The sequence below is a fragment of the Pangasianodon hypophthalmus genome, chromosome 13 (assembly GCF_027358585.1).
Source record: "Pangasianodon hypophthalmus isolate fPanHyp1 chromosome 13, fPanHyp1.pri, whole genome shotgun sequence".
NCBI lineage: Eukaryota > Metazoa > Chordata > Actinopteri > Siluriformes > Pangasiidae > Pangasianodon > Pangasianodon hypophthalmus.
Genome location: NC_069722.1, coordinates 8,553,229 through 8,697,407, shown reverse-complemented (window position 1 = coordinate 8,697,407; position 144,179 = coordinate 8,553,229). Strand labels below are relative to the sequence as shown.

General features: G+C 39.6%; 1 protein-coding gene across 3 annotated transcripts; it reads left to right on the top strand.

The window, feature by feature from the left end:
• Window positions 1–28,526: 28,526 nt before the first annotated feature.
• Window positions 28,527–122,482, top strand: spop (speckle type BTB/POZ protein). 3 transcript variants are annotated; one of them, XM_053239043.1, is made up of 12 exons: window positions 28,568–28,664; window positions 38,228–38,284; window positions 51,748–51,920; window positions 76,881–77,199; window positions 80,556–80,677; window positions 80,966–81,117; window positions 93,206–93,333; window positions 108,238–108,415; window positions 112,342–112,397; window positions 117,538–117,660; window positions 118,827–118,969; window positions 121,369–122,482. In XM_053239043.1, exons 4-12 carry the CDS (start codon window positions 77,122–77,124, stop codon window positions 121,511–121,513), a joined length of 1,125 nt encoding a protein of 374 aa, XP_053095018.1. In that variant the 5' UTR covers window positions 28,568–28,664; window positions 38,228–38,284; window positions 51,748–51,920; window positions 76,881–77,121; the 3' UTR covers window positions 121,514–122,482. The 3 variants fall into 3 exon arrangements, with proteins under 3 accessions (XP_026771987.1, XP_053095018.1, XP_053095017.1); XM_026916186.3 differs by lacking the exon at window positions 38,228–38,284 and having other exon boundaries at window positions 28,527–28,664; XM_053239042.1 differs by lacking the exons at window positions 28,568–28,664; window positions 38,228–38,284 and adding an exon at window positions 38,422–38,650.
• Window positions 122,483–144,179: the final 21,697 nt, after the last annotated feature.

Genomic DNA, 144,179 nt, shown 5'->3' with positions numbered 1-144,179 from the left:
GGTGTTCTCACGAGATTAGCTTACCTTTTTGGCGGGCTTACCTTCCCCCCTTGCTTTCACACTCCCCACCTCACATCACTTGTTCTCTTGGACACTTGTGGTCTCTTCAGGAATCATTATGCCTATCTTCTGATCATCCGTTATCTGTGACTGAACATATTGGATTATTGATTTAACCAGGCGCCATTTTGGAAAAAGAAAAAGAAACGAGGTACGGAAATGACAGCCAGAGCGAGTGGGAGAGAGAGGGGGCATATATCACACTATTATCAATCCATTTTTTTTTCTCTCGTTGTAACTTGCCATTTTTCAGCCTCTCTTCCTCGCCCACAGCACATAAAACCTATGGTACAATTTGGTTCAGTAGAATTTGATTTTGGCTGTAGTCAGTGTCAGTATTTCTTTTTCTGTTTTTCTTCTCCTTTGTTCTGGACCATGATTAAAGAGAGGGGTACTTTTTTCCCCATGCTGTTTTAAATGAGATATATTTTAAATATTAATTTTAAATGATGCCAGGCTCTCCACAGGAAAAATAAGTGAGAAAAGAAAAAACTTGGTGGCCTTTTCACTGTTCATAATCGACTGTAAGAGGGCACGAGTATGCTAGCTGAGAAATGAGAAGTGCAGGCGCACATGAGAGAAAGTTGGATGGCACTGATGTTGGAATGAGCCAGTGCCAACTGAGAATTTAACTTAATGTGAATTAATTTATATGTGAAATGATGTTGGTTCTTTTGCTGTAAAACTAGAGCCAATAGAACCAATTTTACAAACTGTAAACTGGGTTGCATGGTATATTTATATAAAAATCTCCTTAAGATTTAGACTTATAGGCTGACTACATAAAGTAACTCATAAAATAAAAAACAGAGGAGCTTACAAATATAGCACAATTTTCTCTCTCTTTTTTTTCCCACTAGCTATCCACAGCACAACCATGTAGACCTACCACTTAACCAGATACTGTGTAATTTGGTTGCAGAACAGTTTTTTAGATCTAGACAGTGGTTGAATTGATGTTTGCCTTTGTTTCATGCGACTGATATGTATGCAACCTTTTTTCATCTGGGAAATTCTCACAAATTACAAGTGTCTTGATTTTCATTGATGACTTATGGATTGCTGTTATAAGCCACGACAGAAACCTGCATCAGTGTTAACTCATCAAAAAGCCATTTTCAGGTCAAATTAACCTCAATTTCCTTTCCTTTTCATACAGAAAATCTGAGATCCATGGTCTAAATTGGATTTAGGAGTGAAATGTGAACACTGAGTATTAACAATTTTCTCAATTTTCAACATTCCATATTTTGTCAGTTTTGCATTCAAAATCATCAGTATCAGAATATCTTCTGACAAAGATAATACAGTACATGATACAGTAAAGCCTTTAAATTAGTAAAATGTCATGTCAATTGCTGCGAAGTCTTGCTATACAATTAGGTATCAAGTGTTTTCCAGCCCTGTTTTCTTGTTTCGCAGTTTGCCCCAATAAGGCATATACTGAGATTATACACTTGTGTCTTGTCTCTCTCTCACTGCATGTTACACAGTGTGCAACTGTATTAAATCATCATTACTATTATCACCAGTATGCTGTGATTTACATTTACATCAAATTACTGTATAGGAATCCAGTGTCCACTTATCAGTTGCATGAAACAAAGGCAAACATCAATTCAACCACTGTCTAGATCTAAAAATGAAATTAATAAATAACACTGCCATAACCATCTTTGTCTCCACTACGTGTCATCACAGAGGAGCTTACAAATATAGCACAATTTTCTCTCTTTTTTTTCCCACTAGCTATCCACAGCACAACCATGTAGACCTACCACTTAACCAGATACTGTGTAATTTGGTTGCAGAACAGTGAAACTGGTCATGCTAATGGAGACAGTCTCAGAAGATCTTTTTTTTTTTTTTTTTTTTTTGCAAGTACCCACTGCCCAACTAGTAGCTGTTCACATGCTCGTAATTCTTCAGTAACAGAAAGCAAGTCATTAGTGATTTATTTACTTTATTTACTGTATTTTACTTTAGATTACAGTGCTATGTAATAGGCAAATATGTAGTAATTACAAGCCATTTCTGGTACATATGTTGCATGTTTAAACACATAGTAATTTATGAGAAAGCTTCCGGGTTTGTACAGTAGTATTTGGTAATAATTAGTCAGGCCTTATGTAGCTCTTACAATGAGTAATTGGTTCTCATTTTGCAAGTTGCAAGCAGCAAGAAATATACATATATAATAATTAATGTGAACAAACATGTATATGACATTATCAATATCAATAACCATTTCCTCCCAGATGAATGTTGATTAATTATATAATGTTACAGGGATTATTGCATATTTATTACCTGTGTGTATCTAATTTTTCACACATATCATGTATTTACTGAAGCACTTTGGTAGTACTTACCATTGTTATCTTAGGTCTTACAATGAAGTGCTAAGGTATATCAGTTACCACACACATACATTTCATATTCCACATAAAAAATTACTTCTCCATTATCTGCTATTACATTCTGAGTAATTATGGAATTGTGGCATAAAGTGCCGCTGTACAAACCTAGTGGTTTTCACATAAACTCAATCCAGTATACATCGTAAGTATCAGAAATTAGCTATATGTACTACATACTTACCTAAAACACTAGGTACATAACATACTGTTAAATAATGTGCTAGCAGAGGGCTTCTGGGATAATAATAAAGTGTATTATTTTGGTGATACAAACATTTTACCTTGATAAAACTGTAAACTTCTTTACTACAAATACATACAAATGCAAAATTGACATCAAATGAAAATATCTTGAATATAGTCAAATCTATCCTGTATTTATTAGCATAAGATAACAATATAACCCAATAAATAAAATATAAGATTATTAAACCTATTTGTAGTCATTGTTTACTAAGTTCAAGCTTGAAATTCTTTCTTGGCCACTTTCTTGACCAAATTTCCTTTCTAGAAAAAAGCTAACATTTTGTTTATGGTAATCTTATAGGAAGTACTGTGTAAATCTGACTATATTCAAGATATTTTCATTTGTTAAGATGTCATTTTTTTCAGTGTGAGTACAGCAGCTCTGTAGACATTCAGAAAGAAGATTTTCCCCACTGAAAATGTAAACCATATAAGTATGCAATTATAGCTGAGGTTGTTAAAGTGGTTTAAGAAAGCAGATTTTTCCTTGAATGAGCCATGCTTAATTCAGTATTCACAATTTGGTTTTAATTCTGAAATGAAAAACTACTCAATTATTCTGAAAGAAATTCGCATGTAAATTGTTCCTTGTATCACTACTGTACAGTGGAGAAAGTACAGCAAAGATTCCTCCTCTAATGTTTGCTTATTTAATTACTTATTATTTTCACTTTAATTCTCTTGCTCATATTTATTCCTAGCTACTAGCACTCTATAATTTATTATAATCCACACTTCATTTTATAAGTATGCACTATTTGTTTATAATCTTATGATCAAATGTGAATAATATTGTGTATTTACTTGGGCAACATGTTACCCAGTAAGAAAATGAATAAAGCTAGAAAGAGGCAAAGTGAAGTGAGATTATCAGAAAGTTGCTTACTAGTGATATAATTAAAGACACTGGGCAGCAGAGCAGAGGCAGGACCATCTGGCTGTGGACTCGTCCTGTGCAGAGCTGAAGTGGTCATGTGTAGTGTCAGTGCTCATCATCGCTCTGCTGTTATGTGGGGGAAAGTGAGGGTGTGTGGTGTAAAATGAGGTGACAGACTTGGGAGGTGGTCGCTTTTCAAAGAACTCCCGGAGAGCTGTGGAATCAAGGCATATGCTGGTGGAGGAGGACACACACACACACACACACACACACATAAGTATATATATATATATATATATATATATTGACTGAAGTTGAAAACACTGCCAGGATGTGCATTTTAGGTCTAGGCCTACACAACATGCTATGATCTGCATTCAGAGTTAAAATAAGTACGCATCCACACTTCCGCTTCAACAGTCATAACGTTTTTCACCCTCTAAGTGTCAGAGTATAGCATTTAAATATCTTTAACAGAAAGCAATGAGCTGTAAATGAACCATAAAAATGGTAAAGTGTGTAAATACTGTATGCTCTATGGAAATCCCAAAGCTAAGAACTTCATTGTGTGAAAACTCTGCTTTTCTTTGTTTGGTCTGCTTCCACTATAATAAGGATCTGCTGTATTTTACTGTTGTATGAAAGTGCTGGCAGTTTTATAGGCTGGTAGCCAATTAATGTGGATGTCTTCCAGTAAAAAATCTGGCAAAAATGACTAATTAATGTGATTATCAAGACTAGGACTATTCATGGCTATTAACCTTCATATATTTGACTGGAAAAACCTGTTGGATGTCTCTGTGGCTGAATTCTGGCAAAAAAAAAACTTATATTGTGATTTTCATGAAACTATGCTTTGACACCTTAACTTTAACAAACTATAAATATATTTCACTTTCTAACCTTGCCTTTGCTATCTTCCTGCAAAGATCATATTGGATAAGGAGCCAGTTTTAACAAATGTAGATAAATGTGCTTTTCTCACACTGTGAATGTCACAATTTGATCAACTTGTTGAATATTTAAGTGCTGTAGCGGAATGAATATAAGCCTAATCTCTTCAATTTGTAATTAGATTTTAATTAGACTGTCAAAATGTTTACGATGCGCCTGTGCCACAGTGGGAAGTCAGAGAATCCCTTTTCAATATAATATTTTGCTATAACTTTATTTGTGCAAAAGAGAAGCATGTCGGCTCAGGAAAGCCTGTAGCTTTCAGAACTATATGTAGTAGAAAAATGTCAAAATTTGACCATGTGATGGGTTTTCCCAGGCCACTACACACACAGTACATGTTTTAGGCACCTTAATATCTTTTGGTCCTAGATGTTTATTTTATGACTTCTGCATTATTGGGTCAGTAAAAAACATTACTTTTCCAATAAAAATTAAATGTTACAGAGAAACATGTTTGTATTTCAGTAAAGAAATGAACATATTACATAATAGACCACTTTTCAGAAAAAAAAGAATGCCGGTTGTCAGGTTTCACCTACAAATACACAAGCAAGTGTGACTGTAAAAGTCTCGAGAAGAACTGTGGCAGATTCTCCAAGATGCTTACAAAAAGTTGCCAGTGAATTTAATTATAAAACTATATCAAGTGTACCTGAGGCTACTGATGCATTTCTAACGGCAAAGCCAAATACTGACGTTGTGTAGCTTATTACTGTTTACTGCTCTTTATAGTAGAGTTTTCTATGTAGAAAACATTTCATTTCATTCTTTTTTGAAGGCATCTTTTCTTTACAGAATTTCTTTACAAGAAATGCCTCAGACTTCTGCGCAGTACTGCGTATTAGGCTACTATTAGATGTTTATGAATCTTTGCATTTTTTATTTGTATATTATCCTGTTTATCAAACCTATATTTTTTTAATTGAATCTTGCTTTTATTCTACGTACTACTCCAAGTGATGGAGAAAAAATGCAATCAGCTTTATCGGTCAACATGTCCCTCACCCAATTTTTTCTTGCTTTATCAGACTGAATCTTCTATCCCCTGATGTTATTAAAACTAGGTGGTCTAGACACAACGTGAAACATTCCTACCCAAACAGCTCTACACAAGAAAAACATGGTGACCTCCGAGGCATGAAGCACACAGGTCATTTCAATAATCGAAATGATCTGCCATTTAATGTAATTTTTTCCATGTAACATCTGATGGATATAAATATAAATTTTTTTACTTAACATTCCTGACTTAGGTTTTAAACTCTGAAAACAGCTCTGCATGACTAAGAAAATAGTTTTAAATCAGAGATATTACAGCCTGGACGTCAAACGTTACACCACCATACCATACAAGTCCTTTGATATGAATTACATCCATATTACTGTCATAGGAAATTAATCAACTCCTTCTGATCAGGCACGAATGGAGTATTCAGCAGTGCATTGGTATAATGGAATTTAACACTGTAGTTTTGGAGCACTGCAGTTTTGGATGAAGGATTTTTGGTGGATTTGGTGGATATTATACATTGCCTTAAAACATTTAAGAATTGTTCAATGGCAAAAGTAAAGATTACCACAGATCATAAAATACTAGAGGTAGAAGAAGCATATACACAGTACACAGACTAATATTATAGACTGTACACTGGTTCTCCCTGTGTCCACTTGGGTTTCCCTCAGTTTCCTCCCACCTTCCGAAAACATCCCTAAATTGCCCCTAAGTGTGAATGAGTGTGTGCATGGTGCCCTGTGATGGACTGGTGTCCTGTTCAGGGTGTATTCCCACCACATGCCCAGTGTTCCCAGAAAAGGCTCTGGATCCATGCAACTCCAGACGGGATAAAGCGGTTACTGAAAATGAATGGATGAATAAATGTATATACACTATAGAAACCTTATATTCCCTACTAGATTTATTACATTTTAGCTTTATGTTTGTGTTATGTACACTATATGGCCAAAAGTTTGTGGACACCTGACCATCACGTCCATATGAGGTTCTTCCACAAACTGTTTCCACAAAGTTGGAAGCACACAATTGTATAGAATGTCTGTGTATGCTGTAGCATTACAATTTCCTTTCACTGGAACTAAGGGGCCCAAACGTGATCCAGCATGACAATACCCCTGTGCACAAAGTGAGGTCCATAAAGATATGGTTTGCCAACCCCACTGAACACCTTCGGGATGAACTGGAACACTGTCTGCACCCCAGGCCTCCTCGTCCAACATCAGCGCATGACCTCACTAATGCTCTTGTGGCTGAATGAGCACAAATCCCCACAATTCACTCTCTAAAATCAAGTGAAAAGCATTTGCAGAAGACTGGAGGACGGGACTAAATCTGGAATGGAATGTTCAAAAAGTATATTTTGGTGTGGTTGGTTAGATGTCTACATGTTTTAGCCCTATATTGTATAATTTGGAGATAAAATTCAACTGTTTTTATGTTTCCATAAGGAAATGCATATGAGCTGTGGCTGAGAGGTCTTTGTTCAATGTAAGTTCAGGGTATACATCACAGTGAGTTCATATTTAAACAGCACTGGTGCTAACATAATTATACTGTAAAACATATAAGTTTTGTACCTGTGTGATTTGAACCTTGCCTTACCATTCCATATGTTCTAGCTAAAGCCCTGATGCTTGATCTATAGCAGTCTTCCTTGCATAAGTATGGGTTTGTTTATGCGTGTGTGTGTGTGTGTGTGTGTGTGTGTGCCCTCCTGTGTATCTCACCATATGTGCTTCTTATACCAGTAACAATTGACCTGCAACATAAGCTGGGGGCTCCGAGCTCCGAGCACACTAAGTCTTCATCTCTCTCGCACACGCACCTCAGAGAACTTCAGAGAGCCCTGCCTGTCTCCTCCTGTCACCATGAATTAGTTACACACTCACACGTACACACATGTGACTCACATCTGTACAATGACACATTTAGGCCCTGAGTATTGTGTAGGAAAAGCCTTAGAGGATTTCTGACTGTGGCTGTTTACTGCTGATGAGTCTGCCATCTCAAACACCATGCAGAGAAAGAGAAGAAAAGAAAAAGAGGAAAGGCTTTCTCTTCTTTATGTCCAGGATTGTGTAATTCTGCAAGCTCTGCCCTGTGTGTCACTAGGATTTACAGCACACTGACCTGGAGATAATAGATGAGGTATAACAGAAGACAGAGAGATAGACCTTGTAAAAGAGCTTAGGTGTGCCTGTGAGTGTGTGTGAGTGTGTGTATGTGAGTGTGTGTATGTGTGTGTGTGTGTGCGCGTGGGTGTATCCTTACAGTTAAATATCTCTAAACTCCCTGATGGCTGAATGTGTTTGACTTGAAATAGCTTCATCCTCTATTCCCAGGCTGGCCTTTCAGACACACACACACACACACACACAAGTTCTGGCTTTCTGAGACAGCATCTCTCTTTCTCTCTCTCTCTCCTTCCTCTTTTTCATTCTGTCTCTGTTGTTCCTCCATCCCACACATTCTCACACCCAGAGACGAAAAGCAAATCAACCACTGCCAAACCGTTCTGCAGGCCTGTGATACATTTCCATATGTAAATGAGATCAATTCCGTTCATAGATGTGTAATTAAACACACAGCGCGAGCTTGCAAACAAACGTGCCTCTCCATTACTTTTCCAATAACAGAGTTGCCACGGCAACACGTTTAAGTGGCTAGTTTCATCAGGTGCCTCAGATGCTCAGCGTGCCTTCGCTAATGCATGGTAAGAGATACTTTGTAAACCATATTTTGCCTTTTTGTACAGAGATCTGGAACTTTCAGCTTATGAAATACCAAGACTAAGTCTGAGATAGTTCTGGAAAGAGCAAAGTCATTGCAAATGTGTTTTATCTCAGACAATGCCCTTTGTAAACCACAATTATTTGTAAAAATGCTTACTGAATTTTATTAAAACACTAGTCAACGTCTCAAATAAAGCCTTACAGTGGATACTGTTTGCTCATGTACAATATATATATATATATATATATATATATATATATATATATATATATATATATATATATATATAATAAAATAAAACAGCCCTTTTGCTGCAGTCCTTGCATTTGAATGTTGTTTTCATCTTTACCCACTATTGTGAAACTCGAACCAGACAAGTCACATGACAAATTGAACCAATAAGGGTCAAGTTTCCCAAAAGCATCACAGCACAAAGATCATCGTTAAATGGTAGAGTGAGCATCGCATTGAACACTCCTTCTCCCAGTTGAAACTCTCTTAACTTTGAGATGTTTTTGGGGAAAACTCAGCCCAGGTTGTTTGATACCCAGTACAATGACATCAGTGGTCTCTCCTGCCAGCTGGTCCATCCTAGCATCGGCCAAAATCACCCACACAGTTATGTTGCTTAAACATGTGGTTTAATTCTTATTTATGTACCAGATTATCTAAAGAATATTTAGTAATCATTAAAACAAGAAAACATAAAATCATAAAATCAAGAAAACAAAGTGAGTAACATAGAAATAAAACTGGAAATACTATATATCAGTAACCTTCTAGATCTTTCTGTTTTCACTCTTGCAAGAGAGCCATGATTATGAATTTTGTCCAGACTATAGACTGGTTTGAAGGTGTGTATGATTTCAGGTGGCACCCGCGTTCAGGGAACACAGTGATCTATTTCCAGTTTCTATGCTAGATTAAATATCTTTCTAAAAACAGTATCACAGGGAATACTTACTGTATATGTTTGAGCCAGATATTTGATTAAAGCATATAGTCATATATTCAGGAATGTAATATAGCTGAGACACACTGCATTACAGTTGCAGTCAATAATGCAAATAAAGAGGAAATATTTTACGTGTTATGGTCAGTAGCAGAGCTGAAAGGTCAGGGATGTGAGAGGGGGAGTGAGAGCTGAGAGTGTTAGGGAGCATTACGGCCAACAGCGTATAACTGTAAATAAACTGGAAATGTATTATTCAGATGGGATTAGATTTCTGAACATATGTCTTTCAAGTAATGATGCTGGAAGACGTGTGTAGTATTTATGATAGATTTGCACTGGATAAGTGATCTCTCTATAAACGAGAATATATTCACGACATACAGTATGCAAAAGAGCGCTTCTTGGAATGTCTCCATACTGAAGAAAACGTGTGAAACCTTAATTCAGACAGGATTTATATAACCTGGGATTATTTCTACAGCTCCTTTTATAAAAGACAGCGTAATCTTTTCAGGATGAGGGAATGTGCAGTCTGTAAAAACGACTGACATGAGGGAATCAGATGGGGCTAAACTCTCAGAGATTTATTGGTATTAATTACATAAGCCACCTCCCCATGTAAAACTAATCCTAGAGCTTTAGTCTTTGTTATTTCTAATAGCGCCCCTGCGGCCCTGGGACCACATGCCTTTCATGATCTGCACCTGTGTTTATTTGAAGCAAAGGTCAGAACACGGTTTTCAGGTGGACCAGAAATCAATTCCTTGGGTTTGAAGACAGCTTTCATACTTGACCAAACATAACCAAAATCTTGCTGCAAGAGACGAGGGAAAGCCCTTTGACTGTTTGCTACCGTGCCACCATGTCCTGAGCGAGAATGTATATTCGGACTGCAGTCGATGTGGCTGTGTGTTTGTGAAGTCTGCTGCCGAGGGACAGGAAGCCTAAAGCCTTTTTCTCAGGTGTTTCAGCATGTCAGACAACACGCTTCTGCCCAAACCCTTTGTCTCCAGGAGTGTGACGAATACAACAAATATAATCTGGCCTTATGATGGCCAGCCCTTTGTGAGCCTGTGTGTGTGTCTCTGTGTGTGTGTGTCTGTGTGTGTGAGGGGGTTCCATTACATGTGGGGTTTGCTCTTTGAACAAAAATCAGTCTAAGCTGTAAAAAAGATTTGGGGCATGGATTTGAGTTTCAAGGTCACTATGACCTGTATATATATATATATATATATATATGTGTGTGTGTGTGTGTGTGCATTCTCTAGAGGACTCCTCTACAGAAGGAATGAGAGGATTGAAATTCCATTTTTGTTTGAAAGCAACAGCGAGTGTGACCTAAGACCATCAAATCCACGCTGTGCATCTCTCTCGCTCTCTCTCTCCCTCTTCCTCTCTCTCCAGTTTTCTATCACTGTGTTTGCCATTCATTGTCTTCATTTCTCATTTCAGTAGCATATAGTGCTTTCCCCATTCTATTTGCATTCTCATAGTGAGAAACTGAATCTGGGCTCGGGTTAGTTAGAGAGTCAGATATGAAATTCTAGATGAAGAGTTGTGTTATGGAAGAAAAGCCTGCCGGTCTGAGTTGTCCTGCTGCTGATGAGGGATTAGGGCTTGGCTTTGGCTGAAATGTTAAGTGCTATGTGCAGCACTGTTGTCTAATGAAGAGAACTGAGACAGAAATGTGCCTTGGAGAGAGAGAGAAAGAGAGAGAGAGAGAGAGAGAATGAGAGAGAACAAATTAACGCTAATGTGTAGTAGTGTGCATGTGTCATATTCTCTCTCGAACAATATAGATGTAATTTACAGCTACACTGGAGGCTGTAACATGCTGTGTATATTATAATAAATGGCCCTTTCTTTATACTTTCTTTATACGTTTGGTCTGTCTTTCTCTGTTAACTCCCTCTAACACATACATGCACACCGGTACATTGCAGGAGTTTCAGATTCAGTTGCAAACTGACTGGGCTTTAATGAGGTTTCATTAAAAAGCCACGGTGTCTTTAATGAGTCCACTGTTGTGCTGTTTGTGTTATGGGGTAAGCGCTCAGCTAATAACTACACACTGCCTAGTGTGTGTGTGTGTGAGAGAGAGAGAGAGAGAGCGAGAGAGAGAGAGAGAGAGAGAGAGAAACAGGGTCAAATCACTTGCCCCAGCCACATCGTTCTGTGAGTGGAGTTACAGCAACAGAAACAGAGGTCACATTTAACAATCTGGTAATACAAATCTTCTCAAAACATAACAAAATGCGCCCAGTGCCATTCGCACTACTTCAGATTTAGAATATGAATGTATTACCTTTTATTCTGTAAAGTAAAAACACATTCACCACTCTTAACTGCCCAGATACCTTCCTGTGCATGTGTGCCATTCAGCAAAGTCACCGTATGATGCAGTATTGTAAAAAAAAAAACAAAATAAATTGCCATTCAGCCACCTTTCTCCATTCTTCGTTCTCACCTCATGCAAAGTGGACCTCTTGTACACTTTATGGAGTTATCTGTGTAACAGTTTGTGACTGCAGTCGGAGCTCCAAATGCTGGTGATAGACTGCTATCATCTCTTCGGCTGTGGTGAGTGTAATTTTTATACTTTCTGGAGTCCATTCAGAACTTCATTTGGGATCCCTCGTTAGCTCGCTAGCCTTGTTAATTATCACACCCTGTGCTGTCCAAGTTAGCTACAATTTATTCTGTTGCTCACTTTGGCACTCACCTCTCAGACTTTTTCTGGAATTTCAACCGTCAATCGTCAACCGTCTAGTGACCTCTGGGCCTGTGGTCCTTTCTCACTACACAGAGCCCTTCACTGCTGACCCAGCTGACATTAGCTGGATTCTGCTAAAGAGTTGGTAGTACTGCTCCACTGGAGAGAGATAGTCACCAAGGATGCCTCCTTCACTGTTGAGTGCAATTTGATGCTACAGAGGCACAAGGTGGCATGTGGAGCCCCAATGTGAGATTAAAACAGAGCAACCAGCTGGAACTGAGGACAGTCTATCTGGCTGACAAATTCTTCTTATCAGTTCTGACACACTGCCATGTGCTGGTCCATTCAGACACTGTAGTGATGGTCAGATAAATCAATTACCAGAGTAGCACAAGGTTGGATGACGCTATGGATAGCCTCACTGAGAATAACTCACATGTTGGGATGGCACAATGTTGAGACAGTGTGTATGCCTGCATTCCCTTTTAAAGAGAAACGTGAATTTAATGATAGGTTAATGGAAGTGACTCAAAATCTAATCTATATAATCAGTATCAGCCAGCCAAGAGGAGTTAAAAAAATCATGCTTTGAATAAAGGGAGACTGAACTAAAAACAAGGAAAGCAGGTAGAGGCTTTAAAACAAGTCCAGATCTGTATTTAAAATGGTATAAACTACACATCTCGGCATCTGATCTATCTATAGAACAATTCTGTTTAGTCTTCCAGGGAAAGAGAGATGATGCATTTAAGAAACAATTTCTCTGTGCGTCACTTATTCACCTTAAGTAATTCTTATATTGTCAGAAAAGCATCTTTCTCCACTCCTATGTAATTGTCTAGTGAGTTTTCAACGCAGTATTGCCAAAGATATATATATATTTCCCCTATAATAACAATATTCTTATATATCACAGTATAATGTGATGTCTTTAATAAAAGACAAGTATTTAAAGTTAAGTGTTATCATCGGTTCCTTTGAATCCCTATTAATTCATTAATAAAATCAACTCTTACAGTCCTGTATTGAATAAACACAGCTTCATCATTAGTGTTTGTAAAAGTAAACATTAATTAAATTTAACAATTAATTAGCAGTACTACAATAAAAATAATACATTCAAAAAAAGAACATAATTTTAAAATAAAAATAGATTGTTTCATGCTGTTTGTGTTAGGTGCTAACACCTTTGCTGCCTGCTGCAAGCGAGCCAAACCGGCTTGGTTTCTGAATCGCGAAAAACTAATGTGTGAGCCAACACAGTGGCCAGCACAAATCTGGCACCCTTTTCCTAGTTCTGAATGAAAATGAGCTTCATTCCTGTTATTTTGTGGATACGGACATCACTATATATTATTTATATTTTTATAAACACTATATATATTTTAATAACAAGCACTGAGATTTGTTAAAAGTGATTATTTAAGGCAATAATCATACCAGCAGGTTAGTCAAGGGTAGGCTGTGTTGGTTTAGCATGGATACAGTAATAGAAAATTGTTTATGTCATAAATGTTCTCTACTTTATGTTCAGTGTTTGGCTCTGTTGCATTATGTCCTGTAATGGATTATATGTAATTATGTTGTTTTCTCACATAAAAGTGTTCCAAACCAGTATAGCAGTATACAACTGGTATAGAAGTTTAACCGTCATACCACCCACTACTATTGTAGGGATGGGCAAAAATACATGAAAATGTCATTTGGTAGGCTACATTAAACAAAATAGCTCAAATGCTACAAAATACATTAACTGAAAAATGTCAGTGCTGAATTGTCCAGCTTAGTCAAACCAGCTACCAGTCTCTATAGCACAGGCTAAGCTGGTCAAACTGGTAGACCGTCTTTGCTCTCTGGCAAGTTATTTCCTGTCGTTCTTATTACTTTTCTTATTACTTACTTATGACTTTTCTTATTACAAAATTGGTCAATAAATGTTTGAGACAATTTTCTAATTGCCTCACTGTTGTGTTAGCATTAGTAGCAGTAATTCAGAAACTGTTTCCTTTCTATCAGCTAACAAAGACGGTCAAGCAGATTAACCAGCTCAACCTGTGTTTTGGTGTCTGGGAGCTGGTCAGACTGTGGATTTTTCAATATGGCTAAAAAAATTACTTTGTGTTTTGGAACTACAGAAATGCATTTTGTAAGAAAGACATAAGATCAGAAGTGCCACTTCAATTGCTAAGTATAATGTTAGCATTCTGGGTGATGGCTTGTGCTAACGATAGTTATCCTTTAGAAACCAAACTGGTAGTCTGCACTAAATCATGAAGAATCTATTATACTGTCTCTCACAAATGTTAAAATTTTTTGTGTTAACAAGAGCTAAACAGCTACAAGATCATAGCAGCTGATATGCTAGCTATAATCCAACTTTATAGATAACAAACGGTATAACAAACAATAAAGGCCACTAGACAGGATTGTGTGAAATCTTTTAAACCATTATTAAACAGTCCAAAACAGTCATTATTTGAGCAGCATGCGGGATGGAAATTTGTTGTTTACACATGGCTAAAATTTGTTGTTTATACCTCCATTTAGCACAAGTCTAAGCTTTTTTTTTTTTTTTTCAGAACATGTGCTCTGTTTACGAGCTGCACAGAAGCAGAAAGTGGTGCTTTTGACAAGAGTTTTGTGTTCAATTTCTTGCTGTAGAGCAGCTCTGATGTGAGTACATATTTCAGATAGAAACAGAAACACTGGCCATGTGTGGTATACATATTCTTTCCAGTGCATACTAAGAGGATTTCTTCCCACATTTTGGTATGTACCTCACACCATCTAAATTAGATCATGTACGAATCCTCACTCTTCCCTGCATTGAGCAGACCCCCTCTCTGCTTCTCGCAAATATAAAGTAATTAGAATTCCATCAGCAAAATCTTTGGCAACAGTCCGCCTGCATCCAAGCTCCTTTCACTTCAAATATTTCACCCTCGCGTTTCATGTTCTGCTGGCTAATTAAAATATTGATAATTGGCTCTTTTGACAGCGGATGTAAGCAGGAAACTCTGAAATAGCAAATAGGACACTCATCCGCTGAGTACTGAAGTTATTGGCTTGGTTGTAGAAACATATTTCTCAATAAAGAGGTTCTGCGCTACCCTGTGCATGCTGATTGAATGCTCGCTGGCCAAGCGCCGCGGTCGTTACCTTCTCCATGCGGCTATCCATGTAGTACAAGAGGGATTTGTTAGGCAAAGGAAAATATTATATGAAATTCTGTAAGTGTAATTGTTCCTATAAAGACCTATATTTTGCTCTCCGCATGCTATAGCTGAACATTTTCAGCTTAAATGAGTTCATTAGTAAGGGACTGTGCACAGGAACTGCTCACAAAAAAAAAACAAGAGAAATGAAAGAAAGAGTGAGCAATAAATTCATCTGGAATATCTAGGCCAGTCTTCCAGTGGCTAGATCTAATTGGAGGGGAAGGAACATAGCTGGCAGTGGATCTCTCTCTCTCGCTCTCTCTCTCTCTCTCGCTCTCTCTCTCTCTCTGTGTCTGTGTGTGTGTGTGGGTAATAGTGTGGGTCAGTCCATTTGCTAGTGTGAACACTCATTAAGTAGCTATTAAAGCTCCCCTGCGCCTATTATTGTCTACGTTGTGGATCTACTAGCTTAAAAGGCCTTCTCTTAACCCTGCCTTTGTCTCCCCATGCCAGGAAGCTTCAAACGCACACGGAAATACAGTGAAGCCACTCGTGCTGCTTTATCCTAGATGCTACTCTTTGTTTCTGCTGTTCCCTTGCTTTCTCCGTTTTTCGGTATCTCTTTCTGTTTATTCTGCAATCAGATTTAGCCTGCAGTAGGGAGGCAGCTGCTCTCTGTGGAGAAGGAGGCCCGAGCAACCCGAGCTGGAGTGATTAAGCTTGTATGTGTGTGTGAGACAGAGAGAGACAGACAATGATTTCGTCAGGGCTGTTGGGACGGTAGCTTCAGCCGGTAGCACTGCACAAAATCAAGCAGAGGAGAGAGACAGGAGGCGAGGAGGATGGAATAGAGGAGCACAGATATGGATCACAGGCTAACAGCCCCTTTGACACACACACACACACATGCACGCACACAAACATCCAATCTCAGAGTGTCAGAGGGGTAAACTGAAATTCTGAACACTGTTTTTGTGATTATAATGCTAGTCATCTCCTTTCATTCACTTCAGAAAATGATTGTGTTCTGGTGTCTCAGTGCAGTAATAGTTTGGTAATGATACATACTTAGATGTCACATAGATTTGATATCAATATTTTAGTGGTAGAAATAACCAGCTTCCTGATAGGAATATGTTTTCTATCTTATTATGTGTTTTTGCTTGATTATACAAGCCTCTAGAACTTAACATTTAAATTTCACATTTTTAATGGCAATACATTTTGAAAGTCTGGTATTTAATCAGTTTTTAAACATTCTGATAATTTTGTTATTTATATTATGTACATACAGTATGTAATGATGCATCAAGTGTCTGATTCATTGTTGTTATTGAAAAAAATGGTAAAATCAAGTGTTTTTATCTAGCAGTGGTTAAGGTAGACTATTTAATTGGGATGAAATAAATAGTGTATATTCCCACACAAAATAGCAACTTAATAAACACAGGAAAAATTTAGCTTCTGCTCAACCATATTAGCATTAAACCAGTGCTATGCCACGAGGTTTCACTTGCATTCTTATCCACTTATGGAAGAAGGGGTTCCTTTAAGGTTCTTTGGAGGGGTACGGGTTCTTAGCTTCCTAAATGGGTTCTTCTTGAAACCCTCTCTGAAAGGGAAACACTATTGTAGGGATTCACAACGGAATAAAGAGCCCTTTATGGCTTTGTGTTCTGGTTCCTGCCAAATATGCAAGCCTATAAAATTTGTGTATTTGCAATGACGTGCTCTTATCTATATAGCTGACGCAGGGTACCTGTGTGTGTGTGTGTGTGTGTGTGTGTGTGTATGTATGTGCACATGTCTATATCTGAGCCTGTGTTTTTTTGTCTTCATCTCTATTAGATCTGATAAGGGGCTGCTTTCTATTCCCTGACTAATTATTATGCAGATTTTCCCTCAACATCTGACTCTCAAAGGAGCATAAAAAACCTTTTACATTACGATGATGCACGAACATACAGACCAAGAGAACCACACACATTATTTCACAAAGTGCCCTGTCTTCTGTCCCAGTTTCCTTTGAAACACAAGCAGAGCCACATTTTCTATTTTCAGACTTGCAAACAGCTCGGACCAAGGCCAGTAAACTTCATCAACGACGATCAGCCACAAAATATTAATCATTTGGGAATATTCTGAGCCCTTTACTGATGAAGCAATGTCACTCAGATGCAGAAATCTCTCCCCTTCCCTTCCTCTTGCTGTCTCTCTCTCTCTCTCTTCGTAGCTGCTGTTCAAGATTTCTCTTTGAAATATCCTAATCTCAGCGGCACTTGTGCAAACAACACTCTCAGTAATTAAGCCGCCAGCACCCTCATAAGAAGGGCCTGTTTCAATTAATTATTCACATTATCTCGCATATTGTCTTTTAAAGCAATGCCAAGCAATGAAATTAGCTTCCCTCTCTCCTGTCTTGTAGCTCCTTTTTTTTCGTCCTGATTATTTTCTGTGGTTTACTCCTTTAAAAAGCATGTCCTTGAGCAGTAGTCCTTTTAGAGCAGAGTGGCTAAGCTGACAAAAGGCGATCTGGTATTTATCACATGCTCGCAGGCAAATCCTGCTGTAAAAGGCTACTCACTTAAGACACCCATAATCCACTGGGCTATATACACTGAGACTGTGGTTGCATGATATATTTTTGTCAGTGGTGTTTGCTTCTATTCTCTTTTTGGGATTTTTTCCCTTCTTTCTTTTTCTTTGCATTTCTTCAAGGGGAAGGTTACTTAATTACATGCTCAGAGGACAGACAGGTGAGTATGAGCACACTCTATGATGGGAAAATGGAAGGTTGCGTATGTAACTATGCATGTAACTATGGAACTAAAGTTCCCTTTTGCTCATTTCCTTGCACATGCTCCAGCTGTATTGAGTGCAGGATCCAATTTTAGTTTTCCCAGCCTTTCTACCATTCATCAGTGTATTCAGTGCCACTCCTGTGCTGTGCTCCTGCTTTACACTCTGATCTTCAGACTGCTCTAATGATGAGCTGCCAGCACTCCCAGAGGTGCCAAGATGACCTTCGCAAACAGAGAGAAAAATACAGAATTTTAACACAAAAACCCTAGCAAATATCAGTGGATGGCTCCGTGCTAACAAGGATTTATAAGTGTTTGAGCTTACTTTATAAATTGGTCTGTCTGGTCCGCAGCCCAATTCATGTCAGTAATATTATGTGCGGTACAGTATCAGGTCAGGTGTTACATAATAATAAACTGTCTGGAACTGTAGGGATAATTATGGTAAAATATGCCATATTGTGTTGATTAACTGATAATTTCGGCAACAGTATACAGACTTTGAAAAAAGGTCTTTTTTTAAAAAAAGTTTTTAAACTTAACATAACCGACATGAAAAGAAAACATCACCTTTTACAGGCTACCCACATTGGTCACAGTCCTAAGGACAACTTTGCTACTGGTACATAAAATATGTCAATAATAGCAAACAAGAATAGTCCACTACTTCCAAAGAACTGTTGTTCTGTTTCCTTTTTCCAGAATAAAAGGAAAAAGAACAACAGTACAATTTGATCCATATCAACACAATACAACAGTTTCATAGTAAGGACCATCTCTAGAGGGAAAGGGGGGGGGGGGGGGGGGGGATAACTTGTCTCAGCTGCCTTCATGTGAGTGAAGGTTCTCAAGGACACTTTCTTCTTCACATGAAAAGCTTCCTATTTTCTCAGGGTCATAAATAAGCGTTTCACAGACAACAGCTCCAAGCAGCCCTACACTTCTGTTGTTTACTTTCATATCACATTCTCCCCTTTAATGTGCATATAACCAAATTCATTTCTGACATATAATTAGCTTGCCATTTTCCTTGCCTTCATTTTGGTCTATAAAGTGGCTTGCATTTAAAATAACCATTAAATAACCATTAAAATAATTTATGTTATATAATAAATCGTTCAGTGTTACTGTTTCCCAAAGAAACTACTAAAATTTGCTTAGGAAATGCCCCAATGTTTTCCTAACTCACTCACTTTCAGTAACTGCTTTATCCTGATCAGGGTGGTAGGGGACACAAAGCCTGTCCCAGAAATACACACTGAACAGATGGGTGAGTCCATCGAAGCGCACCATGAACACACACATTCACACCTAGGGGCAATTTGTCATAGCCAATCCACCTGCTGGCATGTTTTTGGGAGATCGGAGGAAACCAGAGAACCCCAGGATTAAACGGGAACCCTGGCACTGTGACCTGGCAGTGCTACCCACAGAGCCGGCACGTCACCTCTACAATATTCTCCTGCCATCCCAAACGGATAGCTGGCGAGTTACTGCCAGTGCATGAGCTAGTTCGTTTCAATATTTGAGTCGCAGTGTACCTTGTCCTATGCTCAGTGATTTATGTAACTGTATCCAAACTTGCAATATACACCATAACTACCATGATTTTTTTTTCACATTACCTATTCCCTATAGCTGTAATTGTGTCTTTGCATCATTTGCATATTGGAAGTGTTCTTGTACTCTGAAAATATTCTCTTTTTGACTCTTAATTAGATTTCAAACTTTAACACGGGGATATGACCGGATCCAGCTGATGAAGGTTCTAATCCGGCACACCAAATTAATTTAAAATAGAATCTGTGTTGTAAATCCAAATCATCTTGAGGACCATAATTGAATTGTAAAATGTGAAAAAAGAGCTAGTCTCTGTTATTCCACTAGGGAGAAAAATAGAGCAATAAACTAAAGGCCGTAAACTCCGCCACTGACAAAATGTGCTAATGAAATGTAATTCTTCATTATCAAGCTAGAAATGTGATGCTGTAACCATGTCTCTTTCCAAAAGACCCAGTTTATTGGTTTCACAGCAACAGGGGTGAATAATTATGAAATCACAATTTTTACATTTTTTATTTGTACCTTTCAGATAAATGCTGATGAAAGTACACATTTAAGAGGAGGTGTTGATGTGTTGTTGGTCTACTAAACTGATTCTTTTGCTTTTACCATTGGACTAAGTGTAATGTGTATCTAAAATGTGTTTGACACGGCAGCTTTTCAGTGATCATACACCACATCATATCATAGATTCATATACAGTGGATGCTTTACCACGGCTACTTCTTGCTATCGTACACATTATTTAAGACAGATGGAATCCTCACTTTCTAGGCTGCATTAAAGAAATGCAAAGCCAACCTCAGCATCATCGCAATCCTTAATACCAAATGTCAAGCTCATTTTTTCATGCTGTGGAACATGCACACATTATCAAAGCTACCATGAGTCAGGCCTCTGAGTGTCATTTTCACACTTTCACACTTTAGGAATACTTCACCCATAAATGCAAACAGTGAATAAAATCTCCTGACATTTTGCAACAGAGATACATTATATTCCACCAACTCACTTCCTCTATCATATAACAAAAATGTATTTTTTTCACTCACCCCATTCCGTTCATTCTAACTAGTCTTTCTTCATATCTTTCTTCCTCTCTCTCTTCTGCTGTGGTGTTATAATTGAGAAAGCAGTGTGGCCCAAGAGTCCAGTGTGTAATCCACACTCTATAAACACTCTAATTGAAGTGCAAATTCAATATTCCCTTATCACGCTCTCTCTTTCTTTTTCTATCTGACTGGTAATTACACAACGTCTGGCAATCTAGTCATCAAAATGCACATGACAAACAATCAAACTGCATGAGAAATATGGTTGGACTGCTTCCTGAATTTGGTATAAATACTGATGATTAAAAAAAAAACACACACACCAAACCCCCCCCCCCCCCCCCAAAAAAACTGCACAACGCCCAATTCCCAAGGAGCTTCATTTTATATTCCTCACTGCCTTTCTTTTCTTCATTTTGTTCATCTCTCACTTGGCATTCGTTTAGTTGTGTCCCTGGTGTGTGTTCCCGTTACAGTCTCCCTCTTTAATGTGCAGGTAACCAGATTCCTTTCTCAAGTTGGGCCGTGTGGACTGAAGTGGGCAGGCAAATAGAGAAGTATATTAAAAACCTTTCATGCAGTCACACTGAAACAATGAGGAAAAATGACTGTGCGTGCTTGTGGGTATGTGAGTGTGGGAGGAAGGTATTGCCGCTTTAATTAAAGTTCTATTTTTTCTCTATCACAGTCCCTGTAGAGCTCAGTCTTCCCGTCCACCACATGCTTATTTGTGTGTAATTTGGCTGCCAGCACAGAGGTAAACCCTGCGCCAACACCACACCAACGAACTGGCGTCAGCAAGGCGAGAGGACAGGGCAGGTCCAAGTCTTCTCAATCAAGAGACTCTGAGAGCAGCATGGCCACAATCCAGAGCCATGTTGATGGACTGCAACATGGAGCTCGTTCCAGACGTCAGTGTTATCAAGATGAGTGGAGTCAACTGCAAGGTCATCTGTAAGAGAAATGGCCAGAAGTAGGTTCATTCATAGTCATATCAACTGAATCAGCTGTCATAATAATAATAATAATAATAATAATAATGATGAGGAATGGTGATGCGCAGGGTATGGTGGTGGTGCAGTGTGCTGGGTCAAACAAGGAAATGTTCTTGAGCTCGGGGTCTCCCTGTATTCATGTGGGCTTCCTCTGGGTTTCCTTGGTTTCCTCTCACTGTTCAAAAACATGCATTTGGGGGGGTTGGCTGTGCTAAATTGCCTCTAAGTGTGAATGCGTGTGTGTGTGTGTAGTGTGTATTCTTGCCCCATGCCCAGTGTTTCCAGGATAGGCTTCGATTATTCTCTGCAAGCATGGCGATACTTTAGGATTATTATATAATACGATAAGATAACCTTTTTTAGGAAATTAAAATGCTACAGCTGCATGATAGTAAGCCCCGGTCAAATGTATGTGCTATTAATGTGCAATGGAAGTGTCTAGAAGCAACAGCAGCTCAGCCACGGGGCAGTAGGTCATGCAAACTCTCAGAGTGGAGCCACGAAGTGCTGAAGCCTCTGCTGCACCACTCACTACGGCGGTCCAAACTGCCTCTGGAAGCAATATCAGCACAAGAACTGTGCATCGGGAGCTTCATGAAATGGGTTTCCATGGCCAAGCAGCTGCACACAAGCCTAAGATCACTATTCACAATGCCAAGCGTCGATTGAAGTGGTGTAAAGCACACCATGGAAATACGTTCACCATGGAGTAACGTTTCACGCTTCACTATCCAGAATTCTGGATGAATCTGTGTTTGGTGGATGCCAAGAGAAAGCTACCTACCAGAATACATAGTGCCAGCAGTAAAGTAGGTGGAGGAGGGATAATGGTCTGGGGCTGTATTTCAGGGTTTGGGCTAGGCCGCTTTGTTCCAGTGAAGGGTAATTTTAATGCTACAGCATACAAAGATATTTTAGACAGCTGTATGCTTCCAACTTTGTGGCAACAGTTTGAGGAAGGCCTGTTCCAGCATGACTTTGCACCGGTGCACAAAGCAAGATCCATAAAGACCAGGTTTTATGAGTTTGTTGTGGAGGACGTCCAGTGGCCTGCACAGAGCCCTGACCTCAACCCCATTGAACACCTTTGGAATGAAGTAAAATGTTGATTGTGAGCTAAGCCTTCTCATTCAACATCAGTGCCTGTACTGTTTTGACTGAATGGAAACAATTTCCCACAAACATACTCAAAAATCTTGTAGCAAGCCTTCCCAGAAGAGCGGAGGCTGTTAAAACCATAAAGGGGGAGCAACTCCTTATTAATGCCCATGGTTTTGGAATGGGCCAATGTCCAACAATTTCATATAGGTGTGATGATGAGGTGTCCACATACTTTTGACCATATAGTGTATGATCAGTATACAGATCGGAAGGTAACAGTATGATCTAAGCCTACATGATACTCCTGTAGAATAGGGCTGTAGGACTCGAGTCTGGTCTTGAGTCATTTTCTTTATTGACTTGGAATTTTTAAAGGTCATGTTTCTGTTGCCTTTTATTTTCACAGGCACAAAGTTTGACAATATGTAATTCCTTTTTCTAGAAAACACAGCTTAATCATTGGCACAATGCAGAGATGAAGTGATCTCATTGATTGAGTCTTTGTCTAAAAAAAAATTTGATGGTTTTAGGTCTCAGTCTTGACTCCCTCGCACTTTCATTTAGCCTTGATCTTGACTTGGCCTCGATACGCTTAAGCCTTGGTGTTGACTTGATCTTGGCTAATTCTGGTCTTGGACTTGGTCAGAATGTGTGCAAAAAAAACCCCAAAACAACAAAAAAACAGATGTACTAGTGCAGTATATCAGAAGATATCAGTGTGCAAAAATGAGTAAGTGACAAGCAGCATGACATACTGTATATTGACTGTTAGATTCTTATGTTCTCCCATGCACTGCACCACAACTATTACCATTACTGAAAATAAAAACACAATGAAGCCTTAATACTTATTTCCTTTGTGGTCTTCAGAACAGTCTGCCATTTCACCAAAATTCAGATTTGGCTCAAGGCAGTATGTAGTACAGCTCTTATCTCACTGAATCACTTTTCCTTTTATGTCAATGCCAGTGCTGACACCTTTGCTCTTGACTTTGAACGCCAGCATTCTCCGAAATACAAACCCTGTGTTAGTGGCACACAAAGTCAACAACAAAAATATTCACCCTGTTATTATGAGAAAAAGAATGGCGTTGTCCTGCACTGAAGCATGAAAATGATGCCTGAGAAAACACCTCTGCAACTTCAAAGATGTCACGGTGAGTTACAGTCTAAGATGGCATCAGGGGGCAGAAAGAGACGGTATGCTGGCACAGTATGAAACAAACCCTTCAGAAAAAGGGCACCGAGTTCAGCTTCTCTGCCCTGCATTATAACAGGAAGTGAATACGTTAACAAGCTTTGTACAGAATTGAGTGACAGCGTCACGCTTAACACACAGCAATATTCAGTTTGTGCATATCTTCATATGCCCTTCCCTGTTGTTTTTGATCTTATTCCCCTTTTCCTCTCTTTCAAGTTTTTTTTTCCTGCTGGGTATTTTTTTTTTTTCATGAATTTCCTTCAGCTCTGATTCACATCTCTCTGCAGATGCAGGTCTGGAAGAAGAACACAGACCCTACACACACACCTCTCACACATGAGAACTCACTTGCAAAGTCACACACACAGGGTGAGAGACAGATTCAATATTTATTCAACTGCTGAGATTACTGAGATAAAATAAATTAAAAAAAATCACATGTCAACAAAATGGATACACTCTCATACAATCATTTAGTAAGCTTAATTAAAATGAAAGCCTGTTTTTCCCCAGTGAACACATTTCACAAGTTGCAGCTTCTACACAAGTTTTGAATTTTTGTCTCAGATGCAAATGTTCACTGAAATGTAGAGCCTTATGGATTTTTGCCCTTTTGAGTGGAATATGAAATTTTTGCACAATATAGACCCCCAACCAGTCAGAGCCATACTCTGATATTGTGGTCCATGACAAATAGCCAATTTTTTTAAATAACAAAATAGCTAAAACAATGTGACAGTGACAGGATTCAGATACTATAAAAGTGCTTAGTTACGATGTAATTATTATATAGTGCTTACAGTTATGATGTAATTATTAAATACAGGGTCAAAACTGAACTCTATGATGTGCCTGAGCTGGCGTATGACGTGCCTGAGCTGGCGTATGACATGCCTGAGCTGGCGTATGACGTGCCTGAGCTGGTGTATAACATGGCTGAGCTGGCGTATGACGTGCCTGAGCTGGCGTATAACATGGCTGAGCTGGCGTATGACGTGCCTGAGCTTGTGTATGATGTGCCTGAGCTAGCATGTGACATATGTGAGCTGATGTATGACGTGCCTGAGCTAGCGTATGACATGGCTGAGCTAGCATATGACATATGTGAGCTGATGTATGACGTGCCTGAGCTAGCGTATGACATGGCTGAGCTAGCATATGACATATGTGAGCTGATGTATGATGTGCCTGAGCTAGCGTATGACATGGCTGAGCTAGCATATGACATATGTGAGCTGATGTATGATGTGCCTGAGCTAGCGTATGACATGGCTGAGCTAGCATATGACATATGTGAGCTGATGTATGACGTGCCTGAGCTAGCGTATGACATGGCTGAGCTAGCATATGACATATGTGAGCTGATGTATGATGTGCCTGAGCTAGCGTATGACATGGCTGAGCTAGCATATGACATATGTGAGCTGATGTATGATGTGCCTGAGCTAGCGTATGACATGGCTGAGCTAGCGTATGACATATGTGAGCTGATGCATGACGTGCCTGAGCTAGCGTATGACATGGCTGAGCTGGTGTGTGACGTGCCTGAGCTGGCGTATGACATAGATCTAATGTGTGTGTGTGTGTGTGTGTGTGAGAAGGTCAACAATACCATAAATACAAAGACAGGTAGACATTAGAGACACTACGTAAATTAAAGGTAATGACCTAAGAGCTATGGAGGTGTGATGTTACAGTAATAACTATAAATTACCTGAGATGAAGACAGCGGATAGAGCAGTGATGCAGTGAACCGGCTGTACACAGTACTGGCTTAAGTACATCTCAGAGTGAAACTGTGTACTGCCTGAGGAAAAGACACCTATCCTGATGTAAGCAGCTTGTTTTCTCTTAGTGAGGGAGTCTGTGTAGCCTTAGCAGACAGTGATAGTAATGTCAGCTTGAATTTAACTACATATGTAACACACTAGGGAAAGAGATAGTAATAGCTCAGATACAAAGACCATGTTTACACCTTGTCTTATCATGCATCTTGTATGTGGATATGATTTGAATCACATACATTTACACTTGTAGGCAATTCAGTCAGACTGAAATCGATTCACTATATCGTGTTAATATTCACATCATACAGGACCACTAACTTCCTGTGTTGTTCCTTGTTTTCAGTTGGATTATGCCATAAATTGTTGCTGCTTCAAAAAACGGCCATTTTAAAGTACTTACTTCAGCAGTCATTGTGTGATTTTGGTTGTCAGATGTGGCTTGGGAAGGTGGTTTTTCTGAAAAATACAGCTTGTTCTGAGCAGCTACAAGCCGCCAAAACACAGGATGAGCTTTAATAATATACAACAGTTCCAGTCCACGAATTTGATTGGACAAGTGGCATTCCAATAGTGCTGATATTTAGTATAACAGCACTGGTACATTTCAAGTGAAGTTTGCATCACTTCATGTGTCTGTGTTCGCTACTGTCTGTTACATTGAAACGGTTACTACAAATATTTTGCCATATTGTGTGTGAAATGTCAGCTACTCAATATTAATTTCTTGTTTATAGAACTGTTGTGTAAAAGCAATATCGCACTCGCAATCACGCTGTTGTACTCAATATCAGCACAGTTGTGCTTACCTGTGGCACTCGTACCTATGGCCAAATAACAGCCGTGTTGATATTCGGTGCAACAGCACTCTTGCTCGTGCAGTAACGCATAAATGAACGCCATATCGTGCTTTTTAACCATTTATAGTTACATTTAGTGTTGTGTAATGTCTATGAAACAAGTTAGTTCCTGTTATCACTTACATTATAACAGCTATAGATAGTAATTTCTGCACCAGCCTCTTTTTTTTCCCTCTTTCGAAAGAAATAAGACCAAAAATGAAACTTGTTACAGGAAATGAAACAGAAAAACACAAACTCCTCTGCCCTGAAGTCTCTCCCATGGCCGAAAACTTAGACTGGAGACTCCTTCCACAAATGTTAAACATCTCCTTACAGAAAACTTCTAGGTTTTCTTTGTTAAATAACAGCACTTTATTATTATTATTATTATTATTATTATTATTATTATTAGGCTGATATGATGTGGTGTGTCCAACATACAAGTCCTAGTGTAAATTGTTATTTTATACAACAGTTAGTTCCGGTCCACTAATTTGATTGGTCAAGTGGCGTTCTAAGAGTTTTTATAGTATAACTGCACTGGGACGTTTCACTGTGTGTAGCACTCTGCTTGTCTGTGTCACCACATAAAATTCCACTTCTAGCGATAGTTCGAAACCGTTACTACAGTAGAGTTAATGACATCATCAGCGGACGTGGCAAATGATACTTTTTTCATGAATATAACTTTTGACTTAAAATATGAAAGTCCATCAGATGAAGATGAAAAGGAAGAAGGGACACCAATTTTACCGGAATCACCTCAAATCAACATACAAATCAACGTGTGCTAGTTAACTGGCTAGCCGATGGGCTATAAAGTGAATGTGGCTTCTTCAGGATCCATTTCTGCTAGCGGAGCAAAATAAACAAAACATTTGGCCTTACTGTGTCCGAAATGTCAGTTACATGTTAATTTCTTCTTTACAGAACTGTTGTATAAAAGCAATATCGCACTCTTACATAATACATAAGTATAATAAAATCATGTATAATCGTGTGGTTATACTGAATATCGGCATGGCTGTGATCACCTACGTCACTCAGCCTGCGGGCTCATGCCTACTGCCAAATCACAGCCATGCTGATAATCAGTATAACCGCACTCATGCTGATGTGATATTGCTTATATAGAAAGTAGAATTTATTAGAACAGCACACTGATATAAACCTGTCATTTGAATTACAACTGGAACTACTGTCAGAGCTACAGCTATAGAAAATTAATTAACACCCTCTGACTAATCAAAAAGCAGAATACAACAGCTCTGTTATAGTATTTTTCCAGGTTTGGCTACTTACAGTTTCTTACAATTTATACACATGATAGAGTTCATTATACAGTAATGTGATATTTGTCAGCTCTTCTATTTGCCTGTTAGAAGAAATGTGTGTGTGTGTGTGTGTGTGTGTGTGTGTGTGTGTGTGTGGCGTTAAAGGTGCATGAGTTAAGATTTTTTTTCAAGCTTAAGTCTGTAACAGGGGTTCAACATTTGAATGCTTTTGTTTTTTATTCCTCGAGCCCACTCCCCCATTCCCCGCCCATGTTCATGAAGCCCCGCCCCCAGGATCTTAGGTGGCCCACAGAGTACATGCAGCTTTCGTGCTGCCTTGTAGGTGGTAATTTGCAAGTTGTAATAAAGTCATTTCTCACCTCAGCACTTTCGACGTGCAAAATGAGAAAAAACATGGATGCCTCCACAAAAATGTGTCTTTTGTTTGCTCTGTTACAGACCTACAGTTACAGGTTCTACTATAGTGAACAGTAATCTTCAAACTACAAACATTCAAGTTGATGAATTGAAATTTGAAGCTGAGATGGCGTTTTTTCTGGTTGTAGACAGGGAATGTGCAACTGACAGGAGGCACATCCAAACACAAACAATGGTTCCCGCCCGGAAGTCAGGTTTCCAAACGTGTTTTCTCACCTACTTAATAACGTTTTGCTACTTCCACGGCTTCATACATTGTTTTTGAAATCATGTTCTACATATTTTACAGATTATTTGTACAAGTAAGGAATAAAAATAATCGGCTATTGCACCTTTAAACCCTGGAGTTGAGAGCTCGTGCACCTCAGTGTGTGCGTGCGCGCGGCCGAGTGTCGTCACGCGCTTTAACCCGGACGTGAAGCAGCGCAACAGAAAAAAAAAATATCCGATACGGTCGAAGAAAAGATTAAAAAAAGGTAAGTTTGGAAAGGAAAATATGGCGTTAAAGACGACATGTGTGACCGTTTGGGATATATTTTGTTTGTAGAGTAGAGTAGGGACGGAGACAGAGAAGGAGCGCGTGTGTAGGGAGAGACTTTGTGGTTGTGTGCTGGATAACTCTGTAACTGCATGTTAGCTTGTTCTGCTAACTGTATTGTGTTTCTTATATAATGAGCGAGCAGCTCGTTATCTGATTAGAGCTGAATGGTGTTAGTTGTCGTTTTATTCAGCTAATAACCCGTTGTATTTTGTATACATTTTCCATCATTTGCGTGCTAACCCACAGCCAGTAACTGTTGCCTCGCATTGAAGACCGTCCGCATCTGTTTAGCCGGCTAGCTCGCTAAGTGTACACACTGTGTCTAACTTGCTAGTATTTTTTGTTTGTGTTTTGACTGAAGTCTTAGCAAGCTCCTCGCGTGTATTTGATAATGCTGAGCTTTAAAAACACAGTAAATTAGTCTAAGCTCGTGGTTATTAAAATGTATGACAAGTTAACATTAATTCATCCAACAACCGTTATTAGCGAGCAAGTTATTTTTTTTGTTAGGAGGCCTGGACGTCAGTGATGTAGCCATTGCCAAATAAAGAACCGTATTACTGAGTAGCTGGAATTCCAGCTCCGCGCATGCGCACAGACCCGACTTCATATCCTGCTAAATAACGAGGTCTTTTTTTCTGTGGTATGCGCAGTGCAGGGCTGCAGGGGTGCTCGCTGCCAGAAAGTGAGCTACACTGCGATTTGAGACGACGGGTTAAATCAGTGCTGCATTGCAGAAATGAAGGTCCAGCTAACAGATATTACATGCAACAGCCATGAAGTGGGAAAGAAATAAAATAGACAAGCAGAGACAAAAGTAATGAGGGAGGTTGATTCTTTTTGTGTTGCATGCTGGGTATTTTACTTGACAACTGTAATGGCATGAAATATCAACGTATTCTAATCCCATCACACACACACACTCTTACCTGTCACAGCTATGTGTGCCACCCTTCCTTCATATCTTATATGAACCTGCCTAAGCAACCTGATTGTTTGTGTGTTTGCTTGAGTGTTAATGTTAAGGTAATAATAGCCTTCAGGGCACTTATCTTTATAATTTGGTGCTGGTGCAGTTTCTTTTATCTGGGTTAATATTAACACTTGAGCAAGCAAAGTCAGTCCTGTGTTACCCTCTTCAAAGCTGCATAGCTGAGAAACATTCAGTAGTGCAGTATGAGAAGTCTCGATTAGTCCAGTGGTTCTCAAAGCGGCATCTGTGAAGCATAGCTAGGTGGTCCATGGCATTTTCGATTTTTGTTACAGTGGTGAAAATCGTAACCCACATTATCAAAGTTATTATATCTAGGAGTCCAAGCACAACTCGGCCCTAGTGTGTTCTACTGGGGTACTTTCATGAATAGAAAGCTCTACAGCTTCCAAAACACTTGTGTGAAAATTTTAAATCATGTTCATGAAATAAATCCATACTGAGGAGGTCAGTGGAATTTATTTTACAGTTTAAGGGGTCCCTGGCTACAAAAAGTTTGAGAACCACTGAACTAGTCGACTAATATATTCACTAGTCACCACTGTGAGGATGTCGACTAGTCAGACGGTGGAAGAACCGGTGAGGCAGAAAGTAAAGAAAGCAGATAAATATACTTTATTAGTCTGAAATATTTCAGACTAGATGCAGTAATGGACCATTAACACTTCAATAGCGCACACTGTATGAAGTGGAGTGGTGTGCGTGAGACTTTTTTAATCCCACTGTCACCCATTTCTGAAGGAATTCCTCCAGCAGTTTTTTTTTTTTTACTTTACAGCTAAAAAAAAAATGTAAATAAAACCCTTACAGTGTGGTGGAGTGAATTCTAGTGCTGTGTGAAAGGATGGTTTTAGAGCCTTGAGTTGCACATCAATACCCAAACCCTCAATACCCAATCAGCACAGCAGGCCAGCTCAAAGAGTTTTTGGATGCTACTGAGGCTGGACTTTAACGTGGTGGAAAAACCTCCTAGACGCTGCTGTAGACATCGCATCTGCCATCCATCAGTTAGTTTTAGGAAGTTTCCATGCTGCATTGTGAGCTTGAGATTTCAAATGAGCTGATGTGCTTTTAAGAATCGTAACATGAATTGATTGGCACTAATTTGTTTGCATTCATTGACAGTGTAGCTTAAAAAGCATTGAAACTGGAAATTAAACTTGTAGCTGATGTGCGCCTGTTAATTGAAGTCCAGTTTGAAGCGTCTTTTATTGCACAAATAAACCAAACTAAAAATAACGATGTCCTGAAATGTCCTGAAACCATTTTTGCTTTAACTATGGAAAAGACGACTAGTTGGAAACATTTTTGAATTACAGGTTGACTAGTAAAAAGTAGTAGCCATGCAGGTCCTAGTTGCTTATATCACGTGAACATTTTGGTGTTTGTACATGCAGAATAAAAACATCTTGGTAATTGCAAATGAGCGATATAGCAAAAATATTAAATCATCAAACTTAGACATTTTATTATACACAGTATATCTAGATAGCATTTAGCATGTTCCTTGAGTGCTAGGAAAATAGTGCCTCATTTAAATAATCTGTACAAATCTATACATTAAATAATGGATTTATTTACATTAAAAATAAGTTATTTGCATATGTATTATTGTCCAGCCAGCTGCTTGTTACTGTGAGTAATAATCGAATTGGTCACTGTTATAAAAGTACTAACGATCCCTGTGACACATTTTATGGCCTATTGTTAAATTTTTTATTTTAACTTGTAATTTTTGATTTACTGTCACAATACAGATGTTGCATATGAAAATAAGACACAGTGTATTTACTTCTAATGAGTCAGTCAGTGTTCTAAAGGTACTGACCTTCCATGAGATATGTCTGATAAATGTACTGAGATGAGATTTATCGCAATAGCAGTATTACACAGTGATATCGCCCAGCCCTGGGTGGTATTTTGAGGTAGCATCGTATATCCTGATGCGCTCCAGTCATGTTTCTGAATTACAGAATAGGCAGTAATAAAAATAAGGCAGTGAAATTTTATTTACTGCTTGGACTCAGCTCGGGTAAGTATATGGCCTAATAAAACAAGCCTGGACCAATCTTTGCTGATATTAAATGCTGAGATATTGTGACCCAGTGCAAATATTGCGAATCCTATGCTGGAAAACAGCAGCCATTGTTATGGTGTTGGAGCAACGATTTTTGGATGTGACGTCACATATCATCGACTGATTCTTCCCTCATAAGTTTGAAGTAGTTCATGAACTCAATTTCATCCAGTCTTTTTAATCTTTTGGTTTTGTGAACATGGCAGGTGAAATTAAAGCATGCTACAGGGACTGTACTCTGATAAATAACTTGAGATGAGTGCAGACGCACACAGCGTCCTACCGCAACACCTCCTGGCTCTCCGTTAAATCAGTGTAACCAGTTCTTCATTCAGTTCCTTCACTTTTACTTCAACTTCGTGTCATTCTGGATTATGTCTAATAATATTTAAGTGAATTAGTCTTAACAAACCTACTACAGAGCAGCTGGGAAGGCAAGAGCGAGAGGCTGCAGCAAAAAAGTAGGAGTGTTGTACGTTAGTTTTATTTAGTATATTTAGTGTGTAGTCAGTCTGTAATCAATATTTTGCATGTGGCTGTACTGCAAGCTGCTTCTCAGCTTCTTCTGATGTGAAGCTTTGTTCATATGAAGCAAGATGTGTTTTTATGTAGTATTAATTAGTAATTATACAGCATTAATTGTGTAACTGGACATGGCAAGCTAATGCACTCTATCACTTAATGCAAACTGCTTCATTAAATATTGTTCATGACTTTTAACAGCCTCTTCTCCAGACTTTAGGACAAATAAAAATGTGGACTTGATCTTGGTGAAGGCAAGATGAACTGGTTTCAAATGATTCAAGCTATAAAGCAGAGGTGTGTATTGGGGCAGGGACACAACAAATAAAGTTAAGTGAGCGGGTGGTTTTCACTCATGCTGGTGGGAGTGTGTGCGCCGTCAGACACGGAGCTTATAACAATAACACGGCAACGTTCAGTGACATGGAAGCGTACTGATTGCAGAGCTGTGCCCTCGCGGTGTCTGGTTGAAATTGGGCTTTTCTTCTAACCATCTTTCTTTCTTTCCTTCCTTCTGTCTTTCCTTCATTTCTTCCATCCTTCCTTCCTTCTTTCTTTCCTTCCTTCTGTCTACCCTCTCTCCCTCCCTCTCACACTCTCCTCCTTTCTCCTTTCCTCTCTCTATCCTTTGCTCCATTCCTCTTTTCCTTCCTCCCTTCCTTCTTTTCTTTCTTTGTCTCTTCCTTTTCATTTCTTTCTTTTCTTTCCTTCCTTCGTAGAACTATAATGGATGGTTATAATCAGTAATAACAGTGGGAGTGGGATTCTCTGCTGTGTAATTTCATTACAGAATGTTTATTGAACTTGAATCTTAACACTTTCATTAATTGTGCGTTTGCATTCTTCTCCGGTTGCCTAGTGCTAATTTTAAGTCTTGTGCGTTATCCTTGTTCTTTCTCTTTGTGCATCAGGACTGCAAGGTCTTAACTCTGTCTCTCAGCTCAGCAGTGTGGTAAATCCTAGACTTAACACAAACCTGTTTTCATTTCAAACAGAAGCAGAGGAATTACATTAGTTACGCTTTGCAAATCGGCAAAGCAAAACTATTTATCGTGATATCCAGAAGCAAAAAATTATGCTCGTGTGTCATACAGGAGCTTTTTTTGTACTTTAGTTATCAAATTATCAGGTTGTTTAATTGGACAACACCAATATTATTCCAAAGCTAAAGTAGCACTGGCTTTTTGGAAAGGTAGGATTGAAGTGGAAATGATACATTTTCAACATCTTTCGGGATGAATATTAAACCTCCAGGCCATGTAGCAAGAGACAGCGCTACTCCATCACTCCTTAAAACTTCCATTTCAAGGGAATGGCTACGTGCATTAAACTCTTATTCATGACGCACATGCATGCAGGAGTATTATATTACTCTAAATCTACTTTATTCACATTTTCATAAGTTAGTTTGTTGTGCAGGTCAGCAGAGAGCAGCATGTTTTTTTTTTTTTTTTTTTTTTTTTTTTTTTTTTTTTTTTTTTTAAACAGTATGTTTGTGTTAGGCTCTTTGTACTAAGTTTGCATACACAGTGGTGTAATTTGCTTCCTGCGGGAACACGGATCTGCTGCAGTTTATACAGGGAAACTGTTAGGATTACAGCTAACTGGAGGAACTAAATACGTTAACTAGTTTTTAATTGTTATCCTACTGTGGAGTATTGCGATCTAGGTCCTATAAGAAATCTAAATATTGTATGTGCTTTGAGCATTTGATGAATCACATTTATGCATTATGCAATAAAATTATGAAAGGCAATTCTACCCGTGTCACAGGCGTTAATGTGCAAGGTGTATTGCAGCCCCAGTATGTAGCAGTGTGATTCAGATGTAGTTTTCTGTCCATATTATGCACCCTAATAGTTAGTGGATGAAAGTACACTTGTTAGAGGTGTTAGAGTTTGAAAGTTTCATGGTATGATGACCTAGTGTAAAAATATCAAGGTGTTAACCCACTGTTTAAAAATACGTAAGCCAATGATGCAAATTAAAGGAATTTATGATGAATTTGTTTTATTATGAGTTCTTTGTACAAAAGTCTCTTTGCACAAACTTGTGTGTGTAACAAAAACCAAAATGAATCAATAAAGATCCAATCCCATCATTGTTGTTGTTTTTGAGAGCGACTTTTCCATAAAATCTTTTATTGTCAGTATTTATTGTGGCGGCGTTATAAGCTAAAGTTTTAGTCAGCAGTGCCATTTCATTTTGTCAGTTTGATAAGATTGTGTATGATAAAGTAACAAACATGTTAGCAGTGACAGCTGACGTAGCAATGTAACATGTTTATAAAATCAGCGGGTTAGCAGCCAAAGGACCTTCAGTGCAGTCACGATCCCTGTGTGGAGAAATAGAGAAGCCGCAGTGTGATTTTAGGGGCGGTCCAGAGGGACGGGTTTCAAAGTATTTGGGGAGTCTGTTCTTCCCTCTGACAGGAGTGGAACCCAGTGTGGTCTTTTGTAGCCCAGCCAACCTCAAGGTTAGACATTGTGTGATCTGAGTTGCCTTTCTGCTCACCACGGTTGTAAAAAGTGGTCATTTGAGTCGCTGTAGCCGTCCCGTCAGCTCGAATCAGCCTGCTAATTCTACACTGATCTCTCTGAACAACAAGGCGTTTCTGCCTGCAGAGCTGCTGCTCTCTGAATGTTTTTTGACTGTTGTGTGTGAAAATCCCCAGGGATCAACAGTTTCTCAAATACTCAATCTAGAGACCTTGATTGAAACCTTTCTTTGTTTGGGTGTGATTAGTTTCTTCAGGCTGTTGATTATAGTGATGAAGTGACTAGGTCTCAAATAAAATACTGAGATTATGCATCAGTATGTACCTTTATGGCTACTATACAAAAATGGTTTTTTAAAGGTTCATTGGATATTTAAAGTTTCTAAAAAAATGAGGTTTTACTAGGAACCCTCTCGGGTAAGGAAAATCCGGTGTTGGTTCTACATGGGCTTTTACATTCTACATTGGATTCTGCAGCCACTTAAGATTTGGTTTGAAAACCATCTTTTTTTGTATTGTATTTTAATATCTTGATGTGGCACATTTATCAAATAGGCTCAGAAGCACCAACACTTTTACCCTTATCTATAAGGCAAATTACTCAGAGACACGTTGGAAACTTTCCTGATCCTATTCGTTACGAGTTCTTGTAACACTCTTGCCGCTCATATGTACAATATAAATACAAAGATTTTTAGTTCCTTTGTTTATTAGAGCAATGTGGCAAAATTACTGCAGTGACTGTTTCTGACAGCATTCTTTTTCCCAAAAGGATTTAGTCATAACCATGTTTTCTAAAGTTTGCCTTCAAACTTGAAAATCAGCAGCACAGCACAATCATTTTCAAAGATTTTTGGTGTTAAAATGAACCACTAAAGTGATGAACTCAATCAGTTTAAACTTTGAATTGGAAATCAACCAAAGGTTAATATACTCAGTATCACCGATGTAAATATCACAGATTCTGGTTGTGTGTGTGTGTGTGTGTGTGTGTGTGTGTGTGTGTAAGAGAAAGGAATATGAGTGTTTAAACTCCATGGCCGAGAATAGGCTCATTTCTCACAGGCGATTGCTGGTGAGGAAATACAGCCTAAATTGAATTAGTTTACATGAGGGGATGAAAATTGAAATATGGATTGGGGTTGCAAATGCCTGTCTACGCTCTCATATATGGGATGAAATATATTATTGCGCTCTCATATTGCATGTGCTTGTGTGGGGTTTTTTTTTTTTTTGAAGCAGCGTGTTTAAAGAGCACTTGGCTGCTGGTTTTGTTTGTCATGAAGGTCTAATAAATGGTATTGCTATTTAAAAAGTTTGTATTTTAGGGAATTCAGGTGCATTTTAGTGTGTTTGATGGGTTTATATTGTATGTGAGAGGCAGATTTTATCTTTTCATATAGGGGATCTTTCATAGAAAGCTCAGTCGCTCTACCAGACAAGCATGCCACTGTCACTTACTATATACGTGAATCCACATCCTGCACATTAAAGCTCTTTCACAGTGACGCATTAGATTAAAGGCTTAGATAAAGAATTGCTTTTAACACGTGTACGCAAGTTGGTTGCCGTGTGTATCCTTCGGTCATTTGGCGCGTCACTTGTGCAAATTTTCAGAAATTTAAGCTACATTTAAGCTACAAGCTAAGCTATTTGTGTGGTGCAATAACAAAGTAAATAGTGGTAGCATAGCACCATGTGACACTGTGTAACTAACTAAACAAACTAGAGTTGTGTCTCAAATCACATCATATGCACTATTCTAGACCATTATTGATTACTAACACTCCTGTGACAGTGAGCATTTGAATTTTAAAAACCTCTCACAGCCTTCAAACCTATGGAAAGATCTATTTTGTATACCAGTTTTCTGGATTTTCTAGATTACTCAGTACTTTCGAATGTAAGGTCAGAGTTTTTGATTTGAGAAGCAGCTCATGACAGCAATCATGACGACGGCAGGAAGTTTCAACAGAGCTTGTCAGGGTGTTTAACATTGCTGTGCGTGAAATCGCGAAACATTTTAAAGTTCGACATGGAAACCTGACTGACAGGGATGTTTTGGCTCTCGTGTATTCTAGTGACTGTCTCTCTTTCTACTTCAGATGTACATAAAGTACTCAGGCGAGGGTGTGAACAATGCCACTTGTTCGCACCCACACGCATGAAGTCATGCATGAAGAATAAACCAGGCTTAAAGGTGCAATAGTCAATTTTTTTTATTTCTTACTTGTACAAATAACCAGCAAAATACGTAGAACATGATAAAATAGTGGTTTAAACCATGATCGGGCAAAACTATTTTGTGGCTGAGAAATCTCATTTGGAAAACTAACATCTGGTCCAGAATTCTTGTTTGTTTTTGTATTGGCCTCCCATTTTTATAGACACAGAGACATCAGTAGTGTTTATATGTCTATTGGTAATGTTTTGGCTTTGTGTCATTTACTCCTTCAGTATTTTACAGGAATGCTCATTCACAAGTTGATAAACAATGCAGAACAGTGTGCATTTTTGTCTGTATAAAACTAAATAAATCGGCTGCAAACAGGTTTAATATTGTAAACAAAATGTACTTAATGTACTTAAAGCTTAAAAAAATGTATAAATTCTTCCAAAAAATTGATTGAATAAACAAAGTCTCTGACCTGGGGAAAATGATTGATTGTAACATAGTGAGCTCTGTAACAGTGCCTGAGGCATCATTTTAACAGGATATAGAGCTCCAAAGTTGGCTAAATTGCCCAGGTTCCGCTGCTTCGTTCTCGGGCATTGTCGATCATTGTAGTGATGTAGGGCTGTTACTGGAAAGCTACTGTTGAATTTGCTTGTGCTGTTAATATATAGCTATCTGATGCAAGAGTTTTATCATTTTTTTATATTTTGTTTTATTTTTAGACCCTGGCCTAAGAGATTTAGAGGGTGAATAGGGCTGAACTGATATTTTTAGAAAGTTTCTATGGTGAGCTATTATTATTATTTTGTAACGGTCTACACCTTGAAAAACTTATGGGGGCCCATGCCCGTCATTCTCAGTGTGTGGATGAGTGAAAAGATTGAATGTGATAAAGGAAAATACTATTGTTTAAAAATCAACTCTTTAAACTTGAGTGTTAGTGTGAAGCTCTTAATAAAACACCTGCACTTTCCCATAAACCCCCTCTCTCCATCAGGACGCTCTAATACAGAAGTGTAAACCAGGCTTTACACAACATCATATAACAAACTGCACATATAACAGATTTGGTGGATTTTCCATTTCAAACACAAGTTTGTTAGATCACTTCCTTGAAGTCTGCAGGAGATTTGCTCGTAATTGACATCAGCCTGTCTCCTACTGCGCTGCTCATTTAATGTAAAATTCTGTCTTCAGCACAAATGTTCAGCTTCTGAATCACTTCTGTTTTCCAGACATTTCTCCTGTTCTTCTGGCATGTCACAGTCATTAAGATGTCCTCCTTATTTCCGGTGATGTCCTGGCATCTGTTCTTTCCTATAAATACCTGGGAAGATCTCCTCCGGAGTTTGTGTTCAACTTTCCTGACTGATTATTGTTGAATTGGCTCTCTCTCCCTCAACATCAGAGAAGAGATATATATATTATACACACACACACACACACACACACTCAGACTTATTGTGTTTCGCTTTGACCTGTCAGGTGTGATCTCTTCATTAGTATTCATGTAAGAGGAAGATTGCTGCAGATATGACGGATGGTATTTGGAGAGAGAGGAATGGAGAGAATGAGAGAAAGCGACTGGGAAAACGAAAGGCCAAGAGATTGTGAGGAGATATGGAGAAGTGGCATTTCTACACCTTCAACAATTTTGTGTGAGATTCTGCCGGATATGCAGAATGGGTGGCATTTGAGTTTTAGCGTAACCCTGCGTGTGTGTGTGTGTGTGTTGGAAGGATGGCGGACAGTTTTTTGATGTTGTGTGTTTGTGCTTTACCGTGCTTGACCTCAGCCATTAGAGCTTGTAGAGAAACTGGGGTGTTGTTGACGGAGTCACGTGCTTAAGGTAAAAGTAATAGTAGGAAAAGAGCAGGTGTGAGAGAGGGAGAGCAAGATGCCATTGCCTGATTGAAATCAATACTTCATATGGTTGTGAAATTGCCTTTTTGTTTTTGAGGAATGAGCGAGAGAGAGTGCAGTACGTGTTGCATTGTGCCTTTCAGCTAATACGTCATGACTATACAAAATGTCCCGAGTGTTTAAGAGCTCGGTGTTCACTGATCTTTAAATCCTTGCTCGCTCTGTATTATTTTGAGATTGAACTTTTTCCTAGCTTCACGCACGCACACACACACACACACATACACACACACACACGCAGCGCTAGTCTAACTGCCCAGCCATGAGAACGGTTATTATTTTCTTAAAATGACTTGTTTTGCAAGAACACAGTTCCAGAGTTATGTACCAAACTGTGATAAGACAGAAAGTGTATCATTTACTGCACGAGTGTGACATCAGTGCGTGTTTGGCCATTAAACCTGGAAATCTTCATTTATTCACAGATCAGAGTGAGGGACGTGCTGTAATCTGTTCTACAAACATCATATAGCCAAGTGATTTACACAAAACCACATACTTTTAATTTCTTTGTTTTTGTACATTACACACATTGTGTATATTGATTATTCATATATTTGATTGTGTTTGTTCATATGCGCGCGTGTCCATTTGTGTTTTTGTTTGTGTGTGTGTGTCTTCATTCATGTATGTGTTTGTTTGCGTGGGTTTTTTTGTATTTGTGTGTGTTCATTTGTGTATGTGTGTCTTTTGTGTTTGTCTCCGTCTGTGTGTCTCTGTGCGTGCGTGCGTGTGTGTGTGGCCTGAGCTCATGTTGAACTGGCTGAATGAATGGCAGTGTTTCAGCGTAACCTGAGTTTCAGTGTAATAGATGTGAAAGCAGGAAATGGCATATAAACACATGAGGATGAGGATATTCTCCTCTACTCCACTCCTCTTCCTTCTTCTGTTTCCAGCTGCATTAATTCACTGCCAGTCTGGCAGCAGAAGCTGAAAACACACAACAAGGAAAATAATCTCTCTGAAGAGAAACTTTTCGACACGGCTTGGACTATGTTCAGCTAACGGTAGCCTGCGTTTCCGACAGAGACTCAGGCGGAAGACGACGTTCTCTGCAGGTGCTGGCGCAAATCGTGTTTTTGCTGAGTGTTGGCAGCTAGTTGAATACACAGTTTCTCACACACACACAGACACACACAGTGCTTCGGTGTGCGTAGCGTTAGCCGTGTGAGACGAGTGTGTTTGTGAAACCTATGGGAGACAGCTGTGAGGAAGCCGTATGATCTCCAATCCGCCGACACTTCAGAAAGCCTGAGCGCTGGGAGACGGTCATCTGCAGACTCATTTGTGGAACAGAGCTCAAATGTCACCAAAACAGCATCACTAATAAGCTCTTCAGCTTTGAACAGACAAAAGGCAAGAAACATGCTTCTTGTTCCTCATAAGCTAGACTTTGAAGCTGATTTTACCAGTTAATTGTCACTTTGCAGGAGTTTTGAGCTTTAATTTGCTATAATGAATTGCAGTTTGAGGACGTTTGAATGCATCGTTAGATACAGGTTTGTCTCACTGTCTTAACGAAATGTTCAATGAAGCATGGGTATGATTTCTAGACGTTTTATTGTAAATCAGCAGATGTGAGATGTGTGTCTGAACAAGGAAGCGAGGAAGGTTTATTCGATATGTAAGTGCACAACACAGAAGAATCTATTTTCCCGTATATCATGTTTATACAAACATCTCAGTTAGCCGTTCATGTCTGGCCTTTTCATACGTCTCAAATGTCTCTTTGCCAAATGCAACACTTCAAAAAATAGCTCTAACAATATAGCTGCTAGCAGCGATTATGGGACCAAGCACTTTCTGGCCCCACCTCTTAGCGATGGAGGAATAGCAGAAGGCACTGAAACCAGCGCTTGTTTGCAAGGAGATACTAAACCTGAAGGCAAAATGTCAAACAGTTGCTGAGATATGCCCTCACTTCCTGTTTGGTGACTTCTGAGTGAAAATCTGAGCAAGTTTTGTTTGGTTTGGTCTCATGATGTCATGATCCAGATTTCATGATTGGACAGAATTTGTCCAAACAAACTCAAAATGACTGACTTTCTGTTTGGCAAAACAAAAAGTCATCATCTTTCAGAGAACCAAGGAAAAAGATGGCTCACAAGCTGATGTTCACGAATTTGTGAAAATTGCTCCACGTTGCAGCATTTTTAAATAAAGCTTCCTGTAACTGGCATCGTTTATAAGTGGAAAATTTTGACGTCACACCCTACACAGTTTTTCCTTGTGGCGTAGTCAAGATTTTTATCTACTTTCCAGCTTCCACTAAATGCAGGCCATACAGTGCAGGTCCGAAACAGCAAACACGATACGGATGTAAACACAATAATGGTTGTAAACACGATACAACTCTTTGTGAAAGTGACAGCTGAAGGCGCGTTCGACCAAAAAAAAAAAAAAAAAAATAGCACCACCTAGAGGTGAATTTAGACATTCACGTTCATTCTATAGTCCCAATTTAATGATGAACTCACAAGATCTGTAGCACAAAAGTGAAAAACAGCACAGTTTTTGGGAAAAAAATGTAAAATGGTGGAAATAATACTGTTGTCTACTCTTGAGCTCAGCATAACCCAAACAGTCAGTGCACAGTGGAATCTCATTTCTGTGTCATTCTCACTTGAAAACCATGTGGCAACACTGGTGACTCTGTGGTCCTTCAGCGTTGTCCAGGATGCATGAGGACGCATTAGTGTTGAGCCGCAAGTGTCCCTGTCCACCTCTGCATGTGTCATGAGTCAGTCTCCTCAATGTGTATGACTTCATTTACACTTGTACGCAGCGCTGACCAATTGAGACGCACATTAATACCTAGTGTTATCAGTGTCTCTGTGTGTGTGTGTGTGTGTGTGTGTGTGTGTGAGTGTGTCTCTCAGTCTCTCACGCCCTTGCACGAGCATGTTTGCTCTCTCTCTCTCTCTCTATAGATGTGAAATATCTCTTGTTTCCCCACTTGTGTGGTAATGAGCTTGATGAATATTCATGAAGTGTAGCAGTCGCCAGCACGTGCTTTCAGATTTCTCTGAAATCCTTTGTGATTGTGTGTGTCTGCAGTAGAGGATGATGTCTAGGAGAGCATCTGATGAAGGGGTGTGTGTGTGGGGGTGTGTGTGTGTGTGTGTGTGGGTGTGTGTGTGTGTGTTCGTTCAAGGTTCTGTATTTTTCACATACATTACATACATGTGTTAATGTAGTGAAATGTTTTTCCTTAGTGCCTCAACCCACAGTGCAACAGTGATACATAATAAACAGAATGTAATAAAAGCAGAATATAATGAATAAAATAGAAGAGTAGAATAGAATCTATTAGACAAAATATAGATGTTATACATAAAAATATGTAAAAATGTAAAACTATGTTTATCAGCTGTGTGTGTGTCTCACTGTAACTGTAATGCCATTGGTTATAATGCATTATGTGGTAACTTATCCAGAACTAGTGCACCTCAGCCGGTGTGTGTAGTGCAGCAGGTGGTGGGATTTAAAAATGTGTATTATAGTTACTGCTACAGTTATAGCTAGTAACTACTCATAGCTACTATTATAAATGTATGTGGTAATGTAATAATTTTTAAACACGTTTTTCTGTGCTATGTTATAGATTAGCCCGTTGCAACATTTAAAAAAAAAAAAAAAAAAAAAAGCTCCTTGTAACTGGCTTCGTTTATAAGTGGAAAATTTTGACTACACACACTACACACTTCTTCAGTGTGGTGCAGTCAAGCTTTTTATCTACTTTCTTAAATGCAGGCCATACAGTGCAGGTCCGAAACAGCAAGCTGGTTGTAAACATGATAACGCTCTCTGTGAAAGTGACAGCTGAAGGAACGTTCGACCAAAAAAAAAAAAAAAAAAAAACAACCCTGTCTGTGACACGCAGGTGGTTCATCTATTTTAAGCCTGAGAGGTCACTCCTGAAAAGGTTTGTTGAAAACAGGTGCCCATGCAACTGAGTGACAGGTGTACTAGTGTATTCTGTCATGGAAGCTGGAAGTCTCTATGTAAGACGCCACATACGAGTAGAGATGAACACACGTTCTCATGGAAAAAGAAAATTAGCTGAGAACTTGAGGTCTACTGGGTAAAATATTAAATGAAAAGGTCCAAATAATATGAACTTATTGAAGAATAAATTATTAAATGTATTAATTTAAAAAATTATTACTATTAATAAAAAAATACTGAATTATTTATAAGTTTCAACTATTAAATTTACATAAAGTCAAATTAAAATGAACTAAGTGAATTTATTATATTAATATTTAACTTAAATAAGCATCTTATTTTTGGTTAAAGAAGTCATTTTTAAAACTTCCTTTCAAATTTCAGAGAGTTGACTTGTTGGTTTATTTAGAGATATTTATCGCAGGTCTATGCTTAGTAGAAGTGAAATAATGTGTTTGTGTTCATGCATGAGTCTGCTCAGTTTTCCGAATCACTAATCAGTTTTTTTTATCTGGCTCAAAGCCAGCAAGCTGATGAACACCAATAAGCGATAAGTGTTCACACATCATCGCTAGTTCTCTATGCTAATCATGGGTTTTAATTCAGGCCAACGAGATTCCTACTCGAAATAATTACATTATCATTAAATTAATTATCACTAAATATTTAGTGAGGAATATTGCGTTTTTGTTTTGGGGTGAGAGTTCTGCTGATCGCAGGAGTCCCACTCAAGTAATTGTCTGCCCAAGGTGAGAGCAGAATTATAAATGATTGTTGGTAATCCTGCATGTGAAAAAAATTGGACGGAAGAGAACATTTTTATTGCTCTGACTGACTGCATGTGTACACTTCATGCCACATTTTATGCCATTGTACCTTTTAGTAGCTTGATCAGACTTGGTCATGTGGCTTAGATATTAGTTGTAAATGCAACAATCTCAATGTTTTTATATTTTGATATTACCAATATCAGATCTACTATTGGATGCAAAAGTATGGACGTACGTCCAGTTGTAAAGTCTCCAAACTTAATTAAATTGTTAGGCATTAATTGATGTCTACAAAGCTATAAAAATATAGCAAACATATCCAAACCTATCAGAGTACTTCAGCAGTTTCCACTGTCCATAATGTCATTAAGAAATGGCAGTTAAGAGGAAATGTGGATGTCGAGGCAAGACCAAGAAAACCATCACATTGAACTGCCAGTATGCTGGGAAGAAAGGCAAAGCAAAACTCCCAAGTGACACTGAGGAGCTGCAGGAAGGTTTAGTTGACACAGGAGTGGAGGTGCACTGTTCTGCTCTGCAGCATTGCTTGCACAAACATGATCTGCATGGAAGAGTCATCAGAAAGAAACCTTACCTGTGACCTCATCACAAAAGTCAGCGTCTGAACAACATCTAGATAAACCAGAGGCATTTTGGAAGCAAGTGCTCTGGACTGTCTTTATGCTGAAGTGAAAATGGAGCTCGCAATCACAAAAATGTTTGTTTGGAGGGAAAAAAAAAAAAGGAGCAGCAGTTGATGAAAAGAACACCTTGCCAACTGTTAAGCATGGGGGTGGATCTTTTATGTTTTGGGCTTGCGTGGCAGCCAGTAGCAGAGGAAACAATGTATGTCGCAGTAAATATCAGCAAATTCTCGAAGCAAATGTGAAGCAGTCAGTCAGAAAACTGAAGCTGAAAAGTCGATGTCTTCTACAGCAGGACAGTGTTCCAAAACCTTCCTCAAAGTCCTCTACAAAATACTTCAAGAAGTGCAAGCTGAAGCTTTTGGAATGACACTCACAGTCCCCTGACCTGAACATCATTGAAAATATATGGGTAGTGTATAGGAGTGTGTGGTAATCCATCATGTAACTCAGCACATGAAAGTGGGTGGGGTTTTTCTGGAGGTCAACGTGTGGTGATTAGTGATGGGTGATGATGGAAGCGTGACGTTGTGGGATAAAAGCCCTGATGTTGGATTGGATCAGAAATGGTCAGATCATGCGTCTTTCGTGTTACTGTTTAACTGTGCTAAGCTGGACTAGATCAGTCGTGTTCTTCAGTCTGGTGATGTTGACCGATGATGACATTTTGCCGTGACATCCACAGAGCTCATCCATCCTGTGAGATTTGTCACGTTACTGTGATCCCAGGTTTGTGCTTTGTGGTAAAATGTGACTGCAGATCTGTGAGGAGTTTGGAGTCATGTTAATGCCATCTGTGCATTAACTGTTTGTTTTTTTAATCACAGCAGACTTTGTCAGACAGCTTGTCTTTTTTTTCTTTACAGACAGGACAAGAGCTGACCTTCATTCACTCAGCCAAATTTCCTACTTCAGGCTACATGAAGATGAATAGAAATAAACCCTGTAGATAATAAACACAGTCACATAAAACAGCCCTACTGCTCTTATTTCTCTCATCTACTCAGCACTCTCTCTCTGTGTGTGTGTCTCTTTCTCCATCTGTCTCTTTCTGTCTTTTTCCCTATTGTTTCTCCCTATCTGTCTGTCTATCATTTTCCCCTGTTTCTCTCAATCTGTCTTTCTCTCCTTGTCTGTCTCTGTCTGTTGGTCTGTCTTTCTCTCTGTTGTTTCTCTCTGTTGTTTCTCTGTCTCTCTCTCTCTCCTGTTTGTTTGTCCTTCTCTCTCACTCTCTGTCTCTCACTCTTTCTGTCTGTGTCTGTCTGTCTTTCCCTCTCTCTCTATCATGCTCCCCTTTTTCTGTCTGTCGTTCTTTCTCTCCCTTCCTGTCTGTTTGTCTGCCTCTCCCTCCCAGCTCTCCCCCTCTCTCCCCTTTTTTCTTTCACTCTCTCTGTCTCTTTGTCGACCTCCTGCTGTCGTGTTTTTAACAGCTCGTTAAGCCATCTGCAAAACCTTTGATCTCTTACCATCCGCACACGGCAGCCATGTGGAGGAGTGTGTGTGTGTGTGTGTGTGTGTGTGTGTGTGTGTGTGTGTGTGTGTGTGTGTGTGTGTGTGTTTATAAAGGCTCCTAAGCTCAAAAAACATGTGTGAATTTTGAAATGCACTTCACACATGATTGAGGTAGTGGTGTGCTATTTTTTAAATATATATAAACAGGATCAGTGATGAATCCATTTGCATCTTTCCGTATCTTTAACAAACTCCTTCGTTAGTCGCTGTTCTGGTTTATGAGGTCCACTGAAAATCAGATTTTCTGATAGGCTATAATTAGTGTGTCGGAGCACGGATAGAATGAAAAGTAAGTTTTAAATAAAGGGAGTATTCGTGGAGTTGGCTGAAGTTGTAGTCAACAAATCATTCTCATGGAGGTCTGGAGCTACCAGTCCCCGAGTGATGAGGCACCCTGTAGAGGGACACTTACACCACACCACAGGTCATAGATGGCGCAAGATGAGCCAGAAGGACGTGTATGTGTCTCAGTGCACGCAGAACTGAAGTGTTTTCACACACAACACTTTCACTTAACAGCTCTGTGTTTTTGCAAACGCAAGTCGTGGTACCTTACAGTCATTTTACTGTTTTTACTGATCACTCTCACTGATAAAGCCTTGCTCAGGTCTAGTTAGTAACTCTTTATAGAGTACGTACAGCATCTCTATTGTGTGTGTCCATCATAAGATAACCTCAGATAAACATTCTGAGTCAAAGTTCATTTTAAAAAATTTGTAGAAACACATCGTAGTGATTGTAATCTCTGAGCTGATCGTACGAGCTGAGTGCTAGTGACATTACAGCACTTGCGTAAGCTGTTCATTATCAGCTGTCTTTAGCCAAGCTGTCTGTGATAGTGAAACACTCGCTGCCATCACAGCCATCAAAGTACTTCCCACGTGACAGCTTCTCAGTGCAGTTCCTGTAGGAGTTAATGTGTTTCCAGTTACTCTACACAATCCAGCACAGTTCCTGATGTTGGGGTTCTGATGATAGAAGCACCTAACGGTGCTTTCATGTTCAGGCTGGTTGGTGTGTTTCCCCCTCAGTGTGGTTCGTTTAGGCGGAGAGAGCACAGCAAACACACTCTGGTGTGAACCAGAACAATGCCAAGCGAACTCTAGTGCAGTTCCATTGCAGTGAGAAAGCGATTCGACCCTGAATCGACCCGACTGCAGGAAGTGAACCCAGCGTGCCGTGTATTGCGGGTCGTGAGTGACATTTTTGAAAGATGTGAGCTGCAAACTGATCAAAAGAACCAAGCTGTAGTGCTGCAGAACTGTGATGTGTTCTGGATATTTGGACTAACAACAACAAAAAAAGAAAATACACACTGCATTCAGTACCCCAAATGTTTTAACCTATTTATTTATGCAATTATTTAATCATTTATTTGGCCCCAGCTCAGTGTTCTCAAACAGACTAATAAGTGTTCAAACACCTTGAGAAACGTCACATGGCCCTGAGCCAGCCTAATCATACAGAGATAGACGGAACTTTCTGGAGACAGATTAGTTGCCTGGTTGTCCAGACAACCTACACACTAGTCCATTTAAAAATATTAAGGTAAAAATTCTTTTAGCCTGAAAGATAACCACTTTTTGGTTTGACTTCATTAATTGATTAGTAATTGCCTTTCGATCATTTCAGGGAACGTAACATTCTGTAATGGCTGAAATATGATTCACTAATTCTAGCCCATGAATCGACACTGACTTTTAAACGTCCTTGTATTGCCCGAGGGATGTTTTTGAAAAACGAACTCCAAAATCGGCGTCTTTCATCCTCCCGGTTCCACCTCACTGCTCTGACATTGCTCCGCACTCCCTCATTTACGTCTCCTCTTCCTTCAAAGCGAATTCTGTCCTTCAAGGCCCTGAGGGTCACATGACTTTCCCCATCAGCGTCTGATCACCTAATGATCTATCGGCGTGATGAAAGCCGGGCAGGAGGCAGCTGATGAGATGGCATTGTGTTTAGTGGTGAAGGCTGTTAAAAAGCATTAGAGACTTGTGACAAGTACACACACACACACGTCAGTGCCTTTTAAAGTTCTCTAATGTCTCAGCCTCTTCTGGGGAGCAAAATCAATGACCAGTGGTAAGCTCATTCTCCCGGCGTCTCTCTCTTCTCTTCATTTTCTCACTTATTTAATTGCACTTTATCACTCTTTTCTTCGTTCCTTTGGCTGTTCTAAATTTGGGAGGAATTTGGACAGCTGATCAAAACAATTCCTGTTCATGTGACTTGAATAAGGGTGTGAATGATGCAGTATTAATATTCATGATTTTAAGGGTCTGTGCACACAGTTTTGAAGTGTAATATAAGGTGCTAAGGTTCAGGAATCTTTTGAGGGAAAACAGAAGCGTTATACAGAGTGTCCCGAAAGTCTCCATGCATAGGGGACTGTGTACACCAACACTGTGTCAGTTGTGCTTTCGTCAGTGGATGTTCATGAACGTTCACTTCTCGGTCGGTCCGCAACACTTCCAGCCTTTTTGAATTTGTTAATAAGTTTGGCAACAGTGTCGTGTGTGTGGTGCTTGCCATGTTTCCTGTTAAAGTACATCGCAACCTTGCAACAGCTTCCCGATGGAGCCATGAGAATGATTTCAATACGTTCTTCTTCTTAAAGCTATCTGAAAAAATATATAATGTAAACTAAGTATGAAGAATTTTGGAAGACATTTTGCTAAAAAATGTGGAGACTTGGCACACCCTGTAGATACGTTCTGCTCTTCTGGCCAAAAAAGGTTTTAGTAATTGCAGCAATTATAGCAAGATTCACCATTTTGTTTGGAAGCACATTAAAGGTTCCTGACAATAAGTCTCTAGATTCCTTAAAAGGTTCCTGTAGTGAAAGCACTTCCTTGACAGCGCTTAGTTCACTGCTGTAGCATTTCTCCCTCCACAGGTATCAGCTGTACTCTCATAAGTTCAGGGATGGACAGATGATAAATTGTTTGCACCAGTTCCATGATTTGGTTGCCAGGAATCTGACTCGGCTAAAAAAAAAAAAAAAAAAAAAAAAAGTTGTATTTAACACAATGTAATAATGTATCACAGGCTAGTTAGCTAGGAAAGTGCGTTCATACTGATTAACAGAAACAGATACGTTTATGATTATTGTCCTCATCCAACAAAGTTTGTAATGTACGCATAGAGCCAGCAAAGTTATGGCAATGTTCTAGAACTGTGGTGTTCTCGCCTTACATGTAAAAGATATTATTTTAGTATGGTTAGCATCTTTTTCTCTTGATATGTTTAACTGGATGTGACAGAGTGCTTGGGTTGTTGGTGTTTCCACATTCCTGATTCTGATTCATCTGTCTTACATGTGTGTTATCGTCGAGAGATTGCGAGTTCGATTCTCAGCGATATCAGCTATCTATGGAAGCAAGGGAGCAGAACTGGTTGTGCTTCCTGGGAGGGAGGGATGGCAGACTCTCTCTCCTGTCAATCACAGCGACACTAGCCAAACATAGGCGTCTGTGAGCTCCTGTATGAGGAAGAGGGCTGATAGCGTTTTCTTACACTCTGAGACGCAGCATGAGCAGAAGTGAAACACTGCTATGTACCAAATGAAAACTATCGCGAAAGTCAGTAAGGAGTAGGGTCTTATGTTATTGTTCAGGTTGGTGAACATAATGTCTGCAAAATAAAAACTAATAGGCAAACTAATTGCCCCAGACATGAAACCTGCTTGTCCTGGCTGCTCGGTTGCTGAAATGTCCACTGCTGTGTGTTAGAAAAGTGTCTGGTTTCTGTGGCTACACTGCTCTCTCCTTTTCACTCACACTCTCTCTCTCTCTCTTTCTCCCTCTGACAGCACTGCTGTTGATCATGACAGTAAATCAGTGGCGTTTAAAACACATTTGTGCGTTTGATGTGCTTCCCCACCATCGAGCAGCAGAGATACATGGAGGCACGCATGCAAATACACATGCCTTTACTCTCGGGGAATAAACTCTTTCTCTCAACCGTTTTCTCTCATTCCTTTCATGCCCCATCTCATCTTTCTCTGTCGCTTTCTTTCCTTTGGTTAATTCATCTTCCGCTGTTCCTTCTGTCGTCTTTTTTTGTAATCCTTTCGTTTCTAGCCAGTTGCATGGATTGTTACTTCTTACTTTCATTGTGTGTTTTTGTTCTTTTTTTCAGTCCACCTTTTTTTTCCCCCCTGAATGTTTCAGTAGTTGCTTTGGTATTTGTAAATGTACAGTGTGTTTCAGGGAATATAGAACAGCTAAAGAAAAAGAAAGCCTGAATATCTGTACCGATTTAATTTACAGTGTTCTGCAATTGATGTTACAAGAATTTGATCATGAAAGTATGAGGGGAAAAGCTTGTCAGTAGAAAGTTGAGGAATTTTTTTCATGTGTGTGTGCGTGTGTATGACTAATTCTCCCCCTACCTTGTCATATCAGTTCAGAACGAGAGAGCGAGAGAGAGATTCCTGAACCGTCGATGATTCAGCACAGAATGTCTTTAATGTATACATACCCCGAAACACATTTCACTTAGCACTTAATCCAACTTTACTGCAAAAGAAAAACACGCCTCCACAAACATGTTCTTATCCCATGTGTGTGTGATTTATTCCAAGTACATGACTAAAAGTTGCTTTCAGTGGTTCACAATGTTGACCTAATCAATCTGCCTGCCTGTCTGTTTTACAGAGACTTCAATCACCTGTTTTTTATTTCAAGGTCACAGACTTGGAAATGTCTTTATATAACCAAAAATGCCATAACTGGGAACAATTTTACCGTAATATCTGGGTTCCAATTATTCTTATTCAGAAATTGAAATGTCAGTGAAGTGTCTTTTTGTGCTTCTTTTTAAGATGGTGCTTAAAATTGGTATTTGAATAAGGCACATTGATGTTGTGCAGAACTGTCTGTTCGTTCTGTAGGTCAGCCGGCAGCATGATAAATCAAATAAACCTCAAACACATAGATGCTTTGTGAATTAGAGCTGTGTGAGGAGCCTTTATACTTCTTTATTTACTTTTCTTTTAATTCATCCTTATTTTTTTCTTTCTGATCCCCCACCCACCTTCTCTCACAGATATTTCTCTTTACTGGCTAGGGGTGGGTGAGGTGAAAAAAAAACAACTATTTTTATTCTTAAGAATAACATTTTTATTTTTAATGAACAAATGTATAAGATATATATAATTTTTTTAAAACTTTTTTTTGTATTTAGTTAAAAAAATAATAATAATGGAAAAAGAGAAAAACAATTAATATCTGTAAAAACTATTTGCAATTTTAAAGTTTAAGTACAAAATTTTAACATCACATCAGCTGCTTCCAGTCAGCTTGCAATCATTATTTTTTAAAATTTTATAAAACGATATCATGATTTTGGCTATCTTGGAAATAATAATAAATTTTTTTATTACTAATAATAGACTTATTATTCTGTAAGAAGCCAGAAGTGGTCAAATAGGACATGAATGAATTTCACTTGCTGGAAAAGTGGATCGGAAAAATGTAAAATAACTCACACACTGTTCATTTTGCTTTCTTGACAGTTATCTAGAGTACTTTACCCTAGGTCTAGTTTAACATTCGCGTGAACTGTGGATGTGTGGACGTGTCAGTAGGAAAAGTTGTGTATGAAGTGGATGCTTGGCTGCAGTCATTTCAGTGTCACTCTCATTTCAGCAGCATCACACTAGAACAGCTGTTTTATTTGCTCACAGGCCAGCTGGGCGATTTTCCACATTCTGCACCTTCTGAGAGAGATTGCTCAATTATGCATGCCTTTCTGAGATAAACTGAGAGGTCTCGCAGCTTTTGCACGCTCAACTTATCGGTAAACTAGCAAGGAAACAAGAAAGCGGTGAAAATAGCCCTGAAAAATCCATCACTTCATGTGATTTTGAACAATGCTCAAGTCGTACATCTCCTGTTGTTTACGCTAACGGGAGTCTAACGGGAATTCCCCTTTTCGTCTCTGTTCTGCTTACAGGTTCCTGAGAGGAAAACCGGAACAGCACACTACTGAGACATAGAGACAGATATATACACACACCGCCCCGACCTATGGGGAGAGAGACGGAGTGACTGAGACACACACTCACCTGGCTTGGCAATGGATACACCTGCCTCACCAGATGTTTAATGGACTTTGATCTGAAATAGGTAAGAAGCGTGAGAGAGAGTACAGAGGTGCAGTGTAGCAGAGAGATGGGGGGAAAGTAAGTAAAGATTTTTCAGGAAGTGAAAGAAGACTAACAGATCGAGGAAATTTCACAATGCTGGGAATTAAGAGGAGAGCAGAACGGGTAAATACCAGAATAAAGAACAGAGAGTGATGTATAATTTTACCTCCTCAAACTAGCAAACTGTTTAGTCAGTGTTATAGATTTAACAAGCGAACATGTCTGTATGTTGATTGATCTAAAGCAAATTCTTGTTTAGACAACATGAGTCATTTAAAAGTAAAGAAGTGCTACTTGGTTAAAGTTGATTTGACATCACTTGCTGAACTTCGGGTTGAGGAGTCCTTCCAGACTTTCTAAGTAGGAATTCTGGGTTGATGGGCGTCCCCCAACCCCCACCTTATGGTCTTAAAGTAGCCTAGGTTTTGTGAATATTAATAAAAATAAAAACACTTGTGCACATTTTTGTCATCTCTTGCCTACCTGTGCACGTGGAGCAGTGTGAGGGGGCGTGGTCATTAAAAATGAGTGCCATACACACAGGAAGCGTGGAGCACTGAAGCAAGTGGGCAGAAAAACCGTCTCACGTGAGAGAAAGCAGTTCAGTTCTGCGAGCACTGAGCACTAAGAAAAGTGCATTTCACACTTACACACCAGCGTCTACACTTTGCTCTCCAGTCGAGTTAATTAGGGTATAAGAGCCATGGCTTAAAGAAAAAAAATCTTTATTTTATTATTATTCTGTCAATTTTTAAAACAAAATTATAAGTAAAAATGCATATTTTTACCATGCTATTTGTATCTGTACCATGCTATGCATTAAAAATGCATTTTCTTTTATACCTACCTGTGATAGCAATAATAATAATAATGTTTATAATAGCAGTAACATCTGTGTGTGTAAACACTGTGGTATTAATAAAGAAAATAAAGTAAAAGAAATAAAATATTGCCATGAAGTTCGCGTCAGTCCACCCCCATAAGATGATTTTGTTACCGACACAGGCCTAGGGGAGAGTGTAGGCTGCTCTGATTCTCTTGATAAAACTGGTGACTAATATTTTTATTCTAATTATAGAAAGATAAATGTTGAAAAGTTTAGACTGGACTAAGTGTGTGTGTGTGAGAGAGACAGGAGAGGCCTGAACGTACAGCAGGAATCATTTTCCCAGTTAAAAGTTCAGGCAGTATTATAGGGAACAGGATGTATGTAGCGCTGTAAGACGAGGCAGTGAGGCTTGAACAGCAGTGGAAATTATCATTATTCTCTTAAACAGATCCTTCCTTATTAAAGTCTACAAGCCTCATGCATAAAGTAGCTGACTTGCAGAATTAACTTGTACACTTGCTCATTTTTTGTGCCCAATTACATTAGAAGGTGACAAGTCTCTGGTGTCTCCTCAGTTTGTGTCTTGGTGGTGTGTCGTGACTGCTGCTGTAGTCGATAGGCAATGGTGTAATTTTTACATAACACCTTGTTTAAATGACTTTTAATATAGCTTCTGGTTCTCCTGATTCAAATGAATTCTTTTACAAGATGTGTCAAACACTGGCTATTCCAACAAGCTTATCCAGACATTAGCTAGCTAACAGATTGGTTAGCTTTAACTCTGGTGATGAGGAGTTTGTATGACTTCAGTCGTCTGTAGGCAGAAATGAAGAGAAGAGGAGCGTGTGTGACTTGATAGTATGCAGCCACAGTTAAAGTGTGACTTCACGTCAGATACTGATGAATGTCCCGGTGGCAAAGTTGCAATATTGTAGTATTTACAGTATATTTTTTGATATGATGCCATAAATCTCCGTATCTTTTCACACTAACAACAATTTTTTTTCACAGGCACTTTGCCTTCCATGTTTGTTTTTCTTGCTTGACCCTCAGTTGATTGGGATGTTTTTTCCGAAAAAGAAAAAGCACTTTTCAGAAAATGGTACTTTTTCCAACTTTGGGCATGTTCCGCTGTAACTAAGAAAATGCTGACTACAGTGAATTTTATTCCACCCTGCAACCGCTTCCGAAAGGATTACATGTAGATCGTGCGTTGGCAGTTGAGGAGGAAAAAAAAAAAAAAAAAAACATGTGGGATGAATTGACTGCTTACATTTGAAGGCAACAGTGAAGATTGTTAGGCTCCTTGCTGTATTCATACTTTGTCTATTGCTCTAATTTGAGGTAAACCTTGTTGAAGATGAGGCGGAGGACAAAACCGGTTCTTCAGGGATAATCTCACCTGGATAGTAAAGAACTGCTGCTGTTATCATAAACACTGTCCTGTGCTCATTCCAGGACTCTTATTCACAATATACACGTGCTGAACATCCTTTTGACACAACTTAGTACTGTTTGCCTTGATATACAGGTGTAGAAGAGGACTAATTTATAATCGCACAATCCGTCACCCAGAAGAGGTCTGGTTTTGAGTCTGGTTAATTTCGAGGTTTCTTCGTCATGTTGTCTCAGGGAGTTTTTCCCTGCCACTGTCACCTCTGGCAGACTTTTTATTGACCTAAATCTAAATCTAGATCTAAATAATAGAAACAGGATCCATTTGAGTGGTTCTGTGTTAACGGCCTTGCTTAATAACTCCACAGTGGTAGCTTGGCAATGCAGGGATTTAAACTCTCAACCATTCTGAATGATGATTTCTCCATGGACCTTGTGATTTGGATTTAGATTTTTCGTTTCTATAACCAGTTTGTATCAAATTTGGTTGTCTTAATGTCACTTGTCGCTGTTGCTGTAATCACATTTCCATAGGATTCACTTATGTTCTTAGTCTCTCATGCTTTTTGGTGCTATAGGAAATGCACCATGGGAGGCTGTGATTTAGGTTTGCTTTTTAAAGCCATTTACAGCACGCGCGCACACAAAGAATCTAACGTGGCATCGTTTTTAAGAAAAAAGAGGGGATGGCTGACCCCTGGTCAGAAATGGCTAATTATCCTGCCACTAGAAATGTGTTCATGTCTTTGATCAACACCTCTGCCTCTTGCGCTCAGCTTCACACACACGTGCTCACTCAGCCTTTCTTTCTACCGCTTTGTAGTTTGTAATTTAGCTTTAGCTTAAGGGGGGTATAACACCACTGTTAAGCTTTTAAGCCTGTTGCTTTAACTCCAGAGCACATCCACACAAACACTTCATTCCATACTGTAGATGAGAATGTGGAATTTGACATGACAGTCATGCTGTGGAAAGGTATTTCTTAAAAGTAAAATGCGTACTATTTTCAGTTGGATTGTGAGAGTCTTACTGCAAACAGTTTTTTTTTTTTTTTTTAAAAAAAGCATCAGTCGTAATTTGTTTGATTGTCCGAGATAGGGTTTTTGTGAGACGGTATCAAAGTGGAAAAAATAACACTGTGGAGAAAATTTCATTGGAGAAATGCAACAAAAATGTTTATCACACTCGTACTTAATGACACCTTGGGAACGATGCAGGATGTTTGGGACTGTGGCATAAATGAAGCCAGTCATTACTCATTTTCTGTGAAAGTGCTTGTTACCTCCTGGAAGAACCATGATACAATATTGAGAAGGTAGGTTGCTTTCAAAGAACTAGAATTTCTCAGAATTTATTACATTAAACGCTTAAAACCAGATCTTTTTTTGTATGTAGGTACACTCACTGGCCAATCACAGGAGCGCCCTTACCCCTGCTCATTCATGCAGTTATCCAGTCAGCCAGTCATGTGGGAACAGTGCAGAGCATAAAGTCATACAGTTAGAGGTCAAGAGCTTCAGTTAATGTTCATATCAAGCACCAGTATGGGGACTTTGAGTGTTGGTTTTAATATTTCAGAATTTTCACACGCAACAGTTTATAATTTTACACGGAACAGTGCAAAAAAACAAACATACAAAAGAACATCCAGAAAGCGGCAGTTCTGTTCTGAGGGGAATGGCCAGACTGGTTCAAGCTGACAGGAAATCTACGATCACTCAAATAACCACTCTTTACAACCGTGGTGAGCAGAAAAGCAAGTTAAACCGTGGGACAGATGGCCTGCAGCAGCAAAAGTTAAAGCTGAAGTTTGCAACAGGTGAAAAACATCCACTGTGACTACTGTAGCTTCAGTCCCTGACCAAGGAGTTTGTGAACCCCTGCTGTATGCAGTGGCATCATGGGATATTGTGTGTCCCATCGTATAGGTGTACCTCGGTACTTGCTATTTATTCAGAAACATTTTAGTAAGGAAACGTTATTCAGTTTCAGTACATTATGAAAGCAAGTTGATGGCTTGTGATGTAATGAAACCGTGGTATTGGCTGGCCTTAAGTGCACATTCGTGTTCAGAGGAAGGAGGAAATGTAACCACTCCTTAGTTTCATTAAGCTACGCAAATGTAATTTGGCTCACGTTTCTCACATAAAGCAGAAGCGGAGCTTTTTCTCACCCTCAGTTTCTGTCTCTCTGCTCAAAACCCCATGTGATTATTAGTCGCACAGCAGGTAATTTAGAGCGTTGTCCTTAATAGCATTACCAGATTGTGTTAATCTGACTCAGTGCTATATAGATTTATTAATTTTAAGTTTATCGTGAGTCAGATGTTCTGCTTTAAAGTGTCAGCTTTTAGCTGAGCTTATTTTTCTCAGAGTTGACTCCAAATGACTCAGAGCTTGAAACTTTGGCTTTTTTTCACACTTACTTAGAGGTCCTTTACCGAGTGGGTGAGTTGTGCAAGTGGGTGTGTACGTCATTCGCTTTAAGCCTGTTGCATACAAGTTGAGCAATTTTAAATGTCATTCGTCCCCCTTTCTCTCTCTCTCTCTCTCTCTCGTTAGAAAAACAGCCTCATTCCCTTCTGTTTATCCAGTCCTTAAACTCTAAATATGGAGAGAGAGAGAGAGAGAGAAATGGAGGGAGATGCTGTGTGTGTGTGTGTGTTAGATGACATTTGGATTGATTTAGGAGGTGTGAGGACAGGTAGAGTGTTGGCACCCTGAGACTGAAATATAAAGAACAGCTCAAACACACTGCTGTGAGCACTTAAACATATCAGGACTCAGTGAGTGGGAGAGACTCGGCACGCTGTCATGCAGGCAATATCAATTGGTACAAATTATAAATCTGGTATAAATTCATATTGAACAATCTCCTAGCTCAACCCTTTTAAACCCTTTGATGGAGCGAAAATTGCAAGTCAACGGCATTTTGACTTATGTCTTGGACACGGTATAGGACTTGTAAAATCATAACATCTATTATTAAAAGGCAAAACACACACACACACAGTCTGATTTTTTGAGAGCTGTGGAGCCCACAAAAATGGCCGGGAATCACACATTACCCAACTTCTAACTGGTTGCTGAATACAAATGAATTTTTTTCCGTTACTCGGAGACAGCGGCAGCAAAACAAATATAGAGGTCCGGACCATCTGGTTTAAAGCTTTGGCCGTTGCAGTATGCTTGTGATAAATTACCCTGTACAGGCAATTGTTCTCCTGCTACAACTCCATCAGTTTGGCCTTCACTGAGAAGCTCCACTTCTGCTCTCAATGCAGGTATTATTATTTTCACTGGCACAATTTAATGAGATTTAAGTGAATGAACAGCGTACACTATCAGCAGGGGCGGAAAATACATGAGTAATTTTATTTTGTTATAATACTTAAGTATTATTTTGGGGTGTTTATACTGTACTTGAATATTATTGAAATTTAATACTCGTACACTTAATTACCTCTCCATGATAAAACAAACCCCTTTTTTCTGCATACAGTTTTGTTTAAATCTGTAAAAGTACTTTTTACACATCTCAAAGGCTCTTCTTCTCTCATCCAGCCAGTGATTGTTTAAAAAAAAATAAATAAATAAATAAAAAATTGCCTCATGCAACACAATGTCCTTAATGCTTTAGCTCTCCATGTATGTGTGAAGATGAATAAGCTGCTGGACTGCAGTGTTGAACTTGAGGATGTGAGCCCCTGGCCCTACCTCAGTAAAATGTTTCAATGTGCCGGGGTGAATAAATGCTGGTATAAAATGAGGAATCTCCTTTGCGTCCTTAGAAGGCATGAACTCCATCTAATTTGAAAAAAAAAATATGTTGAGGTACGTTTTGCTAATTAGCTAACATTAACAATCTGTATTTAGCCAATTTACTTAACTAGCATGTTTTGTTTGCTAATGCTAGGATAGACTAGCATTATCTAGTAGCTAACATAATTGTCTACAAGGCAAGTTTTAGCTAATGGTAACTATTGCAAACCTAAACAGAAATAGTTTTTTTTTTTTTTTTTAAATATAAGTAATAAAAGATATGAAAATCACATGAAAATATAACCAACTTACTTTCATTTTCAACCAACTTTTATTCATTAAAGCGTTCACCTTTTGTACTTGAATACATTTAAAAGTAGCAATGATTTTACTGTCACTTAACTACATTTATTGTTGGATTCACGTTTATACTTTCCCTTAAGTATAATTTCCTAGTATTTTGTCAGAGTTGCAGTGCGAGTGGCTCGCAGCACTTGTGTGTGTCCCCTTTCAGTGGGAAACCTTTTGAACTAACACAAGGAGCCTTTTTGGAGCAAGACTGGATTGAAAAATTTTAAAGCTGGAATCCTGTCTTTAAAAGTTATTAAAAAGTTTTTATTTAAAGCAGTTGGTAGTGTATAAATGAGAGATTTTGCTTATGTTGATAGGGTCTGTGTGGTTGGTCATGTGACACGTCGGTCTAATTGCCTCGTTCTGTGATAGTATGTTGTTCTCGGCTGAACTTACTGATGCAACATATCAGACTCTCTAGTCGAGTCTGGTTTACGAGACAAAGGTAATAGTTTTGCTATTGAATTCCGATAGCAGTAAAAGAATTCAACATGGACGACTGAAAACTTTCACAGACATCATCAAACATTTCTCCTCTTTCGTAATAAAAGGCTAAATGTTGCTCTGACCTCAACATTATACACAGAAAAATATCCAAATGATCCAAATAGTTGTGAACTTTTCCTTCTTGTTTAACATTGCTTACTTGTTCATCATCATTCTTATTCACACAAGGTGTTCCTCAAGGATCAGTCCTTCATCACCTTCTTTTCACAACGTATATGCTTCCCCTTGGCCAGATCATTGCCAAATGGAGTCTTGGCTTCCACTGTTATGCAAATGATTTATCTCAGTACTAGCTCCAATCTAACTGAAGGTATTCATGATCTAAAATCACAGCCAGACTCCAACTTTCTTAAATGAAACCTTGACAAATCAGAGTCTGTACTTGTTGCCACCAAAACTCTTCTAATTTTTAAATCGTAGAATTTTGAATTCTGCAAATGTTCGTGATCTGTAATTTTTGACAACACGTACATTTGAATCTCATATTAGGTCACTTAGGAAAATCGCTTTTTATTAGCTTTTTATTAGCCTGGCTTTAAAGCTTACTTAGTTTGAAAGATGCTGAACCCCTGGTTCATGCTTTCATAACCTCAAACTTTACTGTAAATTCCCTCTTCTTTGGCATTTCTGGTATAATCCTAATCGGACACCAGCAGTTGTTTACACTGGTTATATCTCACCATCTCACACCTACATCTTCCTTCTACTTCTCATTTACAAACCAGTACATGGCCTTGCCTGGCCTTACCTCTCTGACCTCCTGCAGCCTTACACCCCAGCTCACACTGCTGATAGTGCCTAAAGGGGGATTTATACACGCAGTGACACACACGTCAAGACATCATGCACCGACTCTCACGCACAGTGAAGTGTTCTTCCCCCTGCAGTATTGTCCTCTAGGAGGTGCTGTCACATGAACCACACCAGAATTGACACAGATTTACACATCGAAGAAGTGCCAGAAAACAATGCGAGTTCCGTGTTTCAATGTAGGAATAATAAATAAAACATAACACGGACATGATTTTGTTTTGTAAAGTCCTGGGGGGAAAAAGAAACCTCACGTAATTAATTATAAACCTAGTGCTTTCTCACTGAAAGCATTTGTGCTTCAACTCATCTGTATTCAGCAATATGTTTCTTTTGTATTGCAACACTTCAGTTTAACTAGTGTTTAAATCCACAGTTCTGTCAATCACTGATTGATTGTTGATGATTGTTGATTGTTGATGATTGTTGATTATTTAATTGAGTTTACATCACCTTTACATCACAGGAGTCTGTTAGAAAGAGAAAGTAAAGTGTGTGATCCTAGAGGATTAAACTGGTCATTATAATGAACTACACTTATATTAACACTTTATATTAACACAATATCATTATTGTAGTTTTCAGTAAATAAATCCATTATACAGTGATGTGATCACGTCACTGTGTGTGAAGCAAACATGAAACACGGGGGAAGACTCACCTGTGTTCATTTATACTTGCTGTTCAGTGTGAGAATTTTATCACAGAGGAGAAGTTTTTATTAAAGATACCGGCCTGAGAAACTCCGAGTCAATAAGTTTCAACTTTTACACAGCATTTTTTCATCTGTTTCTGTTGCAAGCAGTTTTAAGGTTTTCAACAGAGTACACCTTCAGAAAGCGGTTTTGGATCATGAGCTTGTCTATAGACGACGGCAAGTTCTTGACGCGTCAAGGGAAAATTTTATTGTTTACACTTTATTGTTTACTATTTCGTTGTTTACACTTCAGATGTCATTTGATTGGTATTACTCTGAATTAAACAATATTAACAGAATTTGATTAAACCTGTGGAAGGAATGTCACAACGACTCATCAAACCATTTCCATGTGTGTACTGACACGACCTCTCCGCCAGCCGATCAGCAATCACCCCACGCTAACAAGTAGTTCGCTTGTGGGAGATCGTTCTCTGTGTGTCGCAAAGCAAAGACACAAACGTGCGTTAACGCAGAAATATAAACCGGTCTTAAGACCAGACTGACTTCAGCGGGGTGGCAGATCTTTTAGTGCCATAGCCTTCAAGCACTGGAATACCACCCCTAGGACCTTCACTTACTTTTCACATTTTAAGAGTTTTTCTTTCTTCTTCCTGCCAGTATTGTTTTTAATTTATTTATTTTTTTGTAGAGTGACCTTGAGTGTTAGGAAGGTGCTATATAAATGGAATGCATTATTATTATCATTACTAAACCATATATAAACTAAACCATCTGTTACCAGCTCAGGGCAGTAGTAGCCCAGTGGTTAAGATGTTGGACTACTGAATGGAAGGTCGTGAGTTCAAATCCCAGCACCATAAAGCTGCCACTGTTGGGCCGCTGAGCAAGGCCCTTCAGCCTCAACTGCTCAGATGTATAAATAAGATAAATGTAAGTTGCTCTGGATAAGGACGTCTGCCAAATGCCATAAATGTAATTACAGAATATAATTCATATATATATGACTAAGAGAAATTGGGTAACTACAGTATTGTTAGTGCAGCAGTGAAAATGCACAGAAATCTGTTCAGGTGATTAGTATTTAGCTGGGCTTAATTTACGACCTCAGTCTGACTAAAGCAGTTTGCCTTTTTGAACATAATATTAAGATCTCATGCTCAGTCCTCATTGCTGAAGATACTGACACCATCCACAGGTGTGGTGTTCGTTGATTTGTTTCTGGAACCCTAGTGAGGCTGTGCCTTTAAGATCTGGATTAGCTTAAAAACTATTTGTGTCTTCCGAATGTTCTTTTTCTAATGGAATTACCGTCACACTGTGCAGTGCCAAACTCTGCCTTGCATGTTTTCCTCTACCGAGGCCAGATCCAGCTCACCCACGAGGTGAAGCAGGGTGCAAGACCATTCGTCAGGCCTAAATGTAACTTCGTGCCTAGTTTGCCTGGTGAAAGACGCATCCTTCTGCCAAACCCAAGCGTAGTGGATTGCTGCCTCGGGATCTCGCTGTCTCCTCGTTCCTCGCCTCGCCTGGGTTCATTTTACACGCTGCCTTAGCCAAGCAGCGATTAGTCATGCGTGTGATGGCAAGCAGCTCTTTACCTCGCTGAAACTGTGAGCGAAGTTACACGTACACATCCAGAAGCGCACTGGAACATGACCTGTGATTAATTTTGAAATGACAAATGAGGTAAATATTGTGATTGCAGACTAGCGAGCATGAAAATGGGTCCAGTATTAATATTAATGCCTGCAGTCTAACGCTGCATTGTAGATTACAGTGTAGCATTATAAGTAATGAACTGCAGTTATTGCTCCACTCTATTGATAAACCAATCCATTTCTGAAAGAGAGGGTAGACTTTAAAGATAATCATTAGTTGTTTCTCATTAATCAGGCTGTTTTACTGAAAGCTTACTAACTTCTACCTTCTCCTAACTCAGACATCCATAGTCGGGCCTAAGCAGAGAGCAAAGAAGATTGTATTTTCATGCATAAATTGAGATTAAATTGTTTGATTTAGAATGATTCTGTTCTACATTTTGTAATAACAAATGAATGCCTCATAAATAAATGGCTTTATAATATAGCCTACATTTGAGCTTTTCTCTTTTCTCATACTCGTGCTGCTTTAGACTGTTAGTCTTATTTCACAAGCTTTTTAAAATTGCACCTCGAGTTTTCCATCCTTCTCAGAATGAGCAATTTGTTGAACGAGTTGTCTGTCCAGGATTCGTGCTGATTATGTTTCACCCAAAATGTTCGTATATTTGCCAGCGCTTTTAGCCAGACGAGCAGCAGATTTGCATTTATGAGGTGTCCGATTTGCAGGGCTCTGACGCTGCCTCTGTCTCTCCCTCCAGTCTGAAGAATGCACCACAGCAGATGCTAATCTCTTCACACGTTTCTGACACTGCATAATCCACACTACACATCCACACATCAAATCTCTCTCTTCCTCTTCTCCTTCCTTCTGTTCCTCTCCAAAGCCGGGCCTGTTTAGAGTCGAATAAATCCCCGTGGTGCATTCGCTATCGAAGCTCACTGCGCAGTGACATGATAAAGCAAGACATTTTTAGCAATGCAGTTTCTTTGGACAGTTGACGTTGTCAGCAGTGTGGTTGGGATTCTGCCTTTCCATCATAGTTAATTATGCGAAGGGTCTCACTTTCACGGTGGGAATGGTTCTGCGTACGTTTGGGATGGTATTCGTCTTCACCTCTGCAGTTTTCTTTTCCAAATAATATCTTTTACTTGAAAGCACAGACAGTTGAAGTGTTATACATTATGCATTACAGTTGTGATCGAATGTAAGTGTGGATGTGGGTGCGATCTATCTTGGACCTAAATAGTATAATTGGGAGAAAGAGGGATGTTGGGGCTCAGTGGAATGCCGCAGCTGTCTGGAAGGAATAGACAGATACAAGTGAAATGAATAATGCTTCCTTCTATTCCCACTGAAATGAGCATAGCACAGCTGTGTAATGCACCATCTTTCTTAGCATAGCTCTTTTCCACTGTTTGTGTTTTGTGTCCATTCTATAATATAAATTTATGCATTAAGTAAGGAATAAAACATGACGGGGTGTTCTGATCAGCAGTGGGGTGGTGTGATGTGGCCCAACATAATTATTGTCCTCAAAGTTTTTCCCTCTTACAGCACAGTAATTTGTTGTTTCTTTTTAAATTTAATGCAATATTTACCTTAAAATAATGACATACTTTTTAAACTGTTCATAGTTGCATATAATGTGTAATGGAACATCTTCAGTAGCAGTTTCCTGATATCACTTACATTATAGCAGCTGTAAACAGTTGTTCCCTCACCTGCCTCTCATTTATTGTATAGTGTCTGCCGTAAGGACTGGGGCATCTTAATAATTCAGTCGTAGAGGCATTAGCTGTTAGGTCTGCTTGAGTTACTTGTAATCAGTCAGCCAAGACAAGTTTGACATCCAGCATTCTAACTAAAGCTACAAGACTAGCAGACTAGCAAGTGTTTGGAAGCCAGTGTCAACCTAAAACATCGTGAAGATTGCGGTAAAAATGGAACGATGTGAATTCCTTTAATTACCACATTTAATAGGTGCTTTTGAGGAGTGAAAATAGCAACAACTTGGGCTGGACTCTCACGCTCCTGGACTGGGTTAGACAGCAGTGGCTCCTGATCATAGATATAGGTGAGGCAGGACAGTGTTAATAACAACATAGCCTCAAACAAAATCAAGTCGAGAGGCTGTCACACTTGACTTATGCCACAGACTCGTGAGAGTCAACAACATGCTGTCATCCACTATACAGTCTAGCAGCTCATTTGAGCGGTTTAACATGTATGTTTGTTTAACTGTGTTCGATACAACTGGTGTGTTTCCCAAAGAGCTAATATCACTAACCAGGGTTGCCAGGTTTCAACAAACTTTACATCCCAACTACCTCCTGAAAAACACACAAAAGACCCAAAACTAGCACAAACAATTCAGACATTGAAAAAAGGAGACTTGTTTTTCTTGTTTTTCTCAGCCTTTGCATGGGAAACAAGATCATGGTGCACACGCATTTCTAATGTACAGACATTAATCACTCCATAACCCCACTTTCCCTCTACCAGTCTTTGCAAACTACACTATATGGCCAAAAGTCTGTGGGCACCAGATCATTACACCCACATGTGGTTCTTTCCCAAACTGTTGCCACAAAGTTGGAAGCACGTGATTGTATAGAATGTCTCTGTATGCTGTAGCTTTACAGTTTTCCTTCACTGAAATTAAGAGGCCCATACCTGTTCCAGCATGACAATTCCCCTGCGCACAAATGTGCATGCAGACATGGTTTGTCTAGGTTGGAGTGGAAGAACTCGAGTGGCCTGCACAGAGCCATGACAGTCGCCCCACTGAACAGCTTTGGGATGAACTGGAACACTGACTGCACCCCAGACCTCCCCACAACATCAGTACCTGACCTCACTAATGCTCTTGTGCCTGAATGAGCACCAATCCCCACAGCCATGCTCCAAAATCTAGTGGAAAACCTTCCTAGAAGTGTGGAGGTTATTAAAACAGTAACGGGGGACTAAATCTGGAAAGGGATGTTCAAAAAGCATGTATGGGTGTGATGGTCAGGTTTCCACAAACTTTTGCCCATATAATGTATCTTTGAGTAGAAATGATAGACACACTGTCTGCGCTTACACTTTGCCTTTGTTTGCGGATATGTGTTAGATTTAAGTCTGATTATTTGCTATAAAACAAGATCTTGATGACTGCAGAGTATTTTTAAACAAGCCTGGTTTGGGGTAAATGTTGTGACCCTGGCGAGCCTGTTATTAACTGTTCTGTCCGCCACTCCTCCCCCGAGCAAGGGGCAGTGCTATTCCTGCCCCAATGAGCCTCTATTAGCATTTGTTGCATTTCTCATTTTTGAACACTGCGTGTTCAATAATAACTCAGTGGAATCTAAGTGGGGCAGTGAATGCTGTGCCCCATGATTGCACAACATCTAGAGAAAGGTGAGGAAATCTTTAAACATCAGCTTACATCAAATAGCAATATTTGTTTAACTCTGACATTTTAGTGGTGCTTTATGATAAAATTTTGCTATTCCTTTGTTCTGTAAATCATAGTGTTTTGTGGTTTCTGTCTCTTTTATTTCACACCAGCAAGTTTTGACTGAAGGTTTGTATGATACGTGAGCCTACTGTCTATTCCTTTAAAAAGACAGAGAGCACTGTCTTGCATGCATTTTTAGTAAATGGAGATTTTGACCTTTTCACCAATCAGCCGTCTGTAAGACGGATGAAAAAGCAAGAGTGTTATTGTATCACTTGCGTGTGCATGTGTGAAAGGGACTCATCAGTAGAGATAATACATAACTGAGAAGAACAGGAGAAATGAGCTAGTAATGTGCTTTGTATCACCGCCATTTATGAGCAAAGGCTTGTGCTAATTGTGTTGCTCCGTGCAAGTAAAAAGATCTTTGAAACCCACTGGAGATAATTGACGCTGGAAATGTGTTGACCTGGCAAAGTCAAGCTGAATGTTATTACCCCAAAAATCTCCACATGACTGTTTTTTTTTTTTTTTTTTTTTTTTTTTTTTTTGGTATTGGTCTTGCTGTGTCTGGATTTTAGCACAGTGGTGTTTGTGCTGAAGCCAGCGTTTGCATTTGAAGCAGCGCAGCAAATTAGCGAAGCACCTGAGGGGGAGCCCTGGGATGCCCTGTGTGCCGGAGTGAGAGGACACTGAAACCTCTCTTCTTCACGTAAAGATGCTTAGAACCTGCTCGAAGTTACAAATGTAACCTAATGACAGAATGGCAAATATTGGATCATAAAGTGAATAGGTGTAGATCTACTTGAGATGGGTTCAGAGTTAGCTGAACCGGGTAGGATTTAGGTTTGTGTGATATAACAGGCTTTAATGTCGTTAGTATTTGCCTTTTGTCTTTTACAAGAGGAAAAAATGCTATTTTCATTGTGATTTAGTGTTTCTTGTTACTTTTTAAAATGACACCACAGATACATGCCATGGCCTTGCTTTGAACCTAGTTTTTGCCAGGAATTGTGAGAGGAAAATGACGGACCATCAACATCGCTGTCTATACTCATAAAAGGGATTCTCGAGGGTTCTTGGAATGGTTAATGGTTCTGCCTTTCTGAGGGATTCTACTTTTTTCTTTAAAGGAGATCCTCTGGTTGTAGAGTGCTACAGAGACCCTTTAAGGGTTCCTCCCAGAGCTCCAGACGAGCTTTTTTCCTGAACTTTTTCAGCACTAAGTTTTTCAGAAACATTGTCGCAAACTGAAGTTAGTCCTCCTGAATATTACAGTTGTAAGGTATATTCTTTTATAAGTCAATCATTTTTGCTCATTTTCAGTTGTTCAATAAAAATTCCCTCATTTAAAATAGATATATATATACACGCACACACATGCACACACAGAAGCCTATAGCAGTATGGCCAGATAGGTGTAGTAACTGAATAATAAAAGGTATGATTGATCAAAAGGGCTTGTCTGAACGCAATATCCTGCTGTTTATAGTACAACTCACATTTTCCTTGAAAATCACAGTGCTGATTTATAATCCAAACAAAATAACAGCTAGCTATTTTTTGTTGCAATGATAACTTGAATGGCTCCTCTTATCATGTCATTGACTTTGTCATTTTACGTTACGCTGCACTGCTTGTGATATTTCGGGCTAGATTTTGCTACAGGAGCAGATTATATTACCCCCCCCCCAATTTCCAATCCAAAGTTTTCTGCGAATATCGGCACAATACTTATAATGGAAATCGGACTGTCGGCATCTCTAATTGTCTCGTATTTGTGAAGAGATTGTATCTCTCGCCCCCTGAGGCTATGAGGTGTAATATCCCTCACTCATCCCAGATCAATCACTAATGTTATGTATAAAGACATTTTTAACCCCCCAGCAATAGTGAGACAGTGCTGCTTTAAAGTGAAGACAGTTGTGCTTTAGAAAGCTGTGTGTGTGTGCAAAAAAGTGGATTAGAGGCATGTAAAAGGTCTGTGTAGTATTACCGTCCCGGCTTTTACTGAATCCTCGTGGGAGAGGAGTACGTGGTGGAGAAAGCGAGAGGGAGGAAATTGAGGTGAAATTTGATCATGTGTAATAGACTGGCAGCACAGCGCATTTACATTTTAATTATAAATCGAGTAATTACAGGCAGCTGGTTAACCGCCTCACCTGTCACACTCCTCTCCTTCCTTCTGCCCCTACCCCTGATCCTGGCTTTCTTCTTGCTCCTCTTTCCTTCTTCTTCTCTCTTTATAGATCAAACTGCTGACTGGGGGGTGAGAAAGCTATGAATTATGGGTATGGTGTTATGACAGGCTTTCAGACTTGATTGATTTTAATACTTAAATATTTAGCTACTTAACTGAGATAAAATGGGTGCTGCAATGACAGAGCCTTTCAAACCAACATGATGTCTCCTAATTGCCTTTAACTACAGCCGTCTTCTGTTGGCTTGGAAAGTGGTCTAATTTGATAGTATGCACAGCGCAACATTCACAATACTGCTATATTTTTTTCCGAGGAGGTATGTCAGAATGATGTGTCTCACTCAGAGGTCTGGATTGGTTGATCACAGTAGGGACCCCAATGTTCCAATATTTACATCCCCTTTTCATACATCTCTGTGTATATGCGATTGGAGGATCTCAGCTTAGCCTCTACAGCCACCTGAAAATTCAAAGCTATCTCACCTGATGGAGGATCAAGTGATCTCACATGACAGTGAAGCTGCAGTGGTGTGAATGTGGCTATAGTTATTTGTGCTATGTGAGTGTTTTTACCCTCTGGTGTAAATATGTGTGTCCGAGCTGTCTAATTGATCACACTGGAGTAGAACGCAAGGGCCAACTATTCACACACACTCACTCACACACACACACACACACGCGCACACACGCACACCCAGACTCCAGCATTGTGTCCTAATGAGAGAACATGCAGGGGGTGGAAGGGGGAAGCCAGATAGAGTGAAGACAAGGGCTGAAAGAGTGACAGAGGTAATATTAGGTTAGGGTTTTAAGAGCTGAAATGGTTATATAAAGAAGTGGAAACATACGAAAACGAGATCTCTAAAGCGAAAAAGTCTGAGTGTCCAAAGAAGTGTTAAACCGTACATTAACAGCAGATCTGATTGCTCATTTCATTCATTTTCATGCTTTTTAGGGGTCCAAGCTTGAACCCTGATGTTTTTTCTTAGGATTTTTCTTTTTCTTACTCTCACTCTCCACTGAAACGAATTGTGCAGACCAAATCGAAAGTTGTAGAGATGTGAAAGTTGGTCAGTAGGTAATACTCAATGCCTCTATTAATGTGAGCGAGATGGAAACAATCAGCCTAATGGTGACACTATGGTGCACCTTCCTCTTAATGAAAGAAGGAAGAAAGGAAATGAGAGTGTATAAGGAAAGGAAGGAAATGAAGGTGAATGAAGGAAAGAAGAAGAAAATCTGGGTGAATGAAGGACAGTAGGAAGGAAATGTGGGTGAATGAATGAAGGAAGGAAATGAGGGTGAATGAATGACAGAAGGAAGGAAATATGGATGGAAGAAAGAAGAAAGGAAATGTGACATTTTTTATGTATTTCTTTTAATTTACCATATCGTTGCTAAATTAAACAATCACCACCTCACTGCAGAAGTGAATGCTACAGAAATGATATTTTTTCTTGATTTCTTGGCCCACATCTTGTCTTAGATCAGAGGTACATGGCTGCTCTCATTCTCAGGCAGACAGCAATATGTCTGGCTTTAGATTTTCTGAAACTGTCGTGCCACCCAGGGTGGAAGATCAGCTGTTTTTGCCAGAGAAATAAGTCTGTTTTCCTAATCTTTGTATAATCACTTTATGAGTGTGTGGGGAGAGGGAGAGGGAGAAATCTGAGAGAAAGAAGGAAATAACTGTGAATGATGGAGAATGAAGGAAGTAAATGTGGAGGAAAGAAGGAAGGAAATGTGTGTGAAAAAAGAAGAAAGGAAAGAAATGGGGGTGAATGGAAAAGGGAAGGAGATGCGGGTGTATGAATTAAGGATGGAAGGAAATATGAATGAAGGAAGGAAGAAAAAGAAAGGAGGAAGTAAACGTAGGTGATTCACGGATGGAAGGAAATGCGTGTTAAAGATAGGGATAAGCAAAGTGAAAGAGAAAAAGAATGAAAAATGGAAAGATAGGAAAAAGTACAGAAAGAACAAACAAAAAGGAATTGGAGGATGGGAGCGAAGATGAAAGTGACATTAAAACAATGTAAAAGGCAAAAAGAGAATGTAGAAAAGAAGGAAAAGAAACTGAGAGAATGAGAGAAAGAAATCATGAGGAATTATAAAGAAGGAATGAAAGAGTAACAATAAGATGGCATGAGAGTGATAGAGAGAATAATGAATAGGACGGAGTGACGGAAAGAGGTGAAGGACCCTACAGCGTGCGCCTGTGTATAGAGCGGAGCTGCTGATTGGTGGCTGTGCAGCTCTGCTCTCTTTCTCTGAGGAGAGTGTTTGTGCCTGTGCTATGCTGCATATCACCTGCTGCTCATTTCCATAAGCAGAAGATTTTATTATTCCCACTCAGAGCCTCTGACTGTCTGACATCCAAAACTCCAATATTGCACTTTTAGTAAAGTGTCAGTGTGAGACCAGGTTAATCAAACTCCTGCTTTATTAACAGGCTTTATTAATTCCTCCGAGAGATAGAGAGAGATAGAGAGAGATAGAGAGAGAGAGAGAGAGATAGAGAGAGAGAGAGAGAGATGGAGCGGGAGAGTGTGTGTGCGTGTGTGGGTGGAAAGTTTAAACAGAAATGAACGCGGTGGTGGTTTGGTGAGCTTATTGCCACTGTCGCTTCTCCAGACGACTGGACTCGGGTCTCTGTCATTGCTGTCGCCTGTGAATCCATTTTCCTTGTCAGCCACTTGAGGAGATGAAGCGAAAACAATACGTGCTGCTTGGCGTGACTGGTGTAATTAAATTATACTGTAATAATATATCATTTTATATGCACAAATGTCCTTATTTATCAGGGTAACATTCATTGCTCTGATGTCAGCAACTCAGCACAGAGACAAGGGAAAAAATAATACTCGTAAAATTTCACCCTCAGATTTCTCTCTAATAATATTTAAAGGCTCCCTGCAATTACACTTGAATAATCTATAAAGGAATAACACACATTAGATCATGTGTGTTATTTAGTTTACATGAAAATAATCCACCCCAAAGTGTTTGGAGCCTGTTGTTCTGCTTATACTACAGTGATTACAGTGTTTTATTTATTAATGAATGACGTGTCACACATTTTAATGGTTTTTAGTCAGGATTTAAACTTGTTGAAAGTCTGAAAGCCAAATTCTTTTTCTGTTCTCACTTACGTTATAATAACGCTAGTTATTTCATCACCAGCATCTCCTTCTTTCCTTCTTTCCCTCTCTCTCTCTCTCTCTCTCTCTCTCTCTCTCTTTCTCGTTCTCTTATCATTTTACTGCGAAACCAGAAAGAGTAAACTCCTCTGTCTTGAAGACTTTGGCATGCTGGAAAACTTTACACAGCACTGTAACTGTTATAAGGCGCTGACAGCTGCGATGTCTTCCATAAATGTTACATAAATGTCTCCTAACAAAAAACATCATCACATCGAAATCACATGTTTTCTTTTATTATGTGTTCTAACAACACCACGTTTATTCTTAATTATTAATTATTATTATTATTATTAAGCGTTTATTATTAAGCCTTAGATAAGTCCACTCATTTCGTTCCGCTATATGTCCACACATGTAGCAGAATGACAGTAAAGCTCAACTTGACTTGTCCCTGTATATGAGCTGTTACTATAGGAACAATAATGTGTTAGAATGAGAGTGATAATATTAACCTATCGTTCATGTTACTGCTGGAACTACTGTCCAAGCTGTGCTGTTGTAGAACAATAATGCACATCATCTGACCAATCAGATTCAACCGCGCTGTGGTATAACATGTATTATTGGTCAGAAGGTGTTGCTTAATTTTTTTTTATAACATCACCTCTGATGTATGAAGTACCAGCAGTAGTTCCAGTCTCAGTTTTATGTTATTAATACTTTATCGTTTCTATAGTAACGACTCATTCACAGGAACTTGTATGGCAGATGATCTACATAATCTAAGGCAAATAAATTAAAACGTTATTTAATTGATAATTGATATTTATTGATAATGCCTAATCATTGATATGGTGAAGCTTTCTGTAAGGGCATTTACATTTATGTAAGGAGTCTCCAGTGTCAGTCAGTTTTCCATCATAGGAAAGTCTTCAGGAGAGAGGAGTTTGCGTTTTCTAGTTTTTCGGTAAAATGATGAGCCTTTTTTTTTTTTTTTTTTTTTTTCTTCCCCCCCCTCTTTTCAAAGTCTTATTAACTTCAAGAGAGAGAGACAACAGTTTATAGTTCTTATAATGCAAGTGATAACAGGAACCAACTAAATGCATTCCACAGCATTTAATGTAACTATAAATGGGTAAAAAGCATGCCATGGCATTCATTAATAAATTATAAATTGAAGAATTGTTGGCAAATTGTTGTGGTAGGCCGCATCCACACAGTGGATTATTTTGCTATAACAGCATGCCCTATCGTGTTTTATTCTTAACATATTCATGCATATTGGTTCAGTGATCATGGCAAATGTTCATGATGTTCATGATGTTAGGAAAAGCTAACGTTTATGATATTGTAGACCTCAGATGACTTGCGTGTTCATGATAAAACGTTCATGATGGAACATTCTGGACTGTGTGTCAGGCTCCATCACTTGTGAGTAAGTGAGAACAAGCAACAAACAGGAAGAAAGTGAAAATCAGGAGTTGTTTGACCCTAGCTTCCTAATTCCTACTCCTCCCATTTCCACTGCAGAACACCGCCTGCTTGCTCAGGGACATTTAGAGCTTCAGAATTGGATATATTTGATCATTTCTTTTTAAGAAACATAGGGTGGGACATATTTCCTCTTCTACCCATGAAGCAGAAGCCAGTGGGAAAATCTGCCGGGTGGCTCTGCATTTGATGTTCTTCTTTCAAGTCACTGCTAAAAGAAACTTTTAGGCCAGAGCCACTGCGTGTGGGATTCTCGTTCTCCTCCTTCCGTTAATTCATTAATTATTTTGGCAGGCTAGCGTCTGCCTTTAATGAGTTCCTGAAGGGCTAAATCACCTCGCCTGGCAGCCGATTCCTCCTGCCATACTCTCTACCAACACTCAAGCTCATATCCGCTCTAGTATACGAGAAATTAAAGGACTTATTTACCTTTTGTCTGCATTTTTTTTTACCTGCATGTTTTTGCATGAAACCCTGTATTACTGGTTCATTACCTGAATTCATGCACATGAAATGTGAGATAAAAATCATTGAGATGGCTCGACACATCAGTCATTCTTGTAAAAAAGCCTCGAGGTAATTTCACAGTTGGTCTTTCTCTGTGACCCCGCTATAGCTTTTATGTCTCTTCAGGCAGGTCTAATGCTCTTGGCTGTACGTCTCGCCGAACCTAAAGTTTAATACCTTCATTTTCCCCTCTTACTTTCACCTCTCCCATACTTAGTGGCTTCTATCCTCAAAAGAAACCTCCTGATAAAAGCTTTTTTTTAAAAAAAAAAAAAAAAAAAAAAAAATTAAATAATTATTCTTTAAAAAGAATAAGTCAGAGCTTCCTTGACTGATTTATAAACTTTTGGAAGATCAGAAGTTAATCATCAGCATTTATTATAGACTTATCCCTTGGGTTGACAAATCCTTTCTAAAAATTAATGTACCTAATAATACGTCTAATAATACCAGTTCACAGATGTCAGAACAAGAGCCCTTAAACATATTCTAGTCCTACAATGGTTTTATGGCTCCTTCAGCACAGTTTTGCGCACAGCATGGAGCCAAATTTTCTCTCCTCAGCCATGATTAATATGACTCTTAAGGGAAGTCTACACAAGCACATTAGCTACAGATCCATAACAGAAGTGAATAAATAATATGTGGTGCAATCTGCAAATCTAATTTCATGTTTTAGATTATCTCACGTTTTAGATTATGTATAAATTTCCCCCAGTTTTCCCCCTAATTTGGTCCCACCCACCAGCCAGCTGTTCAGTGTCAAACAATGGCTACGTATCGGGGAGGGTGAAGGTTAATGCTGCGTTCGTGGTGCCTTGTAAGTGGTAATTTGCAAGTTGTATTAACGTCATTTCCCAACTTGGGACGTGCGAAGTGGAAAAAAACAAGGACGCCTCCACAAAAATGTGTCTTTCGTTTGCTGTGTCAGAGCAACCAAACTTTTGCTTGCGTGGCTACTGGTACTGTTCATTCATGCAACATTTTGGACTGAAATTGCAGTACAGCAAAAGCAGTGGAGGAAAGCGCACACTTGGAGGAAAGCGCTGTCTTCCCTCTTTAGCATACATGTGCTCATGGATGCCCATGATTGGCTAGCGTCGCTTTGATTGGCAGGGGAGTAAAAGTAAGAGCATTCCTCCCACCCACAGAGCACAGGCAATTTTGCTGTCATGGCTCCCGGCCATGGATGGCTGTGGCTTCGTCGCAGTCTCCATGTGATAGTGCGAACGATTTAGTGTTGCACCATGTGGGTGATATCTTTTAGATATATCCTGTTTTCTGTTGGGCATATTGCACACACTGCAGGTTCTGTTGTACTCTATGTAGTGAGCAAGCATAGTGACCAACCTTTTTAGCATAACTGTTTTCAAAGAGGTTGAGAAAAGTTTGAATAAAGTCTGTATGATTTTGAATTATTTTGCTACAATTTAATACATTCAATTCAAACTAACTCAAAAGAATATTGTTTCTGCAACTAGTAGTTTAAGAGCAATGACTCAAAATCCCTTGCCTTGCCTTTCTTCAGAATGGAGAAGAAATGTGGCATGGACGTCGGTGCCAGAAGGAGGGATTCGAGTATTTCAGAAACTGCTGAGAATTTTCACACACAACAATATCTAGAGTTTACACAGAATGATGCAAAAAAAAAAAAAACCAAAAACCATCCTGTGAGCGACAGTTCTGTGGGTGGAAATACCTTTTTGATGAGAGAGGACAGAGCAGAATAGCCGGACTCAAATAACCACTCTTTACAACCGTGGTGAGCAGAAAAGTAAAGCCTCATGGTGGATGAGCTACAACAGCAGAACGCCTCAGCAGCTTCCACTCCTGTCAGCAGCGAACAGCAATCTGAGGCTTCAGCAGTCACAGGCACACCAAGACTGGACAGTTGAGGTCCTGTACATCATAATCATATCATGTATCGTAGAAAAAGTCTTCAAGTATCGTGATATAATTTTGTCATATTGCCCAGCCTTAGCTTTGAGCACTTTGTGCTGTTACCTGTAGTATCTGTATGTTTTATTTATGTTGCATATTTCTTGCATTCAGTGCCTCTCGACAGAAGATTGAAGTAGCTAGACTGAGTAAACACACAAGTAAACATTTGTACACAAGTAAACGTAACACAAAACTGAATAGCACTGTTGAGAAGCAGCTTAGAGGCTTTTTTTTTTTTTTTTTTTGTGTCCTCATACATGGTGTGTATTCCTTTGTATATTGACAGAAATAAAAGTAGGAAGTGAAATGTGATTTAGCCTTTTTTTTTTAATTTTTAAAAACACTGATGAATCCTACGATAAGCAGCAAATTATTCACCCTGCTAATGTGAGATATTTGCTTAGTTTGATTTGTTGATTTGTTCTGTGTGTTGTGTTCTGACATCTGACATCTTCAGAGAGTTCATTAAACTCTCTCTCTCATATCTATCTGTGTGTGTGTGTGTATATATATATATATATATATATATATATATATATATGTATATATATATATATATATATATATATATATATATATATATATATATATATGTATGTATATATGTATGTGTATGCATACACACACACACACACACATATATATATATATATATATATATATATATATATATATATATATATATATATATATATATATATATATATATATAAGTAAAATATTTATTTATTTATTTATTATACACACACAAAGCTCTTAATGGGGTGTGTGTGTGTGTGTGTTTTCATTGTCTTGAAGATTATCACCCATTAATCACCCTTTCTGCCAGCTGTGTGTGTGTGTGTGTGTGTGTGTGTGTGTGTGTGTGTGTGTGTGTGAGAGAGAGAGAGATGTGTCTGAAGATGTCTGATGAAAAAGGCTTTCGATTAGCAGACTTCACTTTCTCTCTGCAGCCTTGACATGCTTTCGGCTTGGATTGTAATTTTTTGTCGTCATGTCGAAAATTGTGTGCGCGTGTCTGTGTGTGTGTGTGTGTGTGTGTGTGTGTGTCCTCAGATCTACTGTCATCAGGGCCTATTTACAGAGTTGAGAGATTGTTAGCTGCTTTGCGAACATTATTATGTTGCCACCAAGCGAGGTTCCTGTTGATTAGTTGACAGTTGCAATAGACATGATACAAATTCCATTGAAAATGAAGTTGAGAAAATAGACAGCGGGAGACAGATGACTACACACACACACACACACACACACACACACAGATTAATTGCCAGGAAGTCTAAGGTAATTTAAATTGCAAATGGGCACCAACTTGTTTCCTAACTTGAGCGATTAATATTTTATTGTTTTACTGAGTGAAAATGCCATCAGTGCTTTTTTTTTTATCAGCTCCAAATAGGACACGAGTGTGAGAGAGGCGGTTGATGGTTCTCTAATACTGAAAAGTGAAAGTTTTGTCCAAGTTTTAATTAAACTAGATACCCATGACCATAAAGGTATGCAAATAAAATGTCGAGTTACTCAGTGATCCTTTCACTTTGCCTTTCAAAACTTCATTTTTGACCTTTCCTTTCTCTTTCTACTTTTTTTCCCAACTTATTCTCTCATCTTCTCTGTAGTTCTTACTACAGTTTCTGTCCTTGTCCTTCTTTCACTGCTTAATCATCCCTTTCCCATTAATACCCCTCTCACCATCTCTTCTTCCTCTGTTGATCACCTTCTCTCCTATTTTATCTTTTTTGCTCAAACCTGTCCCATAGTTTCTTAAAGTTCCTACCGGGCCATGGTCTAACCATTCAATAAGACGCTAATTAAAAGAAAAAGGCGCAGTGGATGTCTCGGTCGTCTGCTTGCTGGAGGAGGGACACGCAGGTTGAGGAAGAAGAAGAGAGAGGAGAATGAGGGAACCAGAAAGTAAAGGATGAGGTGGTTTCAGATTTTTAGAGACACAGGGAGAGGATTGCATTCGTTTGTTTTGCGTGTTCTTGGGTTTGTGCTTGAATTGATTCATGACAGGTCTGATAATTGGGTGTTTTTTCAGCTAGACTGGAAGATCAGAGAAAGAGTGTAAAATCTTTGAAACATCAGCATTAGTTTTAGATTGCTGTTACTGTTTGAGGGTTTAGTACAGCTACATTGAAATAGTGCACAGTGAATGGTTTATTTATCCATATTGCAGTTTTGAATGCTTTTTTTCATTGGTCAAATTAATTGGCCTTAATATTTAGACTAGTGAATATCTAGTGTGATGTGATATCTCTCTCTCTCTCTCTCTCTCTCTCTCTCTCTCTCTCTCTCTCTGGCAGGTTCTCCTGTAGCAGAGAAAGTTCTCTCAGTGTTCCATCGCTGTTCTTTGGGTGCCTCTGTACCCCAGCGTGTACTCACCACTATTGACAGCTGAGGTGTCACAGCTTGGTGCTTCTGAGAGAGTGTGAGGAAGTCCTCTTGCTCAGAGGGAGAGAGTGTGTGTGTGTGTGTGTGTGTGTGGGTCTGTCATCTGCTGGTAGGTGTCGTGCCCCGCCTCACCCCACACACTCAAAGCTGGCGATGTCCAGGGTCCCGAGTCCGCCCCCTCCCGCTGAGATGACCAGCGGCCCCGTGGCTGAGAGCTGGTGTTACACACAGGTGAGTGTGTGTGTGTGAATGTGTGAGTGTGAGTGAGGATGTGTATATTTAGCTTTTTGGCATTCAGTACTCAATAAACGAAGCAATGAGTATGTAGACTTTGTAGTGTAATTTGATTAACAGATTTCTGTTAGTGAAACTGTGTGTATTTCCATTTAGGGTGCCATGATGTGATTAGATTTTTTTCCCCCACACAGTATAATCACTTGCTGCTTTAATTTTTTGTTACCGACTATTATAATTTTGATCCATTATGAAAAATAGACTTAATATGTTTTTGTTTGGAATGAAAAAAAAAATCTGTTTGAATACTACTTGGCTATTTTATAATATTTATGTGTTCAAAAGCAAAACAAATCATATTTAGACATTTCAGATCCCATTCAGACCTACAGTAGCCTATCAGAAGTCTATCAAAACAAAGTTTCCTAAAATTAAGGCTCCACAATAACACCATCCCATCGTCCTGGTGTAAAACAATGTAAAATCTGTTTTGGGACACTTTCAGGACGATAATGTTGCATGCGTTTACACTTAATACCTGTAAAATATATACTTACTGGTGAATGAATGTTAGATTACAGTAAGAAACGTTGGACCTTTTTTTGGCTTCCCGCAAAAAAGTGACTAATTCTAAGCTGTACTTGGTGGATCGTCACGCTTCTCTGAGAAGGACAATGATGAAGATGTTTAAAAAAAAAAAAAAAAAAATAAGGAACCATGTTAAGCAGTGTACATTTTTAAGTAAACTACTCTGGTCAATCACCTCGATGTGTGTTAAGTGACATAGTGGCTAGATTAGGTAGCCAAGTTAAGCTAACCATCTGCTAATTTAGTTGGTGATGGAAATGCTCTTTCAGCTCTTCTGTCTTCCATGAGTAGGTAATAATGCACTTTCATTTCATGAATCGTTATATTAATGATTTGGCATCGACTGTTCTCTGATCAAATCGTGATGTGATTAAGCTAGGCTAGACTAACCACGTGTCAAATGGGAGTGTGATTTCTTTCTTACTAGATTTAGCAACTTTTAGACCCCTTTAGCTACTTTAATTTAAAAAAAAAAGATCCTATTGAGAAATCTAGCGACTTTTTGAGCAGGTTCGTGACTTTCCTGAGCTTGACATGTCTCTCTGGCTCACATCACAGCTGCTGATAGATGAGATGAGAGAGCAGATTCACACCACCCACCATCAGTGTGTAAAGTGATCACCACTGTTTCCCAACGACCAGTCCCTGATTACCACTGTTTCCCAACGACCAATCCCTGATTACCACTGTTTCCCAACGACCAATCCCTGATTACCACTGTTTCCCAATGACCAATCCCTGATTACCACTGTTTCCCAACGACCAATCCCTGATTACCACTGTTTCCCAACGACCAATCCCTGATTACCACTGTTTCCCAATGACCAATCCCTGATTACCACTGTTTCCCAACGACCAATCCGTGATTACCACTGTTTCCCAATGACCAATCCCTGATTACCATAGTTTCCTTATGACCAATCACTGATTACTACAGTTTCCATACGTCCAATCACTGATCACCACTGTTTGTCTCGCCCTCGCACTTCTTTGTTCTTTGTTTTAAACTCTCTTTTTGGAGATATTTACAAGTAAAAAATGTAGTGACTTTCCTTCATGGCTAATCACCTTCACTGCTTCTTTTTGTTTGCATTCTTGATAGAAACATTGGTATTTTATATTTTAAATGCGTAAAGGTTTAGTTCTTCTAAAAGGTTTCTGGTGCCATGACCAAAGATGACTTCTTTCTATAAGAAATAAACGATTGAAAAATAAATGTTCATCTCTTGTTTTCTATTCTGATAAAACTCTATCCCATTTTATTATATTCAAAGTGAAAATCTTCTTTCTTCATGTACCCTAATTTGTAATGCCAGTGATCATGGTGAATAAATGAATAAAATTTGAGCGTGCTTTAGCTACTTTCATCTGAGAAGTGTTGGCAACAGTGCGGCGGCTATTACACAGCAGTAACAGTGTGTTCAAAGCCTAGAGAATGGAACAGGCTATTTCGTATGTCAGAGCAAAGTGGATGGAAGAGTGTTTTTTTTTTTTTTTTAAAAAAAAAAAAAAACGTATCAGTTGAGAATGTGTGTGTCGAACCACGCACATGCTAAAGTGGAGTGCTTTTACTGTAGCATATTAAAGTAATCTTCACCCTAGATTGTTTTTCTCTTTATCTCTCTACTTTCCTTTTTTTAAGTATAATTGTGGCGTTGGGAAAATTTCATTTACAGATAATCCAGTATACTTACTGCTGTCTGTGTAATTGTGGCGTTTTTACCATTGCTTGTGTTTATTTAGTCATAATTCTATGAAATATATAGTTAGGATAATCCAAAAGCAGCTGATGGCAGATGCTTATAGCATTACCAGAAATTAAACCAAGAAATAAATCTAACACTATTGTAAACAAAAGAAATTGAATATTTGGGACAGTTTGGGATGACTGACAAAGTATAAAAGTTAGTCTGGAACTCTGCTAAAATATACTCAATTTAAAATTATGAATCAATCTAATGTAACAAACTAATCAGTCGTATAAAGAAGTATATGTTTCCTAAAAGTGCCATTAGTTATGAGCAGTAACCAATTTACAACAGCCACTTTTTGGAGCCATAGATACTGCCCAACCATCCATCCCCTTACCCATCCATCCATTCATCCATACGCCCGTCCATAGGCCTATTCACACACCCGCTCATCTATACATCCATCCACCCATCACTCATCTTTCCATTTATCCATAAGTGCATCCATCTATCCAGCCATCCTTCCATCCACTTACCCTTCCATCCAACCATCCATAATCCACCCATCCACCCACTCACCAATCCTTCCACCCACACATCAACTCACACATCCACCCATCCTTCCATCCATCCATTGGTCCATTTGTCTGTGTGTCTGTCCGGCCATCCTTCCACCCACCCGTTCACGCATACATCCACCCATTCATCCAACCATAGAAGCCAACCCATCAACCAAAATTTAAAGGGATTAACAGTCTTAATACTCACCCTTGGTGGTTTAGTTTGGCATAATTTTTAAAATACACATCACGCACCAGCCTCATGCAGAAGATCTAAGAAATCTGTACACCACCACATCCCACTATTGTCCTCCCTTTTCCTGTCCAAACTGCTGTTCATGTTTTTTTAATAACCTTTTTACCCCTTGTGCTTTTTCTTCCTCCTGTTTGTTTCTATGGAGATGTGGCTGTTTTTTGAAGTCCTGGCCACCATTTGCTTATCTCTCAGAAGAAAAGGAAACAAGAAATAAATGTAAAAATGTGTGGGTGCTTTGTGTGTGTGTGTCTGATTCAGATCAAAGTAGTGAAGTTCTCCTATATGTGGACCATCAACAACTTCAGCTTCTGTCGGGAGGAGATGGGCGAGGTCATCAAAAGCTCCACCTTCTCCTCGGGAGCAAACGACAAACTCAAATGGTAAGCAGATTCAGATGTTTGTACATAATGTAGTGTTTATTTATTGCTCCATTTGAACTGGACTACATGGCGCAATATGAACCTTGCATTTATGCATAGTAATTAATTATGTTAGCATTATCTTTATTCTCTTTACACGCTCTGAAGCGAACGAGAAAGAGTGCAGAAAATCACAAGAACACGAGTTGGACCAGACACTTGCGTTCATTGAAGTTGTAAATGGAGATGAACTTTAACTGTTGATTGGGGGTCAGAGAGCTAATAGTTTAATGTTCTGTTCTTGTCCAGGTGTTTGCGGGTGAATCCGAAAGGATTGGATGAAGAGAGTAAAGATTACTTGTCCCTCTATTTGCTCCTGGTAAGCTGTCCCAAGAGTGAAGTGCGTGCAAAGTTTAAGTTCTCCATCCTCAATGCTAAGGGCGAGGAGACCAAAGCCATGGGTGAGTCTGCACGCGGAATAGATGCTCCTCATGAATCTGTGATGGCAGCAGAGATCGTAAGTGGGAGTCTGGAGTCAGCCTCCAGACGCCCACTGCTGCCATTACTGAAAGTGAATATTTAAGCAATTTCGCACGAGTGCGGTTATACTGAATATCAGCATGGCTGTGATTTGGCATTAGGCATGAGCCCGTAGGCTGAGCGCCGTAGGTGATCACAGCCATGCTGATATTCAGTATAACCACACGATTGCAAGTGCGATATTGCTTTTATACAACAGTTCTATAAACAAGAAATTAGTATTGAGTAAGTGACATGTTGGACATGATATGGCCAAATGTTCTGTTTATTTTTTTCTCCGCTAGCGGAAATAAATCCCAAAAAAGCCGCACTCACTTTATAGCCCGTCGATTAGCTCACTAGCTAGCTCACATTGATTTGTACATTCCCGTTAAAAGGTGCTTCCATTTTAAGTCAAAAGTATCATTTGCCATGTCCACTGATGATGTCCTAACTCTACTGTAGTAACTGTTTCAAACTAGGAAGTGGAATTTTATGTGGTGAACACAGGCGCATGGACAGTGAAATGTCCCGGTGCGGTTATAGGGAATATAGGCACTCTTTAAACACCACTCAATTAGTGGACCAGAACTAACTGTTGTAAATCTACAATAGTGGTACAGATTTCCATTCTATTTAAAAAAGTTATTACTAAAATGTAATTTGTATTTAGTGTGTCTTCGCAGGTGTGAGTCTGTCTGTGTGTGAGTCTTTGTCTGTCTCTGACCATTTGTGACACAAACATCCGGAAAGCATGAAGATGTTTAAATGACTGAAAATGAGCAAAACCTGGGAACAATGTTGCGTCACTCGGTAAAACACTGACACTTAAACCACAGCACAAAAACAACCAGTGCTAAAGTTGCATTATCATTCAGAGCCTTGCTAGCCCACTGACACCCAAATAACGACTAGTTTTAGAATTAAATAACTTTTTCTAATTCAGTCGTGCCGTTTCTTGTGATTGTTCAAGGATGACACAAATATTCTTAAAGAAATGAAACATTTAGTTGTGATTAAATAGTTGATGATTAATTCAGAAAATGATTGTTTACTTTTTGCATAACCTTTTAGATTATTCTAATTTTTTTTTTTTTGGTAAAAGCAGGTTTTGTTTAAACATTAATAGAAGAAGTAGTAGTTTTAGTACTAGAATCAGTGTTAGTGCTTGCTAAGGCTGAGCCTGAGTGTTTACATCAGTTTGCTGTATACTTTAATGTCCTGATCTGTAACTCAGGTATAACACTCTTATTAGGAATACTTGAATTTTTTTAGTTATTAACCATAAAACAGTCAACGAGAATGTCTTTTAGCCTAAAAAGGATTTAATGGAGCTTGGAGAGCTGTGTGGCAAAACAAAACCTGCAGATCCAGAATTTAGTCACAAACCTACTTTAAACATCAGACTGTAATTCTGTAATCAGATGTTTTATGTCTGCAGGCAGAAAAATGCTTTAAATCCACAGGGATATTAACCTTATTGACCAGCACATTATTGATCACTTCTAAACGCTCAACATTTTTATAATTCGAATACCAAATTGAGTAAATAAAGCAGTTTAACCACTGGGAGCAGTTCTAACTTTAATGATATGCTTTCATTTGTCTCGTGAGTTAACTTTGACTAATAGTGATGAGCTTCGACGCTACCTTGTATTGCGAAGTTATTAGAAAAAGAATGAATGCCTCCCTGACCTCTTCACAGTGATGGGAAATGGAGGTGTGAGCTTTAGTCACTGACTCATCTTTCTGAAGCATGCCGAGCAGCGCTGAGAAAAAAGACTGAGAGGCTGATGAGAGGTCGAAAAACCTCGCATTTCATTTTATAAATTCTTTCATTTTCTGCACTTTAATGGGCATCCCTCCTCCATCTCGCCATTGAGCCCACTCTGTTCTCTCCATCCCTGACAGTCTTCAGAGCTCCCGGGGGAGATGCGGAGACCTGCAGAGCCCCTCGCTGGAGAAAATGAAGCCCCTGACTGCTCTGTTGGGAGAGTTTTTAAAAGGAGGACGGAGGGCGCGCGCAAGAAAAAATGGCAGCAGAAATTGCTCTATCGGTTCTGGATCATTTAGAATCCAATTTAATCCTGGCCTCATTGTGAAGGGGCGGGGGTGGAAGAGAGGAGAAAGAGACGGCGAGAGAGTGAGGGGCGAAAAGGGAGAGAAATAAAAACAAAGTAAAGTGCTTTAATTAAGAGGGCTGCGAGTCAGCAGAGGCACACTACATTACGACTGCTGTTTATGGAGCCTGTCTGAGTTGTGTGGGTGTGTGTTTAGGCTGGGACCATGATAATAGGAGAGGGTGGATGGAACAGATAAGTGCAGCTCCATTTTTGTAACATTTTCTCTCGATTACACCACATCATGAACGGACAGAGAGACTAGTGGATAAGTGCTGAGTAAGAGAGTGGAATCAGTGACTTGTATCATTACACATCCATTCGCACATTTTTTTCCAAAGGCGATGTTGCCATTGACTGCATCCACATTGTTCCAGTCTCTACTGGCTAATAAATGGCCGAGCTGCTGATGAATGAGTAGCTGCGGTGGAGCTCGTTTGTGCTCTGGGTTGATGAAGCGATTGGAGAGTTAACTGGAGGATGGATTGGTTTTGCTAGAGGGCTGGATGTATTTAGAGGCCTAGTCTGTGTATTGATCGTGTCAGGTGGTTATTCAGCTGAACCTGTTATAGCCTTGGTGTGTGGTTTATTACCTATCTGGCCTGATAAAGCAATAAAGCAAATGGATCGGTGCTTTAGCATGAATATTTATACACACAAACCCACACACACACACACACACACACACACACGGTTATTCATGTCATGTCTTGCCCTGTGGAGTGCTCATATCTTACCAACGGGATAAAAGATTTCCTGCCATGAAAGTTATCTGTCTTGGATTGTAAGTGATGGAATATATAATACTATTTTTTCCATTTTTGATATGATACTAATAACAGAGAGCTGAGTACCAGCTGATGCCTGATACTGACATGCGCCTGCTGTCTGCAAACTTCTGTTACCAAGTTGTTTGAGATATTGCACCGTGATGCCACCACCTTATTTTATTTTATTTTACACTTCAATTTTAACTAACATTTCAAATGGCACTGATTTACTGAGTCACACAACTCCATTCTGTTCTCCTTTTTTATACACTCTATTTTTTCACTTGTCCACACAGATGTGGGTGTATGATGTGCTCCTGAATGGTTTAACTTTTGGGAAGGTAGCACCAGGAAATCATTGGTGCTTGTGATGTCATTCCTCACACTTTTTTTTTTTTAATTTGGAAGCTGTCTACTTGTTCGTGATGTGCATGTGGTATCTCATGTTTACCATTCAGGAAGATGGGCTATGGGAGAAAAAAATGACAAGCAAATAGAATTGCCACAAGAGAAATGGAGCAGTGTCTACTGGAAAGAGAGCTCCAAAGTCGGCTAAAATGCTCGACTTCCTCTGCTTCTTTCTTGGGCACTGTAGATCACAAGTGGTGTGGAGCTGGTGTCATTTGAAAGCTAGCATTTGAAGAGCTATTTTTAACTGCTACAATGTGGTAGTGTAACCATATAACCTATAATGTGTCTCACTCATTTTGATCTAGAGATAGTGGTCGGCGTGCTCTCTGTATGTTTTAACTCTTTGGTTTGCGCAGATTGGGACAACTGGTGTTCAAACAGTGCGTCTGCATTATATGTATAATTAATAGAATGCTGATTTCCACTGTGTGAATCACATATTTCTGTGATGTACATTGGCACATTTTCATTGTCACGATGCATCATTGCACACCTACACTACAGTGAAATTCTTTTCTTTGCATATCTCTGCTTGTTAGGGAGGTGGGGTCAGAGTGCAGGGTCAGCTATGATATGGCACCCCTGAAGCAGATAGGGTTAAGGGCCTTGCTCAAGGACCCTACAGTGACAGCTTGACGGTGCTGGACGGACTTGATCCTCTGACCTTCTAATCAGTAACCCAGAGCTTTCAAGCACTGATAATATGTAATGTAATAATGCACATAACGTGCCAACTAGCAATATTTTATTACGTTGGGTACCACTTTTAAGTCTAGACAGTTTAAAGACAAGCATGGGCCTGGGCAGCACACTGGAGCTATTACTTGCCAGGTGGACTAGCTAATAAATTTGTGCATCCCTAGGGGATTTGTCAGTCTGTTCCCATAATAACACTTACAGAATGGAAACCATGCTGATCAAATGAACAGTCATTGTCACACGTCCTGGCTGGTGTGACTTCCACATTTGTGATATACAGGGACATGCATGATCTGTGTTAAGCTGCAAAGCATTGCAGAATACCCAACACTTCAGAGCTTGAAGCAGATAGGCTACAACAGTGGAAAATCTCACATAGTCTCAAACTTCAGTCCAGTTTTGGTGAGCCTGTGCCCACTGTAGCCTCAGATTGCTGTTTCTGGCTGACACAAGTGGAAACTGATGTGGTCTTACTATTGAGATGGTAGTTATGTAATTAAGAGTTTATGAAAGCCCTCAGTTATTTGGATGTGTTTTAAGGCTACGCATCAAATCCATGAAAAGCAGAAGGTTTCTGTTTGGTTCTGTACATGATTTTGGCTTAGCTGCAGGGAAAAAAAATGGCATTTAGTCCACATTTGGCTTTATCGTGATGACTGGGCTTCTCCTTCCCTCTTCTGTTCCTGTTTGCTCTTTTAAATGGCTGTGGCAGAGCACAGGATTTGTGTGCGTCCAGGGCTCTGCTGCTGGGTTTGGCACATTTGGGCTCCGGCTCTGTTTCAGGGTTTGGAAGCTGTTCTCTGTTTTGGCAGGTTTATTCACAGTGGCACTCTGCCACACTGCCTTTAACCTCTCAGGAAGTCCAATGCCTCCACACACAGCCAAAACATGACTGCTGGCAAGGAATGCCTTTTATTTCCAGCCATTTATGGAATTATGCAGATGGACCGCTCTGGAAAATGCCATTAGTGAAGATTAATGCACGTTAAAGTGGGCTTGATTTTATACTCTTAAGACACGTTCGGATTTTTTTTAAAACTGAGAAGTATTCGTGGCTGAGTTTCACAAAAGCAGTACAGTACAAAGATCATTGTTAAATGGTAGAGCGAATATCACACTGAACACTTTCATAACATTATAATGCTTTTAGGAAACTAGGCTGCTGTATTTCTGCAGTTTGTGGATGCCCATGAATGTTCCTGATTTCCTGAGTTCCCTGATTAACAAGAACAGGGTTACACAGAGTTGTGCTGTTCAGCACTGGACTATAACTGCAACAATCATGTCAGCTATAAAAATTTATCAACATGGATTTTATGTTCAAGTAGGGTTGTTGGGGTGTCATGGTTTCACAGTTAGTCATGGTGTATGATCAGATGGTTACCTTACCCTTGACTTTTTTAAAATACAGATTAAAATGCATTGCTTGTCGTCACAGCCTCTCTCTATGTCATCTTATAATGATAGCGATATACTCTGACAATGAAAGAGATATTATGCTAATGCAATTACTACCGGAGTATCTCTGGGATTTTAGTCCTGCCCAAATCCATCATGTCAGTCATTTATAGTGCATATCTTTGGAAAGTTTACCCCGCATTTACCTTTTCTAAAATGATAGTAGAAATAACCCAGTTGAAATAATTTATATATATGGGGTAAAACCCTTGTATTCGAGAAGTCATTTAGATAATTAACAACAGAAACATGTTATTATGTTAGATTGCATAGTTATCCAGTTCTGGCTAGAACATAGCACACTGTTGAAGCCACTGAGGAAATAGCAGAGCTGCTACTATTGCACCACGTAGTGCTGTGCGCAAAACTGTTGACTGTTAAGAAGCACAAACAACAGGCTGACTGGTTTGCAGCATTTAGGCTTCTTGCTTAGAAAAAAGAAGCCATCAGACATAAATGCAGGAAAAAAGGTTTCATGTTTTATGTGAACTTGATAGGAATTACAAAGATGAGCCATGCTCTCTGCTTTCCATGCATGTCTGTAACACCATGGAAGAAATCACCTAATGCCGACAGGAAACTTAGAGACAAGAGAGAAGTCAAAAAAGCAAAACCTAAAACACTGATACTTTCACTCAAAAAGTTAAAGCATGGTGCAAGGCAGTATGCACAAAATGGAGATGCCTTTCATAGCAGCCCTTCAATAATGCACAAACATTTTAAACAACAGCTCCTGCTTGGTATAGTAAGCGATTGCTGCTATAGTCTGGTATTACATTTCATGGAGGGGACTTTTTTCAGTCTACTAGTAAAATATGTAGCAATTGCCTAGTTTAATGAGGCTGGTTATGTTTAGCTAGTTAAGGTTAAAATTAATGATAAGGCAGCATCTGTGAGATTTAGTACACTTTTGATAGCGATAGAGAGATCCATTGAAAACCACAAAGTTCAAATTTCTTGTGGAATCTGGGAATAAGCATTAGATGAAAAGTCAGTAGAGTAACAAGATGTTAAAGATGTTCCTCACAGTTTTGTTTCACATTATATTATTGAAAAGATGCACAATCAACACAAATGATTTGTTAAAGCCCTTCTCATTTATAGGAAGCCAGTTAATAGGTTATTTGTTGATTAATTCATACCAGTCATTGCCTTTAAACTATTCTTTTTTTTGTGGCCCTAGACCGGACCTTAAAATACATTCCTGTCTTCTTGAATGCACCAATTGTGAAACAAGGGCCTGTCATTTTTCTAATAAGGAGACGAGGACGGTGTGTAGGAGACGGTATTGTGATATTGCTCCCAGCTGCTCTTCAACATTGGCCCTGTCAAATCTCTAACAAGTGTATGACAATTTTGTGCACTGTTGTATTGAGTGCTTGGCCAATAGAGAGATTTACTCTCGGTTCATAGAGTCGGAATTATTGGCGAATGTTTATTGTATTAGGTTGTATTGATGTCTCTTGAGAGGACGTCGATATCTCCAAGCATTTGTGCTGACACTTCACTACAGAGGCGGCTGTTGAATTAAGATGAGATTGTGTTTCTTTTGCTTTACAAGTATATTATAATGATCTCTTGCTCTCTCTAGCTCTTTCTTGTCCTCTCTGTTTCTATCTTGCACTCTCTTGTCTTGTTGCGGGTAGGGATTCTAATGAAAAGAGATTGGTGTCAGAATCGGCTTATTGGCTTATACTCACTCACTCTATATTTCTCTCATGTGCTAGGTCTACTGTTGCTCATTTTTATTTTAAGCCCTTTTGACCTGTTGACTTTTTGAATTGCGCATGTGTGACCTTTTGACGTATGAGTGGAAATCTTTTTTTTTTTTTCTTCTTTTTTTTCTTCTTTCCCCCCTCAACACTGTTCCAGCTCAGTGGACTGTGAGACCATAGAGCTCAGAGATGGGACCTGAATATGGATGTTTTTACACAGTGCACCTTCCATGCCCCAACTTTTTTCTTTCTCTCACTCTTAATCCTGATTTATTCTGCTGTAAACATCCAAAATGAATTTTGAAAAACATTTTTAATTAATTTGAATGATTCGGTGCTGTTGAATTTCCCTCTGAGTAAAGCAGCTACAAATGACCAGCTTGTTATGTAATGACTGAGTAGCACAGATAAACACATTATCTGAACTACATTAAGTGGTAATATCTAATCTTTGTCTTAGACTCTCAGAGCTCCTGCTGGCTTACTCTCCAGTTCATTGACACGCCGATGCAGGTCAGTCACTGTTGAGTTGTTGGGGCAGTTTGGCGCTTTGGTTTCAGAGAGCGACTTTTTACAAACTGTTGCTTGCCGTTCATCAGAAGTGTCTTTCCAAAGGATTTTTGGATGGACGCATGTTTGGATTTCGTGTTTGTGACTCAGTCTAACTCATTTTCCCTCGTTTGGCCAGATTGCCTGTGTCATAGACCTGCTCTCGCCATCTCTCTGGTCCTGATCCTCAGTTCCTCTCAATCTGTGGTGCTTTGTCAGCGAACCTTTGGGTCTGACCTTGATTGGTGGCTTGCCACCTCGACTTCTCCCTTCTAGAACTTTGATTGGTCAGCTGCCAAGGCAGTCACAGTGAACTGAACTGAACCCCATATTCTAAAGGCCAGTCAGCTAGTGTGTGTGTGTCTGTCTGTCTTGCTTACTCTCTAATCCTTCCCAGTGGAGCGGATCAGTGTCAGTCAGACTGTTCCCGTGTACAACACAGTGCATCTCCTCGGTTATTACAGCACTGTAAGTCAGGGAGAAGATGATAGTGAGTTGACAAAGAAGAAAGAAAAAAGATTTTGAAAATAGCTAGAATAGCATCAATATTTAAATATTTTCAGTATTTAGAATAGCTTCATTCTTCATTGTTGTCCAATTATCACTGGCTTACGATGGCACATTACAAATAGAAAATTAAAAATCATACACAAGAAACACTGAAAAGGTTCAGCTGCCTGGTAAGAGTTTTCAGTCATCCACATTTCTGGGTGTACTGTTATCTACTTGTTATCTAAGATTTTGGAAGTCTTCAAATCGCAATGCTAATCTTTAAACAGAGCAGTGTGTGACACATTGTTTCCCCTTTGCTAAATTGACTATACCTGCAGTGTCGACATTTTAACCAAGCCAACACAAATTTTCAAATCTTCTCGGTGTTTAATGAATGTTTATTTATGAAAGCATGCACTCAGGCAGCCAGCTTCTGCTATCAATTCGCACCTTGGCTGCTGTTTCCTGTGCTGTTGAGACCCAGCCTCCTGTGCTCAGCTGAGACACCCCCAGCCCCCTACCCCCAAAGCAAAGCTGCATATTTGTGCTAACGTATGCAGGCAGCCAGCCTCTTTCCCCAAAGAACTGCCAGGGGAGAGTCTGTGTCCAGTGAGACCAGTTGACTTGCGCCTTCTCTTCTGAGCTCACCTGCTCCTCATTCCTTCGAAGAGGTCAGCCAGTGATTGGCTGTTTGTAACTGTAAATTCACATGGCCCTAACTTTGATTGAGCATGGTCTCTAGTGAGATCCACAGATTCACAGAGTCTTGGATAGAGTCTGTCTGGAGCTCTTGCCATTTTCACAGTTTCATTTCGTGCTCTCTCTCTTAGATTCTCCATCTCTCAAGCACTCTATCGTCTCCCGTCTCAGAGATTCACCTCATCTACATACAGTGAGCTTGTGGAAGGATGGTGAAATCACTGGTTTTGTTTTAAGAAAAGAACAGTTGAAGATTTGGTTGACTTGATTCTCTGTCCATCAAATCAAATATATTCCTCTTGTTATGTAGTATGAAGTCTAAGCTATGGGATTGTGTAGTAACTCAAATCCAAGGGCATCCACTGCAGAAGTCTGACCCTGATTGGCTGTTTGCATGGTGCTCACTGTTTTTGCATTCAGCAGGGTTTTGCTTTAAATCATAGACTGTGAATGTTGAGCATGTGAGAGAGCTGATGATTTTACAAAATTTGCAGCAAGACTGAGAGATGTACACTGATCAGCCATAACATTAAAACAACCTGCCTAATATTGTGTAGATCCCCCTTGTGCTACCAAAACAGCTCTGACCCATGGACTCCACAAGACCTCTGAAGGTGTGCTGTGGTATCTGGCACCAGGGCGTTAGCAGCAGATCCTTTAAGTCCTGTAAGTTGTGAGGTGAGGCCTCCATGGATCCATGGAATACTGTTGCCATGAAGGGGTGTACTTGGTCTGCAGCAGTGTTTATGTAGGTGGTACGTGTCAAAGTAACATCCACATGAAAGCCAGGACCCAAGGTTTTCCAGCAGAACATTGCCCAGAGCATTACACTGCCTCTGCCGGCTTGCCTTCTTCCCACAATGCATCCTGGTGCCATCTCTTTCCCAGGAAAGCGACAGTCACGCACCTGGCCATCCACATGATGTAAAAGAAAACGTGATTCATCAGACCAGGCCAGACCATGGTCCAGTCCTGATGCGCACGTGCCCTTTGTCGGTGCTTTTGGCAGTGGACAGGGGTCAGCATGGGAACTCTGACCGGTCTGTGGCTACCCAGCCCCATACACGGCAAGCCGTGATGCACTTGTGTGTTCTGACACCTTTCCATTATAGCCACAGATTCCATCAGTGCTACAGTAGCTCTTCTGTGGGACTGGACCAGATAGGATAGTCTTCACTCCCCACGCGCATCAATGAGCTTTGGGCGCCCATGACCCTGTCACCAGTTCAACGGTTGTCCTTCCATGGACCACTTTTGGTGGGTACTAACCAGTGCATACTGGGAATGGCCCACAAGACCTGCTGTTTTGGAGATGCTCTGACCCAGTTGTCTAGCCATCACATTTTGGCACTTGTCAGAGTCTCTCAGATCCTTACGCTTGCCCATTTTTCTTGTTTTCAACACATCAATTTCAAGAACTGACTGTTCACTTGCCTAATATATCTCACGCCCAATGTTATTCACTTCACCTGTATATGTAAGGAATAGAAACATGCAAATACGCATATCATGTGAAAGAGAAAGAAACAGAATGAAATGGCTATTAATATTATTATGGAGAAACAGTGGTGCAAGGGGCATTAAAGCGAGTGCAGAGAAATGGTAAGACAGTGCTTTAACTCAAAGCTGCCTACACCTGCGCTTTAGCTGTAGCATTTACAGTTTTTGACCCCTTGCTACGGAGATATATAGCAGCGGTCAAACCGAACATGAATAAAGTTCTCCTCCCAGAAGAAGCAAAGGACACAGGATGTAAACGATGCATATTGAAAGCGCTTACTAGGTGAACCCACCTAACAGTTGTCTCCCTCTTACACTTCAGCTCACAGATCCCCATGAATGGCCATAATAAGACAGAGCCTTGTGAATTCATGTCACCTAGATGGTGTTCCAAGTGGTGCAGCAGAAAAGCGTTCACCCTATCATTGGGAAGTTCAAATCTCGATGGTGCCACAGCCATCTGTGGCCAGGGGTCCAAAAGAGCAAAACAGGCCATGCTCTCTGGATCAGAGGGATGGTGTCAATGTCTCCACTGGCCACTGAATGAATTCACAAGGCTCTGTCTTATTAGCTACTAGAAAACAAGAAGGTTGTTTGGTTAAAACAAAAACCTGGATATTAATTCATGGTCACACAAGACCTTTGCTTCACTGTTTTTTTTTAAACGTACATCTGGAAAAAACAAATTAACCATCTCGGTCACTTTCCTATGGTTTGGTTTTTGTGGTAAAATTTCTTGTTAGCTGCACCTCTGTTTGATGATACCACTCTGTTGAATGTCCTGGTTTTGAATCTGAGGGATAAGGAGGGAGCATTTAATGTTAACAGAAGAGGATTCACTCTATTGTCGGGAGTTTGAACCCTGTTTGTCACAGCAGTCTGTGGCCGGGAGTTCAAGAGAGCAGAATTGGCCATGCTGTCTAGGTGGGAGGGACGGCATACTGTCTCTCATCTGTCAATCACTGTGACACAAGCCAGTCGTAGACTTCTGTGAGCTCATGTATGCAGAAGAGGGTAGATAGAATTTGGTTTGAGGTCAGAGGCAAAAAATGTAATAAAAAAATAATAAAATAAAGCTATTATTTGCTGGGGCAATTAATGGATGATCTTGACTTATGACTTAGAGAATCAAAGGTCATAGCATGTGTATGCTCATTCCCTTGAATCCACTTTATACCTCAGTGATGGCTTCACACTCCTTCTCTCTCCACTGATTCCAAAAAACTTATTTTCAGTCTGTAACAAATACCCGTTCATTTCTCATTCTGAATTACACTCCTTTTAGGAGCTCCAGTGTGTAGCTAAACATCAAGAATGGATGACTGAGTACTATTTCCCCCATGTTTCTGAAGTTTAATTTTTGCAATTTAATTCTATATGTAGCAAAAATAGTGTTGCCAAGGTTTTTTCCTGGTATTTTAACCACTCTGTACTGGTCATCAAGGCCAAAAGCATTGAGGAGAGTGGCTATGACTCTGAGTTATTTTAAAAAAGAAAGTGAATCTCGGTCCATCATAGCTGTTCTGTGCCTGAAAGTCACTATGGTCAGTCTTTATATATTTTCACAGTACTTTCATGCTGTTTAAAGCTGACATTACTAATGTTATTTGTTTGCAGAGAGTCAGCGGGCCTACAGATTCGTGCAAGGCAAAGACTGGGGCTTCAAGAAGTTTATAAGGAGGGACTTCCTGCTGGATGAGGCCAATGGGCTGCTACCTGACGACAAACTGACACTATTCTGTGAGGTAAGGGCTCCTGTGATTGGCTGAGTGATCACCATATGATGATTGAGTATCGCAAAAAGGTCAAGTATTGTAATATGATATATCTGCTGCTTGTAGTTTGCCTGTTGTTGATGTGTAGTGATTGCTATTTTTCGCAGCTTGTGAGCATGCACGATCCAGCATTTTTTTGATAGTTCCAATAAGAAACAGTAGTAGCTATGTAGAGCTACTAAGGCTAACTAGTTGAACAAAATTAAATAACGCTCTAATCAGAATCTAATCTAATCTAAAATTTGTTTGTTTAATTTACATATTATGTGCTAGAATTCATGCTATGAAGATATCAGGCTTATTCTTCTTTATTAGCTCCGTACACTTAATAAGAGGCACCTTCCAAGCTTTAATGTTCTTCATAATGTCTCTGTACACATATAATGAGAAATCATATATGACAGGGTAAGAGGAAACCATAGTTATAGGTTCTTCTTCCTGAAGAAAAGTCAGACCAGACATTTGAGCCAATTGCAGATCTGCCAGAATTTTTGTAGAAGCTCTGCACTTTAACATTGGAGTATGCTGCTATGAGTTGTTGCTCAAAATTGCTCAGAAGGAGAAAAAAAAAAATAAATAAATAAATAAAATAAAAACTCCAGCACCGGTTCACATAAGAATTTGGAAGGATTAACTGTTGCATAGGTGTTTTTAATCTCTCTTCTTTATATCAATAACTCTTTATGTCAATATTACAATATTAACTGATGGCCTTTGGAAGCCCTCTTGATTTCCCTGCTTGAAAATGCGAGTAATTTTAATTGTTGCATGTAACATCTTTTTCCTAGAATAGTAAGGAAGAAAGTGTACAGGTAAACTATTCTAGTGTATCTTAACCAATGTAGACGTGAGGCAAATTTTTTCCCCCAAGTTCCTGTTGCTTATTGCAAAGCTGTGTACATATGCGCACTTATCCTACCTTAGATAAGTGAGTAAGGACTATATCGAAAATATACTGTGATATATACTCCCTGTGTGGCTTTACTGTGTTGTCTGTTATTAATTTTCATAGAATTGAGAAAATCTCAGTTCAGATGTTGCTTGTTTTGCTGTCACTGAAATTGCAGCTCTGTGCTGCGTGCGTACGTACGTAGAAAATGTTTAGTTGCCTGTCACTTTGTCACACGCTAGTGCACAGTGAGGGTTAAGGTATCTTTATTTATTTTTAAATGGAGATAAAGAAATAAATACAGGCTCTACTTTGTTTATATTGCTTACCAAGGCAGTGACCTGGGAAATTAATGTACATAGAAATGGGTACTTCATATTTCCCATTTTATTGTGTATTTTCTCTATCTTAATATGACTGCTTTTGGAGTTTCAGCAGTCATTACAGTTTATAATGTTATTTTATTATCAATGAACACATATTTTACTTATTGGCTTCTCAAATATTTGTTGAAGATTATGATAGTTATCATACTTAACCCCCCACTGCACTTTATAGAGACATGTTTTTGATCATTCACAGAGAAATCTTCTGCTCCTGCATTAATACTCTTCCTCGTGCAGTCTGTAGGAAGAAGGTCAGGTTGAATTTTGAGTGTCTGCCGCTCTCTTTTCTCCTTTCCTGCAGTAGGTTACTTTCTCTAATGCTATGCAGTGATTAATGTTTAACGCATGCTCCACAGAGTTAGCTGTTTCAAGCCGGCCTAATGAAGCCTGCAGGCACACAGCAGAAGGCTCTCTCCCTTTTTTGGATGAGGAAGACGAGGGAGAAAGCTGGGGGAGGGAAGGGAAGAAGAATGAGGGCTCGTTTTAAGTGTTTCCAAACTGGGTCCGATTACGTCACAGGGACCCAAACATGTCCTCAGCTCCTCCTTTTCCAAGAGAGAGCGTGTGTGTGTGTGTGTGTGTGTGTGTGTGTGTGTTTACTTGAGCAGTGTTGGTTGTTAGTATGCTGGCTTTACTTCCTGTGAGATGGATTGTGAATGTGGGCTAGAGAGAAGAAATAAGAGTGAGTGTAATATGGAGTGACGAGGGGCTTGTCCTCAAAAGCTGGCTTCTGTTTTGACTTGGGCAGTCTCGTGGTCCTGTCATTATCTCATTTGCCATTTTTCTGGCCATTCAATTTCAGACTGATGATGCACAAAAGTATCTTTGTATTGATATCACAACAGTACTGCACTTTATCATTTTTAACCTACAGCAAACTTTTCTTTGACATTGTACTTTATAAGCTTCTGTGAATCAAAATAAGACTGCTTCTTAACCATATTAATTATCTGTATTTCTGAAATGCTATGTATAACCGCAATTAGATTTAGAATGAATAAATAAAGAAGCCACCACAGTATGCAACAAAAACATTTAATTAACTGATGAAGACAAACATTGTGCTCACAAAAAAAAGACATAACTTGGACTTTGCATTGCATCTTTCTTTGTGTCTTATAATACTTTTTCTTTTTTTTTTTTTCCATTTTAAATAGTCTCACATTTTTCTATCACTGTTTTTTAGTATTTAATGTCTTAACCAAGGTATCTCGGTCATCTTATGGTGTTCAAACAGTATGTCTAATAGAGAGCACAAGGGCAGCCAACACGAGCAAATACAGTACTATTAGCAAGTGTGGTCCAAAAAAAAAAAAAAAAACAGTTCAGCGAGCACTGAGAACTAAGACTTGCGTGTACTTTCCCTTTGCTTGCCATGGTCTATACTCACAGGTCAAGGTATAATTTACAGCACATTGTGCTCATTTTTAACACACGGCCTTGCTGACGCTGCTCAGGTTGGCCGCCATCGCACTCTCTATTAAAGATATTGAAATAAGATTTTAAACATAAAACTCAGCATGAAGAATTGATTTCTGCACACAGCAGCAACCAACATAAACAGCTAAATAAAATGTTCCATGATGTCTCTGATTGTTGGAGACTAAGTAGGTTACTTATTTTGGTGTTGGTTTCAAGTACCAAAAAACATATATACTCATATTCAGAATGGTAAATGATGCATCTCTAAACATTACCAGTGCCTTTGTATGTTTGGACATATCCGGAGTAAGCTTATGTAGATGACATTACCGTCATGGTAACTGGTCAGGAGGATGGTACGTTATCTAGACCGAGTCTGAGGGTTATGAGAGGGCATCCTGGTCATACACTAATTGGGACAGTTGTGAAGGCTGGTTGGTGATTGGCTGAGTGCAGAGACGCCTCAGTTTTATTAGGGTTATTAAAGGCAACAGCATGACTGGGTTATTTATCATAAGATCGGAGAAGGTTCGATCGGTCTGTTCTTATTTCTTTTTATTGTCCTGGGCGGGAAGACAGCTTTTTAGAGGTTCAAAGAGCTGTCTAGGGTCGTGGATTATAGTCATTGCTAGACTCCTCATTAGTACAGACAAGACAGTCGTCCTGTGAAAGTAAACAAGCCCTTTTTAACGAAGGGCTGCACATAGGGTAGCATGTTGTGTGGATGTTACTGGATGGAAATTTGGCGAAGGCTTCAGTGAGGGAACTGGCATATGGGTTTGAAGAAAAGCTGCCAAGTTCCTGGAAGAGATATGGAAAGAGGAGGTGTATTGGTTTGGAAGGACACATCAGGAAAGCTGTGAACTTGAAGAATGTGTTGAGTTGTAATCTTAATAATCTTAAATTTTACCCTGTCTCTCCTAATTATGCTTTTTCCTGGATTTTGGAATGCTTCTGCTAATTTATTTGATTCATTTGATAAATAAATTTACATTTGATTGATATAGATCAGATCATCATTTTCTTTTGCTTAATATTCCTCTGTATCACTTCCTTGCAATGTCACAAATATCATAAAAAAATCCACAATTATACTATTTTTATAATCATACTTATTTTATAGTCATACTTGTTTCCTTACTTCTATTCTTTACTCTTGTCCCTCTGTCCTTATCTCTTGCACTAGTGTTGAGTCTTTCCATCTGCTGTTTGTTATCCCACTGGTGTCAAATCACACAATTACTTTAAGAAAGGATGCTGAGTCTTTACAGACACAAAGCCAACTGTGGACAAATTTCTGTTTCTGGAGCTTCTCCAACCTCAGCAGTGTGTGTCCCGCTTTTCCAAGGGGATGGGAGTAGGTTAGTGGTGCCGTCCTCATGTACCTCTTTGTGTGAACTGAATGTCCCCATCATGGGAATAATAAGGTGTGTGCGCATGTGTGTGAGCCAACTGTAGGTATTTAATGAGGAGAAAGTTCCCATTAAAGGTGCTGTGCTGGATGTCATTACATGCTGAGGGAGATGAAGGGAGGAAAATAGACCTGAACTCTCCTTGTCTTCTTTTTCAGCTCTTTTTTTATGATCTTGTCTACTGGGAGAATTTGAAGCAGGTTTTACGAAATATAGTTGACTCTCTTACTTGCTCCTGTTTTTGAGTTCTTGTGTCCTCTTCCCCTCATCTGTGCAAGTCACCATCGATCTCCATTTTATGGCCGCGTCCACCCCGTCTTCCTTTCACCTCCCTGCATAGTTCCTCTCTTCGTTTCTCTGCCTCTCTTGTGCTCTCTCTCTTTTCCTGACAGCACCCATCTTTCATTCAGTGTCGCCATATGCCACGCTGATAACTCAGAGAGCTACTACAGCTGCAACATCTGTGCCCCACACACACACGGGCACACATTCGCACCCATGCAGAATTCACAGTAAATAGTTAGGTGAAGAGGGAGAAAAGTGCTACGCCTGCAGCATCTGCAGTACACACACAATGCAGGGAGGAGAGGGAGGAGGGCAGCAGTACTCTATGATAAAGGCTTGTAAACAACTTTACTTTGATGATGGAGGTAGATGGATGGAGGAGTGGAGCAAAGCCTTGATGTAGCCTTGCAGTGAATCTTTGCACCTCCCCTTCACAGCTACTGCATTTTCTCCCAGAGAAACCCTAACCCCAATCACATTTGTATAACACACTTAACGTAGTCACAATGCAGCTTTACAGAAATCCGGATGTAGATTTAGGGTGTTTTCACACTTATTCTGAGTACCTGAGTCCACACCCACCGTTTATGACAGAAGAATTTGTTCTGACCTATAGATCGATGGTCTGGTAGGTTCAGGTTTCCTTTCCCGCCCCTGTTTTCTACCCAGTTTGCTCACCTGCCAGTTCCCACCCACCAGCCAGCTCTCCCCTATAATAAGACAGCTACTAAGTGATCCAACTGCTTCTTTCCGAACTGTTGCTCATGCATAGTGCAGCTTAACACACTTGGAGATTAGCTCTATCTGCCTTCTTCCACATGCATGAGCTCTCACGTGCATGAGATAACACAATTGGCTAGTGTCACTGTGATTGACAGGGGAGAGAGAGTAATGCCGTCCCTCCTACCCAGAGAGCACAGCCAATTTTGCTCTCATGGCTCCCTGCCAGCGATGACTGTGGCATTGATGGGTTTCAAACTTACAATTGCTCAACAATAGAACACTTTTCTGTTGCACCACTCAGGAGCCCTAGGTTCATCTTTTTCTTATTTTTCTTTGGCACCAACCCTCAATTGGTGAAAAAAGGACTTTTTGGATGTCTGGCATGTCATTGTGCAGACAAGCAAAGAAGGAGCTGTTGTATAAGAAGATTTTCAGTCACGTAGGCCGAAACAACACATGCATTTTTTTTTGATGTAGCACCACAAAGGTAGGCTAATGTCAGTACTGCAGTCCTATGAACGTGTGGTTCCATCTCCGCCATTAACCATAACAACCTGACAAACTTTAAACAAGAAGTAACATGGCAAGATGGACCAGTCATTTTCCCCTGCGTGGAGTGACGAGAGTGGATAGCTTCCACACACAATGTGCACAGCACTTCAATTCAGTTGAAGCAAGCCCTTGACCACCATTTTTAAAAGTAACCAAGGATTGGTTGTCTGGACTGCTTCTGGGCTCAAAAACAGCTTTCACACTTAACCAAATGTGCACAACTGTCAGGGCAATGTCCTTAGATACCTAATGAACAAGCCAGAGGTGACAACATTAAGAAACCTTGAAAGGAACAAGACTCCAAAGGGAACTCTCACTCTTTTTACATGAAATTTATTAGCTAGCCCACTGGGCATGTCAAAGCTCCCGTGTGCCTGCCCAGTCCCATGTTGTGCTTGGGCTAAGATGCGGCAACTAATGTAATTTAACTCAGTTTCTCTCTGTCAAGCTCTCATCATAGCACCAGCTGATTTTAGAAAACAAAAACTCCAAATCCTTCCACAGCAGTGGGTTTGACGTGATGCATGCACACGCTGACGGTCCCAGAGAGAGAGATGCGGGTTGGTGTTTGTGGTCAGGGCCAGACTGAGAACAGCTTGAGTGGAAATGATGCGTAAAAGATCCTTGTGTTTGTGAGCGTGTGCGTGGTGAATAAGATCTACTTTTCTCACACATCAGCAGTAGCTCAAATTCCAGCGCTTTGCTTCCATTCCTTCACAGAGATCCTGCGGGTCATTGGTAGGTCAGTAACATAAAGGTTCACACTGTGCAGCCTTTTTCTACAATTTCTTTGCTTTGAAATACATTTGTGTGCATGGAATATGACTCTTATGTTCTGTAGATCTAACCATTTTTAAAAGAAACTTTGCTTTATAGTAATTCCAACAACCTCTTTTTATCTAAACGTGTCCTACCTTATAAATAAACGCTTCATTGTGGATTTGTCCTTTTGTTTGTTCGAGAGTGTGTGTATTTTACACAGCAAAAGGTTAATCCTGCATTACAAAGAGATGCTTATGAAAGATGCTAAATTAGACAAGTTTGCGTGAGTGTGTATGTGTTTGCTTTCCTAACACCTCATTACTTTTGATAGAAAGAGAAGGCCTGATCTGATGAGGCTAATTTGGTTAATTTTGCAGTGTGTGCCTGTTTGCACATGCATATATCTGTGTGTGTGTGAGTGCTGTTTGTTCAGCTAAATTAAACACTAAAGCAATAAATACCCCTTCTCCATAGAATTAATGAACTTATTGGATCTGATATGTGTTCTTTCTTTTGACACTATTTCATGCTTGGGCACACAGCTCACATCTATAAACAATGAACACAAACAGGCTCCACAGCCACAACAGAGAGTCCTCTGCATACATCCTTTAAATGAAAGAATAAAACGGAGGGAGTGTCGTGCAGAGTTTATGAGGTGTTTGTCCTTCTCCATGTCTGAACATAGCGCAGGGCTTTATTACAGTAGCTAGTGGCAGAGAGGGGCATGCTGCGCTGTGCCGAGTCTTAACACAATAACAGACGAGCCAGACAGATTGGAAAGATCATCCTCTCACTCAGACCTCACTTACGCTGGATGCCCCCAGGCCTTCAGTTGCCCTCAGTTTTTAGATACCGGTTAAGCTTAGAATTATACCGTCAGTGAGCAGCCTCTGTAAGAGAACATTTTTAGTCTAACACTTGCTTTCATCTGTTTCTTGACAAAATCGGTAACTTACTGATGTGCTATTTATGACAAACATCAGCTTTACAAGTGCAATATTAGCACCTTTGTATAATATTAATGCCCCATTGCCTTCTTATGCTAGATGTTTATTTGCACCTTGAATGTCCTACACGCTTCATAATAATGAAGCTGGTGTGATAATTAATGCTGTAATATATTTATATTTAATATACAGACAAGTGTGTACCCTGAAAACAGAATGAAGATGACAGAAATTTATATGAACAAGTCATCGCCTGTTTTTTTTTGCCCCTAATCTTCAGCTGTCCAGTTTTGGTGTGCCTGTGACAACTATAGCATCAGATTGCTGTTCTTGGCTGACTGAAACCTGATGTGGTCTTCTGCTGTAGTAGCATCAAGGTTTGACATTTTGTGCATTTTGAGATGCTTTTCTGCTCACCCCGGTTGTAAAGAGTGGCTATTTGAGTTACCGTAGGCTTCCAGTCAGCTGAAACTATGGTGGTGTTTCTGTTCTGCACCTTAGAAGCCACTTAGATGATGTGGGCGAAACTCAGTCTTAATAAATGCATTCTGTGTAACACGTCACTGGCAAGTTTTGAGTGAGATGGCATGTGCAAACTTGACAGACTTGCCCCATTCATTCATTTCATACATGTTTAGTAGTTGGGAATTTAATATTCAGTACTTAATATGAAATATTTGTTTAGAACTAACTTGTTTGTTTGAGTCTTTCTAAAAACACACACAGTTTAGCTTTTTCTTCTGTAGACTCGGCAAGTTGCCATGCTTTAGTTGTGCACGTGAAGTCGTGGTACAATGTGTATCGTCGCTGATCACAACAAATGTGATAGTGGAATAGTGGCACTTTGTTTCATGCAGTTGTTGTACGAGTTCAAGTGCTGCACAGTCTATGCTGTTTTGAATCAAACTCCACTGAGAAACAAAACAAGATGAATATTTAGATGAATTTGTGTGTGTGTGTGTGTGTGCGCGCAGCCTTATGTAGGAGGCCAGCTTTTGCTTTTTTAATTTTAGTTGTTGGTTATTTGTTTGAGTGTGAAGCTGTTAATTTACAGTTTACAGTCTGTTTATTATTACCTTTACTAGTAATGATTATGCTTAGCATCATTCCAACTCCCAGCTTTGAGATGGTATTTTACCAGGATGCACACACTTGCACTTGCCGTGAAAGTCCCATTACATCCTGTAAGCATTAATTATTTGGTGGAGTTTGCATTTCAAACACTTGTTTATCGCCTGTATCTTCTCTGTACATTGTTTTCTCAGAGTCTGCTGGAGATTTATGATGTGATGCATCCCAGACTGTCTCATTCATTTGACAGTTTTGATCTTGCTAGCTCCTTCATTTCTAAATCACTTCTGTTTTTTCTTCTTGATGGACAGTTTTGTTTTTTTTTTGTTTTTTTTTTCCTTTTTTGTTGCTTCACTGCACTAACATTTTAAATGAGCCTCCTGTCAGGGCATCACATGATATACTAAAGACTTCATCCTGTTTCCTTGGAATGTTGTGGCTTTAGTTTATACATGAGCTCTCCTGATGATTTCCAGAACTTGCACAAGGTTTCATCTTAGCTGAAAGGCACATAGAAGTTCTTTCTCCAAACATGATGAGCTGAATTATTGTGCGCGTTTTCTCTTTTTGTTTCCTCTGACCAAGCATGTCCACGCTTCTTTTTTAGCAGAGGAGTTTTGCGTGGGGTGTAGAAACCGAGATGATTGTGGCGCAGTTGCTTATTGTTCTCTGTGTAACTGTTCTTCCTGCTGCTTTCAGGTTGTCCTGCGACTCTTTTTCGAGTGACTGCTGGCTTCTCTTTTACCTTCCTTATCATTAGCCTGAGAGCACCGTGTGAAATCTTGCATAGCAAACTTGTCCAGGGGTGATAAGTTGCAGTTCCATAAACGAGAACCAGTTGCACTGATAGGGATGTTTAAGGTCTTTGCTACTGCTCTGTAGCTTTTTGTCCTTTGAGTGTTGTTGAATAATATTGTCCTTAAGAACTTCAGCAAGCTCCTTCACCATGATTGCATTTGTTGCGTGAAATCTTCCCAACCAGTTGCAACGTCATTTATAACGACACCAGGTGCAGGGGAACATTATTTTGCAGCATTTATATCTAGAACTTAATTTATTTTTATATAACCTTTATCAATTTTGTTTTTTTAAACTATATACATACATTTTTATTCATGTTTACACATGTAAATTCAAACGACAGTGTATTTATATGTATTTATATCAAATCTAAATTTGAAGTGGATATATACACTCAAAGTATATAAAATAACAAAAACAAAAGTGTCTGAATGTTTATTTCCCCTCATTGTATTTGTGGAAAATGACGGCTCATGGTACAGCTCTGACACCAGTTTAATAATGAAAACTCTTACTTGCGGAAAAAATACTTCTCAGGATTTCAAATTGTGTGACCCTTAACCCTGTCCAGATTAACTGAAGCGTGTGTGAATGGGTCTCAAGGCTGTTGGTGACTAGTATTGACTGGATTTCAAAGCTTGTTATTGGAATTGTCACAAAGGGAAAAATAGATTTAACGCGTCCTTATAGTCCAGTCACTGATGTCTGTCTGTGTGTGTGTGTCTGTTCTTTACTTCCTACTCTCTTAATCTTCTCTTGCTACTCTTCTACGACTTACTAATGAGCAAGTGATGAGCAAGTGATGAGTGTGTGTCTGTGTGTGTATGTGTGTGGGTTTGTGTGTGTCTGTGTGTGTGTGTAAGACACAGGAGCGTGTTCTTGTGTTTCGCAGCATGGTTCCCACAGCTGCTTTCATTAATCACACTGCAGGGGGAGAGAGCTGAGCTGACTGATCACACATGCATGTGTGTGCATACACACACACACGCAGGGACGCGTGTATGTGTTTAACATTCATCACTTGCTCATTAGCTGTTCATTAGGGACATATAGCCATATACATACATTCAAACTCTTGCATGTGAACACACATGTACGCGCATCTCTGCATCCATCTTGACATAAGCTGTTGTTTAAACTGTCATCATAAAAGCACTCTCTCTCTATTTCTCTTGAAAAGATCTGTATCAGTTATGAACAGCAGCAGGTGTCTAAGCATCTGCGTTAAAGCAGTGTGTATTAAATTGTACAAGGCTGTACTTTATGGCTGATATTATACAGAATAATGAGAGAATAAACGTGTCAGTGTTTAGTGCCCATGGAGGCCTGAGTGGAGCCAGAGGAAAACTAAACCCCTACTCACTTCACCTACTGCTTTCTCTTCTACTAATTCATGATGATAAATGAACTTCTCATAAATGGGCTTCTCTTTTTGAAGCAGACAGTTAAATAATAATTGGCGCTAAACATCAACTGCAAAGTTAAAGTTCGTAGAATGTTTAATGATGAAACATTTTCTTCAGGTATTTACTGGGTAGGTAAATATCAGGGCGATATTTTAAACAGTTGAGCATCCGGACCACCACACATAGGTTCGAATATCATGCCAACAATACCGTAAGCACTAAAACTATAAAACATGGTGTTTGAGAAAGTTAGTGAAAGTTAAGATAGTGAGAAAGGTAATGTTAAGATCTAACCGAATATAACCCTGTACAAATCTATAATATATCCAGAGGTAGGCGATATGACGATATCCTCGAGGGCATTTCTGTGATACACGGTATATGTCACCATATATATAGGCTTTGTCACAAACTGCCAGCACTTTAAATCGGTTTATTATTAATAAACAAATATATCATTTCTATATTTAAAAAGCATTTTATTTGAATGAAATGAATTAAAACTAACTTTGAAAAATCTGTACAATTTTAGAGACTAAGTACAAACTTTTAACATCAGCTGCTATTCATTATGAGATCTATCTCTTCTCATGGAAGTGTTACTGCACACGTCAAACAAAAGGCCCTCGTTTCATTTAGCACACATGAACTTGGGAAAGAAATACCAAAACGGCCCCTAGTACACTACTGCTCAACATTTTCACACTATCTAGAATTCACAGCAGATCCGTAACATTGCCGTCTGAAGATAGTTACTGTAAACAGCCATATATATGGGCACTCTGGATTCTTTCGCGGTTCCATTGACCACGGTCTGAAACACAGGTTAAAATCAAAGCATGTGTACTGCAATTGATGCAAGTCACACTGACGTCTAAAACGTATCAGAAGCACAACGTGCGTTGTGCTGGCTGTGGCGTAACCAGAAATTAATTTCGGAGGCATGAGGAAATATACGCAATAAATTCCCAATTGTTTTCCTGATCTGTACAGTTAAAGTGATAAGTGTGATGTGCATTTCAGGTGCATGTCAGACAGCAGTAGGAGCGGATGATGGCACAAATTTGTTATTTAATCATTTAAGGCACAATCTAAGACAATCTGTCCATATTAATAATGTTGCCATTAAATACCTTTATGAAAGTTCTGCTGAAGAAGATTGAAATAAGGTTAATGGGGGAAATTTCACCTTATTTTATAAATCCTGATCTGCTTTTCTTTTGCAGTAAACTCCAGCAGGTTACTTCACCAGCTCTCATCTCCATATCTCTGTGCTTATAGTGTAGCTATCTGGCTAGCAGCTTTCAAACAGAAACAGGAAAAATGCGTCATCCCAGTTAGCTAAATGTTACTACCTAAGAGTGCATACACTTTAATTTAATAACTGTATGTGTGTGTGTGTGTGTGTGTGTGTGTGTGTGTGTGTATGTGTGTGTGCGCGCATATATATATGTATATATATATATATATATATATATATATATATATATATATATATATATATAAATAAAATGTTAGACTTTGATTAGGGCCATTCCATGCTGACGTGGCCCGGGCAGGGTTTGAATTTGACCCCCCTGTTGTATTGATATTGCAGTGGTTTGATTTGTTGTTATTACAAAATAAACATATTACAATTGATGAAACAGTATTTTGTGTCAATATTGTCTCATCAAGCTTGTATTGGGACATATCTTATGGCTTTATTGTTTCTTCTCATGCCTATTATCCTGTTTTCTAGCTGTATAATGCATTTATGGTCATATTTATCTATTTTTCCTGCTTTTTCAGAAAATATAGTCTTGTGGTTCTTTGGCCAAAAGTAGTTTATATGAAAACTTGATCAGCAAATGAATGATTAGTCTACAAGATGAACGTTTTCTCATTTCAAAACACGTCATGACGTAAGTGCATTTTGCAGTGTTGGGTGTGCGTGTGTGTGTGCGTGTGTGTGTGCGCGCGCATGTGCATATACAAACACACACACAAACACAGACAAACGTGCACAAACACTCACTGAGCACTTTATTAGGAACACCTGCACATCTCCTCATTCATGCAGTTATCTAATGAGCCAATCGAGTGGCAGCAATGCAGATATGGGCCAGCAGCTTCGGGTAGCGTTCACATCAACCATCAGAATGGGGGGAAAATGTGATCTCAGTGATTTTGACCGTGGCATGATTGTTGGTGCGAGACAGGCTGGTTTGAGTATTTCTATAACTGCTGCTCTCCTGGGATTTTCCATGTCGGGTTCCACTTCTGTGAGCCAAGAACAGAAAGCTGAGGCTGCAGTGGGCACAGGCTCACCAAAACTGGACAGCTGAAGACTGGAAAAACGTGGCCTAGTCTGATGAATCTCAATTTTAGCTGAGGCACACAGATGGTAGGGTCAGAATTTGGTGCCAACAGCTTGAATCCATGGACTCAACCTGCCTTGTGTCAACAGTCCAGGCTGGTGGAGGTGGTGTAATGGTGTGGGAAATGTTTTCTTGGCACACTTTGGGCCTGTCAATCATTGCTTGAATGCCACAGCCTGTTTGAATATTGTTACTGACCATGTGCATCCCTTCATGGCCACAATTTTCCCATCCACTAATGGCTACTTTCAGCATGATAATGCACCATGTCACAAAGCAAAAGTGCACCTGAAAAATCTGCAGGAATTATGTGATGCAATCATGTCAGCATGGACTAGAATCTCAAAGGAATATTTCCCATATCTTGTGGAATCCATGCCATGAAGAACTGAGGCTGTTTTGAGAACAAAGGGAGGCCCTACCCGGTATTAGCATAGTGTTCCTAATGAAGTAAATTCACCATCCTGCTTTCAGTTCATGCTGAAGTCAATCCCAAAAAGACCCCAGGTGATTGAACTTGGAAGTTTGAGCACAGCGCTATATATGTCAGTATTTCAGCGACATGAAGAACTTGTCTGTCAGTCAGAAAGCCCACACTAGGAGCCACCACTTAAGATGAAATAATGGAATACAATACAAGCTGTTTCATTCTCATCAATCTTCTCTCGTGACATGTCTGATCCTTTTATTCCTCTCTCTCTCTCTCTCTGTCATTCTCTCTTTTCCCTGAGGTGAACATTTAGTCCTCCATTAAGGACATACAAGGGTCCTTGACATTTAATTTCCTGTTTGCGGTGCACTTTTCCCCTCTGCCTGTGTGCCGCTCTCTACTCCCACACGCTCCTTTCTTTGGTGTCTGTCTGTCAGCACATTATGCTCCGAGTGTGTGTTTGTTTTTCAAGTTGTGTGTTCCACATCTCTGTTTCTCTCTTCACATTTCACACTCTGTGTGTGTGTGTGCGTGTGTGTGTGTGTGTGTGAGAGAGCGAGATGAGACATTGTCCGCCTTGAGCTCTTGCTTGATCCCTTTGCTATGATGAACCACGTATTATGGGATGTTGGTCAGGTGTAAAACTAGTCTGGCATGAAGTGCTCTGGAAAAAAGGTAATTTATTCTTTTCTGATAGCCGTGGGGAATGGAATTTAATTATAGCTGAGTTAAAAAAAAAATTAAAAAGCTTCCATCTGTTGGCTCCACAAGCCGCATGTAAATGTGCGCGCAATTATGACTTTTCATTTTATTTGCTTCCCGATTGGCATATCATTTCGAGTGTGTGTGCTCACATTGTAGTGTGTGTGCAACTTTTATCTGTATTTTTTGGATTGTGATTTTTGGATTTGTGTGTGTGTTTCTGTGCTTAAGTGTGTGTGCCCTGTAGAGAGATAAATGAATGTGCTTGCTGTCTGCAGGAACAGGTGGCAAAGTCAGCATGGTGGCCCTACACACACACACACACACACACACACACACACACACACACACACACTCTCTTTCTCCCTCTCTCCCTCCCTCTCTCACACTTGCCACAGACAAATGGAAGCAATTTGTGTAAATTAAGAGATAACTAGATATCTACTCTTGTTCGACATGCTAGTGTCCCTCTGGAGTACCTGTAGTTTAGTGTCTCGAGTCGCTTTAGAACATGGTCGTCATTTTGACTGAAATATGATCTTCTGAACAGATGAGCTAACGTCTGGAAGCTCATAGGAAGTGTTTACCAATAGAGCGATGAGGACACGCCTTTATTGTCAAGGAGACAGCGCAGGATGTTACGCTGGGCTACTGGGGATTATTGATGCTTTTATTAACTAGTGTTTTTTTGTTTGTTTGTTTTGTGTGTGTGTGTGTGTGTAGGTCAGCGTGGTGCAGGACTCGGTGAACATCTCTGGACAGAACACGATGAACATGGTGAAGGTTCCGGACTGCAGACTGGCTGATGAGCTGGGTGGGTTGTGGGAACATTCTCGCTTCACAGACTGTTCACTCTGCGTCGCTGGCCAGGAGTTTCAGGCACACAAAGCAATCCTAGCAGGTAACACACACATGCGCGCACACACACACACACACACACACTCTTCAGGAGAGGGTAATAGTACAACTTTTACTGTATATTAGTGCTGTCCAGGCTTGTGTGATAGAGCCATTTAATATTATATTATTTTATATTACATATTATATCGTATTATATTAATATTTTATTCTCTTGAATTATTTTTTAACTTGGGTTATTATTCTCAAGTTATTTATTTATTTTTGTTTTGCATTTACTGTTAAAAAGCTTGCTAACTGAACTTTCAATCATGTGACTGTGGTTCAGTTAGCTGCTCTTTGCCAAACGCCACACTTAATTTATCCACACTTAAAATGTAGGTTTTTGGCTTTTAGACACTTAGCAGCAGTAGTGCCAAATGTTGAAAATATAAAGAAACTAAGCAGGAAGAAAATGTCCAGCCTTATGCAAAAGAAAACCCATGTTCCAGTCTGGCAATTTGTTTTGGATTTAAATGTGATGAAAAGGGTCAAGCACTCAATCTGAATGAAGTGACATGCACAATCTGAAACAGACAAGCCATTACAGAAGATAGTCAATTTTCAGTTTCCCTACAGAAATTTCGTTGCTCTACAGAAACATGGTGCTGCTGCTATGTTTTTAGGTTTTATTTTTTGTGTGTTTGTGAGTTTATCTGTTCTGGATGATTAAATTATTAATCAAGATTTTGTTTAATGGATAAAATCAATCTTGCACAAGTCTAGTGCTAGTGCTGTTGGAATATTTTTTTTTTTATGATGTTTAAATATTTGAAGGCAAAAAGTCCATTTTGGAATGTTTAACTTATAATCGCCTAACATCACTGCAAAGTTTATTTCTTGAAATGTGTTGAATGTTTTTGATAAATGAGCCTTGTTTGCTTGGTTTGAGAAAAGGACTAGGAATAAATGCACAGTTATTGCATAATTGATATTTTAAAAATTGTGCATCATTCAAATATAATAATGAACAAATTATGTTTCCTAAAAGTGATGTTATGTGCAAGTAGTTATTTTCCAACATTCACTTACTGGAATCAGTCTTTGTGTGTGGCTCAATCTTAGATGTTTTATTGTGGTTATCTATATCTATATCTGCATTTATAACAAGGTTATGTCTTACCCTATGTAGGGAGCATATATAGTGAATACAAAGCCATTCAGTTTAAAAATTCCATTTAGATAATGGATTGAAGAAGGATTTGTACGTGGATCCCTTTTAGGAGAAAACTTGCTAGTGACAGAGTTGCTGTAGATGAATAAAAATCAAATCTGGAACAGTTTATGATGACGTAATTATAGTGCCTTATCCATTTTCTTTGCTTTTATTGTCTAGTACTAGTATGTACTCTATAGTACCCTTTCTGCATACTCTGCACTTGTGTGTTCATTTGGATTGAATATGAAAGTCATCCAGTGGAATTGTACCTAAAGATTAAAAACGTGATCAAACACTCCCCCCCCCATCCCCCCCCCCCCCCCCCCCCCCCCCCCCCCCCCCCCCACACACACACACACACACACACATTACTCCTGCATTGCAGTGGAGTTCTGCACTATAATTCCAGCCTATATAAAAGTCATAGAAATGACCAGAGTTAATATTGCTCACCTCCTTTCTCCCTGTTCCACCATCACTCATTCCTCTATCGCCATTCCTCCCTCCCTCTGTCTCTTAGCATGTCGCTCACTTCAGTCATGGCCCAGCTGAAGCAGCGATCCTCGTTATCTCTCCGTATCAGCTCACGGCTCGTTAATCGCTGAGGGGATGGCCGGTCGGAGTGGGTCGAGTCAGTGAGAGAGGCTGGAGTGATTAGAGCAGGCTGCAATGTGCCAGACGTCACCTGGTATTCAGACACTATCAGGGAGGCAGAGCTAGGAGCTGCAGGTGGCACAAAAAATGCCGGCCTAAGATTAGCCTTATCTAGAGCTGTCAAAGTTAACACCTTAACTTTAACACGATTTTCTAGCATCACTATTTTTGGCGTCATTAGCACTTCTTCATAGTAATTCTTTAAACCATTCTTAGTTCTCTCTAGGCTAGAAGCTCACACGCTGCAGACTGAAAGATGGAGAATCCTGCGACTTGTTTAACCCTGCCAGCAGTGCGAGCTGTTTCTTTGTATCAACAAGCTGGCACTGAAAATTATAAATTTAAAAACAGATGGTCTGACCTGCTGCCTGCTGCATTTCTCACACTGCTGTTTGGTGTATAGAGGTTTTTTTTTTTTTCTTTTTTCGTCTTCCATCTTAGTCAGTGATGATTTAGATGCAGTTCTCAGCCTTTTGGTAGGTCTCATTCCAGCCACTCAGAGGGTTTTATTTAGAGGTGTGAAAACTGCAGCTGCATTTATTGACTGTGGTGGAGAAAAAAACAGAATTGATGTGTTTTATGACTGACAGGATGAAATCTGCTTCGTTTTGTGGTGAAGCGTCTCTGTACAAAACCATTATGACTGGCTTAAGGGCTTAATAAATGTAGTCTACTGGACGTCAGTGAGTAATCACTGTTTCTAATCGTAGTTACAGATTCCACTGTGTTATTCTGATGAAATCTGGAAACTGTGCCAAGATGTTGCAAAGCAGTGGACCATTGAAAAGGTGGTCACTACGTTCCTCATAGATCATGCTCCAACTGAGGCTAAAGCGAAGTCTAAGGAACATGGTTAATGAATACCTGCCCTAATGCTGGGTGATTTTCACGATTACTTTGATTAATTTAAATTATTGTTTTAACACAGTTTTCAAAATGTTCTAATCGAGATTGTACATGTTTACATATACATATTTACATTTTTAATAAAAAATCTGCTGTTTAAATTTTAAACCAATACCCACCCACCACCTCCTACACTGCATGCATAAATTTAAAAAAAAAAAAAAACAATCAAAAACAAACCAAAAAAAAAGGTCCAAGATGGAGATAGGCAGCACTTCACTGAGGACTGAGCTTATAGCAAAGAAAAGTGGATGAGTGATGTGTATATTTTCCTCCTCAAACAGTGAACTGTATAGTCAGTGTTTTAGATTTAACAAGTGAATATATCTATATGTTGATTAATCTAAAGCTAATACTTGTATATACAGTATAACTCGTTTAAAGGTAAGAGGTTCTACTTCTGCGCAGTCATGTTGATTTGCCCTCACTCCGTAAACGGGGAAATAAGTCAAAGTTAAGAAGAATACCCAAAGCTGACTTCTCAGTTGCGGTGGCATTTCATGTCATGAAAGACATGTTCCCCATTTACTCTGCTGAGAAAGAAGGGGTCACTGAGTTGTGTCAAAATAATAACAGCATCATCTATAGTAATTAGTGTAAACAATAGTGTTTTTTTAATTTAAAATAATAAACATTGTTTACACTAGTTGCTATCGATTGTGCTGTTACTCTTTTTGCACGTATAAAAATTGCACAATAAAAATTGAAATCATAATTAAGAATCATTCATAAATTAAAAATATCATCCAGCCCTAACCATCCTGCCCTGCAATGCACAGTCTGCAACACACAGCCACCACCCATTTGACAGCACTGTTCTTTTCATAACAGTCATTATCATATGTCCTAGAGGGAGCCAATGCTTTGTGCTCTCGTTCTGAGTTTGAGCATATGGCCGCAGGTCCCGTATGATTTTTTTCTGCTAGGGATGATGGAGGATTTGCTCTCTCTTATTATGGTAATTAAAGGTGCAACCAGATGGCAGTCTCAGGTCAGAGCAGGGTGATGATCTAAGATGGCGTCTCAGTCTCTTATTCATGTGGAATCATCTAGAAACAGCTCATCTTTTCTAATTCTACTTACATTTATTGTGCACAGTCACTTTTTTTCTGCATGGCTGATAATTACAAATGAGTGAATGCTTTGAATACTGATGATGTCCGAACCTTAAAGCTTGATTGACGGAATTTCACCTCTTCCTTCTCTTTCAGCTCGTTCTCCTGTTTTCAGCGCCATGTTCGAGCATGAAATGGAGGAGAGCAAAAAGGTATGTTTTTTTTTTTTTTTAAACCCTCTCCCCTTGTTTCTCTCTCTGTGACTCTCAGTTGCCTTGTATGGCTTTTATTCTCTCATTAAACTTCAAAGAGGGGAACAAAGCTCCCACGGTGTAGGAAGCAGTAAAAGACGCAGAGCCTCCCTCAAACTCTTTGGTGTGTGCTACTTGATAGTCTTAGATCAAGTGTTATTCTAAGATCTCGTTTAGTCGTCCTACAGTGCAGAAGTGCCTTAGTAATCTCTCTTTAGGGAAGACGTCTGCAGTCCACACGCCTCGTCAAAATACAGCAGGAACCAGGAGCGAGTCTTACTGGAGCTGGATTAATTCAGTTGATGCAGTTATTTGTAGTTCTGTACATCAATATGCAGCATACAGAATTCAAGATACAGAATTAAAGTCTAGAACCAAACAACAAACTTACATCCTCATTTAAAATGAATGGGAATGCTCCCACCGGAATTAGGTATGAGAGGTGTTCTCAAACAAGGGGTTACTTGAAACTCGCAATCTCCTCTTTTGTTTTATTCTTTTATTTGACAAAACTTAACATTAGAAACATCGCTGTATCTACAGAAAGGGATTTTGTCTTTTGAAATGTTACTGCAACTCGCATTCAATCAAGCCACATTTAAATTGGGTTTAATAGGGCTTCTGGATTTTCTAGTTTAGTAAATACTTCTTAGTAAGATCAGAGTTTTTGATTTGAGACGCAACCCATGACATGGCAGAAAGCACAATCCAGCCAGCAGCGAAACGTTTTAGAGAGAAACAGAGCTCGTCGTCGCTCTGCATGAAATCTGCAGCCCCAACTATACTGGATGTGGCTTTCTCCTACAGCACGCCTGTCGTGTTTTATTCCTTATGTTTCGTTCGAAGCTGAATGTGGCAGCTGAAAGAGATGCGCCCTTTCAAACACCTCCTGACTTCTTGCAAAGCTGTGTCAAGAAACACATGCTCATCCTTCCCACTAGACTGGTTAGCCCTTGCAAGGAATATCATTTATGGTTTTTAGTCACGCACCTTACCCATATGTTACTGACATAATAAAATGTTCAAATATAAGTGTTGTTAAAAAATGTAAATCTGGAATTAAAAGAAATGTAGGGTGGGCAAGGCTTGGGCTCGCAGAAAATTCATAATGGCCATTTTAGGGTATTTTGGGAAACTCTGAGGTATATTTCGAAGAATATTTTGTTTAAAAAAAAAAAAGGTCCAATTGCTTTAAACTTCCTTGGAAACGTCCTTGGTTAAAAAGCCTGTAACTAAGGAGTTACCTTTTAATGAAGGCTTAACCAATAATGATTAGTTCACAGCTATAAAGTAGACTATATGAAGTGGATATGTTTTGTTTCGTATTGGCACTTCATGCTATCATGCCACACACTCTGAACTAAGGGGAGGTCTGCTTTAAACTTGACAAGGGAAGAATAAACACATACTTCTCTCTCCATTCATCTACAGATATTCTGTTGTATTTTTTTTTTTTTTTTTTTTTTTTTTTGGTCAATAATTTTGACAATAATTTACATAAATGCATGTGGATGGTTAAACTAAGACAGAAGATCTGCTACAGAAGACGTGACGGTTTGTATTTAGAAAACTAGAGTCTCAGAACTGCAGCCATTTTGTTTTATACGTTTGTCATCTCTGCTACGTCTCTGCTGCAGTATGTAGTTACACCACTACAGCATTCGGTCCGCTGAAATACTTTGCTGTGTCTGCATCCGGATCTAATCTACAGAGACTGCACACGTGACAGACACTCGACAGTCAGAAGCATATAGCATTAGTTCTAGTACATTGTGCCATCACCTCTCATGTACTCAAGTACTCAAGCTATCAAAATGACCAGAATGCACATATCTATTAAAGAGTTGTAATAATATTATTTAAAAAAAAAAAAAAAAAAAAAAAAAAGATTCAGAATTGGCTAGACAAGGAGTGTGTCTGAAACATAATGCTTCAGGAATTAGGAAGCAACATCCAAATGGAGCGGAGTCCTCCGTCTGTCGTATGTCCTTTGTTGTGCTACATATCCCATAATCCTGTGCTTTAGCTCTGGCACAGTGGTGGAAAACACTGAGATGAGGGAGCAGTTTGTGGACAAATAAGTTGTTTGTTTTTCAGTTTGGAGAAATATGTGGTGCTTTATGTGGTACAGTCACTAAACCCAGGAGTATGTTAGGCAAGCTGAGCTGTGGCTGTTAATGTAGTTCAGTATCTTGGCAGGAAAAATAATACGCTGTGAACCTCAGTGTAATATCTGTGCCTTTTTTTTCCTACACAGTGACAGCATTGTCATAACCCGCGCGTTCCTGACGCAGCACTATTCACTATTATCCTCTCACTGACACGCTTCCTGATTTCTCTGTTTTCTCCCTATAGTTTCTTTCCTTTCACCGCTGGGTCACTCTGCCATTTTTTTCTCCTCTCATCTTTTCGCACTTCCCTCTTTCCTAGAATTTCATCATACCTTGTTTTTTTATTATATTTTCAGATGTGCTGGAATTTGGGATGTCTAGATTTGGCTCTGGAGAAACAGTTTTTTTTTTTTAAAGGCATTTCCTCTTGTTTGTTAAGGGGATCTTCAGTCTTAACAGGTTCTAGCATCTCACATGCTCTCTGTCTTTCTTTCCGTCTCTCTCTCTCTCTCTCTACTTTTCTGATCCTTTCGCTTGCCTCTCTCTCTCCTTGTCTTTCTCTCTCGTCTCACCATGTCTGTCTCTCTCTTTTCTCCTGTCTCTATTTTCCATGGGCTCCCTCCCTCTGTTTCCTTCTCTCTGTTTCTCTGTTTCTTTGTCTTTCTGTCTGTCTCTCTACCCCATCTCTCTTCTCTCTCCCTCAGTCGCCTGTTCACTTCTCGCTCTGTGTTTCACTCTCTCCCTCTGCCTCTTTCTCTCCGTCTCTCTGTCCTGTCTGTCTACCTCTCTTTCTATCCCAGTCTCTTTCTCGCTCCTTCCATCTCTCCTCTCACTATCTCTCTACCCCGTTTCTCTTCTCTGTCCTCTGTCTTGCCATCTCTTCCATGTTTCTCTCTTCCTGTCTGTCTCTCTACCCCATCTCTCTTCTTGTCTTGCTCTTTCTTTCTCCCCCCATCTCTCTGCGTGTGGTGTAAAAGAGATAGTAGATATTTACAGTATATATAGTGTAATATTAGGTATAATGGGTAAGGGAGTACGTTTGAACATCATGTCCGAGTGTAACTAATCTGAAATGATGTGATGCGCCATCGTTTTTGATCGTACACATAAGAGTAATACATCGTTTGAATCTGTAAAGGGTCTATTTTTATTTGTGTACACTCACAATATCAACAAATCATTGTGCTTTTGAAAAATAAAGAAAATATACAGGGTGTGCTTTCAGCCGTCTCAGTCTCCGCGCATATCTGTTTGAAACGCGTCACTAAAATGAACCGAAACTCAGCGAATACTTGACACACAGAGATGAGAAATATATCTATGGAAAGCTTGAGGTATCTACTTTTAAATTAAGCGAGTCAAATCGAAAACGAATATTCTCAGTTTATGTAATCCATATGAAAGCAAGGAGAGGTACAGTCTTTGTAATTTCTAAGGAAAAGCTGAATAAGTGGATGCCAGTCTATACAAAGGCACATCAACTCAACATCAGTAAGAACAATTGTTGCAATTGAGGTGTGCGCGCACGTTTGCGCGTGTGTGTGTGAGAGAGAGGGAGAGAGAGGGAGAGAGAGAGAGAACCTCTGCACATACATTGTGTGGCTCTTTTGTTAGTCAGATGTTGATAAATGACTGCTTGAGTGAAGCCTTGCTTTGACCTTTCCGTTTGAAAAGTGTGAACTTAATTTAGATTTGTGGGTTTTATAGACTTGTTTTTCACTCTTCCTTTTTGCTTAGTCACAGCAGAAAGGTGCATGTGTGTGTGTGTGTGTGCGCGTGCCTGTGTGTGCTTTATTGTGGAGCTCTATTGCGTTGACCTCAGTCGTGTTGTGCGGGTCGCCGTGCTTTGGATAAAGCAGGATTGTAATTGGTTCCCAGGCGGAGCAGGAAAAAAGGTGCTCGGTGGCTGTTAGCACAGCGGTGAGCGATAAAAAGCTGCTACAGTGGCCTGAGGCGAGAGAGAGAGTAGGATTAATGCTAGGAAATCAACCTGGAAGGAAAAAAAAAGAATAGAAAGAACATTGTGGTTTGTTTCTGGGTTTTTCCTACTCGAGTCAGAGAGAACAGGTTCCGTCCTTGTGTCGGGTTGGTAAGAGTTTTATTTGTGAGGAAGAGGCACTGATGTTGATTTTTCTGAAATAAGGGGATGATAGGTGTTCATTGTTTTCTGCTTCGTTTAGAATGATTGTATCAGGCTAATCCCTGGATTGCAGTGTGCGTGCGCGATGTGTACACATAGTGATGTTGACAGTGTGTTGAAGGTTGTGTAGCAAACAAAGGATGCTGTGTCCTTAAAGTTCTTAACAGGTTCATATAAATCACACTAAACCACTTCCACATAGGATGTGCCTTTTAACCTGCTTTATGTCTTTTTGGTTTAGTGGTTGAGTATGATGTCTTATATTTGATGGATTTATTTTGGCTCACCGTGTGTGTGTGTGTTTCAGTTATACAGTCATGTAACAGTAAAAACAATGGTGAAAAAAAGCTAAATGTATTAGATTAGGAGAAAAAGCTTTAGGAATCAAAGCTCTGGTGTACTGCCCAGTCTCATGTTCTGACTTTACTAAAAAGTGGTAGCTAATGTAATATAATAACTTATACCACTGCAGGGTTGGATTCTCGAATCTGATTGGTCAGAAGGTGTGCATTGTTTTTGTTTCACCGCATAGCTCGGACAGCAGTTCTGGCTGTAAGATGAACGATAGGTTTATATTAATGCCCCCATTTTAATATGTTGTTGCTTCTATAGTAACAGCTCATACGCAGTCTTACATAATCTAAGACTAATAATGAACGTGGAAAATGTGTCACTGACATTTATTTAACATTTGTGGAAGAAGTCTCGGTTGTAAGTGCTAAGTTTCGTTTACCTTTTTTCTGTTGCCATATTTCAGGATCAGTGAATGAAAGAGTTTTACGGACAGAAGGGAGCTGTAGTGCAGCTCAACAATATTAATGTTGTGTTTTTATGTTCTTGTGTTTTGCAGAACCGAGTGGAGATTAATGACGTGGAGCCCGAAGTGTTTAAGGAGATGATGTGTTTTATCTACACCGGGAAAGCACCCAACCTGGACAAGATGGCCGATGACCTGCTTGCTGCTGCTGACAAGGTAAAACACACACACACACACACACACACACACACACACACACACAATGTTCTTGTTTTATTAAGTGAAACAGAATAAGAGAAACACATTCTGAGCAGCACTGATGAAGCCTGTCTTTTGAAAGGTTTCCATTGCATAAGCACCTCACACTCACATTGTCCATCACTTTATTACATCACTTTTCATTTCAGTTTTTTTTTTTTTATGTCGTCGGCTCTTTTTGGCCTTGTGCAGCTTTATAACAGCGGGCTATTCAATGTACTGCTCATAATGGTGCTTATGTTGCAAAAGTGTGTGTGTGAGTGAGTGTGTGTGTGTGTGTGTGTGTGGGGACCTCATGGCCTTTCTTTGTAGCTCTCAGACCATCTAGTGTGTACTGATGGTGGATTCTCTTGTCTTGAAACATCCCAAAGCTCCTCACACATTCTGTCTAGGCACCTTCTTTTTTCTTTATTTTTTTTGCTTTTGCTAGTGTGTGCCTGCATGTTTTGGATGACAGTTAAAGGACAGGCCGAGTCTCAGAGGAAAATGCATGCTTTTAGTTTCTGAAGTCTCTGAATGTCTTGTGTGTATGTGTGTGTGTGTGTGTGTGTGTGTGTGTGTGTGTGTGTGTGTGTGTGTGTGTGTTTGTGCGCGTGTGCTTGTTAGTTTTAAAAGTGACATTATTGCACATTATTATTAAGTATTAGTAATACGTATTAAAGAAAGTATGCGAGTAAGTGATAAAAGCTTTAGATGGTGCTGATTGGGCTATTGGAATGAATCACACTGTTCAAGTTCTACGCACATTTTCATCATTTTTATCTATTTAAGGTTGCCTGTTCTACTTTTAATCACCTAGTGTAATTCTGTATCACTTGATGTAGGAAAATCTGAATAGATGCATGTCATCTCTTTATTAAATATCATTTCTAATTAAGTGTATGAAACACCATGTGCCCTGTAAGCGAGTTGCTCTTCTCCTGTGTTTGAGTCTCAACTTATTTTTATTGTAGTTTCTACAAAACTCTTATGTTGTACTCTGATTAATGAGCATATATAGTAAATCAGAAGCCATTTGGCATTTCTGTGCATTACTATTGGGCTGCAATTTTTTATTCATTTGATGGAATTTATTGGAGTGTATTGGATATCTACATGACATTTCTCTGTCGCTCTGTGTGCAGTATGCTCTGGAGCGCTTGAAGGTGATGTGTGAAGACGCTCTGTGTACGAGTCTGTCTGTGGAGAACGCTGCTGAGATCCTGATTCTGGCTGACCTGCACAGTGCCGATCAGCTCAAAACTCAAGCCGTCGACTTCATCAACTAGTGAGTGGCTGCCCTTTAACCGACCCTGTCCTTTTCTATCACGTCCTAATACTCTCCACTGACACATACCTCACAAGAGCTATAAAGTGTAGATAAATGTTAACCTTTAAGGTAATTTTATACGCCGGCATGGTGGTTGTGGTACAGTGGTTGGTTCAGACCTGCCAGTTCCTTCTTATTGAGGTATTATTTATATTTCCCACTCATAATTAACCTTTCTCTCCACCATTTTGTAGCTGTAATCGAGCACGCCCCCCCCCCCTTTTTATTTTTACAAGCTAACTGATGCAAGTATGTGTTGCTTCTCAGTGCTCCCTTTTCTCAGTGTGCCTTTATCTTCTGTGTCTCATGCTCTCTCTCTCTCCCCCTCTCTCTGTGTTTGTGTGTGTCTGTCTCTCTCTGCCTTTGTCTCTCTCTCTCTCTCTCTCTCTCTCTCTCTCTGTGTCTCTCTTTATGTATCTCTCTCTGTCTGTCTATCCCTGTCCATGTTTTTCCCTGTCTTTCTCTGTAATTGCCTCTCTCTTTGTCTCTCTCTCTCTCTCTGTGGTTCTCTCTCTCTCTCTCTCTCTCATTCTCTCTCTCTCTCTCTCTTTCTCTCCCTCTCTCTCTCTTTTTCTGACGGTCATTTTCTGTCTCTCTCTCTCTCACTGTTTCTTGTTTTCTCTCAATCTCTCTCTCTCTCTCTCTCTCTCTCTCTCTCTCTCTCATGCACGTGCGCTCAGCAACCACAACAATAACACCACAAGCCGCAAAGAGAAATCAATAACCATGACTGCAGATGATACACGCTCACTCTTGAGCCCACATGATGTGCTCCTAGTGGTGCTCTTGCACTTGTGTAGCCACCCAAAATTAGTTTTAGCCACATTTTAATGAAATGTTGTCAGTAGCTTCATAGAATCTACTTTGCTAGTGTTTATCCCATCCTCAGGTGTCCTTGAGATACAGTCTCTGTCCCTGACTGCCAGCTACCAATCAGAGCAAGTAAGCTGGATAGTGTTATTGGTTAATGAAAGTAGAGAAGAGGCTGGACTAGTCTACATCTTCAGTTTAAAAAAAACAAAACAAAAAAAAAACATAGATCAGGTGTAGTGCTGTTTTTCGAAATAGAAAGCCACAACAACAAGGAAATCAATCTGGCAGTAGTGCAGAAACAGTGAATTGTCTATATAAATCACCACAAACCAGTTCTATATGGCAGAGGACTTCTTTAAGCCAGCTCTAACTATTTTCTTTGTTGTGTGGGTGAGAGACCCACTGAGATCTGCACTGCCTGACTTGTGCTTGATGGAGCCACACAGGCAAAATGATATGATTACGGTTGTTGTGGCCATAGTCACAGGAATCATGCACATTCCTTCCATTGTCTTTTGCGAGGCGGTAATGCCAAAAGCATTTTGCCATAATGCCATACATAATGCCAAAAGGCACTTTACAATATTTGCAGACATTTTGTGGTCTGTGTAGGTTTGATCAGCTGCAGTAGAAACAGTACTTTTTAAATACTAGTATCTGATTTGCACTGATGTACTGCACACCACTACTACATCTGTGAAATCCGGTTGCCAGGAATGTAGTCTTTTCAATATCCACTGCTCTAGATAGTTCACCTGCTAGAAAATATTCCTTATGCTGCTACTTTATGATTTCATGCATGTTCACACACCATGCAGTATACAAACACATCCACCCTCAGCCAGTTTTCTTGTGGTTTCGCAGCCTGGCCCCATTTCCTAAAATGATTGTATGTTCACAATCACCGTTTTTCCTTTTATTTGTTTATGAGCGTCTTGTGCTCTCCTGGGCGCTGTGTGGCTCCATGCAGAGTAATAGTGGAGCTATTGATCTGTTGAGGAATTGCTGGAGGGTTTTGACTGGAGCATGCTGGGTTGAGCTGCAGCACTTACAGCCTTCATCCTGGCACACAACAAAGCATGACAAAAAACAGCAGTAACAACTACAAAATAGGCTGCATGTGTTATCAGCAGTGCATGTTTATTTCTGTAGGTGTTAGCTGTGTGCTTTTTCCTGCAGTAGCCTACATTCCAGGTATAGAATATCAAGACAGTGGCCCTTGATTGACCTTTAGCATGTTTGAGGTAAATACATTTCCCGGACGAGGGGGCAGGACCGAGCTTCCTGCCAAATCCTGGTTTCGTACAGCAATTAATGGCAAGAATTTGGTGGGGTGAGGTAGAGGACACACCATACACACCCAGACCCACACAGACGCATGGTAAATGTCGTTAAAGGCCATTGGTGTGCGTGATAGTGCAGTTTAGCCCCCTCAGGGAAGAAGCAGATCGAGGACAATATGCGAACAAGAGGTACTTTGTGTATAAAATGATCTTTCTGTCTCTCTCCCTCTCTCTCTCTCTCTCTCTCTCTCTCTGTCTCAGCCATGCATCAGATGTGATGGAGACATCTGGCTGGAAGTCCATGGTGGCGTCTCACCCTCACCTGGTTGCGGAGGCATACCGTTCCCTGGCGTCGGCCCAGTGCCCCTTCCTGGGCCCACCCCGAAAGCGCCTCAAACAGTCATAGTGCCCTTAGCTTTAAACCACCCACCCCCCTTGACAGGACTGCCCACATGGAGGCGCCATTCTTAAATTTACCCCTTAACTTCTAAATATACTCCCTGTAGGGACTCTAGCCAACCCTTGATCCCGAGGTACTGTGTTCTGTAGCGTCCCTCCCTGTCCTCCTCAACGTCCTCAGCCCAATAACCCAGGTGCGCCAGGGAACCTCCAGCAGAACGATCATCAATAGAGGCAGTGCTGTACCCGAGGGTTCCTCCCAGCTCTGCTCCCTCCTCGACTCCCCAACTGCCCAGCCTAACCAGGATAAGCGAGCTTTCATTGGGATCCTGGAGACGATGGTGTCTACAGATTGGATGAATGGATGGGCAAGATGGATGGTGACTACAAATACAGGACACAAGGACACTATCGGTGGACTGTGACCTTCCCCACTGTCCCCTGCGATGGATTCTCCTTTACCGTGTGCGTCATTTGTTCCCTTTCTCAGTGACAGACGGATTTTAGGATGAGAAAAACAACCCAGCTATTTTTGGGGAACTGCAGCGCTTTTAAATAGGTAGCTTGTCTCCTTATGATGACATCAGCATTTCGTTCAGATGTTCAAGTAGGTCATGTGTCTCTTTTTGATGACATTTTTCCCCTCAACCTGTCGCAAGTGTAAGATCCTGAAGAAAGTGACTTTTACCAAACCTTTCTTGCTGGCGTCCTCTGACCCGACTCCTGATTGGCCAGTTGGAGGATAAGAGGCGCAGGTGGACTTCCTGTACATCTCCTGTGTATTGGAGAGTGCGTGATGGCACAGATTGATGGAAGAGGGTTGAAAGAAGGGGAGTGTGTAAATACGAGGTTATATTTCTTTTGATGTTTATTTGAGATTTTCTCCTCCTTGTAGCACTTCTGTATTTAAACCCAGGCTTTCTGTATGAAAACAAAAACTACAAAAAAAAAAAGATAATAAACTTGGCTGTGCTCATGTTTGTTGTTCGACTGTTGTAGTACCATGTTTACCCACATTTCTGATTTTTTGTCCCTTCATGTGTGGGCTTAGTTGTGGGTTGAAATAGTTTCAAGTGTTTTCTGAGGGGTGAAAAAAATCAGTTTTATGGAAATAAGTCTAGCTGACAGTTAGCTGAAGGCTCTTTTCGCATGGGTCTCTGGGTGAAGATGAAGCAGTTATTTCTAGCTATTTTGATTGGGGATTCAAAAAAAAAACCCACAGTGAATCACAGTGCAAAAATGAAAGCCACCTCTTCAAAGTGGGGAGCATAAATGACCTCTCTTTTTTCTGTAGAGCTACAGAGTGAAATAATGATGCACTTGTTCAGATCCGGGGAAACATCACTTCTTGTTAAAGGCTGTATTTGACAAGCAAGAACACACACAGAGTGCCTGTTGTAGATTTTGCTGCTGAGTGCTTTTGGAGATGGACTGTACTTGCTCAGCCTCTTTGCTAACTTTGGTCGAAGCAGTTCTGTTACACCCATGAGCGTAACTAATTTTTGAGAAGTGCTAGGAACAAGTGCGATGAAGGGACTGGAAAAAAAATGGACATGCATATGCAGTAGGTTTCTAAATACGGAGCTGCGCTGACAACACGTCCAAGAGACGACACGTTTGTGTGGCAGCTGGGGAAAACCTGTTATGTCGCTGAAGCTGAATTCTAGCAAACAGCCAAAAAAGATGAAAAGTCATGATTTGCCAAAAAAAAATTTTTTTCTCTGATAGCACAATTTGAAGCTGCAGTTTTTTGTCTTATTAACTTCAAGAGAGGGAAAAAGAGAGGTTGGTGAAGGAATGACTTTTATAGCTGCTATAATGTAAGTGATAAGAGGAACTAACTCTCGGATTCCCAAATAGTTGGGGAAAACCTCCCCAAGTGAATTTTCTGCGACCCCAAGCCTTGGCCACTCATCCAGTTTCATAATTTAGGACTGCTGTAACATTTTATCATATGTCAGTTACATTCACTATATGGCCAAAAGTTTGTGGACACCTGACCATAACAATCATATGTGCTTTTGGAACATCCTGTTCCACATTTAGTCCCATTTTGCTGTTATAATAACCTCCATTCTTCTGTGAAGGCTTTCCACTAGATTTTGGAACATGGCTGTGGAGATTTGTGCTCATTCAGCCACAACAGAATTAGAGAAGTCAGGCGCTGTTGTTGGGTGAGGAGGCCTGGTGCGCAGTTGGAGTTCTAGTTCATCCCAAAGGTGTTCAGTGGGGTGTTCAGAGGTCAGGGCTCTGTGCAGGACACTCGAGTTCTGCTACTTCAACCTTGGCAAACTATATATTCATGGATCTCGCTTTGTGCACAGGGGCAAGGGAAATTGTAATGCTACAGCATATACAGACATTCTATAAAGTTGTGTCCTTCCAACTTTGTGTTCCAACAGTTTGGGAAAGACACACATTTGGGTGTGATGGTCAGGCGTCCACAAACTTTTGGCCAAATAGTGTATATGTAACAGAAGTGACTAAAAACGAAAGAAATATTCCTTGCAGTGACTCAACACGATGGAGCATTTTGTTATAGGAAACTAATCCATGCTGGCATGGCGTGATGCAGCTTGACACAAAGTGGAGTTATTGTTACCACTCCGAAGTGGATTATCTTCCTATAACAGCACAGCCCAAAGTGTGTTATTCCTCTTATACCACCGTGTCCTGTCATGTGTTATTCCTCACTTAACCCTTGTGCATCCCTTTTGCTCCCACTGGGTGTCTTCGCTGGGTGAAATTGACCCTGGAAATAACTAGGGGTTTAAAACACCTCAGACATGAAGAAATTACATAATAGCAGTGTATATATGGTCTCTAACTCCCTTACAAGCAATATTGATGACAAATCTGTTTGAGGAAAAAAAAAAAACATTTGAAATTTACCTCTGCAAGATCGCTATTAACAATGAAAGAGTCATCTGTTTTTGTGTGATTATAATTAATGGCTCAACATAATCAAAACATTTGTAGCATAAATCATGTTTTTCTTGTAAAACTTAAGTGAAACAGGGTTTTCATGACTACTGAAAACTATTGTTTGTTAATCTAAATTTTGAGTCTGTCTTGTTATATTCAAAGTAATATAGGCTATGATGAAACAAACGTCAGCTATAAAGAACAAATAGAACAAACACACAAAATCAGATTAGCATTTTTTTTTTTAATTTATGCCTACAAAAAAAATGAACTACATCCTTCTGAAATAACACTGCATAAAACAGAACAGTGTGTGTGCATTCATGTCTCAGGAACATGAACTTATAGTAACTAGAATAATGAACACGAGTAATAGAAAATCAAACTCCATTCGAATGTGCATGTCTGTCTGCACAGCATGTGATGAACAAAGTCTTACACAATGTGCAAATAAACGCCTGACGGAAATGACGCAGACCAAAGCTTCTTACGTTTTTACGCATGAGCAGTATAGGGATGGAAGCAGTTTATTTTCAGACGTTTCAGAGTGGACGAGCAATTTTTGGAAACCGTTTGAAACGCCAGTGTAGATGGAGAGTGTTTTAAAATGAAAATTGAGTTTTCAGGTTGATCCAGATTAATATGGATGTAGCCTAATACTAAAATGTTCACAGATACACACATTATTTACTGAGACACACGCACACACACAGAAAACATACCGATAACAAAAAAAAGTCACTCACTTTACTGTAGGCACTGGAAGTAGTGGCTGTCTGGGTGTTCAAAGGTTTTTTGTTGTACATGTTCCTCACAGAAAATAAGCCAAGGCCACTGAGTTTCAGGTGGGAAAATGACTTGTTCTATATTTTTCTTTTATTAAAGATAATAAACTGGTCAATTTGACCCGAGGGCTGCATGTTAATGCAGACAAGATTCCTGATCCAAAGTGAACAATCTTTTTCAGTGCTCATAAAGAAATAGCTGGGTTCTTGGTTTTTACAGTGTAACAAAACTTTGCCACACGAGGCAGTTTGGTTTCTTCTCATTATTTAATGTCACGTATTCAGTAAATGTTTCAGCATGTTTTTTTTTCTTGACCTCTGTTGTTCCACTGAGTCACTTGACGTTGGGGAACTTCAAAGTCAAAGTCTGCTTTATTGTCAATTCTGCCACATGTTCAGCACATACAGAGAATCCTTGCTGAGGTATACAGGTGTATAAAGTTCTCCATTCTCCTAACATAGCACAGTGAGGTTGAATGGTAGCACACTAAATCCATCTTCAAAGTTAGAGCCATATTCCTAATATTAATTTGTAAAATAAATGAATAAAACAATGGAGAACATTGTGAGTTGCTCTCAAGACCCCTTTTGTAAATCAAAGGGGGTTGCGACCCCTAGTTTGGGAAACTCTGAACTGAATTGTTTTGCGGACGTTCCACAACATTAAACATAATAAACAGAAAATTGTGACATGCCATTCCTAATTAAATAAAAAATGTTGGCAAATTGCTGTGGTGTAAGATGAATAAAACACTGTGCGTTATATTTACTGCTTATGGAACAACCTGTAGCGATTAAATCGATTAAAGCAATTATATTGAAACCTAACATTTAATTTAATGGTAAGCTCTCAGCAGAGCAGACATCTTTTCTTATACAATTATTTTATCATTTTTAATTTCCCAACTCTGTGTTCCCATTAGCAAATCTGCAGCTTTACTCTCAAGCTATTCTCAAAGTAATAGAGCCTATTCTCAAGTATTAAAAATGCATCAGTAGATCAGATGGGAAAATGTCAAAATTGATACTTCAAACCTCATACCTCAAACATTTCAGGAAATATTTGTTCATCATCAATTAAGCGTCTCAGTAAATAATGTCCTGATATAAATCAGAAATTGCTGTAAATATAAGTCTGAGCCCAGACAGGCATTTCAGGAAATATTGTTCAGATATTAATCAAGTATTTTAAGAGCTATCAATCTGATGTCAAGCATTTCAGGAAATATCTCTCATTAAGTGTCAATGAGAGATAAACACCACCCTGGTCCTGTGATGAATTTCAACAACATATCACTAAATCAATGATGCAGATTCTTTTTCCACCTCATCTTCACTTCTCACTGAGCAGATAGGAATTTATTTTAACTCTTGCCTAATTAATACATACCATGCACTCATCATCTGATTTAATTAGGGAACATAATTGCATGAAATGTTAAAGGCAGTTTAACTGCTGTTGGATTTTCTTGTATTAAAATTCAGTGGACTCAGAGATGTCTTTTATGTTCCAAGATGACAAATACAAATACAAACCCCTGAAATGGGTTCATAAAGAAATATGCGTATTAGTAAATGAGTATGAGTACATGTGTCTATAAAACAAGTCCTGTAATCGTGTTCTAACTGAAAAGAAATGATGCGTAGCAAAATATCAGATTCTGTGTGTGTGTGTGTGTGTGTGTGTGTGTGTGTGTGTGTGTGTGTGTGTGTGTGTGTGTGTGTGTGTGTGTGTGTGCGCGCGCACACATCTCTCTCTGATACCTTTGACATTCCTGGCTTTGTGCAGTCAGATGATTTTCTTCCTGTGAATAAATTAGTCAGGATGAAGAGCTCACCGCTCAGCCTCATACTAAAAAAAAAAAAGTGTGTAGTAAATGTCATTAATGCTTCTTTACATTTGTTTTTCTCACTCTGTGGGTGTGTATGTTTTTGCTTTGTCCTTTTTTGTTGCTGTGAGACTAATGTGTGTGTGTGTGTATGTGTTTGCATGTTGGAGAATGTGTTAATGTGTGTGTATAACGACAGAAGTGAAGCACACATGATTAGATACTTCTAGAAAAATGTTGAACAAAATGTGAGGGGTGTAACAAATGATATGGTATGATATGATAATGATACAGGGGTGTAACAAAATCCAAGTATGTGTATTTGAGAAAGGGTTTTGAGAGTTACCACCACTATGCTGCTGGAAACACTGGAAAAAACCCAGAAGTGAAATGCCAGCACTGTCCGCATGGTGTGTGATTTCTGGCTCTGATAGTTCCTCAACCTCAGCTACATCACTCAAGTCCAACTACCACTCGAGGCTCAAATAGAGGTGTACACAGGACTGTTTTTTTTTTTTTTTGTATTCCACTTTTGCAGATATTTTTATTTACACCTACCTGTAATATTTTCTAACAAATTTAGTTTACATTTAGAAAAATATAAACAATCTAGTAGCCAGTCAATTGCAGGGTATCATTCACACACTCAGTCACACCTTGGGGCAGTTGAGGGGCAGGATAGCCAGTCCACGTGCATGCATGGTTATGGACACTGGGAGGAAAACGGAAAACCCTGAGGACACCCATGTGAACAAGCTCCACCTCTAGTCTCAACCACATGCCCCGTAACGAAAGAAAAAAATAGTGTGCCTCCTATTTATATCTGTATATGTATTCGTTTAACACATCTATTCATATTCGGTTCCATCCCTTGTGTGATACGGCTGCATCCTTAGTTCTTCCTTTTTTCTCTTCAATCTCTCCAACATTCCTTTCTGTCTTTACAGAGGCCCAACAGGTCAAAGCTGTAAAGAGCTTGAGCAGATCTGTCACAGGACGATGGAGAGGGTTGAAGAAGGAGAACAGTAGGCGGGGAGAGAGAGGCTGATTTTTTTTTTTTTTTCTGCTCTGTGCTTGGAAAACAAAGGTTGCACTCATTCAAGAGAGAATTTAGTGGAGGAAAGACTGAAAGAGAACTGCTCAATGTCCTCTGATAGTCCTGACAGGATTATAAATACACCCACAATGCACTGCACGTACACCCGTGCTTGAGCCAATCACTCATGTAGTATTGATGTTGCACGTGTCTCTCAGTGCGGGTTACACACACGCCCGCTCCTGTGATAAATAGCACATATCAAGGCCTTGAGAGAGAAAAGATGAGTGGATATTGAGGTGAAAAAAGGGTAGAGGAACCTGATAGAAAGTGACACAAAGAGCGAGTGAAAGAGGTGAACGAGTACAGCTAGGTAAAGCATATGCGACAGTGATGGTTGGACAGACACGCGGATGTGTGTAAAGTGGAGTCGTGGTGTTTTCAGCACTGCAGAATCTGATGCCCAATAAAAATCATTAAGCACTCGAGATGTCATGGGGTCTGCTAATGCGTTTGTCTGTTTTAGCCAAGATGTGAGAAAATGACTTGACCTGCTGTAGTAATGCCACTCAAGGAGGCTGTTCCATAGGAACTGGTTTAATATTTCACCTTCTACAGGAAAAAAAAAAAAGCAACACATTATGTAAATTGTGCTGGAGTATAAAACGATTATCACCTCTAATTCTGAAGCACTGCGCTTGTGGCAGCTTTCAGTTTTATACTTAGCCCAGCAATAAGATTAAACCTGCTATATGGTGAAGTTATTGGAGGAGTATTACAGGAATACTTCAACCTGTTATCTCTTTACCTCAAGAGGAGCCGAGTTGTGATTAACACAAACAACACTTTTCATACGTTTCCTCATAAGAACAGAAATCCTGTTTAACCAAAACCCTGTACAATGAAAGTCCAAGGAAGTCTTTTGAATTTGTGTAATTATTGTCTGAATTTAACTACTGCCCTTAGAGCTCTCCTCCTTCTCTCCTCTCCTCTCCTCCCCTTTCCTCTCTTCTCCTCTCTACCTTCTCTCCTCTCCTCTTCTCCTCTCAACCTTCTCTTCTCTTCTTCCCCTTTCCTATTCTCTTGCCCCTTCTCTTCTCTCCACTCCTCTCCTCTCAATCTTCTCTCCTCTCCTCTCAACCTTCTCTTATCCCCTATCTTCTCAACTTTCTCATCTTCCCCTTTCTTTCATTTTCCTCTTCTCTTCTCTATTCACATCTCTTCTCTTTGTCTCATCTCTTCTTTTCTCTTCTCACATCTCTTCTCACATTTATCTTATTTATCTCTCATTTATCTTTTCTTCACTTCCCTTCTCTTTCAATTTCTAAGTTGTATACAAAGCTTGTTGTATACTAAGAGAGCTGCACCACTGGTGTGTGTGTGTGTGTGAGAGAGAGAGAGAGAGAGAGAGAGAAAGAAAGAGAGAATACGGAGGAGGTTCAGCCCTAATGAAGCACGACTCATCATCCACACCATGAAGAAGGGAGCGACGGATAAAACACAGTTGTCCTTGCTCCTTTCTCGACTCTGGATTTCTAGAGCGCCGTGTGTGTGATTTATCCTGCTTAAACAAGCCAGTGAAAGGACCGTATTTTTATTTCACTGGCATTTCCTAGTTTGGCAGTCTCTCAAGGTTAGCAATACTGAGGTCTGCCCCCCATACCCCCGTCTCTCTCTCTCTGTCTCTCTCTCTCTCTCTCTCTTTCTCTCTCTTTCTGAGTTGTAAGGAGTTCATTTTCACACAGGATTCATTAAATGATAAGAAAGGAAATACTTTAATAAATGAGTAAATATAAATTAGAGCCAGAGAGCAAATAAAGCAAAACCAAGGACAGATTTGAAAAGATAAGCATAGTAGAAAAGACAGCATGTGACTTAAAGATGGGCAGAGATAAGAGTGAACTGTGTGTATGGTATGCTAAACATCAGGCACAGAAAGATCCCAAGGGGGCTTTAACCTCCTGTACATTAATAGTATTTTATATGGGATTCTCATGGCTTCTTGAGCAAAGAAGAAAAAGGCTCTCATATGTCAAAGATCTGCTTTGGCGTGGCACAATTGCCTCAGCTTCACCTTTTGAATGCAATAGCATTTTGCTGCAATTAATTAGACACCGACACCATAGCGCTGCTGAATTCTCAATTCTGATTGGGTAAGAAAGGTGTTGATTAATTCAAACAGCATGAGTGATGGGTTAATATTAATAATGCACTAGTTGTAATATGTTATTGTTTTTATAGTAACAGCTCATACACAGGGACTTGTATGGAGCAAGCGCCACATAATCTAAGACTAATAAATGGATAATCAATGTTTAACAAAGTAAAACCTGTAACTGTCTATGGTAAGTGCTTTGTAGCAGTCATGATACTTTGCAAAGTTTATCAGCACAGGAAAATCTTCAGGACAGAAATTTACGCTTTCTGGTTTCTGGCCTCTCGGACATTCCACAATATTAAATCTAATTATAAACCATTAAAATTCTTGTAATGGTTGGCAAATTGCTGTGGTATAAGCAGAATAGCACATTCCAGACCATGCTCTTAAATGAAAATAATGCACTACGGTCGCATTATTTTTGTATAACACTCCCCCTTGGCATTCGTTTTTTCATGGTTGGTGGTGTGATGCAGCGCAACGTGCAAGCAGAGTGTCACGAGATCCCCCCAGAAGGAATTCTACTTTTCGAGCTGTGCTGTTATATGAAAATAATACACCTTCACTTCATAATAGCACACCTTCTGACCGATCAGATACAAGAATTCGACCACACTGTGGATTAATAAATAAATAACCGTTGTCAAATTTCTTTGGTACAAGAGGAATGCAGCATTTTCGGACATGATGTTGGAAAATGGTCAACTTCATCACACCACCATGTTGATTGTTATATTATTTATTGACCACAGCAGTGGCATATTGATGCCTAAAGGATAAAACACAAGTGAATGTCTGTGTGAGTGGAGCTGAAGTGAAGGTGATACGAACACATCTGTATGTTGCACTAAGGCAGTGTATATGCTTGAAAGGTTTCTCCCATTTTCATATGCCATTACGGTTAAATATTATTACGGTTAAAAAAAAATACAAAGTCACTCCTCAGTCTTCCAGTGACCCACAATTCCCCAGCAAATAGACCTGATGGTTCTGCTTCAGCTATTTCATACATTACACATAACAGGCACAAAAGCAGACCCTTACACAAAATTATACACTGCTGTACCACATAAACACATAAAACCATAAATATCTCTGTTTTACATGTCCATGACACACTACACTCTGCTTTTCCATGCCTCACTCTGTTTAGAAATTCTTAACATTTTCTTTTAGATGCAGATTATTTTAGATGCACTTTATTTTAGATGCAATGGGACTGATAGGCACAGAGACCATGACTCCTTACATTTAATTTTCGATTCAGTAAATCATCAGTACATCAGAACAAGAAGCCTTTCGTCCTGTTTCACCTTTACTTTTCCTGTTTTTCATGCATCTTTTACCTGAACACACACGCTCTCTGCGGTGGGTCTGAGAGGTGTAATTGGCAATGCCGCTGTCGATTTTTGTATTGAGAGCAGCTTTAATCTTTAGTATTGCTCAACATGCAAAGTGAAGGCTGGAGTTTGTGTGTGTATGTGTGTGCACGAGTGTTCTTCTATTGCACAAATTCCCCTCGACAACCTGAATAAAATTTGCACCTTTAATGTATTAATATATTAATGTATGTTGCAGTGATTGTGATGAACTGCTGCTCTGTGTTTATCTCCAGCAGCAGTTGAAGGCCACTGAGGGAGGGATCTGACTTTATCATGGCGACTGAGTCAAACAGTAATAAAAGCAATAAACTAAACTGCATGTTTTTATAACTTTTAACAGGGCTTGCTTGATTTTTCATGTATTCAGTTACTTGTTTTGCTATGATGCTGAAAGCAAAAGGTTTTCCCCCCCTGGTGTGATTGATGAAGGGCAAAGTGAGGAGAAAAGCACACCAACAGCCAAGCCATGGTCCAGATATTTTAAGCTGTTTTTTCTTTATTCTGTGTACCTTTTAGTAAAATATCTGACCCGGCCTTTCAATCCCATTAAGGGAGCCGTAGTCCCTGTGCCCATCACTCCTAGTAAATAGGGTGTGGCATTGGGATATATCAGTTGCAGTGAAGGAGGCATGGCCTGTGTATTAATTCGGAATCACATTAGATTGCATAAATATAGAATAATAGTATTGAATCATTAGCTTTATCCACTGTATCTTTCATACATTGGATCACTGATCAGCAATAACAGTAAAATCACTGACGTGAAGTGAATAGCATTGATTATCTTGTTACAGTGGTACCTGTCAAGGGGTAGGATATATTAGGTAGCAAGTGAACAGTCAGTTCTTGAAGATGATGTGTTGGAAGCAGGAAAAATGGGTAAGAGCGTAAGGATCTGAGCAACTTTGGCACGGGCCAAATTGTGATGGTCAGAGCACCTCCAAAACGGCAGGTCTTGTGGGGTGTTGCAGTTGTTAGTACCTACCAAAAGTGATCCAAGGGAGGACAACCGGTGAACCAGCGACAGGGTCATGGGCGCCCAAGGCTCACTGATGTGCGTGGGGAGAGAAGGCTAGCCCATCTGGTCCAATCCCATAGTAGAGCTACTGTAGCTACTGTAGCACAAATTGCTGAAAAAGTTAATACTGGCTATGACAGAAAGATGTCAGTACACACAGTGCATTGCAGCTTGCTGCGTATGGGACTGCATAGCCGCAGACCGGTCAGAGTGCCAATGCTGACCCCTGTGCACCACCGAAAGCACCTACATTGGGCATGTGAGCATCAGAACTGGACCATGGAGAAATGGAAGAAGGTGGCCTGGTCTGATGAATCACATTTTCTTTTACATCATTTGGATGGCTGGGTGAGTGTGTGTCGCTTATGTGGGGAAGAGACTGCACCAGGATGCACTATGGGAAGAAGGCAAGCCGGCAGAAGAAGTGTAATGCTCTGGGCAATGTTCTGCTGTGAAACCTTGGGTCCTAGCATTCATGTGGATGTTGCTTTGACATGTAACACCTACCTAAACATTGTTGCAGACCAAGTACACCCTTCTTTCAGCAGGGTAACTGCAAAATTGTTTAGGAATGGTTTGAGGAACATGACAAAGAGTTCAAGGTGTTGACTTGGCATCCAAATTCCCCAGATCTCAGTCCAGTTGAGCATCTGTGGGATGTGCTGGACAAACAAGTCCGATCCATGGAGGCCCCACCTTGCAACTTACAGGACTTAAAGGATCTGCTGCTAACGTCTTGGTGCCAGATACACAGCACACCTTCAGAGGTCTTGTGGAGTCCATGCATGGACGGGTCAGAGCTGTTTTGGCAGCACAATATTAGGCAGGTGGTTTTAATGTTATGGCTGATGGGTGTACATTGTATTGCCTTGGAATTATAGCTTAGTGTAATAGCATGTATTTTATTTTAAAATAGCTGCTGCCAAAAATTTGCATAAAGTTAGTTTAAGGGACATCAAAATTACTTTTTGTTTTGTTCTCAAGAATTAATTCTCTGGACTGCAGTCTCATGAAATTTCATGAGTCAGTATGTACTGTATCATTGCTTTGGAGATTATATTGAAATGGCACATCGATTCCAAATCCAACGTCACATATGCTTTCTACTGCAAACAACCCAAAATAAAATATCCTGTAGTTTATCTTCATTTCAGAAATGTCATTTGCTTGTGTGTATATTTGTTTTTCTCAGCAGATCACACTGCATATGCAATCAGTGGACTGAAGTTTAGCGTCATTGTGTGTGTAGGCTGTGACTGACAGAGGAATGCACACTGGCCTCATGTCAGAGTTTCTACTTAGCCTGTAGTCCATGCAAACACTCAGGGGGAATGTAGTCTTCCTCAGTCAGAGTGGCTGAGTGCCAGTGATGGAGGGAGGAAAGGCAGAAGGGAATGGGAGGTGGAGACCTCATCCATCGTTTTAGTGGGAGACAACACTGATACATGAGGTCTGGAGTTCTTCACAAAGAGGCTTAGCTGGGCACACACACACACACACACACACCTGCCCGAAAGGTCACTACCATGAAATAAATGTATTTGCCATGTCACCTGATCTATTACCCCTGTCTTACCTTTTCTTTCCACCTCTCCCTTCTATGCTCCAGGCCATCACCCCTTTCTCCATCATGCTCCAACACACAAACACACACACACACACAGACACTCACTATTATTGCTATACTGTTAGGTTACACTATTCTTGTTATGTTCTTTTTTTTCATTGATGTCTTAGTTCTGTAGTTCATCTCTCCCTCTCTCTCTTTTAAACACACTTCCCATTTCAGGGAATTAGAGCTTAATTGGCAACATGATCTCATGGTTACAACTTCATAAAAATGATAATGATTGAATTTCTATGAAGCTTATGGTTGGGATTAAAGGCAATGTTAGTGGTCATACCTTTAAACAACTTTGTATGAAATCAATGAAATTGCCCTGACCTATGAATTTTGCATGAGATCAGGTCATAAGTAAACAGTTAGTTCTTAGTCAGCCTTGTGATGTGCATCATCAGTTCATTCACACGGACATGAATATGGACATGAACAAAAGATTTAGGGTTTATTCCACATGTGACATGTTTGTGTCAGGACCATGTTTCAAAAACCTCTTTATAATGTTGAAATATTTACAACAGTCAGGGCCACACCTCCTTCGCTGGGGCTGACAGATACAGAGGCCATACCTCCTTCACTGGGACTGGCAGATGTGGAGGCCACACCTCCTTCACTGGGACTGACAGATACAGAGGCCACACCTCCTTCACTGGGGCTGACAGATACAGAGGTCACACCTCCTTCACTGGGACTGGCAGATATGGAGGCCACACCTCCTTCACTGGGACTGACAGATACAGAAGCCACACCTCCTTCACTGGGACTGACAGATTCAGAGGCCATACCTCCTTCACTGGGAGTGACAGATACAGAGGCCACGCCTCCTTCACTGGGACTGACAGATTCAGAGGCCACACCTCCTTCACTGGGGCTGACAGATACAGAGGCCACGCCTCCTTCACTGTATTGAGTGACCAAAATGATGAATGGCAAGACAACCTTCCAAACAGATTAAGCGTTCTCTCTAGTCGTAGATGTGTGAAAGAATAGCCTAGCATAATCTCACAGGGATTAGTTACAGTTTACCAAAAGTATATAAAAAGTCTATAGCGCTCTGGGACAAGGTTTTATGGACAGATAAGCCCGATATTAGCCTGTGATAGAAAGAGGCATGTGTGAAGCTGCTCTACAGGATGAAAAGCTCCCAACAGGAATTTGTCTAAAGCACAGCAAATCATCTTAACTGCTTGGAAACCAACCACAGGAAGGGAGCCTGACCTTGCAGCAGAGATGTGCCTGAATAAAAACACTGATATAGAGTAAGTGCAGTGCAGTTCATTGGCATTTATGTCTGGTGACTGACTTAACCATGTAGGAAGTCATGCAAGGCATAAATTTTATTAATTTTAGTATAATTATTTGTATCATTCTAAAAACTATTAATAGAACAACGATAAAGGCTTGTGCTGCTGTAACGGAAGGAACAGGAACTAACCTGTATTGTGGATGTTGAACAACATTGAACTAGTAACTATATATACTAACTATAAATTTTAAAAAGATGCTATTATAGGAAAATAATCAACATCTGGGTGATAACAGTAACCATGTCTTTCATTATTTTCTGATAACATCACACCCTGCTGTGTTTTATTCCTTACAGGTACTCAGGGAATTTTTGGTAGTCGCTAATGCTAGACAGCCAGCTAACATGAGAGAATGCGACAGGATTTCTGAGAGCATTTTTAAGGCATAAAATGTTGAAACATTTACAATTTAAGTACATAAGTACATAAAAAAAATAAATAAATAAAAATAATGATTTTACAGTTGATTTTCTTTGAGTCAGCACTGATGCGAATGTGTAGTTTGCAACTTTACGTTCCATTACAGGTTTCAGGTAGGAGGTAGCTTGGTTGCTAATATAATTTGCCAGCAAATAATAATATTTAGCCGTATTATTTAGGATAACTAACAGTTCTGATTAAATATGTTAAGATAGTTTCCAGATCGCAATAATTCTTTCACAGTCAGCTAGAGACACTGAAACTATCAGAGGCACTTTTCTGAGTGGAGATATGGATGAATAATAGTAATAATCAAATTAACAACTTTCCTTCACTTGGTGTTTTCTCTGATGAAGTAAAATTAATCTCTGTATTTCTCCTCCAGGTGCAGGAGGTGTTTTTTTTTTTCTTCTTCCAGCACATTATTTAATTGAATCTTGTTTTGACATCACTGCATTGCAGTTTTAGAAATGAAAATGGCCATCAAAATTATTTCCTGCAATTATAATGTCCTGGCAGGAAAGGGTTAATATTGCAGTAAGGAAAGTGCATCTGGGGAAATTTATTAGAGTGCAAATAACAACGTGTTTGGAAAATGTAGAGAAATTAAAAACTGAAGCTGGCAGAAACATGTATACTTGCTTTAGGTAGTAATACATACAGTAATGAAGTGTTTCTAGTAGAAACTAAAAAAAAGCTTTAGTCATGTCACTGTCATTACTGTACTGTTTAATCCAAAATAGTGCAGATGATAATAATCATAATTTCACACCGAATCCAATGTGCCGTTGGAGTATGAAGCCAAAACAAGAAGAAATAATGTAGTCTGAATGGACAACACTTTTCAGATTAGCGGCATGGACGTTTAGGATGATGGACTCTAATGGAAGCCAGGTCCAGGTGTATTTCTTAACATTTACAGCAATTAACAAGAATGTTAAAAAAGTAGGAATCGTCACAATTTGCATAACTTTAAAACTTTATGGTTAGGGTTTCGGGATGAGGGGAAAAAAAAGGCATGAAGGCATCAAAGTTCACATTAGTGAGTCTCCTTGTACTTAAACTTACTCAGGAATTCTCATAGGATGTGATCATTTTCTCATAAAAATACAAACTAACAGGATTTTCATGAATAGTGCATTTCTTGTTCAAATGTTCCTGTGAATGATTTAGGAAAAAATTTGCTCGTATTCAGTTTGATAAATGAGGCCCAATGTTGGAGACGCTGGAGCCGAAGCATTATGCTTTATGCTTTAAAAGTTAAAAGTGGTCATATAGTAAAAAAAAAAAAAAATCACCACGTATAGAATCAAGAATCATTTGATAATCACATCGATGCGCACAGAATTGAAATCACAGTGAATCGTAGGGAGTGTAAATATTCCCACCCTACTGTGTTTGAACCTTTTCTTACAAATCATTCATATGATATTAAACAAAATATAACCACATCTGACTTATTTGTATGAATTTGTATGAATGAAGCCATGCTGTTAATAGAGGTTCTAGTAATAGTAATATTGCTAATATTACTTTCACATAAACACGCTCATCCTGGGGTTTTCTTGCCTTTAAGTGTGCATCAATCCAAATATCCATCTCATTAAAAATTCCATCAAAGTTAATTCTGTTTTTTTTTTCCCTTCACTTTTTGTTTATGTATCAGCACTCCTCTTTTGGGCTGATTTACATTCTGTTCAAAGTTTTCATTAAAATGCTAAATATTTTTTTCCCTCCTTTACTCTCCATTTGTTTCCCCTCTTCAATCTTGCAAATCCCCTGGCAGTTGAGAATTAGCTTCACTCACAAAGCTCCTTGTCTCATACACACACGTATACACTCTCACTGTCACCTTCTACCCCCAATTCCTCTTCCACTGTCTTACCGATCACCTTTAAAAGAATAATAATTTTGGATAGTAACAGTGTTATTTTACTTCTGGTGACCAAAAAATGTGCAATACACTGCATTGGTTGTATTAGTTGTGTAATAATTATTTAGCTCATTTTTGTATCATGAAACGATAAAACAGATTAATTGAATAAATGATATAAAATTGCATAGTGTTACAAAAAATCAAACGGGTATCCTGTCTCGCATACACACACACACACACACACACCACTCATGCAGCAGAGGTAATAAATGGATCAGTGCTGCTTTAATTAAGTTTCTCATCACAGCAGAATCAGTAAATAAGCAGTGCGTTATTTCTACAGGTGTGAGCTGTGCACTCTTACGTCGAGTGTCAGAAGCAGTTTGTGTCTCCGGAGCATTAATCCCAAATGCAGCCTCAGGCTAGACATGCACCCGGGACCAGTGGGTTCTTGGCACTTTGTATTCATCACATCCAACTAGAGCCATTACTCAAGCTAAACCTTGCCCTTCGCTTTCGTCTCGTCACACACACACGACAGTAGCTCAGCACAGTGTAGGCCAATGTCTGTAATATCTCCCCCTCAATCCCCCACTCACAGCAAACACAATATTGGCTTTTTGTGCAAGTTTTTCCCCTGAATACAATAGGCAGCGCCGACTTTGCAACTGTGACTTGAACGCATTGTTCCAGCTCCAGGTTGGCTTCACTACCTGGGGAGTGATGGAGGAAGGATTTTGTGCTGAAAACTGCGAGAAAGCGAATGGCCTATCTGTCCCTACAGTGCAGTTATGCTGATTCCATTTTCTCGAGCAGTCCGCTCTGCAGAGCCAGCTCTGTCTAAGCCTCTGCTTCGCTTCATCTCTCACACACACAGTTTGTGCTGCTGCTGGAAACAAAGAACAGGGTGTGTGTGTGTGTGTGTGTGTGCGCGTGTGCGCGTTAGCGTTAATGAATATTGCTTGCATCAGTTCATAGCAGGTAGCACAGGGAACATGGTAGAAAGGTTTTAAACAGTGTGTTTGTCTCTAATGTTCTTTTCATTTCATGTACCGGATGTGTGAGTGAGTGGGAGGTAATCAAGCTTTGATTGGGTCTGAAATTTTAAATGGCACCCTACCATATCCTGAGAACATTAGGTTCAAGTATGAGGCACACAGCACCAAGTTCTCAATCCAGTCTCAGCTACAGCCTAAAAAATTCTCTAGTTTTGTCCCTGACTTGGACTCAAGCTTGGAGCAACAATGTTAATCCCAGCTAACAGGATTTATGACACCTTCTAAGAAAGGCAGATTACAATGTTAGAAAATTAACATTCTTGAAACTTGTAAAAATGTTGCCATCTTTGTTAATGTTGGAATTACCAGTGGAGAACTTCAGTGGAGAAAAATGTTCAGAAACCTCTTAATTGACAGAGATGTCGCATCAACCCAAGTTAGAACACCACTAAATAGCATAATGTAAGGATTTTACATTCCTCATCATTCTCTAGCATTGCCTGCGTAATAATAAATACATTTTAGCTATCTGAAAGATATCAAGCCGTTGTTTGCGTTTACATATAAACGACTAATTTCCAAGTCTGAGGAGATGAACAGCTCTCAGTAGAATCTTTCAAGCTGTCATCCAGTAATCACTGTAATTCTCACATGATATGATCACCCTATAAGACAAAACATTTCATACAGTTCTGGAACTATAAAGGTTTGTTCAATACTGTAGGAATTACATAACAGCAAGAAAACATGACTGTCTCAGAACTAAAAATATCAAATTTCCAGCACCATAATATTAAAAAAAAAAGATTTTTCTAACCCAAACCTAGGATCAGATAATCTAAAAACATAATAATAATAATAATAATACTAATAATAATAATAATAACAATTATTATTATTATTATTATTATTATTATTATTATTGTTGTTGTTGTTGTTATTAAATTATCAGTCAAACCCACAAAAGAATAAAATGCTTTCTGACTTTTTTCTTGGTTGCACTTGGATCAGTACCACACTGTTATGTCCCTAAATATATTTTTGTTTGTGTGTGTGTGTGTGTGTGTGTGTGTGTGTGCATGTGTATATCCCACTCTCTAATACATGATTAGGATTTCCTGGAAGAGAACCAAATCTGGCAGGGATTGGTAGATTAGGAGTGTTCATTCCTAAGAAGACTATGAAGGGGAGATGATGGCAGTTTTTTTGAGCTCAGCACGTCAGTCCCGTTTTCTCTGTGATATATTAGGTTTGCACTGTTGATTTTTAACTTTATGTTAATGTTTGAACTTTGGATGATGAAGCTAGCTTTTATACTTTATACTGGATAATCATGGCGTTTAAAAGCTGCCCGGATACTATAGAGATGAGTGTCCTTTCTCTTGGAAATCCCCTTTGGAAATCTGGGAGAATCTGCGACAGTTCTTCTGGAGACTTTGACCGTCACATTGCTTTTATTTTCGCAGGTAGAACCTGGCAGTCTTCATCATGTTTTTTGTTGGAAAAGTGGTCCGTTACATAATGTCAGGAATTGGTTGTGGGAGACGGATGCAAATGCAGGTTTTTTATTTAAATTAAGTGAAACATAAACAAATAACCAACACAAGACTATATGCATGACCATGGACTCTAGGCAAGGAACAAACCGTAACATGAGTGACACACAACAACAATCGACAAAGTTAGACAATGAGTGCTGTATAAGATGTGAATTATATACTAGTGCACATTAAACATAAATGTGAATCAGGTGCAAACAGTCATGTGACATGCTGTGGCTGATGGGTAGTGTAGTTCAGTGCCATTATTTTAATTGACACAAATATTTTTCTGTAACATTGAATTTTTTTGTTGGAAAAGTAATGTTTAGAAATCTAATGCAGATGACATAAGGTATCCATCTAAGATAAAATTTATATTAAAAAATTATACAAACACAAGGTATAAAAAATAAAGTAATAAAATAAAATTAGGGACTAAAAAAGGGGAGAAATGCAGCCCAAAACTAGGGTTAGATATACCCACATGTAAAATTTGAACCAAACCAAAAAAAAAAATCCAACCCAAAATATTTGAAAATTGATGACCCCAGGGTTGAGCCATAGCATAGGTGACATCTAGCAGGGTGCCATTTTCCAAACTTTCAATTTTATTGTCTAAACCTGACAAGTTTGAGATGTTGTAAGTATCTTGTAGGTGTCAGTGCACTTTAAATGCTAGTTCTTTCTTATGTTTTTCTGAGATGAATCAGACTATATGATTTGATTTAGCAGTGCTTCATGATAACCATATTCTCAATGCCAGGTTTCACTCGATGATTTGATGGTCTTTAGTGACCTTATTTACTCTGAGTAGACCCAGTTGGGTTTCTGGATCTGCCTTGCAGGTTTTGCATTGTTAAAGGGCATTAAAATAAAGTATTGTCTAAGGAAGCTATTGTTAGCAGGTTGCTGTAATTGCTGATTTGGTACAACTTAGCAATTCGCAGGTGTGCAGTTTGTGTTGTTTCATTTGCACATCTTGTGGCTTTTCTTTTGTTACTAGGCCCTAAAAAAATTGTGCAGGTGCGATACAGTATACAGGGTCCTTCTGGCTTTATAATGCAATATTATAAAGGTGGTGTAAATGTATTCGTGTGTGTGTAGCATGCATAAAAGTCATATAGCCCTGCTCCTTGTGCCTCATTTCTCTAGAGATGGGCTTGCAGTGATATTGAGGAGTAAAAATAGAGATAGCAGTGAGCTGATGATATTTGCCCATCTATGCCTGACATTACTGCAGGCCGTGTTTGCTCTCAGTCACGAGAGCACGAGCGCTGAAACCGAGGGAGGATATTAAAAGAGAAGCATTTTGTAGGAGCCTTTCTCGGCAAGCTTCCTGTTAACCCCCATGTGCCATGTAAATACAGAGGAAGAGAAAGCAGCATGGTTATTTGAGAAGAGGAGAAAAAGGCAAAAAGACAGACGGATAGAGGTAATCAGAGGTGTGGATCAGGGAGGAATAAGGTCCTGAGGATGGAGAGGATTGCGTTGAGGTGATCAAGTGATGGTGAACAAGGAGCATGGAGAGAGATATTGAAGTTCAAGGACTGATGGGAATGGTTAGAGGAACAGATGGAGTGACTCAGATGCAGGAAGGACTTAAAACAGGGAGAAATGAGAAGAGGGACGATTTGATCTGTATCTCCATTGTCTACAGAGGGAAAAGGTGAAAGGTGTAGTGTTGTATGAAAGATACAAGGGGGTGGTGGGGAGCAGGGTGAAGAATGAGGGAGAAATGTGTGAAGACAAAAGTGAACAGCATTATAGATCTACAACATAGACACTGGAAAGATTTCAAGATTGGGTGTTGTTGTTGGGGTTGAACATATTTAATAGAATTCCATGAGAGCTGTTTCACATGCCCCCCTCCTTGTATTTCATATGAACAAAGTTATAAGTAAAGATATGAATGCTGATCTCAAGGTTCAAGGTACAAGGTTCTTAATTTGTCACATACATTACATATATGTGATGTATTAATGTAGTGAAATGTTTTTCCTTAGTGCCTCGTCCCACAGTGCAACAGTGATAAATAAAACAGAATATAATGTATAAAATAGAAAAGTAAAATAGAATAGGATAGAATCTATTAGACCAAATGTAGATGTTATATGTAAAAAATATGTTTACCAGCTTAAAAGTGGAATCTTAGCAGCTTTTTGAGGACATGGTGTGCAAAAGAGTTTTTGTTTGTCCATAGTGCAACTGTTTGTGTCCGTGTGTCTGTGTGCGAGGTAGTTAATATGCAGACTTCTCAAGTGTCCTCATTCGGTAGCCGGATTGCCTGAGGGTAGAAACTCCTCCTGAGTCTCTCTGTGTTGGTCCTCAGTATCCGGTAGCGCTTCCCTGATGGGGGCACTGAGAAGAGACTGTTTCTGGGATGGTGAGAGTCTTTTACGATCCTCCTGGCCCTGGTCTTGCATCGCTGGTTGTAGATGTATGTGATGCAGGGGAGAGAAGTCCTGATGGTCTTCTCCATTGCCCTCACCACTCTGGACAGTACATTCCGGTCCTTGGCCATGATGCCTCTGAACCAGGTGGTGATGTTTCCGGTGAAAAGACTCTCCACAGCCCCAATGTAGAAAGCTTTCAGCACCCTGTGAGAGACCCTGAACCTGGCCAGATATTGTAGATGGTAAAGATGCTGGTGTGCTCTTGTCGCCAAGCTGTATGTGTGTGTAGTCCATGACAGGTCTTCTGTGAGATGGACCCCAAGGTATTTGAAGCTGCTCACCCTCTTGACCGTGGCTGTAGTTCATCACCTGCTTCTTCCCATAGTCAATAATCATCTCCTTAGTCTTGGTGACATTCAGGATGAGACTGTTATTCCGACACCATGTGGAGAGGATATTCACTTCATCTAAGTAGGCTTTCTCGTCATTGTTGGTGATGAAGCCTGTGTTGTTGGCAAACTTCACCAGCCTGTTGGAGCTGTGTGTGGCCGTGCAGTCACTGGTGTAGAGGGAGTACAGCAGGGGGCTGAGGATGCAGCCCTGAGGAGCTCCAATGCTGAGGGTGACCGTGGAGGAGGTGTGGTTTCCCATCCTGACCACCTGGGGGCATCCGGTCAGGAAGTCCAGGATCCAGTGGCAGATGGAGGATTTTAGTCCCAGATCCTGGAGCTTTTTGCAGAGGTGTGAGGGGACGATGGTGTTAAAGGCGGAGCTGTAATCCACAAACAGCATTCACACATAGTTCCCTTTCCTCTGGTCCAGGTGAGAGAGGGCAGTATGTTGGGTGTAGTTGATGGAGTCATCTGTGGACCTGGTGGACCTGTATGCAAACTGTAATGGGTCTAGGCATCAGGGGAGGAGGGAGCAGATGTAGTTTCTAACCAGCTTTTCAAAGCACTTCATCACTATAGAAGTGAGTGCTACAGGACGTTAGTCATTCAGGGAGGGAGGACGGGCAGTTTTGGGGACAGGAATGATGGTGGAGGACTTGAAACACATGGGGACAACACTCTGGCTGAGGGAGAGGTTAAAAATGGTGGTAAAGACTGGTGCTAGTTGGTTAGCACAGACTTTTAGCACACGTCCTTGGATGTTGTCCGGACCTCATGCTTTTCTTTTACTTTGTGTAGCACCTTCCTCACATCCATTTCTGAAATGACCAGTCTTTCCTCCTCTCCAGCTAGACCTGATGGTTCATACTCATGGTTGTCCTGATCTGTGCTGGTAACTTCAAACCGTGAGTAGAAGACGTTCAATTTGCTGGCTAGGGAGGCACTGGCATTATTAATGCTGGGGAACTTGGGTTTGTAGTCTGTAACAGTTT

What these genes read in the sequence shown, in the direction of transcription:
- spop (XM_026916186.3), top strand. Translation starts at nt 77,122, where the DNA reads ATGTCCAGGGTCCCGAGTCCGCCCCCTCCCGCTGAGATGACCAGCGGC. An exon ending in CGAGGAGACCAAAGCCATGG is followed by an intron (nt 81,118 to 93,205) that starts GTGAGTCTGCAC and finishes ATTTGTTTGCAG; the next exon opens with AGAGTCAGCGGGCCTACAGA. An exon ending in AACTGACACTATTCTGTGAG is followed by an intron (nt 93,334 to 108,237) that starts GTAAGGGCTCCT and finishes GTGTGTGTGTAG; the next exon opens with GTCAGCGTGGTGCAGGACTC.